Source organism: Xenopus laevis, chromosome 3L, assembly GCF_017654675.1.
Source record: "Xenopus laevis strain J_2021 chromosome 3L, Xenopus_laevis_v10.1, whole genome shotgun sequence".
NCBI classification, from domain to species: domain Eukaryota; kingdom Metazoa; phylum Chordata; class Amphibia; order Anura; family Pipidae; genus Xenopus; species Xenopus laevis.
This window is the reverse complement of record NC_054375.1, coordinates 69,776,643-69,920,821: the sequence shown is the minus strand read 5'-3', so window position 1 is coordinate 69,920,821 and position 144,179 is coordinate 69,776,643. Positions and strand designations below refer to the sequence as shown.

The following is a 144,179-nucleotide window of genomic DNA, read 5'->3' as shown; positions in this document are numbered from 1 at the left end:
GGGCGACTAATCTCCCTGAACTGCCTCCCGCCGGCTAAAATTTAAATCGCGGGTGGGATGGAAACAGGTGCGCTTCATTTTCCAAAGTCGTCCGAAGTTGCCTCACGAGAAACTTTGGGCAACTTCGGCAAACAAATCGCTCAGAGTGCCATCCCGCTAGTGATTTATATTCTAGCCAGCAGGAGGCAGTTCTGGGAGATTAGTCACCCAGAAGAAGAGGTGATTTATCGCCAGGCGACTAAATCTCTCCAAATCTGAGCGTGTGTCTCTGCCCTTAGAGTTGCAGTCCTATTAAGAAATTTGTAGCCCTCCAGATGTTTTTAAACTGCAATTCCCAACTTAAAGGCTGTTATGGAATTCTGGGAACTGTAGTTAAACATGTGTAAGGCCTCAAATTTCCCATCCCGGCTCTAGAGGCATGTTGTTCTCTAAACATAAATAAAAATCCATGTTATCTTACTTAAAATATGAAACATAGTTGTGATAAATACATGCAAACAAAGGCAGTTTCTGGCAATACGTTTAACATTAAAGAAGAAATAAATACACTTATATACTTGAGTTCCTGTTATTAGTCATTGTAAGTCAACATGCCTTAAAGGCAAACAATAAAGTTCACTTGAGTAATTTCCTAGTAATTTTAGATCTCCTTTTCAAGCATGTAAAATGTACATGCTGCATCTCCCATCGTATGTGTACAAGGTCTCGTTTTGGTAACAATTATACTTGACTTATGTGATCTCAGACTCAAACTGTGGAAACCAAATTATGCATAATTGGAGAGCACTGATTACAACAAGCACAACCATATGAACCTTTTGTAAAATGTTGCCTGAGGCTTGAAGTCTTCAGCTTTTGAACACCCTAACCAAATAACCTAGTGTTCCTTTCCAGTATAAATAAACTAGCCTATCCTTAGGCAAACCAATTTTAAATGCTCCTCTTTACATTGTTGAAATACGTGCCACATATGAAAGATCAAGTATGTTGTTTCTAAAGTACTTAGCATTTGAAAGACTTGTTCTTAAAACTTTCAATTTTAGTTTAAAGCAAAGTAGCTGTTGCAATTTTAAAACAGCTAATTGTTTTAAACGCAGCTTCACAAGTTTAACTGTTTCCTTACTGCACATTGCCATGTAAATAATCGCAGAATGCAGAATCTTCAATGCGGACGCTTTGGTCTTTTTATTTGGGACCTATCAAGTTGACCGAGAAAGTGATCTGCCTTTGTCACTGGATCTTTTGCTAGAGACCCTACTTTGAATCCCTCAGGCAACTTTTTGTGACCCGAGACATGTTCCTGCCTTTTGTTTCAGAATGCTTATAGCTGCCTTGACTGCTGCAAATACCTTTGAGTCCCACAAATCCCAAGGGAGAAAGCCTGTACATAAACACTTCCCCTTTCCTATCAAAGCTTTCCTTATCTGTATTCTTAGCATTGAATAGCCTTTGTGGTATTTCCCAAACTTAAATATTTGTTTATATACATGTTTACCTATGTTCTTAAAGCCCTTTGATTTCAATGGTCAGCTTATGGGTCCCTGGAGTCATGTTCTTTCCAAAGAGTTTTAGAATCTTCTTAAAAAAGGTCAGAGTAAAATATTATTAGAGTATATTTTATGTAAAGTTAAAAACCTCCCCTTTGCATAAAGGTTTCCTTGGAAGTCTGGATTATAAAACCAGGGTGTTTACATGTGTTTATATGGAGTGGCATTTTGATGCATTCCACTGCACGGGAACAGGTTAATGCAGCCCTTTCTTACCTACTGTATGTTGCCTGTACCTATGACACTGCACTGAACTGTTGAATGAAGGCGAGATGCAGTTATGACAGTTTGTAAAAAACATGAACAAGAAATTTATAGAAGCGTCCCAGCTGACAATAAAGTAATTGCGCTTGTAAATGGGGCAATCTTTTCACAACCATGTTTAGTCTTTTACCAACTTCCACTTCTGGCTTTTTAGTGAATTTCCACCAGAGAGATCAAGGTTCCAGTGCAAAAGAATTTTGTTGCAGTACTTTACAAAATTGATCTCTGCAAATTCATTAAAAGTGAAGGTGAATATGTTATGAAAATATATTTTCCCTACTGCTTAATTTTAAAGGGGAACACCACACAAACGTAACTTAAGCTTTTTGAAAAGTAAACGTAATTTCAAGAAACTTTGCAATATACATCAATTAAAAAATATGCAGACTTTTCATGATTTTTAATGGTTTGGAACAGTTTCCTAAGCCGAGCCCCCTGCTTTCCTGCTGATCTGACTACTTTACTGAGCTGACTGACTACTGTTACTTTGTATCAGCAGCCAGCTGCCCTTAGCCTGCATCCTCCAAACCCCACAATTTCCTGCATATGTGATTTCAATAAGGAATGTAACATCACAGTGCAATGGATTGTGGGTTATGTAGTTCCTGCATGCTGTCTGTAAGCTGTGGAGAAGTTGTTACAATTTGTAACATCAGTGTTTAGTCCCTCCTTCCCTGTCAGGATTTCAAATGATGCAGAATGAGAAGAACTGTTAAACAGCTGGATTTCAGCATAGAAAATGGCATTTATGCATACTTTTTGAAGAAACAGATAATTGTAAGGGGTTTCTGTGTTGTGTGGGCCTCTTTATCAAATTTTGGTTTGGAAGCCGGAGTTCCCCTTTAACTATACTTGGCCTTTAATTATAGGTGTTATTTGGAAACTTGACAAAAAAAGGGTTTTCTGGAATTTACTTTCACTATGCTAAAATGTACTGTAACTTTCAAGTAGTACTGAGCTTGGGCAAAAGTGTATTTCTCTGCTTTCTCCTTAATGTTAATGGAGTCAAAGTTAATGGAGATATTAAAATCAGATATAAATTTTACGAAGAAAACCTTAGTAAAGTTAATCTATATAATTTTCCTCTAGAAATTTGGGTGGAAGAATCTTATGTCTTATACAGTTATACAAGAAAACATTTAAACATTAATTAAACCCAATAGGATTTTTTAGCCATCTATATGGATTCATGCAGCTTAGTTAGGATCAAGTACAATGTACTGTTTTATTATTACAGAGAAGAAAAAAAATATATATGAATAATGAAATGTATTTTTTTATGAACATTATTTATCTAGAATAAGGATCCCCAACCTTTTGTACCCATGAGCCACATGCAAATCTAAAAATAGTTGGGGAGCAACACAAACATGAGAACATTTTTTGGGGTGCCAAATAAGGTGCCCCTATAAAGACTGGCGGACTACTGGAGGCTCTATTTAGCAGTACATGTGTTTTTTATGCAACCAAAAGTTGCCTCCAAGCCATAAATTCCAAAAATAAACACCTGTTTTGAGGCCATTGGTAGCAGCATCCAAGGGGTTCACTGATCACTGATCTAGCAGGGTCTTAGGATAAGGCCACACTGGGCATTTTGGGGAGAATTGGTCGCCTGGTGACTAATCGCCTCGTCTTTGCGGCGTGTGATTAGCGCTGGCGTTTTTTCATTTTAGCCGTGCAGAGTGAGGGAACGCATTTGGGGAGATTTGTCACCTCAAAGACAAGGCGATTAGTCGCCAGGCGACCAAATCTCCCCAAAACGCCCAAAGTGGCCTTACCCTTACCTTACATATGTGCTGTTTTATGCAATATTTTTTTTTTTTACATTGTTCGGGGTATCATTTTCCTTTAACATGTACTCTATGTGAGATAGGGAGGCCTATTTCTAAAAAATTTAGATTGTTCAACCTTAACTAAACTCACATTTTTAAAAAACACGAATGTCTACTTATTTATTAAAAGATATAAATATATAAAGCAAATAAAAATGTAGAACAAATCCATATCAGAATAAGAAAACCTAAAACTTCTCACTTACTCCAAATTTTTTGTGTGTTTACAAGCATAAACTTTTAAAAAAACTCAAAGTAACTAAATATTTTACAATTTACTAATAACAGCTTCTGCTGACTTCTACAACCTCAACAGATTTTAGATGTCATATTTTTACTTTAGAGTTATTTTGTGTTTTTTACACTTAAATATTAATAAATCATGTTTTGTAACCATTCTTCACCTACAAATAATAGAAAATAATAATTCAGCCCCATAGAGATGCCATACCTGTAATACACAGGCTTTGGTGAGTTGTGATGCAACTGACATAACTATGCACCAATTATAATATCTTTTGTAAGGATATATTTTACAAGCTATTCTTGGTTGTTGAACATTTTAGCAAGGATAAACTTTTGTCAACATTTTTAGATTGCACTTTGTAAATAGTTCTCCATAAATTCTGAAAAGGTATGTTCTAAACAGTTTTCCCCTTTGTAACAATTTCCAGTAAAAAGCTAAACCTAATTAAAATAGTTTTGTAGAAGAGAGATTTCCAGTCTAGTTAATTAATAATAAGGATAATTGCTGTAAGCAGTTAGTGCTTGACATTTAAATAATATTCCAATTACCTTAAACAATTTAATTGAGGAGAAATTAAATGGTTGTGAGGTTCACTGATGGCTGTTTTAAAACAGCTGTGAACAATATGTTTCAGTGGAGTCGCAGTATCCAGCTGCATATTGAAAGGCAAGGTTTGGTGCTTTCTATGTTTCAAAGCTATAAGTCCCAACATCCTAAACAGGGAGAGAGGCACAAGAGAGCTGTCAAAAGCAAATTTGAAAAGGGAGTCTTCTAAAAATATATGGGTTCATTTATGAACTCTGCAAGTGAGGTCATTCTAAAATTGACACAAATGTTGCACATATTGACACTATTCATTGATGATACTAGGGTCTAAACATGTTTGCACTTCTGTATAGCTTCGCCAAGCACCGTTGTGTCTGTCCTGCCTCTGCTGATGAAACACGTACAAGTGAATGTGAATTACACTAGAAGTGACGCAACTATGAAAACGATAGCCACAATTTGCATCCAATTTGTAACACACATGCACAATTGCATTTGTTTGGATTCATCTGGCACAGTTGCAGCAGATGCAATGCCCTGCAAGACCTCAATAACTCTGGAATTGTGTGTCCTTTGTTAAAAGACATTGTCACAATCATAGGAAATACTGGGAGGTAAACACAGAAAGTACAATAAATTGTTGTTTGTAAGCATATAGCTTTCAGTGCAACACTTTACAATTGGCCACATATAGAATTACACATAGCATGTTTATTAGCAATTGGGCTAAAACAAGGTTGGCCAGCTGAGCCAAATGTGTTCTTGAAGGGATTTTTATGACCTCCAGCCTTCACAAGTGCTCCTTTTTTGAATGACATCATCATTTTGAAAAGGTATGGCCCTCTAAAATATGATATATCAATTTATCTACCGACACGGATGAAGTTGGACCACACTGGTCAAGAACTAAGCCACATGGTTTGCAACACGGATCTGAACTGATTAATGTTCAGGTTTGCAGCAAACAGATTCCATTTATGTCCAGTCTCCAGGAAGCACTTCATCATTCACATACAGTTCTATATGTTCTGTATATTTTTGGCAAATGATTTCCAGTTCCACATTCATTAAACTAAAATTCATGAGCTTTCGGGAATTGCCTAAAGGTCCCCATAGACGCAAAGATTTCTCTTGCCGAACGACCGATTTTAGGGAAGCCCGACCAATCCTTCAAAATTATCGTGCGGTTAGTGGGATTCAAACGATCGTACATCTTACGATTTTTCCGCCGACATCTGTCAGGAAATTGATCGGCCAGGTCAAAAAATCTTTGTTGGTCCCAGTGCAATCTATCTATGTTTGCAGGGCCAAGCAGGCAGCTCCCCTTTGTTTTCCTGGCAAATTGGTCTTTTTAGTTGATGGTAAATTCGTACGATCGTACGATCGTTCTGAGAAGATCGTGGTCTCACGATCAGGATCTGATCTTTTAAAAATCTCAACATCTATGGCCAGCTTTACACAATATTATATCATAAGCCAGTTTTTTCTTTCTGGCTAGAATTTTCCTTTACCCCAGGGCTGTCCAGCTGCAGGTCTCAAGGGTCAGAGGTTAGAGGTTAAATATCCCTGCAGGTGTGGCAATTAGTGATACATTCATTCTGACTGACCCACCTGTTCTTGAATTAAGAATTACCTAAAACCTGATGCCCTTGAGACCTGAATCTGGACAAACACGGAATTTATCTATTGTTCTTAGCTGTTTGAATACATTTCTAACTTGTCATGTGATACTTGACTTTCTTGACATACTTGACTAAAGAACAAGGAAAGCCAATATATAAGTTATGCACAGCAGCCCCACTGACAGTTACCCATCCCATTTCCTGGAATTGGTAAATCCTCTTTGTCTACTGTTGCAAAATTATTTGGGCCTTATCTAGATCTATCAATTACCACAGCCTTCCTTATACAGTTGGACCCAGTTAATAAAAGAAACTCTTTAGTCAAATTTTTAATTGGGTGTTTCAAGGAGGCAACCACACAAATGGCATTAATCTGCCAGCTAAACTTTACTAAAAGGCTGACTGCATATGGATCTTTCCTACTAATAGACTGTGAGACCAAGACCATGCTTGGTCTATTATTGTTAACATTTATGGTTAAACATACACTGCTCCATCCAAGTAAAGTTTTCTGAGCCCATGATGAGGTCTTTTTAGTAATTAGCCCAAGGCCCAATGCCTCTGGTACCTTAAACAGAACCTAAAAGTGAGAGTAACGGATCATTGTCTATGGGCATACCCCCCTAAACTTTGGTAGATCATGGTGGCAACTCCTTCAGCCTTATAAAGTGAACAACTATCTTGCCAAACAGATCACTATATACAGCAGGGGTCCCTATATATCACTATATACGCTAGCGAATAAATTCACGAATGCCCACGAAAATTCGGCCGTTTCGCCAATTTTTCCCAGTTTCACAAAATTCGCGAATTTTCCGGCGAAGCGAAACGGCGCAAATTCGCCCATCACTAGTCCCCAACATTTTGGGGACACAATCGTGAAAAAAGTTCCTATGGAGGTGCCAAATAAAGTATATAACTTGCTATTTGGTAGTCCTATGTGGATTGGAAGCCTATAGGAGGCTCTCTTTGACCATAAACTTGTTTTTTGTAAAACCAAACTTGCCTCCAAGCCTTGAAAAACAAGCCCCTTCTTTGAGGCCACTGTGAGCAACATGTTGGGGAGCCACTGGTTGGGGACCACTGATATATGGTATCATATATCATATAGTATATAAGAGTGGGTTTTTATTGTAGAATCATCCTACTTACTAAATTTTCATCTGGGCCACCAGCACAGTAGTGTTTATTAATCTACCAGGTAGTAGCTTGATTAAAAACTCAACTCCTAAATGCAGGTCTGGCCTAATATTCAAAATAACCCCAGGTATTATAAGTATACAGAGGCCAAAAAGAGAAAAAAGTGAGCCTAATAGTTCAAAGAAAGCTATGTACACCCGCAGGTTTGAAATACTTGTATTACACACGAACAATATACGAGAGGCTTAAGGTTATTGTTCCCATTAGTATAGGGACATACCTACAGCTACCTTGCAAATCAGTTCAGGTGAAATAGCAATATTACAGTGGAGTGAAAACGCCACAAAGACAGGCGCGTTTCGCCTTTAAAACGGCTTCCTCAGGGGCATAGAAGAAGCCGTTTTAACGGCGAAACGCGTCGGGCAGCATAGGTGGATGGTGGGGGAGAAGCTCCTATCCGTTCCCAACGTAGGTAGGCAGAATTGTCTTCAGTGGAATTGGAAAAATTGAGGCGAGGGTAGAATGCCTGCAACTAGGATGCCTTAAACTTTAAATGATCGCCTGTCTTTGTGGTGTTTTCACTCCACCATTTACCACCTGATGCAGCTTTTAATTTTTGTGTTTTTAAGGCAATTGTCCTGCACTGTCTGTACTTAACTAAGGCAGTGGGTCTGTACACTTGTTTGGTTTGATGTGCTGAGGGCATGGCCCTGTACTTTTATTGTAATTCGGTATTAGTGATATTTATTAAAGGCTAAGTTTTAATGTTTTCATTACTTTGAAGTGATTTTGCTATTTCACCTGAACTGATTTGCAAGGTAGCTGTAGGTATGTCCCTATACTAATGGGAACAATAACCTTAAGCTTCTCGTATATTGTTCGTGTGTAATACAAGTATACAGAGGCCCAAACAGGTCCCCTCCAGCACAATGAATAGTCAGTGGCCTCTTAGAGCAGCCCCTCTGGCATTTGCCAGAATCTACTGTTAGCCTGTCCGGGCCTGCCTAAATCGACCAATATAAAAAAATGGTATTGTTCTATGTGCCCTTAGTGTTGGTATTATTGACTGAGATCAGTTTTTTACTTTTCACATAGGAAATGCAAAGGAAGAAGGGTACAAATTTCACCCACTAAGATCAAATGCTTTTTGCAAGCAATGTTTGTGTATTTCTGAATAGCTGTGTATAGGAAACTCAAGAAGAGTAATCCACGTGAGCGGTCATTTGCAAATTGTTTAACACTTGATGATTGTGATTCTGACATGAACTAATGGCAACATCATTGCCATTCATCTCTTTATTGTTCCAGTGTGGGAAGTGACAATTTGTCTGCAAAATAACAAAAGCTGGAAATGAAGCATACCATGCCTAAATCACTGGGAAAGTATTTCACACCTGACATTAAATAAAAGCAGACGCATGACACTTTTAATGGGATTTCTTTGTGCACAGGTGTTATTTTCCTTTACACAAAGAGAATGAAACATTATCCAGAGTGGTATGTTTCGACTAGAAAGGCTGTCTGTGATATTTTATGAGTTTAGATAAACATCTGAGGAAATCTCTGTTGATTAAGCAAATGTATTAACTTCATTAAAAAATGAAGCTAGCAGCATGCCAAAACAGTTTGTAGATTTATTCAAATATTAACTTTACCACTTTAGGCCTGGGTGGTCTGATCACTTAGTTGAACTGGTTCTTACAGGCTTTAAGCTGTTGTGGTCTGTTCAGAGACAGGGTTGTTTATTTAATATTAAAACTTTCTTTATATTTCAGAGGTTGGATGTGTATCAACGCATATAACAATTTAGTGTTAGGATGAAACATTAGTTTTAAGATGTAGGAAAGCATTTGTCTCTTCATTAGAAGACATATAAACAAAGATTTTTTTCTTAGGCTATAGACAGGAAACATTGTGTTTTGTAACAGTACATTAGGCTATCATACAATTCTATTAACCTTGCAATGTGACATGTGAGTAGCAATGTGTACTTAAAATCATAACAGTTATATATATATATATATATATACATATCTCAACATTGGGATATCGGCACTCTCGGCACTCTCGAAAAAACAAATTGTTTAGTTGCCTGGGTGCAGGTTTCAAAAGAGTTCAATGCATATAGTGAGAAAAACCTCACTTCTCAGGTCTTATAAAAAATAAGTGTATTTTTATTGGCACATACTTGACCCTGGGCTTGTTCTTCTGAGCACCATGCCATCATCTTCTTCCTGGATTCACTCTAAATCTTATAGAAAAGCTTTGCTGCACATGTGCCCCCCTCCTGGGTCCACAGTGAAGATTGAAGAAGTGGAAGATAATTGTTATGCAATGCTCCTAGATAGATTTTCAGCAAAAAAAAAAGTGCACTGGCCTGGGATCTCTGGATAGCAATTATAGTTACTTGGGGTTGCCCAACATTAGGCACCCCACAATGACTATACCTTTGTTTCTGAACAAGTCATAAAAAGTCCATGTCCTATACTGCTTACAATCTACGTGGGTGGGCAATTTACAGGCACAAATAGGAGGATAATAAGAGCTGCTATTCACAATTGTTGGAGCATTAGCCCTTAAGCAGCAAGATTAAACCAAATACTGTGCTAGTGCTCATATACACTAGACTGAGACATAGGGGGTTATTTATGTTTTTAATGCTTATTTATTATTACATTTTCCCGACAAATTTGCTTTGCCGGAAAAAATCAGATTTTCACGATTTTTTCGATTTTTTTAATCTTATTTTCACAATTTTTTCGTAATTTTCACCCGAAAACTCAGAATACTTCGGGGGTATTGCACGAAACCCAGCGCACATAGGGACTTCTCCCATTTACTTATATACAACCTAGACAGGTCTGCAATGCTGGATTTTCAAATTCAGACTTTTCCATCCTCGGGGTTTAATAAATTCCGAAATATTCGTGATTTTTTTAAAAGTCCCATTTTTTAAAAAAACAAAACACACACATTTTTCCAGATTTTTGCATTCGGAGTTTAGTAAATAACCCCCTAAGTATATGTATTCCACTGAACCAAGACAGCAAGCAATAAGTAGCAGAATGCAGTAGCAGTATATATACATCATATGATATACTGTAGTTTTCTTCTATTTGAACTTTGGTAATGATCAGACAGCACAACCCTATGAGTGAGAAATCTGACTTCATGTACATGAAAACACTTATTTATGAGCTAATCTTGTTCATCTTCTAAAGGTGGCCAGACACAGAGAGATCTGCTCATTTGTCAATGTTGCCAAATGAGCAGATCTCTCCCCGATATTGAGGTGGGCGATATTGGGCTGATCCGATTGTGGGCCTTAGGGCCCAACGCTTGGATCAGAACAGAGGCCTAACAGGTGGACGGATCGCCATAGCGATCTGAGGGGATTTTGTACCCTACCTGACCGACTTTCAGGTAAATATCGACCGTGAAGCCTGTCAGATGGCCCCACACACGGGCCAATAAGCTGCTGACTCGGTCTGTCGGCAGCTTTTATCGACCCGTGTCGATCCTAAAGAGGATAGTGATTTTTCTATAGGGTGGATTAAGGCTAACTTGAGCTAAGCATCCAGCTTTAATCGACCTGTCTCGATCCTTAAGAGGATAGTGATTTTTCTGTAGGGTGGACTAAGGCTAACTTGAGCTAAGCATCCAGCTTTTATCGACCCGTGTCGATCCTTAAGAGGATAATGATTTTTCTGTAGGGTGGATTAAGGCTAACCTGAGCTAAGCATCCAGCCAACCTCACTCAAGCAACCCTACTTTTGTAAATTGCTCTTTCAATGACCTTAAAGCATGTGGTATCATGGGAAGACAAAAGGCAGGTAGTTGCACCAAATATACTCTTCTGCTCTACCAGTGTACTGCCCATAGTAGTGCACTTGCACTAGGCCTTCCAATACTGTAGTTCAGTCTGCCAGAAGGCAAAAAACACTGATAGGTGCAAGGGTGCCCCCAAGGTAATACAGGTCTTCCTAGTGCCTTGCATCCCCAATTGCCCCTGGATTCCCTGATGCACAAGCTAGGAATCTGTAAGTACACAAATACTAAAGTACTTGCTAGTAAAGCTATGTTTTAGCAGCTTTTATACTGTATGTTTTATTAATATGTGTACTTTATTAATACTTGTACTTTATTAATCACATGTAAATAGTTTTGTCATTTTTTTGATTTTTTTCATTCAGATATATGGTATAAACCTGTAAAAGGCAACATCAAACATTAAAGGCAATGTAAATCCATGACAATTTTGCCTACTGAAAAAAATTCTAGGTAACTTTCCAATATATATTAATTACATACTTTCAGTTCTGAAGTTGTTTGTGACTATAACTGCTATTGGAAGTCTCTCTCTGACCCTTTCTCATATCTGCCCTGATGGTTCTGACTTTTGAAACAGTGTCCACCTTGTGATCAGTCATTACAAGATTATAAAGTAGATAAATAAAAACATTACTGTAAATGTCACTCTGCTATGATGTTTTAGGGATACAGTATGTAATATGCATTATAATTATGCACTTTTGTTCAACAGGCCTTGTTACTTTATTACTTTTTTCTATATGTAATATGCATGCAGCTTCCCAAATTTCACCATCACCCTCCTTAGGGTGCCCTCCATCCACTGAACAAAGAGATCAAGGAATCATCACACCAGTAGTGAGAGTTGTAGTTCTCCAACAGCTGTGTAGCCAAAGTATATCTACGTGTGATGCCTGCACAGCTTTATGACAGAGTAGAGAAACAAATGAAATTCATCATCCACCAAATGTAACATATGTGTTTTTGGACCAAAATCACTTTGGAATCGAAATGGAAAGATAAACTTAAGCTATAAAAAGAAAAGGGGGACTTGAAGTCATTTTTTAACTTTCCTAGCGAAAATCTTGCAGCATTAGCTTTACAAGTCCAGAAAAAGTAGAAATTTGAGTGCACAAGAGAACATCTGTTCAAATGATTTATTTCTTTGGCCTACATTCATTGCTATCCTGCGGTAACTAAATGGGTGGCTTTCAGCACTAGTTTTGTGACAATCAGTGCTTATTTCAAGCAACTGTACTGTAACCTTGTCAGGTATCCTAATTTCCAGATATAATGCAGCAAATATGGATATTTTAATGGGACATCTTTTGCTGAGTCTGATCATCCTAAAACCTTTAAAAAAAAGTTACTTTTGTATACTCATCCTTGTAAAAACACAGTTTCACGTGCTTGGTGGGCCTGATCTAATATCAGCATGGTCAGGATCACAGGGTCAACTTCAAGAGGACACATTGCACCCTGGGGAACTGTGGAATGTTCGGCAGCTGCAGATGCTAATAAGGGAAACAAAGGAAGACCAAAAACCCTGTTGAAAAGTTAATTATTTACAAATAAAGAAGCAAATTTGGTGGGGGAGAAAGGGTGAGGAGTTAAGGAAGCCACCTAACCTGCATAAAAATTAGTATCTGCAATGGAACTGTGAAGAGGGATATTTGCCATCCATGCAGCCTTAAAGAGAAGGTTATTATGTCCTTTTTAAATTATAGTTTCATATTTTCTTTTTTTAAATAAAGTGTGAATGTAACAAGTGTTATCAAACAAATGGGTCAATTTGGATAAAAATAATAGCTAGCATTTGTATTAAAAAGTTTGCACCAATTTGTACTTTTTTACAATTTGTACACATTTGTAATGTTTTTCTTTTAACGAAACAAAAGATCATAATAAACATAAGACCTTGCCAGGTAACCCAATGACTCAAGGTTTTCTTTGCATTTCTGAGACCTTATTTCATGTTACCATTCAGAGTGACAAGGAATAAGAGATAAAAAAGCAAGCAGGACTGGTTATCACCCTAATAACATGGGTTTCTTTGAACTTTTCTGTATTAGGGTGATGGCACATGTGAAGATTTGGGGGAGATTAGTTGCCCATCGACAAACCTTCTCTTCTTCGGGAGACTAATCTCCTTGAAATGCCTTTCTACTGGCAAGAATACCAATTGCTGGTGGTTTTCCGAAGTTGCTCGAAGTTTCCTCCTTTGGGGGACTTTGGAAATGTATGCCACCCCGTCGGCGATTCGTGTTCTTGCCGGCGGAAAGGCATTTGGGGAGATTAGTCGCCGAAGAAGAAGAGGAGATTTATCGCTGTCTGACTAATCTCCCCTGAATCACGTGTGCAACCACCCTTATGTGATGGTGTCAAAAAGCTGCTACTCACCCCAGTCCAAGTTTCATATCAGTGGGCAACTTTTAAAGCAAATAGTAGCAAACAGCAAGCACTTGGAAAGCTATTGGGGTAGAATAGTGACATTTTAGTGTCTTTGCCAGTGATCGGGAAGGCACTATCTTTTTATTATTATTATTTTTTTTTTATTTGACTGATGTTTTTCTTATTTTTCCAAAATCGCTATATATTTTTTGGTATATGGATAGCTGGCACCCCTTTAAAACTGAGCGCATGTTTTATACATATTCACATTAATTATTAATTATTATACAATTAATTTAGGATCTTGCTTATTTAAATAAAGGCTGTCCAACAGGAGGCCCACAGACTTTTTATGGCACACAGTCTGCTCTAGGGCTCCATAGAATTTATTTTATGACATCAATATTTAAACTCTGGCTGTCAAACATGCTTTATAAGAATTCATTGGCCCACTACAAGTAAGTTGCTAAGTATTGATTTAAATGATAAACAATATCTTTAAATTACTGTTCAGTATTGCTGGCTCTATATAATAAAAGACAATTAGGTTGATAAACTAAATACATAGTTGCAGTCAAATTAATTGCTAGTCAGCCATATAAACTGTGGGTTTAATTTTAGTGGAGGAGTTGGCAATACTTAAGGTAATGCCACATGGTACGATTTGGTAGGATTTGTTTCCCGCGATAAATTTGTGGCCTCTTTAAGTATTTTCCAGAAATTAAGCTGGATCATCATGAGTAAGGTTTTTTCCTTGTGGCGATCGCAATGTTAAGCTTTGGCAAGGCATTTTTGGGAGATTTGTCGCGGTACTGCAGATTTATCATGGCTGACAAGTCTTACTGTGTGCCATTGCCCTAAATGAATATCTGTGATTGTATCATAGGTTACAAGCCAAATGGAAAACTGGGTTGTCATCAGTAAATTGGTTCATTGACTATTATGGGGCAGATGTGTCAAAGGTGAAAATTCGAATTTGAAATTTGAATTTTCAATTTTTTTTATGGTCAAAATTGTCAAATTTGACCAAGGAGTAATTCAAATTCAATTTGAGTTTTTAAAAAAATTCAAATTAGATTTTCGAGATTTACAGTATCATACTCTGGCCCTTTAAGAACTCAAATTCAACTATTCGCCATCTAAAACCTGCCAAATTGCTGTTTAGGTCAATGAGAGAAATCCAGGGATCAATTTTGAGTTGTTTGCATCCTTCGTGACATTCAAGCTTTTTTCTGAGAAAAAACTCGAATCAAGTTTTTAAAATTCGATTGCATTTATCAGGTTGATTGCATACATCCGACTTTAAGAAATTAAATTGTTTTAATAAATTTCGATTGGTCGAATTTTGAATTTATGAGCATTTAGGGGAGTTTTTAAAATCTCAAAATTTGACCTTTGATAAATGTGTTTCCAAGTGTGGTGGTGGTGGTGGGTGGTCATTACAAGCGATTCCAATTCCACATACTAATCCACATAATTTGCCAGATTACATAACATTATGGCAGGAAAATTGGCCTTTGTATAGCTAAAAAACACAAAGAAAGATTAAAGGAAAATAAAACAAAAAAAAATCACCACGCTCCCTCAATTCCATTTTACTTTACTTCAGCATTTTGGTGCAAGATGAGGGCGTAGAAATGGAGTAAACAAACATTTGAACTCCTGTTTTGCCCCAGGTGACAAATATGCAACAAGTTTGCAATCAGTTCATCCTAGCAACTTACATTTATTAGATATGTCCCGGAGGACAAGCATAATTTATTATAACGCTTGTCCTCCCTGTGGATACTTGTACAGCTTTGCATATCCATTTAGTGCCTAAAAGTTAAAAATATAAAATTATACATACAAACACATTTTTCATACTCTTTTTTTTTTATACTTGGCTGCATTGGTATTCTGGGTTTAGTTCTGACCAAGGCACTATCTGCACAGTGTGACATCCCTATTACTTATTTAATGTCTTCTGATATTCTTTTTTATCCAATATATAATTTTATATAATACACAAGAGCCATGAATGTCCTGTAAATTATATCCTTATCAAATGTGCTTTGTGATATCATTCTAACTACCCAGGACCAGTAAAAGCTATTTAATAACAGATTCTGTTAATTACATCGCCAGTCTTATAATATAACACCAACTTGAGATAAAGTATTACGAGACAGCAGAAATACATTTGGTAGGAAGCGTAAGAAACCTTTTCAGAAATGGCAGGAATCTACTTTATAGGAAGGATGGTTTAAACAGCAGTTGATGATCCCACAGGGACACTAACCTATTTTTACTGAAAACATGGGCCAGACAGTTGGAATGCAGGGGGAGTGCTGCACCCTCTACTTCAAGATCAAATGAGCACCCCTCTGCATACATTGTATGCCAGCATGGGTTAATGCCCTTCTGTGTATGTCAGCAGGGGTAACTGAGGTGCTGCAATCTCTATTTCAAATTTTTTTTGTAATTGAATGAATACTGAATTGGTCAACTATGCCTCTGACTTTGGGATTCATTTTTATTGCTCTGCCTTCCACCAAACCTCACAAACCTATTATTGTTCCCTTTTTATCCTTTTATATTGCATTGACAGATTAGGCCACTTTATATAGAGTATGCCTATCTATCATTCCAAATCGATCAGATTTTACAGGATATAAAGGGCATCTTAAATTTCATTTTAGCGTGATGTAGACAATGATATTCTATGGGTCATCAATGGCCGAGATTTACGTTTTTGGCTGCAATAATTAGAATTCCATTTTCTGAAACTCAAATTTTCAAAAATTAAGGTGAACATTTTTAAAACTCTAGTTTAAAAAATTGCCATCTTAAAGCTGGTGAAAATTCAATGTGCATTTTATTGCCAAAATTCAAGCCATTTTTCAGTTTTTGTTTTAGAGATGAATTCAAAATTGGGCAGACTCATTGAAGATGATGGGTAGAATATGATTTTAATTTTTTAAGAATTACAAAATAACTTGAAAATTAGATTTTTGATAAATCAGCCTCAAGAATTTGCAGTTGGCTTCCATTTTTATTTGCTTATTAATTATGCCTTGCAGTTTATTGTAGCTGTCAGGGTTGATGATGCCAGTAACCAAAAAAGCATTTTAATGGTGAGACTTTACTATTTATTGTTATTTATATTTTAGATTACATAACTTTCTGTTAAAAACCATTTCCTCTTATCCTCCAGTCTGCTAGTCAAATCACTAAAATTAGGCAGGGTAACTGGGGCACGTGCAACCTTGTAGGGTACTAGATAACATCAATTTAGATTTAGACTAGTTGTTTTTTACTTGAATGGGTCATGCCATAAGTATAATGCAGTACAATAACTGTGTAAACTATGGTGATTGGGCAACATAAAAGAAATTTGGGGGCAGATTTAATAAGGGTCGAATATCGAGGGTTAATTAACCCTCGATATTCGACTAGGAACTAAAATCGTTCGACTTCGAATATCGAAGTCGAACGATTTAGCGCTAATCCTGCGATCGAACGATCGAAGGATTATTCGTTCCGATTAAATCGATTAAATCGATTAAATCCTTCGAATCGAACGATTCGAAGGATTTTAATACAACGATCAAAGGAATATCCTTCGATCAAAAAAACGCTGGCAAGCCTATGGGGACCTTCCCCATAGGCTAACATTGACTTCGGTAGCTTTTAGCTGCCGAAGTAGGGGGTCGAAGTTTTTCTTAAAGAGACAGTACTTCGATTATCGAATGGTCGAATAGTCGAACGATTTTTAGTTCGAATCGTTCGATTCGAAGTCGAAGTAGTAGTCGAAGGTCGAAGTAGCCCATTCGATGGTCGAAGTAGCCAAAAAAACACTTCGAAATTCGAAGTTTTTTTAATTCGAATCCTTCACTCGAGCTTTGTAAATGTGCCCCATAGTGTTATATACTAGCTAATTATTTTTACATTGATTTTGACACAATTTCTCTGTCATAAATAATTTCACACACCATAATAAATAGGTCCCTAAAAAGTGAACATCTTATATCTGTAACCCAGCTAAGTACTCAGCAATCAATGCAATCAACAAAACACCGACTGAAAAATCAGTTTTACCCTGATTTCTGATAATAATGCTGCCAAGCTTCTTTATAAGCGTATCACGAGTGGTAGGGTGTGGAGGATTTTTTCGATGCATGTGTCAGTAGGCACGAGTCCATACGATATGACAAGTGTGTAAATGCATGTAGATGTAGATTATTCTGCTTTTTGGCAAACATTTTGGATTTTTTTTGCAAGCATGAAAGTACATTCTAGATAAATAACATAGGAACATGGAGAACAGGAATGGCTTATTATCAAATGTTCTTGTTTACAGCAAATTTGGCCACCAAACATGCCAGAGTGCAAACAATGTATTCCAGGAAAGGAAGTACTCACTCAATAATACTATCATAAATAAAACAGGCAACAATTATATTCATTTGAAAGAACACAAAATTTACAACATAATGTGTTATGAACCAACTATTTTATATAATTAGGGCATAGCAATAAATAAAGGCACAATTCTGTATAACACGTCTGGCACAGTCTGCTAACAAAATGATGTTAAATAAATACTACAGGTAAAATACACAAATGATGAATTTTAAAGGCCCAGAAAAAATGGATACTTTGAAATAGGTGCGGTTTTCCTCCCATACATACAGACAGGTAAATCGTCTTTTCCTGATATTGCCATCCTGTTGGTGATAGGGGACTTATAATGTAAACATGTGTGTGATGAACACACTCTGTAAAGCACTGCATAAACAACAGACAATGTAAACTGGTTTTGTAACATTCATATTTAAACAGTGGTGTAACTAGATGTTACTGGGCCCCACAGCAAATTAATTTTAGAGCCCCCAAAATATCCAGAGCTTGTCATGTTTTACTGATATTTATTGAAATTGTATATGAATTAGAGCCTCATGGGGCCCCTATACCTCCTGGGCCCCCCTGCAGCTGCAGGGTTTGCTTCCTCTGTAGTTACACTCCTGTATATAAATATACTAAATAAAGCTGTTAAACAGACACTGTATAATTACATTTTTGTGGGGAGAAAATAAAAATCTAATTGGAGAAAAAAATTCCAGCAGAGGCTATAGAAAAATATGATCTATCATGATTCTATGAAATCCTAGCTGTGCGCTATAAGGTACCCCAGGTAGCTGGGCATGTCAGAATAGACATGGCAATTGCATCAGTTATACACACCCAATAATATCACGAGATGGTAGATGGAATGGTACAGTGGCAAATATGGACCCTAGATTCTAAATTATGGAGGCCATGGTAAAGTTTTTGTTTTACAAATATAATGACAGAATTTTGAACTGACATGCCAGCATGGGTTTAAGGCTTTTTGTGCCATTATGCAATTGATGTTTTTCACCTCCAGCAATTCTAGCAGGTTCAAATGTCAAAGTATGTTTGGAAGCTTTATCTCCCACAGGGAAGCACAATGTCCCATGGCCTGATTCATACTCATTCATCCCAATAACCTCTGCAGAGAGCATGCTAACTGTAAATAAAAGTCTTCACATCTGGATGTGTGTCATATTGCAATAGCATGCCAATTTTCTGAAATGAATAGCCATTAATTATGGTGAGAAAATGATGATACAAAATAAAAGATAACCATTTAGCAAACCAAAATCATGAATTTACACTGGTTTATGAGACTAGGAAATTAATAGAGGTAGTAGAAATGTACCTTCTTGCAAAGTTGATCTTGTTTCCTTAATTGTGGTTGTAATTCCTGTAGGGGATTTTCCACAGCTTAGCAAGTATCCATATGAAGCACTGTGATGCAGCTATTCTGATGCTGCTTAAGTGTGAAATCAGATGTTAGCTTGTTGTGACCATTCAGGCTGACCATCAAGCAATCTACCCATCTACTACTTACAGCTGTCAAGTAACCCAACTGAAATTGGTGGGTTTTGGGTCAAATGATTAATAAAATGCAAAACAGGTCCCATACCCAGGGCTGCCATCAGGGGGGGACAGGGGGGGAGAGTTGTAGGGGGCCCCGTGGGTAAGGGGGGCTCAACCACGCCACACTTAATTGATTAGCCAGGCCCCCATCTTTCTGAGAGCTGCTGACTTCGGGAAGGCATGGACGTTTAAGGGGCCCTGGCCACCAATTTTCTTATAATGTGGGGAGGGGAGGCCCTGGCCACCAATTTTGGCCACCAATTTTTTTCTCATGTGGGGTCCTAGCCACCAATATTTTTTAATGGGGGGGGTCCTGGACACAAATTTTTTTATGGGGGGCCCTGACCACCAATATCTTTTTATTTTTTATTAACATGTGGGAACACTAGCCAACAATATTTTTTTTGTTTTTTTACTGTGTGGTGGTGGGGGGGAACCTGTAGGTGGGGAGGGCGGACCTGTAGGTGGGGCTTGTGGTGGGCACAGCCCAGGTGGCCCAAGAAATTTTGTCGTATGGGGCCCTGCAATTTCTGATGGCGGTCCTGCCCATACCTGTATAAATCTTGAAGGTATTGCCAGGTCAGGGAATGGATGATATACTTTCCTAGTAGGCCTGTATATATGAATGTTGGGCAGATAGACAAAAACATTAGATCAGCCTGATATGAATGTTCTAGCTGGTCACATTATGCAAAATTCTTCATTTAATGACCTTACCAAACAAGTTTATCTTCTAGTGTGTGGTCAGCTTTACTCATACTGGCATATTCATGTCTTGGACTATTTTGGAGGTACTTCTATCATTATTTACTCAGTAATTAGATGTATAATGATTTCATTAATGCAATATGCCAACATTACAGGAGTACTGCAGCCCTGCAACTCCATTACAGTCTATTAAACATAGCTGGCTATGCATGGCTGGCAGCACTTACAATACCTGAATCACCATCCTCTTTCTTTCAGACTATAAAGTTCTCAGCAGTACTGCAATTTCCTACATATTTATTCTCTACAAATATCTCCCAGACATGCTGTCTGCACTGTGCATGACCTATACCCCCCCTTCTGCTTTTATTACCACATCTAGTTCTTACTTAAAAGACTGCATCTGCATCTCCTCTCTTGAACTCCTCACCCTCTTCATCAGTCTTTCCCCAAGTCACTGGAACTTGTAGTTGGAGGCCTAGCTTACTTAGTAGTGTGTCAAATAACAGCAAACGTTCGTGCTCCATCCAACCTGTTGCTTGTCTTACTGGACCTTTCTCTGAAGTTACACTTTTGTACTCTGTTCTTCCATTAAGGAAATGTTGCTTTCGTTTACAGCAGTGGTGTCCAAACTGCGGCCCGAGGGCCACATGCGGCCCAGGATGCATATGAATGCGGCCCAGCTTGGTTCCCGAGGAAATAGGAGGAGGGAGGACTCTGCCCATTCCCCCGTTAGTAATAATAATATAATAATAAGTCTATTTATTATCCAGGTTTCCCATATTCCAGTGTATAGCTCCATCTAGTTATCCAACTAGCATTGTAGTTCTTTTCTGTCTATTTCCTTTACTTTTACAAATCAAACGTGTTTGTGTATTTCATGTGTGGCCCCCTCATAATTTTTCTTTTTCCAATGTGGCCCGGCGAGCCAAAAGTTTGGACACCCCTGGTTTACAGGCAGGGATGCTTCGCCAATGAGGCGAGTTGAGGCTGTCGCCTCAGGCGGCAGCGCCCCACTAGGTACCAGGGGCAGCAAAAATGCTGCTCCTGGTACTTTAAGAGCGAATTTCTGGGGGAGGGGGGGCAGCAGCAACTGCTGCTGCCTCAGGCGGCGGAGGGGCCAGGATCTCCCCTGTTTACAGGATGTCATTTTAAATGACACAATATTATGAAAAAAATGGCAACATGTATCAAAACCTTCATGCAATAAAATTGTTCATTTAGCAAAACAGAATGCAATATTTTAATATGTTTAATAACTGGAAGAAATTTCTGCCACTGGCTGAATGCTGGGATCAATGATTGTGTAGTGAGAGAATCTTGAGGATAATGTAACTGTATCTACAATATTTTGGGGTTCAACTACAGCATGAATCATTATTTTTAAACATTGCTATGTTGCAGGAATGAAACTCAAAACGGTAAATGCAAAATATGATGCAAAGTGCAAATGGCCATGTTCTTTTACATATTTTATACTGTAATTGCAAATACTAGTAGTGATGGGCGAATTTGCGCGATTCACGACCAGCAAATAAATTTGCGAAACACCTGCGAAAATTCGCGGCAAAAATTCGCCGGCGTCAAAAAATTTTTTTCCAAAAAAACGGACGCCGGCGTCAAAAACGGGCGCCGGCGCTGTTTTGCGAATTTTTTGCCGTTTCGCGAATTTCGCGCGAGTTCGCAATTTTTTTTTTTTTTACGGCGAAAATTCGCCCATCACTAAATACTAGCACTGGGTAGTGAATTGCATAGATTTAAGCATAGCATGTGCCCATTATGATAAGTGTTGCATGGGAACTGGGCATGGAGGTCCACTTTTATGGTCCTTACTCTATTTAAGAGGCACAATAGACTCAATGTGCAGAGATGGGTCTGTATGTAAGATATATATAAAGGTACATTAAAGCAGAATTTAAAAGTTATTATAGAGAAGTAGCAACGAAAAGTACATTTATGAAGAAATAGCATTATACTTATTAGGTGGTTTCCTTTTCTTAAACTCATCTCAGTCTTTCAAACAATTAATCCTCTGTGAACAGGGAGCAGGGAACTTATTTGTTTAATGTGCTTGTTGCTTTCTGAAAAGCCATTATTCCAATTTATCAAGGTTCAGTTTCTTAGTGAAGTGCTGGCAGATTGTACACCCTGTCCAGAAAGATAATTAGGGTATGTTTAGTTGTGAATATGATAATGTAAACAGCAAGTGTGTGTGTGAACCTGATGGACAGCCGTATTATGTATTCTCTTTTGTCATTTTGTGATTACTCACAGAGCATGAACTTTTTGTTTAATCATCATTCTGTTTTTTTTTTCAAATGCTAACAAAATGCAAAGATTCTACATAATTTAAATAATTGGAATATCTCATTTAAATATCATTGTATCCATCTTTTTGTTTATATTTCAGTTAATGGTACTTGCTTATAAATAAGCAAATTTCCTAATATATTTAGACTGCCGGCTGCCAATTTGAGATTAAATCCTGAAAAAAAAGTTGGTTTCGGCAATGATAAGGGTAGGTAATTCTCATTAAATGTTTCAGAGAAAGGCAAAGGGTACAATACCAGTGCATTTTTATAGTGTTTTGAATGATAGTGGTAAACAAATTTGCCAAATATTTATTTTTATTACCCTAATGCTATTGAATAACCCACGCCTTTTGCTTACTTAAAGGAGAACTAAAGTTCGAAACTAAGAAGAACTAAACTAAAGCAGTAAGTAGAAATGTTCTACATTATGTTTTTTGCAACCACAGCCCTTTAGCAGTAAAGATCTGTGTCTACAAAGATGCCCCAGTAGCTCCCCATCTTCGTTTCTGTTGATTCACTGTACATGCTCTGTGCTGCTGTCACTTACTCAACTTAGGGACCCACTCACAATATTCAGTACACATAGGGGCAGATTCACTAAGGGTCGAATTTCGAAGTTAAAAATACTTCGAAATTCGACCCTCGAATTGAAATCCTTCGACTTCGAATATCGAAGTCGAAGGATTTAGCGCTAATCCTGCGATCGATCGATCGAAGGATTTTTCGTTCGATCGAACGATTAAATCGTTCGAATCGAACGATTCGAACGATTTTAATTCAACGATCGAAGGAAAATCCTTCGATCAAAAAAAGATTAGCAAACCTATGGGGACCTTCCCCATAGGCTAACATTGACTTCGGTAGGTTTTACCTGCCGAAGTAGGGGGTCGAAGTTTTTTTTAAAGGGCAAGTACTTCGACTATCGAATGGTCGAATAGTCGAACGATTTTTCGTTCGATTCGTTCGATTTCGTTCGAATTCGAACGAATTTAACCAATTCGATGGTCGAAGTACCAAAAAAATACTTCGAAATTCGAAGTATTTTTCATTCGAATCCTTCACTCGAGCTTAGTGAATCGGCCCCATAGAATAGAAATGTCACAATAGAAGGCTGATTAGTAATTAATACAGATAATTACTACATGGCAGCACAGAAACCAGTGCAATTAGCATCAGTATTTAAAAATCAGTCCTGTAGCATCAGTTTATATTACAGGCCAACCTCATTTTCTACTTGATAATTTGTGACAACCCCTAAGCTCAGTTTATCAACAGCTGTTCAGAGCCCACTGAGCATGTGAGTGTCGCAGACACTTTCCAAGATGGTGACCCCCTGTGACAAGTTTGAAGTCCTGGATCATTGCTGCTATTGACAAGATGAAACTTTAGGCTGGTGCAATAAGTTCAGTATGCCATTTTTAGACATATTCATTTTTAGGGTTTAGTTCTCCTTTAAAGACACCGTCTATGCTCAAGTAATCAGAAACACTCATTCATTAAATATTGGACACAAGATATAATCATTGTTTGCTTAGAAAGGTACACACAAACACAGACAAAGTAGGCCTTGCCCTATTATCAATTTTTTATTAAAACATTCTACATTTGAAATGTTGTTGAAGTATTCTCTTTAAACAATTTAATATATTGTCAAAGGACCCCTCTGTGCTAATAACCATTTTAAGTGTTTCGGGTTAAATCAGTAACATCTTAGCACATGTGGATTTTACAAAGCATAACAGTGACCCAGGTGATATATGGTAACATTTCTAGATACATCACACCAAGATAAAGTTTTTTGGGCCTAAGTTCAAAGCAGTATTTGTGGAACAAGTCTATAGCTGCCCATAAATATAGAGATGCGCTCATCTGGCAACCTTTTGTCCAGTTTGGGCATATACATGCAAGACCAAATCAGGCTGATCCAATTGTTTGCTCCCCACACCAACAATTGGCATGTGAGGCTCTCAGCAAGCAAACTATTGAGGAGTCATTTACTGTACCCTTAAGTACTAGAGCGTGGTGATACTGGCAAGGCAGAGAGCAGTGTACAAAGTGCAAAAATATGACCAGTTGTGGCACTTTACAAATTGCATTTTGCATTGTAAATAACCCATTATTTAACACTTTAAAACAATAAACTCAACATAATTCTAACAGCACTGTTCATGCCTTCTCTTTTCTGATCCATTGAATTATCTGGCTGTTTTTTTGGGGTTCAGAAAGGGTTCTGCAACTTAGTTGGCAATTGTGTCCCTATTTTTTTTTTAATTTTAATCAAAACGGAAAGGGTCTATCACACTTTGAACAAAATCATTCTTTTCAAACTCAATAATGGTACTGAATTATGCTGTTATTAAAATAAGGTTAACATAGTAAGGTGCAACATGTATGCATGTTATTTACCTATTAAAAGTGTTTTACACTTCTGGTTTTGGGTTTCACCATATACATTTCTGTTCCTTTTGCATGTGACAAAGCAAACAATTAGCCAGAGTAATATTTTCCCACTTAGTAATTATACATAATATAAATATATTCACTTTTTACTAAAGTTATTTCTATCCCAGGTGAAAGTAAACAAAAACTCTAGAATGTTAACCTATGGACATTTGGATATATCCTTGCACCTGGAAAACATTAAATCCTGTTAGGTATGTCAAACATTTTCTCTCCGTGAATCACATTATCATCTCCATGACCTGTTGTTATTAATCACTCATCTATAGTTACTGAAATGTGCGGTGAGGTAAAAAAAAAAAAATCTGGGAATCCTACTCTTTAGATTTTAGACATATATTGTGATGGTAGAAGACTACAAATATATTTGAAATATATCTTCATTAAGTTGATTCTCACTTAACATAGCAACATAGTAAGTTAGGTTGAAAAAATACACATGTCCATCAAGTCCAATCTTTTAACTCTATTTTAACCTGCCTAAATAGTTGATACTAAATGCTTTTGAGGAGTTACCTCAAGAAAACAGATGGCATGTAAATGCAATATGATTGCCTCTAAAATATAGTATCTAGGGCTAAACTGTTGCAAAGTCTAGATTAAAGTCCATAGGACACATATTAATGCAGTAGAATGAACAATTGTACAGTATTTTCCCCCAGAATTTCATAATGCTCTGAGGGAACCCTGGAGCTTGGATGATTTTTTGTACAGACAGAATATCAAAGGCTATTGTGATACTAAACTCTATATTTAGTATAGGTATGTGTATATATCATTTGTGTGAAAGCAGGGAGGGGTGTGTATGGATGCTGGGTTTTTATTTGGAGGGGTTGGACTTAATGGACTTTGTCTTTTTTCAACCCGATTTAACTATGTAACTATGTAACTATGGAGCTGGTCCAGAGGTGGTGCTCAATCCAGGACAGAAGGCAGGAAGGACTGAGCGGAACCAACTATACAGAAGTATTGCATTTTGACACAAATACTTTTAATGGAAGTGGTGCAAAAGACAACATTTCCCCCAGCAACAACTCTCTTCAGCTAAACTTTTACTTATTTACAGTGCATGCATAGATAGATGATGGATAGAGAGATAGATGTGCTATATAAGACTGTACTTAGAACATAGAAAATATTTACTCTCAGAGTCTTCATTTTGATCTATGCACTCCCTTGCTTGGGTTAAAATTTTGTACATTGCTGTCAATCAGTCAAATTTTTATATTTTACAATTCAAATCGCAATAGGTCATTTGTTTCCTCTGCTATGTGTAGACCCATGTAATCCATGCAAACCCATAATCCTATATAGACACCTAATAGGCACATGGCTCAGTCAAATATTCCTTTCTGACCAAAAGAACACACTACAATCTGATAAACCAGGCTGATCAGTATCTAAACTACAAATAGACTGATAAGCATACAGGCAATTTAGGAATGATCATATATTTGCTTAGGACAGTGTTTAACAATTTTGGAGAAAAACAGAATTATATACATAAATACAGACATCCATATAACATATACCTAAAGGAGAACTAAACCCAGTGCTAAAATCCCTCCCCCCTCCCCTTTGTTGCCACCCCTCCCTCCTCCCCCCCGGCCTAACTCCCCCCGGGCAAATGCCCCTAAGTTGCTACCTACCCCTCAGCCGCAGGTCCTGTCCACAGAGTTCACAGGCGCCATCTTCTCCCGTGCGGTCTTCTTCCTGGATTGCCCGGCGTTTGATGGTGCATGCGCAGTAGGAGCATTTGCCGGTTCAGCTCTACTGCGCATGCGCCGAAAGTCACGAAGGTTTCAAAAAAAGAAATCTGAAAATTTTGTGACTTTCAGCACATGCGCAGTAGAGCTGAACCGGCAAATGCTACTACTGCGCATCCACCACCAAGCCCCGGGCAAACCAGGAAGAAGACCGCACAGGAGAAGATGGCGCCTGTGAACTCCGTGGACAGGACCTACGCCGACAGGTAAGTAGCAACTTAGGGCCATTTTACCGGGGGGGAGGTAGGCAACACATGGGAGGGGGAGGGATTTTAGTACTGAAGGGGTTTAGTTCTCCTTTAAGATCCTAGATCAAACAAGATGTGCATTTTTTGCCTTCCAGCATCTTAAGGTGGCCATACACCAGGCGATAAATGCTGCCAGCTTGGTCTGTGTGTGGGGCCGAGAGTCAACCAGATGACGATCGGCTGGGGGTAAAAAGCCTGTATTCTATACATTATGATCTGATCTTTGGGCCCTAGGGCCCATGATTGGATCAGCCAGATATCACCCATCTGGGCATATCGGGGAGAAATCCTCTCATTTGGCAAAATCGCCAAACGAGTGGATCTTTATGTGTATGGCCACCTTTACCTTTGTTGTGAATGACTTAGATACTACTGTGAAGAAATTTGCTCTAATAGCTTAGCTGTAAGTGCAACAGAAGCTCACTTTCAAAAAATTGTTATTAATAACAAAAAAACAATTATTAGCCACAGACAACTCTGTATTTTGTTTTAGGCTTGTATTGATAGTTCAAGAAAGTTGTAGGCATCTAACTGGGGCTATCATTATAATATTGTACTTCATTTGTCTGGTATATGATTACCATTACTATTAGAAGCCCATGACTTTGTATGATGAACCTTTATTGGAAAAGTAAATTAATATAAAGTACAAGTCTCTGACCAGAGATGATGCAAGAGGCAGAAATGTTGAATATCAATGTAAAAGAATATAAACAATTCCACCAAAAAAAAATCACCTGTCAGATCACTAGAAGCTAATTCAGTTAAGTAAATTCTTATTATTCTAACTAAAGTTTACTTTCTTATCCTGCAATAGAAAATGACTTTTTTGACCTGACCATGTCTTTAAACACAGCCGTTATTCTGTCTTGTTAAACAGCTTAGGGACAGATGCAAAAGTGATGACAGTTTGGTTTGGCCCTGCTTTTATTATCAAATACCCTGCAGAAAATCATGCTTTGATCTATTTTCTTCCCAAGTTAATCTGAGCTATTATGTATGGGTCTAAGCGATAGCAGGAATCTGTTACAAGCTTATGTATCTTTAATCAATTGGTACTTAGCATAAGATGTCTAAAGGTGGAGATGGCATAATTCTCATGCTATACCTTTATGCAGCATTTATAAAAGAAACATATTTTTTATGATGAGTTTTTTCTATACAAATCACCATTTTAAAAATTATTTAACCCTTCAAGTGCTGACTGCCATTTGTGAGCTGGACCACAACCAGATTTCCTACTGAGCAATCAAAAACCTATAATCTTCTAATATATGTCAGTGCAGTAGATTCCATCTGCCGTTCTTTCTTTCTATTTTTTTCCTTTCTTTCCTTTTTTCCCTTTCCCTTTTTTCCTTTCTTTCCTTTTTTCCCTTTTCCTTTCTTTTATTTTCCCTCTTTCTTTCTTTCTTTCTTTCTTTCTTTCTTTCTTTCTTTCTTTCTTTCTTTCTTTCTTTCTTTCTTTCTTTCTTTTTTTCTTTCTTTCTGCGTCTTTCTCTCTCAATAAACAATTCCTGCTTGATTTCTGGCATCATTTTAGCCCACCCCTTCTGAGAGAAATCAGATCCTCAGACAAACTAGTTATAAGAAAATAGAGAGCCAGAACCAGCTGTTAAAACACAATGGCTGATTTCAGAAGATTATTTAGCATGGACTTCTGAAAGTGTAGCATAGATCAATCTATTCTCCTCCACATCATGCTGTTATTAGTATTCCATATTCCAGACCCATCCTCACATTCTCTGAAGATATTTTCAGCATTTACTGCACAATTTCTTTGGCAGATGTTTAGTGTGGAAACACATCATGCTTTAATTTGTAAACCTGAGCATTTCTTCTATGTAGGTCACATCAGGGTTTCATTTCACAAATCTGTAAGAGTCATTAGTCAGTTGGCCAAGCTCTCATTGCATTATAATTATTTTTATAAATAAAATGCAGGCATGCAACAAATCGTTTGTGGTATTATCACGCTCAAATGCAAGGCAATTTACAATTTATTGGTTTTAAAAAACATTACGGGGGTAATTTACTAAACTCTGAATGCAAAAATTCCGAATGTGCTTCTTATTATAAAATCAGACTTTTAAAAAATTACTAATTTTTCAGAATTTATTAAACCCTGAGGATGGAAAAGTCGGAATCAAAAAATCCGGCATCTCAGACCTGTCAAGGTTACATATAAATCAATGGGAGAAGTCCCAACTTCTAGATACTTGTTGGCGTTTTCTTAAAGGGACTTTATGCTGCTCATACGCTTCAGGGATTATTCCTTTGCATCTTTATGCTCTGAAGGTGTAAATCATGCTATGAAGATAATTATACGCGCTGAAGATGCTCTGATCATCTTCGTTTATATCTTTATGTTCTGCCAATACACTAGTCTTAGGATAGGGTCCTGTTGACTAAACAACAACATTGCATAATCAATAACCAAATTATAACTCAAAGAATGTTGATAATATTCATAATACTCATTTCCATGCGAGGACAAACAGGTCAAATACAATTAGCTGAGGCCACACCCTAGTCTTCCAACAAAAACATATTGCCTACCAAGATCACCTCTGTTCTGTCAAACTCACCATCTTAATGTTCATGTTAATATCATGTATTCTTACCTCAAATACCAGTTGCACAAGAGGAAAATATATTAGTAGAAGAGGGGATCATTACAATAATAAGTACACATAAGTATAAAAATAAAATACACATAAATGTTTAGTATAGTTACAATACATACAATACAGTACTTAGTCAAGGAGACAAAACTATGGAGGTCCCGCCCCATAGGGTTTACAGTCCAAATTGGAGGGTAACATACAGACACAAATTGGAGGGTTATTAAGTGCAGTAGGTTACAGTGGGTTCAATTGCCTTTTTATTACAGTTTTCTTGAAAGCACTTGTTAATATTCTGTCAGGTGATGTTCAAAAGCACTATAGTAAAATAAAAGACTAAAGTTTAACTATAGAAAAGGAAAAGTCTGAAACAGCTAGAGAAACCCAACAACTATAACATACTCATGATTTTTTTTAGCATTTTCATTACAGAAAAAAAGCTAAAATATTCAACTTGTCCCCTTAAGAGAATGCACATAGCACCTTTAATGTTACTGCAATAAATATGCTACCTTAAACCTGTCAAATAAAATATTGGTCACCTATCATGCATATTTTGTAATGGAAATTGTACTTACTGTTCATTTCTAGAACTCAAATTAACTGGCTAAACATTAATGTCTGCTAATGCATGCTTCAAAGCAAAACATTGCAAATTGTACACAAAGAGTAGGGAGATTTACTACATTCTTTACAACAGTTGTCCAATTTATTGTTTGATCAAGATGAATGAAACATATCACTGACAAAGATAACAACCTTTTCTCCGCAGGAATAAATGTAGGCAGCATTATGGTGCACAGGAAGCTTAGAATGTTTTTTAATGGAAATTTCACAGAGGATATTTCATTCTTAAGAAAAAACTGTGGTCATCAAAATACATGGAATTGTGGTTAGTCACAACCCATAATTGTCCATGGGAAGCACAAATATTATGGCACATGTGAACACTGATTACACCAAAATGAATAGATCGGCATTTTTTAGTTGATAATTACAAACACCTTATTTGATCATTATTTTCACACCTTATTTATAGGTTTTGCACTGATAATAACTGGAGGTGTACAATGTGATAGAATCATATATCAGGAGAACAACAGTCTACAACAAAACAGTCTACAGAGGATTCACTTAATTTATAAAAGGGGACTGGTCACCCAAATTATTCAAAATCCTATTTTATCACATTAGTCAAGCAAAATGAACTTTAATTACACTGTATAAATTATTTGAATATTGTTTAATTCATAATTCTAGCAAGCAGACAGGAGCCATTTTGTGAACACTGTTATTAAGGCAAGCTTTGCATCATGTCAGAATCTTGTTTGTGCACCAGTTTGTGTCCATCCCCATGCCCTGGCTACACATCAAAACAGTGAAGAGAATGGGGGAATGTGTGGAGAGCAGTGACATCTAAGAGTTGCTGAATGGAAAGTGAAAGTAATTGTCTGCCCCGCCTCCATGCATAAGGCATAGAGGAGGGGCAGACAATATTTGATTGACTTTGACAGCTGAGATTTTTAAATGATCTTACAACAACTATGAATGCTTTAATTACAGAACAGAAAAACTGCAATGTTGTGGACTTGATGCAAATCATTGTGGGGTCCTATTTCTCTGATTTTAGTTGTTTTAGTGGTTTTTGAAACCACAACTAAACTTACAAACTATGATTGTCGTGAGACTTAGTAGAAAATCAGTTTAAACCACTAATCCAAGCATCTTTTGCACTATATCCATTCAGTGCTGAATCTACTAAATGCCATTTATTTTTTCTAACATGTTTCAGGGGTTAGTTGCAAACATATGGGGGAAATTTCAAAATTAAATGGCATCGCAGAGGGAAGAACCTGCTTCTAAATCCTCTGTTAGATAATTGTCCTCATTACTGCATTAATTATAAAAAAATGCTCTCACATTCCCTGGTGTTTTCATGGCAGATTATAAAACACTTTATGTGTCATTGGTCTACAATGACACACAAAGCGGTTTAAAATCTGCCATGAAAACACTGATGGCGAAATAAAGCACAATTTTGTATGTAGTTTATTTTTTGCAGTCCATCTTTGCAAAGGTGTCTAACACATCAACGGAGTATTTCTTTTGTACTCATTCATTTTTGTCTATTTGCTCTCTCATATGCAGGAAAACCATTGCCATATTTTTAATTCAGAATTATGCATTAAAACAAAAGACAGAAGCCCTCTTCTTGTATCTTACTTTTTTTCTTCTTTTTTTGGATGTTATATATTATCATCTTTAATACAATATTATGTAAGAGAAATTATCAAAAAGCTTATGAATGTTTTTTTTTTAAAAAAATTTAAATAAAGATTTGAAAAAAAGAAGCAGAAGCCTTATTTTTGTTGCTCTCTAGAATAAACCATTCATAGATCTACAACGCATATAACACTATTACAAGTGTTTGAAACATACTTTATGTAAAGGCCCCTCAGCCGTTTACTATATGGACCTTATTCACAGAGGGGTGCTATAACCCTAAAAACATTAGCAACCCATAGCAACCAATCTAATATTTGTGTTTAAACAACTAATCATAATATACACTACCTGTTGATTGGTTACAGTGGGTTTCTAGTACTGTAGCAAACTAAACTCTATTACATTAAACCCTAAGAAGATTTTGTATTATTTGGGGCAAAGTTTATCTCAGTTTAGCAACCAATGACTGATTTAGTGTTTTTTTTACTAACAAAAAAATCCTAGTGGTTCTTATGGGTTACTAAACGTGGCAATATTTCCCCTGTTGACAAATAATTCTAATAAGAGTTATGTGCCCCTGTTTGTACATACACACAGCTTGTTTCTGTTAAAAAAAAAATGTCAGCATGTTTCCTTGTTAAGACTTAAATAAATCTCTTAACCCTGTGTCTTTACTAAATAGTCATAGAGGAGAAGCTAGCATATCAGCATTGATTTAAATGAGATGCATAAGCAAACTGCCTGCAGGAAGGTTACATTGAAATAAAACCTGTAAAAGGCCCAGGAGCAGCGAAGGAAAGCAAAGTGTGCCCTACTTGGTAGAAAGGATTATTGCATCCTGTAGGAAGTAGAAAGCATTAGTCAAATAGTATCACCTTCAATATATTTTATTACCAGTGTTATTATGATTAAATATATTATGCCTCTAAAAAAAATAGTATCTAGCTGCCTGAAGGGCGATCATTTCTACAAGTACCAGGATGCTGTTTTTCTTTGAAAGTACTATCTCGGGGATCCAACCTTATGCGCAACCAATTATATTTTGACAGATGAAAGTTTGATTAAATTTGGGTTTCTCTCTATAGCCTTGTACATTAAATCACAATCTTACTTTTCGTGTAGAAGAATGACTAGTCTTGAAGGTCATGATTTAGCTTCTTATTATAACTGCAGAGTGTTAGCAACTTATGGAACATCCATCAAGTACACTGAATGCTCAAGATTTGATGGCATTACTTTGTCAAGCCTGAGACTGGTTAACTTAACGAGGCAATAGCTTCATCAGTCATTTTTTTAATCCTAAAGGAGAAAATACCAAAATTATTTCAGTGCTCAAAATAACCATCAAATGCGCTTTATCTGAAAAGTTTTCTTTAGATCAAAATGAAAGGTGACCCGAAATAAAGAGTTGATTTAAAATAACAGCAGTAGTACTATTAAATAAATACCAAGCACTTTTATAATATATATATATACATATATTGTATATTGAGGAAAATATGTGTGGAAAACAGCATCGCAAACCACAGAGCAAATGTTTCTTCATTACGCTAACTTTTCAAGGTGATACCTATCCATCGGTTTCCAGAAGACTTCCTGAACAAAAAATTGAGTTTATGTAATTTCAAGATTTACATAAGGGTACAGGTGGCTATTTTTGAATATTTAAAGGCCAAACATGTTGCATGAGATTGCCAGAGTGTCTACAAGAGACCTAAAACTAACTACTGCTAACCAGCAGTCACATTGCAACTGATTACAGGCAAATGACTAACCACAGGATCTAACAATGGGGCTTGTTGCAATAACTGGTATATGGGCCGTTATTTGGCTGGGAAAACAAATTCATAGTATATGTAACCAATATGTATGATAGAAAGAATAAAATAGAAAGGAACAGTGACACAGGTCTTTAATTAATTTATAAAAACAAATTCCAGGGGGCAGATTCACTAAAGGGCGAATTGTCAACAGCGACCAATTTGCACACATCGTACCGCTTCACTGGGAGCAAATTCAATACCACTACGCTAATTTACTAATATACAAAGTTGCGCCCTGGGCACCGAACATTGGTGACTTTTTGCTAGTGTTACTTCGGCAGTGCCAGCATTTGATAGCGAAGATGCGCTAGAGTTCATTTGTGCCTAGGGAAAATTCGCTAGTGATCATGTGCTTAGGTCAATTTGCACAGGGCGGGTGATTTAAAGTTGTATGGAGGTCTTATTTATTATAAATGTTGGTGCAAATGTCCAGGGAACCTTAATAAAGACAAGAGAGTTAATATAATGCCCTACACATGAGCCCACTGTAAAATTAATGTTCCATATGTTATGAAATGTTTGGAGAAGACCGGTTACCCAAAAAATGTTTGTTAGGACTTTTGCAGGAAATTCCGCTTTAAAAAAGGAAACTTCGCCAGCATTTTTTGAACTTTAATGCATTTTCGGCACCCAGGATATGATGTAAGTAACAGAAGATTGAGGAAGATGTAGCTGCTTTTTAGCACTTCGCCTGGTCTGAGGTGGTGAAGTCAAATCTGGCAAAAGACGTAAGGTTCAGTAAAATCCACACTTTACTGAATTTGTGGAGTAATGACCATTCGCCAGAGCAAAAAGTCGCCTGACGATAGAGTGCGAAAGAATGCTAGTGACGGTCTCTTTTGCTAGCGAATTGACGTCTGCCCCTGTTAGTGAACTGGCGATGTCCCTGCAGATGTGATTTCTGGTGAAAAGTCACTAGCGTTAGCCACTTCGCCCTTTAGTAAATCCACCCCCAGGTATTCAAATGAATGTCACTATCACTTTGAAAGCACATTCACCAGTTTTCGAGTGCTAGCACTGTATTAATAAGAATTAATAACACACACTAATATCAGACCCCTGTAGCCTTCTCCACCTGTGGTACTTATACCCGACAGACTGAAGTTCTGATGTAAGCAGTATTATTAACTTTTATTTATATATGACTAATATCTTTACGCAGCACTAATCCCCAACAGATCTTACAATCTAAGTTCTTGTTAAATTCACAAACATTCACACAAGGGGCAATTCCATCCGTAGCCAATTAATCTGCTAAATTTTTGAGTGTGGGATCAACTGGATCAGTGCAATTTGGTATTCCATGTGTGGAGCTATTTTGAACTGTATAAGATTAGGTTTATTATTATTATTTGATCTCAGTATTATATGGTATCACCATAACTGGACTAATAGCATGCTGAGAACTGTTGTCTGTTATCTGTGGGAACTCTGGCAGCAAAACACTTTTAATTGCTTGTCACCTCTTCCCATTCAAACAAATGGGAAATGCCCTGCCAAAGCATGTATGTATTTATGTATATCTTTATTTATATAGTGCTACTTGTTTATCCAGTGCTTACAGTACATAAATATGAATATACACAGGTAAAAAGATTGTGTGCCAGATTCCCTTCAACGGGAAGTGGCAACAGGCAGTTAAAGGTGTTTTGACTATTGTAGCACCATATACGAAATTTGGGGGTCGTGGAAGCACTCTTAAGACTAAATCAAATTATATTTAAGTATAAGGGAAGTGCTACTTACAATGCACTTCCCTTGTCCCCTGTCTCATAAGCAATTATAAATGCAAGTGCATGTGTTTACAAAACAGGGGTTTTTAGTTACAAAGTTATGATCATAAAGTTGAAAAGCCACCATACCACGTCAAGGTAAACCCCATATGGCGGTCCCTAACTTATTTATCTCAGGTCATAGTATAAAAAGACTTGGTTCTCTGCATAATAGCATTACCTGTATTCAGTGTGTGTTGAACATTGGTTTCAGTCTGAAGGCTAAATCCTCCCCCGCCCATAAGGGCTTTTAAGAGAGAGAGAGATTGCCCAAACCAACACCCATATTTAAAAGCGTAGGACCACCATTAGTATAAAGGGGTGGGTATGGGGTGCTATTAAAAACCACAGGAAGCTAAGCCACGGCTTCAGGGCTAATACAATATACGAAATTTGGGGGTTGTGGAAGCACTCTTAAGGCTAAATCAAAGTATATTTAAGTATAATGGAAGTGCTACTTACAATGCACTTCCCTGGTCCCCTGTCTCATAAGCAATTCAGTATAAATGCAAGTGCATATGTTTACAAAACAGGGGTTTTTAGTTACAAAGTTATGATCATAAAGTTGAAAAGCCACCATACCACGTCAAGGTAAACCTCATATGGGATCCCTAACTTATTTATCTCAGGTCATAGTATAAAAAGACTTGGTTCTCTGCATAATAGCATTACTATGGTAGCACCATAGTGGCCAGAGCATTATATGTATAATAGCCTAAATGTTGATGTGCTAGATCAGTCTGATCCAATTGTCTGGCATCTGAGCAATGATCAGAAATGATAGCAGGCCAGTGCAAAGCCATCTGCCTCTGATTGCAACCACAAATATGTGATGTTTTTGGGCCTATACAAGAATTAAAAGACTTCTGACTGGGTCAAGATTTCCTTAGTTAAATGACCAAGGTCTGCTTAAGTATGAGTATTTATTTTCGAACATACACAATGTTTTCTATACCTGTTAAAAGACTTTGCATCATTAAACCATATGAGAATGATTGCATGTAGGGGGTTATTTACTTTATTATTATTTACTTTACTCCAGTCGGACTTTTTGGGGCAATTTTTTGGGGTCTCTTTAAAACAATTTTTGGAGATTTATTAAATGCAGCAAAAAGCCCGAATCTGCCATCTCCGACCTGGTGAGGTTGCGTATAAGTCAATGGCAGAAAAGATTGAGCGATTTGGGAAAAAAATTCAGAAAATAATTGGGTTTTCACCGGAACCGATTAATTTTTTTAATAATAAATAAGGTAAAATCGGGTATGGGAGTTTAGTTGTGTTTTTTTTATTTAAAAAAAATTCAGATTTTAGTAAATAACCCTCAGCGTGAAATCAAGACCAGTTACTATTATTGGATCATCCATGCATATGTGGTGGACCTGTAAATTAACAGAAACATAGAGGAAGATGGTAGTACACATGGAGGGCCATAACATGAAAACAATAGTATAAATTAGTAAGATAGATACAGCTGTCAGATCTTTACTGGTGGCAGTTGTAACTTAGTGGAAAGGAGTTCCACTAACAAGATAGGGCAATGTATATGCTATTGTAGAGCCAAAAAATGCTTTAATGACAACGTAATCATCATCATCATCATTTATTTATATAGCGCTGTCAAGATACGCAGTGCTTTTCAAGATACGCATGTCATCTTCCCATAAGAAACGTAACCCTTGCTGGTGGATCCCAGGTGCAGGATGTGCAGCTGGGCCCCCACCCCCCTCCAGATGCAATTGCACCCCCCTTGGGTACAATTGCATCCCCCCCCCACATACCCAGTAGTTTAGCCACTGCTTTCCATTGACTCCAATGCATTTCAGCAAAATTAGTTTCATGATTTTTTTCCTCATAGTGAAATGCCCCAAATTTGCTCATCCCTAATCCCTAGAATGAGATTTGATATAACTATTCAGTGTTATGAAAAATAGACCTGCGTATTAGGACACTATATAACTGATTTATGATAAACCATGTTCTGCAGTTAATGAGATTATACAAGTTAATTCTATTTTATGGATCGTGATGTAACTACAATATATAACAATATAACAGATGTGAAAGATGCTTGATCAGTATTCAAAATATTAATTAAATATGATTAAAATGATCAGGTTTATACCAAATAACCAAAGTCATGATTTAATTCAGACAAAAACAGAAAACAGATATATTCTCAAAGACACTATTTGCAAATCAGTTTCCATTCAAATTGAATTTAGTTCTAAGTTAGCAGGCAATAGAGTTTGGAATCAAATTGCATTTGCATACCCCCTACCACCTCCATTCTGTATGGTGGACTCCCTTCTGAGACAGCAAACAGGCCAGTTTCTAGGTAATTTAGCTCCAAGGGAGAGACTTAACAAAACTCCTGCTGCAGGATTAACCCTCTAAATTAGCTTCCACTCTCTGCCATCTTAAGCACCTTTTAAATAAGTAAACTGCCCTTTATATTACCTTCCCTTATACTGGATTACTGCTTAGGGAGGGCCATCCCCAATTTTAGGAAACATCTACTGTACTTCTAATTACCCTGTAAAACAGCTGTCCTTAGCGGTCAATTGCAGCATTCATTTTTAACCATAATTCTCAATGGAGGTTTCAAAAGGCCTGAAGTGCTAAAAATATAGAAAGCAGTAGTTCAGCTAACTGTTACAATTTCTAGTGAAGAAGGTCTTGTTTCAGACACCTCTATTCAGCAAAATCATGGTGCATGATGGTACATTCTGTGAAAATACTTATTAATGACTAGAACAGTAGATTTTCTTAACTCTAAAAAACATTATGCATGCTGCAGTAGAGATAAGGGTAGCTATATTTTTACTTGTCCGGGCCTGACTATATCAAAATCGATGTCAGTCAATGTTCTTCTCTACAGGTTTTGTGCTTTCAGTTAATGCTTTGTTAGATCATTTTTCTGAGACATATATACATTATTCTAGTATAAAATATGTGATTTTTAAAATATAAAAGTGTTTGACGAGAAAGATAAAATGCACCTTGATGACTTATTAATCACTACCTTGAAACCACACATCTGTCTTCTAAATTTATTAAATGCACTTATAAAGTGTAATACCTTACTCTGGCTGAAAATAAATGAGCAAAATCATAGGTAATGAATATAACATCCACTTAAATCAGTGAGATTATAAAAATGTCAAAAATAATTTTAAGCTTAAATGATAAGGAAATTGCATGACATACTTCAGCATAAAAATCTTAAACAAATATTGTGTTTTTTTATACATCTGTAAAAATGAATATACAAAAGATGAAAGACTAAAATGTGATTTTGTTTGAAAAAGTTGCATCAACATATAAATTTTATACTACTAAAATTTCAATATATTTTTTCTACCATATCATAATATGACATGTGAGATTGTGTACTATATACTTGATATTAGCATATTTAAACATAGTATAAGTAGGGGTGCCACTAGATTCTAGCAAAATTAAGGTCAGTTTGATTTCCTTATACTGTACATAACTTTAGGGGCAGAATTTAGAACAAACAAAGTTATGGCTACTTAATTAGACTTAATTATCAAAAATTCAATATAAAACATGGGTAAAGTTTAAAAAATAATATCACCATAGGCTGTCTTATCCATTACTTTCTTAATGCTTCCAGTAGTATCATAATTATTTTACAAGAAACCAGAAAGGCCCTTGTTTAATTAGCCAAAAGACTGATCATTTGGAAGTGACCTGTAGTGGATTCTTCCGGACATAAAATCTGTGGCGAACAACTTCTTAAATTTGCTCATAGCATATACAGAGAGATATTATAACATTATTGCCATATCCCCTGTATTAAGTACAATGCAGTAAGAAAATTATAGGGGGTCACTTTAAATACAAATCATCAAATAAAGCTCTCTGTGAAGATTAATTTGCCCATATGTTCTACTGAATAGTTTTGTTCATGCTAAGCTAATATAAGATCTGATTTAACTTTATATGGTTTGTTTTCTCTTTAAAATAAACATTTCAAAATCTTAAGTATTTACAAGAGTGTAGTGATGAGGGAAAAATTTCGGCAAGTACAGATTCGTGCTAACTTCTACATTTCTGAAAATGTTTTGCTTAAAAAATTTGCCTTGCAGCTCATTATGTGAAAAAAAAATGATGTGCGACAATAAAAGACATGCAACGAAAAATTTTGACACGCGATAAAAAGTTTCGCAAATTTTTGAGAATTGTTTGAGAATTTTTTTGAGAATTTTCCAGTAGTTTTATGCATTTTTCAGCAATGCGAAACAGGACAGATTTTCCCATTGCTACAAGAGCGTACTATCTATAGTTCCAAGCTGTGTGATTACTAGTATACAGTCCTTAAAAATGGAGGCAACAACAGTTTCACATGAAACTGTTTTTGAAATGGTGGTATTTAACTACAGCAAAGGAAAATATGTATAATAAGCCCTTTGTGTTGTGAAACTCTGAATATTGTTCTAAAGCAATAGTTTCCTACTAAGGTCTGTTTACCTATTTGAATATATAATTTGTCATTTCTTGTCTGTCATGCCTAAAAGCCACTATAGTATACGGTAAGTATAAAGTAATTTGTAAAGTAGAAGTCTGTGCTCATGCATAAGCAACAATACATAAAAACCAAACATTTATGGTGCTTCAACGGGCACAAGAATCCTGATCCACCAAAGAACCTTTCCATACCTTTCACAATAAACATTTTTATATCAAACTGCTGCTCTCCCCAAACATTGAATAGGGTCAATGTAAATGCTAAAGGAATGCATGATATTGCAATGAACTGAGTTGTTGGACAAATGGGTTGCTATCTGAATACTTGGGAATAGATTTTTTTGATATTTGTATATTGTATTTTTAAATCAAAACTTTAATGTTTTTAAGCTTACAGTTATTTCAAGGAAATGAAAAAGCAGATGAGGTTCAGCTCTTAGGGAACTGTAATTAGACTGTTAATTTAAATGTAGCCATAATGCATATTTTAATTATCTCCTTTGTGTTTCCACTGTTGCAAAAATCTTACATTTGCTACCTGCAGCTTTCTATATAATCCCACCTCTTTTGTCAACAGATAAATAGAATTGCAAGAGAGGAAATGGTCACAGGGAAACAACACCACCTCTCCTTTTACAAACTTTTCCCCTTCATTCCACAGCAGCTGCAGAAAAAAGAAACTTAATTTCAAGTCAACACCTGTGAAAACAGAACACCATCAGAACTGAGAATTTCACCCCCTTGACAAGCACTCAGCCGTCTTTTGTTTGGCTGCCCTTAGACACATGCTTTGTTGATCTGTCCTCTCTGGTCAGCTCAGCTGTGACAGCTTGAAATTAGACCATTATCTACTATTGAAGCAAGGTGCAAAGAACAAATAGAGTAGGACACCATGGGGGATGGAAGTTCACAGAAACAAGAAAAAAATCTTTTCCTGGGAGATTCTGAGTGTTGTGGTAATGTTCTTACTTTCCCTGAGGCTTTCTGAAAAGTTTCCATGAGCTGAAATAAGGAAACTTGATTGTCTCCTGTGGTTTTCACTGAGTATCCAAATGTGTAACTTCACAAGATCTTTCATTTACATAAGACTAGTATATTACTACCCCTGGTATTTAATTATCTGCTAATTTACAAATGAAAACACACTGTAAAATGTACATACTCTCACAGTGAACTTATAATGACTTTGCATGGTACAAAAGCCTAAGGGCTCTTACTCACTGGCGTTCTGACCTGCGCTCCCCTGCGTTCCATTTTTTGGCGTTCAGCCGCAGGGGAGCGCAGGAATAGACGCATGTCATTATTTCAAATGGGGCTGTACTCACTCAGGCGCGTGTAGGCGCCGAACGCAGGTTGAGACGCAACATGCTGCATTTTTCCTGCGTTCGGCGCCTACACGCACCTGAGTGAGTACAGCCCCATTTGAAATAATGACATGCGTCTATTCCTGCGCTCCCCTGCGGCTGAACGCCAAAAAACGGAACACAGGGGAGCGCAGGTCAGAACGCCAGTGAGTAAGAGCCCTAAATGTGGAATTCAACTTAAGGTTTTCTACCTAGGTGACCCTTCCCCTTCACTAAGGTTAAACACTCCTATTAAATATGTTATTTTTATTGTTCAGTGTTTGTTTATATAATTTTCAAATACTTATTTTTTTAAATCTATAATTTATGGATTATATTTTTAAATATTTTCTTGTAGGGGTCAGACAACAGTTTTGCATAAGCAGACTTTAAGAATAAAAGCACAATGACCTGATTTTATTTATTCACGTTTTGTTAACATTTAGAATATACTAAAGGGCATATTTATTTGTCAGGATAATCTCTCATTTTCTCATATTGCTTTGGATAAATAATAAAAAAAGCTAAAAGCAGAAGTTAAAAATGTAATAGATGCCAGAAAATGTGAGCAAATTAAAGAACTCAGTTGCAACTGTAAACCAAGTGTGTATATTAATGAATTAGTTGTTAGCCCCTTTCAATATAGAACACGAACAGCACCTTCTTGATATAATAAAAAGGCCTTTATTCAAACATGGCACAGACCAATCTTAGCAACGTTTCGAGCCGTCTCTGGCTCTTTATCAAGCTTGATAAATAGCCAGAGACGGCTCGAAACGTTGCTAAGATTGGTCTGTGCCATGTTTGAATAAAGGCCTTTTTATTATATCAAGAAGGTGCTGTTCGTGTTCTATATTGAAGTATCTATGGTGTGTGGTGGCCACCTCTGAACGTGCACCTGAAATAAGTGGAGGAGTTGTGTGCTGACACAGAATTACTTATTGAAGTTAGCCCCTTTCAGCCAAAGATAAAAAAAAATACTTTCCTCTATTTTTTTTTTTTGGAAAAGCTGGTATTTATTAGTTATAGACTAGGTACTGAGGTGGAAAATGTTTAATTTCCTTTTAACATATTCACCTCATAATGGCTCAATATTTTCTTTTAAATATATTTTTCATACTTTCCATAAGGATTTCTGTGTCCGCCAGAGCATTTTTTTTAATAAACCTTGGGCTGTAGTTGTGAAAGTTGTAAATTATCCATGTCTAGGTTCAGTGAATAGCTATAACAAACTAGAGAGAATAGGTGTCTCCCTAATGAAATGGGTTTTTAGAATTAGCACTAGAATAGATCACACGTAAATCTCTTATGCTAGTTGAAGGGAACCTATTGTTAAAATATACGTTGTTCCTAAATAGACATAGAAGTGAACTGCTCTTTCCATGTGGACTGATTATGCAATATTGAAAGGTCATCTATTATAAAAAAAATTACTTTTATACACATTGTACATATCTAAATAAGTCATCTTAAACATGATTCCCCAGCTAGGCAGCTAGAGCTGCATTAGATTTTCTCCCCATGGTATAGATATGTTTTGCGTGATTATCCCATAGACAACAAGTGCCCTCTGGGCCAACCTGTCATAAGTAAGCAAGATAAGATATTTGTAACTGTCTGACTCTTTACAGCAGTCCACAATCACCAGTCACTGGAAGGGTATGGTCAGACCAGTCTGGCTGTGGTGCAATTCGCATGCCTCTTCCCACCACTTTTACAATGACACACATAGAACAACATGTCATAAAATTGCATCTTTGTATAGCTCATACTTCACATATTTGTTTTAAAAATGAAGACAGTTCATAAATGTTCTAATAAAAACCAAATTTGTCCATGACAAGAATTTTTCAGTATTGAAAATACATAAACCTTACTTGCACCATGTTTTGTAAAAATGTTAGTTTATAAATAAGTTAGGTAGTTGATAAGCTGCTTTTTTGTTACAAAATACACATGGTCTGGGCTAGGGATTCCAGTTCCTACACTCGTAGCATAAGATATCTCCTAAATGAAACCATCTGAGCTCTGGCTCTATAATCAACAAATAAAAAATTACTACCAGCAACATTCTTGTATCTGCTGATATTTGTGGAATATTTTTGAAATAATCAGCACACTCCTATCTGATGGCTTCCCATGAAAACATTCAAGTTCAATCTGCCTCATTCACATGAACAAAAACAACCCAGATAATGCATATTTTCAGTAAGAATAACATTAGTGAAACAACTTTTTGAGATCTGCAAGTAGGTGTATTTCTCAAAACTGCCCCTTGTGGTAGTAGCCTAATGTGTCCAAGTCTTGCTCATGGCAATTGCCTTCTAGTGGGATGGGGGGGGTACCTCTGCCTGACTAAAAAAACAGATCCTACTATCCATGTCTTTATGTGGTGTGATGTTACTCAAAAGGATAATATGAAAATTAACATTTCAGTAATATGAATATCTCATTATTTGCATAGAAATCATAGAAATCAAAGCCCATACCACTCTAATGAGACAAATAAAAATGGTGTTTTGCCCATTCATGTCACAAAATATGATTAACAATTTACTCTTCTCTCCACCACAAATATATACTTGCATGTTGGTAATAATAATAATAATAATAATAATATTTTAGTTGTTTTTATTATAAAGGAACTTTGGGTGTTCCATTTAGACAGTCACCATTGTTGCTGGTGAAACAGAAAATCAAGGGGCTAAATAGCTATCACTGATATAAGCTGCAACAGTGGAACACCCCATCATAAATGATCACTGATTAACTTTGATAGGACTACTGCATTGAGGATATTGAACTCAAATGTTTAATTATGAACTTCCACACTATTTGTATGTACACTGTGTTAGTAAATTAGTTTCTCTTTCTTTAAATCTGTGCACTTGTATTTGCAACTCACACTCGAGTCATGCATTGCATATTATATACCCACAAGCCAGTTTTGTGTTTGTACTCTTGTTTTCCAGTCTCACAAAGCTCTTTGTAGCAAGTGGTTATCCTGTTGACCCCCTAAGGTAAGTTCTCCTTTGTATGGTAGCAGATGGATATAAAACCATACATCTTAGAACTTCTGTTAAAGAAAATAGAAAAAAATACTCCTAAAGATCATTATTCAAAACTATGTACAGGTGACAGCTCTATAATATCAGATTAATGACCTTAAATGACCCTTCATTATCTATCTTTCTTTATACATTTTCCCCTGTCATTAATAGATTCACGTATAATCACATATATATAATATATACACATATATGAGTGTATAAATCATAAGTCATTAATTATAGTATTTAAAAAATGAATTTGTGTTAATGGCACCAATCAGTATCAGTAATGGCATTAAGGTGCAATTCACTAGGTGAACATTAATTCAGATTAGGTATTTAGGTCCAACATGCATTCTGATCAGACAAAGGTAAAGAGACATAAAACTGGTGGGCATTTTGGTTAAGAGTGGGCAAAAGAACATTATCTTCCCTATTGTGGATCACAGGGAAGGGCTAAGGGGGGCTTAGAGAGTTGTAGTGGGTGAATTGGAGTCACAGCATGTCATGGGGCGATGGATTTTGAGAAAATCTATGAAATTGGGGGCTTTACACAGGTTGGGAACTGTTATATATTGGGGCATCTTTCCCAGGTTGGCATTGGGGTAGCTGGCAAGTGGCCTCTGGCCTAATTAGTGACATGTATGGTGTATTATGATCCAGTGACATGTGTGGTGTATTTTGGTTACAAGGAGTGACTGGAATAAAGGTAAGCAGAATGAACAGGGTAGGTATACCAATCAGGGGTTATGGACAACACTCTTGGTGCCATGTTCCTTTGCTTTTGCGGATGACACTGAAACGTTCTCACCAGAATATTCCATAAGAAACTATTTTTCAATACGTTTGTGTTTTCACAGCCTTTACTGTTGTTCTTTGTTTCCCCCTAGTGTTGGACATAAATATTGTAGAACTTTTCAAGATACACAACCTATTGCCTCTTTGGAATTTTACATAAAAAGCACACAGACAGTCCCTTCCCTTTTTTTTTTTTTTTTTTACTTTAATACTGATGTATATGCCTAACATAAATATAAGCAAAGGAAATATAAGCAAAAGCACACAATCTCATAGAAACCTGCACGCCTGCTAGAATAGGAGTTTCCATTGTTTTAATCAGTACAATTGCAAAAAAAAAATGATCTGAACTCACAGATTTGTAGATTTCCTATCTTCTGGAAATAAATTAGATTTTTGAAAAAATGTTTTCACTTAAAGGTGAGTAACCATTGCTTTGTTATAAAAGGGAACCAATGAATACACCCAAGTATAGAGTGACATTTTACTATTCAGACCCTGATGGTACAAAAACCTGAAATAGACATGTGGACAAGGAAGGATTGATGGGAAACCCAGCACTATTTTGAAAGAGCAGAGGGGAAGAGAAGGTGGAAACTCAGTTGTAGGGAGTAGAGTGTTCTCTACAGCTTGAACAATGAGAAGAGCTGGAGTGTTTATGACAGAGATAGCAAAAGTGCATCCGTATGCAACCTTTTTGTTTGCCCTGATGAAGAAGATCAACACTGCTCTATTAGTGTTTCAAGTTCTAATCCCTCACTTAAAGGCTTCTCATGTTTATTCTTGGCAGTAGGTAAACACCACAGAAAACTATCATCATAGGGTCAATCACTGAGTTGAGGATAGCATCAAGCAAGAACTACAGTTGGGATGCATGTACTTAAATTGTTTATAAATGCTGAACTGCCAGTCAAATAGATTCGGCAAACTGTAGCTGGCATTAAATATTATAATCTATAGATATGAACAAATGATTTTTTCGGCCCAATGAAAAGCAGCAAATACAATAAAATGTTAACATCTCTACAACAAGGACTCTTAACATTCACAGAATCAGAAGAGAGTTTGAAGTCTACAGGATGCATTTTGAATGGTACCATATGGTGTAATTCGGGGGTTACTTTTTTCTGAGTGTTTAATTTAAATGCTTCCAAAAATATAATGTGTTGTTGTTAATGTGATTTCAATTCCAGCTGCTATTTCTAAATAAGCCAGACACAAAATTATATTAAATTATAAGAGCAGCACTTGCTTAACTACCATACAGCAGACCCTGCGATTAGATGGGACATTCTGGTTCTGGGGTCTGCTTTATGATTACCTCCAAAGCAATTGGAGGCACACTTGGGAAGTTGCTGGCTCAATGGTAGGGTAGATTTCGCACAAATGTGTAGGTTAAAATCCAACTTTATAAAATGCAGTTTAAAAACATATAACGCTTCAAAAATAATGGATAGATATAGCAGGGGAGTGCATGGCTCAAACAAAATTACAGGAGGGGTGGTGCAGGTGTGGACTAGGGGGGCTGAAGATGTGTAGAAGGGGCAGCTGAAGGCAGTACAGTTGGGGACTAAATATTATTTTTGCTGGTGGGCCTGGCCCAATATCATTATGCCACTGAAGAGCAGCTAGCATTTAAAAGCATATGTTTTATTCATAATACTTTGGGATTGATTTACAACTAATAACTCTATTATTGTTATAAACTTGATTCACAAACAATACATGGCAATTTGACAGGTGAATTGAAATACTTCAAGCAATTAATCTATTTAGCTCTGATATAGGTAAGTGCTTTTACTCATGGAGGCAAACCTGCCTGACAATAATAATGAAAACAAAAACAGAAAAAAAAAATATTCTGGGGGGGGGGCACAATACCAAATGCACAACACCATAATTATGTGCCACAGTTTCCCCACATGAGGAATAATATAGGCAAAATGCACACTTTCCTCTCATTCTAGCACATGACTTACATGTATGCAGAGACAACACTGTTTTATTGGTACACGTACAGGCTCTATTATCCTGACCTTGGGTCATCTAGATTAGGGATCTTTTCGTAATTTGGACCTCCATATCTTAAGTATGCTAATGCATATAAACATTAAACAAATCCAATAGGAATGTTTTGCTACCAATATGGATTCATGCACAAGGTTCCATTTTATTATTACAGGATAAAATGAAATTATTTTGACACATTGACTTTGTGACATCACTGGTTGCTCTGGTCTGACTGCAGTTATTTTGTTTTGCAAATGGACTCCAGCCTAACTTACTGCACACATGATCCTTCATGATCTGGAGAATCTAGTCTCCCATTATATCTAGAATTTGGCTGATCCTGACATTGGTAAAGAGATAGAGATCTGCTTCAGTTATTAGTTTATCACAACATACAGTTACACTATAGACAAAGTGCACAGATATATTGGATATATAATGTGTTTGTCATTAAAATGAATTGATCTCAACAATGAATTGATTATGTGACAAATATTGCTGGTTGTATTACTATTTTGTATAACTGTTATATTGCAGCCTCTGGATACAGATAGAAAAAGGTGTTTGTATGTCTCATTTCAGGTCCCACAGCCATATATCTGTCCCAGATTTCACTTTTGGAAAACAGGTAATTTTTTTAACTGTTGGAAGTAAGAGGTACATATATAGCTAATCCCACCCCCTTCTTCAGTATTTGTCACAAATTCAGTTGCTGGTATGTAACAATTTGCATTCTAGTGGGGGAATGTAATATCAGTCGGTAACGCAAAAATCGTTTGCAATTCCTTCACAATGGAGTGAAAAATGTTGCCTTCACAAACACTTTGCCCCTCATGTGACAATATGATAGCGATTGCGAATTTCATGGTTTGTAAGCTTTTGCAGTGTATGTAAACGTTTTTTTCGACAAAATATTTAACAAAACTCCAGAGCAGGTGTTAAAGGTGAGCAATGCACTTTGCAAACTTTATAATTCATACATATAGATTGGATGATTTTTGTGCAGGAAAGGTGATACTGCCAGTGGCATAGTTAAGATTTATATAAAACTGATACAAATGCTGTTTGTTGTCAATGTTATTAACAGGGCAGGACGATATACAAGACGGCCAGCAACCCTAGCTACAAATTTAACAGACACACGCACTAGAGTCACTTTTATCAGAGGCTATTTAACCTGCCTGTATGTTTTTGGAATGACGAGTATCTGCAGAAAACTCATGCAAACATGGAAAGTACACACAAGCACACCTGCTTTTAATAACTGGGTTTTCTTATCGGTAAAATACAAGTAATATACAAGGTGAAAAAGCACAAGGAATATGCATGCAAAATGATGGCAGCCATAGGAAACACATTTTGACACAAGCTTTCACACTGACAATATTCTTCTATAATAGAATCCCTAAGGTAAAATAATATTAGCAATGCCAGCTGTTATTGCCAAAGTTACAGTCTTATTGGGGCTACATCTGTTCATGGGCTTACCTGTCAGTTTCTTTTACACAGATCCTAGGCAACTCTACTCACTGCAGTTCTTCTCCCAGACTTACAACATACAGTGTGGCTAGTTATCCCAAAAAGATAATGTTTTACCTCTAAATATACCTGCACCAATAAGCCTCTTTGACAGAGGACATCAGAGAGAGAAAAGGAGAAATCATAATGGAAAGAAAGGTTGTATATAAAACAGATTAATGAAATTAACATCACAAGTAAAATCTACACTGAGAGTTATGAATGCTGGCACTACAAGAACATTATATTATATGCAGAGGTGGGGTGGTTCTACAAGGACATTATATACAGAGAGAATTACTGGGTACTGATCACCAAGAAGCCCTCCATACATTACCTTTCTATAATTCACTCATTCTCACCTCTATCTTATGTAATTTCATTTACAGATATGGAGTGACTATTATTACACTTCACCATCCTACAAGTCTTTAAGCACATATGTACATCCTACAAGTCTTTAAGCACATATGTACATACTGTAGCTAAATTCATTTTTATGAAATACATATAAAAAGCACTGATATCAGGTTTCTATATTTCATAAAATGCTTGTCATGCTTGACGTTTTGCTGCCAGTATGTGGGGAGTGGAAGCAACTTCTGGAACCAGGGGAAAATTCTGGCCCCCTTGTCCTCCCCCAGATATGACAGGTATAGATTAGTACCATTGCTGATACACACAGATTAGCAACAGGTTCAAATCCGCAATTGACCATTTTTGCTAATTTGAATATAGTGATAATACAAACAAGAATATTAATAATAAACACTGCAAAATGGACACTGACCTTAAATTAAACAGTTGATGTTCTAGTGATGAGTATTTGCTTAAAAGTAAAGAAACAAAGCATTCTTGTTGAAATTATAGTACTGGTTTATTTTTGCTCAGAAGTTCCTATAAAATATAAAACTATTTTTACTACTGTTTTCTAACACACAGTTGGAAACAAAAAAAATAGCATAGACTACACAATAAAATGTAAGAAAAAGTATAAAATATATAAAGGATATTGACGATACATATGACCTTGAATCATTACAAATGCTGGCAATTTATGAACTGGCAGTGTGTAATCATAGCATCTGATGTAGGGGAAAGAAAGTCTGCCAACCTCGCTTTTTTACTTGTACATATCTCATCTTCACTGCAAAAAAAAGAAGACAAGAAAACAATAATTGTACCATAAATCCAATGATGCGAGACGGAACAATAAAACAACAAGTGCTAGTATTATTTTAAAAAAATAAATTCAATAAGCACTATTTTTTGGAAGGCTCTACTACTTGCTCTGAGGGTTGCACCAAAATTGTTGATAAACCACGTTATGATTTAATGAAAAAAAAAATGGAAACAATTGGCTCTACAGAAAAAAACCCACTGGGCGATATGGATAATTTTCATCTTATTCATGGAATATAAAATAAATGATGGTTTAACAAAATAATGCAAGACATTTGCCATTGGAAAGACAAAGAATGTTCTGTTCCAGATTGGCAATGATTAAAAGATTGGCTAAAACTTCTGTTACTACATTATATAAATATGTTGATGGCACCCATGAGATAGCCTGGGAACAAAGAAAGTCAAACAATCTGCAGACATGAATAGAGATAAGCTTTATTCAAATTTAAGAGTACTTTGGGGTATTTGTGGCAAGCATTTCCAACTAAACAGATGGCTTTGTAGGCTTCACATGATTTATTCAAAGGTATTATCATCACCTCTGATTATTCCTGTTCTTTGCATTATGCTAGTATATTATACAATCCAGTACTGTTCTTATACACATGCTGGGTTCTGATATATATATATATATATATATATATATATATATATATATATATATATATATATATATATATATATATATATATATATATACACACACATACATATACACAAAAAGGACAAAAATGGCAGCACCAAGGGTCTTGTGACAAAAAAACTTGTACTATGACATGGTATATAAAAACCGACGTTTCGGTCCCTCTTGGGACGTTTTTCAAGGTATATATATATATGAAAAGTGACTCTAAAAGATCTAGCAAACTATAAAATTATCTCAATGTTCATGATCTTTTTTGTGTATCTTGTGGCAAAAAAAAATCTTCAATTGTGTTTGTTTGCCATAATCCTTTTTTTTCTACAATCACTTTTTCCCCCTGTTAATTATGTTTTTTCCTCCAAAATTTCAGCAAGTTTTAGGTGGTGAGCATTTTTATTTTTTTCATAATTTTCTTTACAAAAAAATGCAGTCGACAGAAAAAATCTTGGAATAATAAGCATGGTCTTGAAAATAAATAAATTAACCCCGTAAATCTATGGATTTTTGTAATTTGTGACATAAACAGGGTAAATAGGGAAACTGAACAGTGCCATACAGTATTTGGCCCTTGCGAGGTAGATAATTAGATTTCCAAAGCACAGCTAATCTCCCTGCATAAAAGATTCCTGATAACAAAACAATTATCATCAAGTATTTCTAGAGCACCAAAATATTGATAACATCAAAGCGGGAAGGGAACTAATAATCTAATATTATTAATCTAATAATAATCAACCTCACAAGGGCCAACGATCGAGTTGCTTCAATTTCCGTTTACCCTGTTTAGCTCAAGAAATAACAAAAATCATAGTTTTTTTGTTGAATTGTTCAGTATGAATTAATTCATGCTGAACAATGGGGTATACTGCATTTTTAACTTGCAAGTGGCAATACATAAATATTTGATGATGATGAGGCCTAGATAAAATACACCTACTAAGGGATCAGTTTAACTAAAATAATTGCCTTCTGCTATCTTCTGAAAAGTTTTCACTAAAGAATCAGAAATAAAATATCTATTTTCTAACCCAAAAAGCTCTCTTAAGTTTCCGGGTTAATTTCCTAGGTTTCCTGACCCAATTAAAAAAATTCCTGCAGGTTTTAACCAGAACTTCACAGCTCTCACTGTAAAAACCCCTATTCAAATATTAAGAGGAAACCTCCTTTCTTCTGTTCTCAGTGGATGCCCTTTTGTCTGCTGGAAGGACCTACTGGTACATGAGAAAGTTTATTATATGGTCCCCTGGATATATTTTACATATTTATCATATCTCTCCTTAAGGGACTTATTTATTAAGCCTCCAATTTTATCTAGTTAAGTTTTTAGAAGAAAAAATGCAAATTTTTAGAGGAAAAAAACAGATTAAACTAAATATCAGAATCTGAAAATACTCCAGATAAAACCTGGATGTCAATGGCAGATGTCCATTTTACAATTGAGAGATGTTTCTTGTCTTCATGATCTTTATGGGTTTCAGACTTTTTGAAGCTGGTTTTTATTCAAAAATCCAAAAAAGTTGTGGTTTTCGGGGCAACAATTCGACAAAGTTACACGATTTTAAGTGTATATAATTTTCGTTTGGATTTTTTTTTAGTAAATTAAGCCAAATCATGGTTGGGAGTTAGGTTAAATTTTTATTTTTAAAATAAGGGGAAACATTTGAGTTTTAATAAATACCCCCCTAAGTGTCTCTTCTCCGATGTCAACAGACGCAACTTGGCCAGTCTTTCTTAATAACTGATAACCATATCCTTAATCAGTTTAGTTTCCTTTGTTTGGCTCTTTCTAGTTCAATAATATTGTGTTTGAGCACTGGATACCAAAATTGCACTGCATATTAATAAATGGGGTCTTATCGGTGCTTAAAGTGACAGAATGACCCTCTCCTGCTGCAAATCTATGGGGCAAATTTACTAACCTCCGAAAATTCGCCAGCGACTGGCAATTGTCATTTACAATTGTATATTATATTGTGTATTTGAGGAGAGAGACCATTTTATGTTGTCAGCATGAGGGTAAAATATGATGTACAGTATTTATATCGTGTTCCTGGTCTTCCTTCCTTCTCCCCAACAGGGGTTCGTTTATGAAGTAGCGACATTGTTTGGTAGTGTATTTGTCCCTTTCAAAGTGTAGTGGGCTATGGAATGGAAGAAAACATCACTGCCTAATCTGCTGCATGTCCATCATACCCAGATTCAGTTCCATGAGAAAACACTCTTTTATGGTTTATCATGTAAAAACTTATGTGGGGAATTTAATTTAAGAGAAAAAACATTTTTTTCCTTATTCAGTTCCATTTTTTTCCATAGACAGCAACATAATTTTTTCACATTGAACTGTATTTGGCTGTAAAGGACAATCTGGAATTGAATAAGGAGATAAGTCTTTCCCATCTAATTGAATCTGGCTCGTTATCTGTATCTAAGAATCCTATCTGCTGCAAGAACAACAATATATTGTATAGGATAAGGCCCATCTTGAAAAAACAGTGTAGATCTCTGGCTCTTCTGTATTGGACAATATGTAATATGTATATTTGATATATACACCCTTCTATACAGGTGCACAGAATATGTTGTGATTTATACATAAATTTTAACAGTATAGGAATATATATATATATATATATATATATATATATATAATTTTCCAACTTTTGTGTTGCACAATCCATCCGTAAATTGGTTAATTATTCTTATATAACTTTCTTCAATGGTGCCCAGACCCAAACTGCGGAAGAGTCACTCCGCCAAACAGCATACAATCAGTCCAACAGGGTCGCACACATCAGTGGTTAAAACTTAGCATTTATTAAAAACGCTTAAAATAATTCCAGCATAGGTATAGGCATATACACTTATCTGTACAGAGTGAGCATCAATCGGCAACGTTTCGGGGGCATCCAGTCCCCTTTCTCAAGCCTCTCCCCTCTGTGTAGTCTTGAAAAGAATTTTAAACAGAATTGCGTCCATGTTGACGCGCTTTACAGCGTATGGGCGGAAATGACGCACAGTCCCCTTGGTTACACGCGGCATTCGGTCGCGCGCATTCAAGGGAAGTGGCGTCAAATTGCGTACACCCAAAAAGAGCAGCGTCAAATTGCTATGACTGAAAGTCACTATGACTGAAAATTTGCAAGAAATAGCATTCCTTGATGTTTTAGTCTCACGCTCAGATATTGGATTTAACACTCAGATTTATACAAAGCCGACTGATCGGAACCAGCTACTAGACTATGACAGCCATCATCCCCCGGGGGTAAAGAAATCGATTCCCATTAGTCAGTTCTCTAGAATATACAGGATAACAAGTGATCCAAACACTCGCGAGAAAGATTTGGAAAATATGAAAAAAAGTTTCTACAAAGAGGATATCCAAAGGAGGTGATAGAGAGAAATAAAGGTAAAGTTCAGTCTAGAAACTTAGGCTCTACGAGACAGCGAGAGAATAATCAGATTAACCAGAAAAGAGTTACTTTTGTTTCACAGTATAATGAATGTAGCAATAATTGTAACAGGATCCTGAATAAACACTGGCATCTTCTGAGGGAGGCCTATCCTTCTGTTAAAGAATTTCAACAAATGCCACTAATGTCCTATCGACGGAATACAACTATAGATAACAGGATGGTAAAAGCAGATGTTCGCTCTACCCCCAGGAGAGAAACATTCCTTGGCCCTAGAAGGGAGGGTATGTTTAAATGTAAGGGCTGCACACAATGTAAATATGTATTAGTGGGTCCTGAGTTCGGGGATTCAGATAACAGTCGAACCTATAAAATCAAGGGGTTTAATACATGTGATACGAACTTTGTTGTGTATATGCTTGTCTGTCCATGTGGTTTGATCTATGTTGGGGAAACCACCCAGAAGGTCAGGGATAGGTTCTCCCAGCATAGGTCAACCATTAACACTAAAAATAAGTCTTTACCTGTCTCGAGACACTGTGTTGAAGCTGGACATACTGCAGATGATCTCAGATACAGAGTGATTCAGCATATACCTCCTCCAAAACGAGGTGGTGATCGCAATTTAATATTGAAAAGAACTGAGGTTCAATGGATCTATAGGTTGAGGACCCTCTCTCCAAAGGGACTCAATCGAGATTTTGATTTACATCTATTTCTGTGAAAATCATTAATATGCAAAGTATTCACAAATATCCAAAGTTTGATATACATGCAGATATACATGATGTTATGTGTTAATTTTTATGTTAACTATTTATATCTACCTGCAGAACATAAGTTTTTTCATATTTGGGTACATTTTAACTATATGCAAATTTTCCATGGTTGCTATGAGAGCTCCTAGGGGCTTGAAGTATGTTGCTTCTTTTTGCGAATGCGCTACTTGATATCCCTTTTCTTATGAGCGCGCAATTTGACGCTGCTCTTTTTGGGTGTACGCAATTTGACGCCACTTCCCTTGAATGCGCGCGACCGAATGCCGCGTGTAACCAAGGGGACTGTGCGTCATTTCCGCCCATACGCTGTAAAGCGCGTCAACATGGACGCAATTCTGTTTAAAATTCTTTTCAAGACTACACAGAGGGGAGAGGCTTGAGAAAGGGGACTGGATGCCCCCGAAACGTTGCCGATTGATGCTCACTCTGTACAGATAAGTGTATATGCCTATACCTATGCTGGAATTATTTTAAGCGTTTTTAATAAATGCTAAGTTTTAACCACTGATGTGTGCGACCCTGTTGGACTGATTATATATATATATATATATATATATATATATATATATATATATGAATATAATATAGGAGGATCTCTAATCACAGACTGAGCAAGCTAGGTTTGCTTACACAGAAGAAACACATAGGGGGTTATTTATCAAATTCCGACTTTATCTCAACATTTTCTGCTACAAACTCTGATCAAATCCGCTTAGGTTTTTTATGCTTATTTATTATTACATTTTCCTGAAAATTAGCTTTGCTGTAAAAAAATCAGATTTTCACAATTTTTTAGGATTTTTCACCCGAAAACTCAGATTTCTTATACTTTTTGCTCAAAAACGCTGTATTGCACGAAACCCAGGACACATCAAAAAATCATTGGGATTTCTCCCATTGACTTATATGCAACCTCGAAAGGTCTGAGATGCCGGATTTTCTGATTTTGATTTTTCCATCCAAATCCATAATAGTCCAATAACTTAGATATTTCAGCATAATGTGTCCTACTAGCCTAAGGAATATAAAGTACCGCAGGAATTTAGAGCTAACAAGGATATCAACATCAAAAAGGTCAACAATTGTTCTATGGATAAATCAGATTACCTGAATGAGGCTTATCGTAGTGGCGGAACTACAATACAGGTGACCCCACTGCACTGTATACCTCCCTTTCCAGCCTCCCTCGTACTTTAAACTTTGCTACCATCTGCAATACAGCAGCAGTGAGCAGGTGGGGGGGAGGAAGGACATCCATGCATACAAGGATTTTTTTGGAGGGCTGCGCATTCTAATGATGCTGAATATCAATGTGGGCGGATGTTTATGCACCCATAAGACAATTGTATTGTTACATTTTGTATAATGTTTACTTGCTACCAAGCTACACCAATTTTCATGTTTCTATCTATGTTATTACTGAGCAACTAGCATTTTCTGAATAAAACTGTACTTCATATATGCATACTTTTTTCAGTATTTGGATGCTATTTTCTTTACATGGAATAGTGCTGAAAAAAAATGGTGGAGTTGGTAATTACCCTCCCCTCCAAACATAAAAGGGGTCAAGATGAATGACTTTGAAGATTAATCCACTGTTGATCTCATAGGCTGTGTATTCTTTTGTTATTTTTAAGGAATATAAAGTATATTAGCCCATTCTATAGGTTGAGTTAGGTTCTAGTTTTGGATTATCATTAAAAGATGAGTGACCTACTGATGTTTTTAACCCATATTGTGGGAATACTGTAGTATTGGAGTTAAGGTCCCCTAGTCATAAATCAGCGCAGTTGCTATGAACACAGGTGCTACATGGAACTGCATTGCACCTACACCAGAGGTGGACGCCTGCCTTTCTTTCAGGGATGCCAACCACGCCACGCTACCCCCCCTGCAGCACCTGCCGCCCATATCCACATATTCCCCTCCGTCCACGGGGGAAGTTACTGCCTGAGGGAAGAGCCAAGTACGTACAGGTCACAGTCCAGTAGTGGGTAAGATCTCGATCTCGCTGAGGGTCAGGCGCTTCTTGGGCCTCTGCAGGATGAACATGGTGATCGTGGTTTTTAGCAGAGGAGCAGTGCGGGGAGCAGGGCATCAGCAGCATCAGCAGCATCAGCAGCATCAGCAGCTCCCCATCCTCTTTTTCCTCTGCCCGTGTCTCGTCCTCTTCTCCCACCACATCGATGTTGGTCTTTTTGGGGAGCAGATGTAGGGCCCGCAGCAGCGCAACATCAGCGTCAGCAGCAACAGAGCAGAGTGGGAGGCAGCGGGGAAGGTGAGGTGCACTCAGGCACTGGCAGGCTCGGGGTCGGGGCACATCGGGAACCCCACTACAAACCCTGCTTCACCAGCCAACACTCGAGAGTGGAGCCTCAGCCTCCTTCACAGCTGTCACTAGAATAGCCAGGGAGTAGAAATCGAGCACTGCAGGATGGATGGTCGCCATATCGCCTGTATTGAAGAGGACAGGAAGTGAAGTTTCGGTAAGTTATTTCTAAATAAAGGCTTTGCAATTTACAAGTTTAATTTGTCAATGTGTTTATTTTTCGTTGTATACTATGGAATTTTTAGTAAAATTATTTTGATGTTTCTGGTCCTTTAAACAATCGTTTTGAGATAATCGTGGTCTCATGATAAAGAAAAGATCTGTTAAAGATCTTTACATATGTGGCCAGCTTTACTGTTGACAGGTATAGACATGTTCTACTTTTTTCCTCTGGCAAAATGAGCATTTGTATGATTAACTTACTGATTCATTGTTGCCATCTGCAACAATCATAAAAAATAAATTGCAAAAAAGGTTTATAAAAGGAGCATGTTTCAGAAATGTTTGAAATGATTTTGTGTTTCATATTCTATATAATAAACAAGACTATATAAAGGTCAAAGTGACCTGCTGTTTGATCTGACAGGTGACAACTCTTTTGCACGTCTCCAGCATATAAGGACGTTACAGTTACAGATATGCAGAACAAAAATGCTATTTTTTGAAAACCGGGAACAAAATATATTTCCAAATATGCTTGAGTTCCCAGCTTAAGGATGTACTGATGCAAAGGCAGATAGAACTGCACATGTAGCCATCATTACTGTCTCCACTGGGCTCATAAGCAACTACTTGTATGTCAGGCCCACAATCCACTAATTTCTAGTAACACAGTATCAGCTAAACCCTTCAGTACACACACTGTGCAATCTTCTCAAATCCAAAAAAAAAGAACTTTAGGAGAGCTTTAAAGAACTTGTAATGCTTATTAACACACAATTTATGATGTGTGAGAAATGTGGCACATTATGCTTCGGATTTAAAATCTTTCCTTAGGTGCATAAACCTCAATACATAAGAGTCACAGAGAATTTAAACCCCAAAACACACTATAGAGTTCACAGTGCGGCCAGGTGCATACGGTAACAAGTATCTAGATCAATAAAGGTACTGTCATTTACTGGCACACCCCTAGAATGCAAAGCACCAAAGTAAAGATACATTTGTGAAAAGGGCTATAATCAGACATAGCTAATTAAACAAGAGATGAGACAAGAAAGATAAAGAGAATAGAACTACTGCAGAAGGAAAGAACAAGTGTAAGGAAAAAACAAATCATTTCATTTATTTTCTACTATGGTCCTATGAGTCATAAAATTCAAAAAAATGATAAATAACTATTAAACCATTGTTCAAAATGATTCTGAGATTTGTAACATTTGCAAAAATACCCTCTTTTTTCATACAGAAGGGGACAGGATTTGGCAGACTGATTGTATGTCATGTCAGTCAATGAGAGAGGTTAAGACTTGAATACAAGAGCACATTAGGAGGCAGATTTATCAAGGGTCGAACTGAAAATTCAAATTTTTATAAAATTTCGAGGTTATTTTAGTGTAATGCGACTAGGGAATAGTCCAAATTCAATTCAAGTTTTAAAAAAAATTTGAAATTCGAATTTTCGAAATGTATCACCTGTTAAAATGGTGTTTTAGCCTATGGGGGACCTCCTACAATCAATTTGGATTTGTTTGGTGGACTTATGAAAAAAAAATTAAATTTTTTTTCTTAAAGAACATTTTTTTTGTGAAAAAACTCGAATCGAAGTTTGCAAACTCAATCATATTCACCCATTTCAAAAAAAAATTTTTAAATACATTTTGATTGGTCGTTTTTTTTTGAATTTCGAGTTGATGGGAGTTGATGGGAGTTTTTATAAACTCCCATAAACTCGAAATTCGACCCTTGATAATTCTGCTCCTAGGTCTTCCACTACTTTTAATCCAAATGAATCCAAAGGATAGGAAATGCCTTTGATTACAATATAAAGCTTTATGGATAGAGGAATTATGAATGCTGGAGCCTTTTGGGCTAAATGAACAGATACATTTAGCATATTTCTTATAAATACTTCAATACATTTCTGAATTCTGATAAATGATGCTTTGAACTTTGTATTCATAATGTATATTGATAGCAAATATTATGTACTCGTATATACATTAATGAATACTTTGTATACTGATTATACTTTGGTGCTTTGCATTCTAGAGGTAGGCCAGTGGATGGCACTACCTTAATTCATTTGGAAATGTAGTGCCACATTTCTCATGTATAATAAATGGTGTGCTTGATAAAAATTATAATGTCTCCAAAGGTATTTCATTTTTGGAGTTGCCTGCCAGGCTCAGACTGCTGTGTTCCTGGTTACTGACCAAAGTGCACTCATTGTGAGGAAGAGGAATGTGTAGTTGGCAGCAAGCTGCAGGCATTAATGGTGTGCTGTGACAGAACAGTTGAGGCTACCTGGGATGGGGAGGGAAAACAGGACAAAGGATTCCTAAAAACTGGGATAAACTTTGCTGAAATACACAGTGGCTCTTCTTCTGGGGATCACCGTGCCACTTAAAGGGGTTGTTTACCTTTGCATTAACTTTTAGTCTGATGTAGAGAATAATAGTATTCTGAGACAATTTGCAATTTATTTTCATATTATTATTTGTGGTTTTTGAGTTATTTAGCTTTTTATTCAGCAGCTCTCCGGTTTGCAATTTCAGGAATCTGGTTTCTAGGGTCCAAATTACCCTAGCAACCATGCATTAATTTGAAAGAGAGACTGGAATAGGAAAAGGAGAGGACCTGAATAGTTAAATGAGTAATAAAAAGTAGCAATAACAATATATTTGGAACCTTACAAAGCATTTGCTTTTAGAGTCAGTGACCCCTGCTGAAAAAAGTCTAAAGAAGGAAAATAATTTAAAAAAATATTTTAAAAATGAAGACCAATTGAAAAGTTGCTTAGAATTGACTGTTTTATAACATTTTAATTTAAAAGTGAACCACCCCTTTAATGCTATGTGAACTAGCTTTTCATGGGTGGGTAACTAGGCCCTTTAAGTGCCTTATTCAGAAACTATGTAAAATGTGCAGATAGTAAGCAATACTTGTTATAGGCAGCAAATGTATAAATGAAAAAAAGATTCTAGGCTATTCACTCTGATCCCCAGGACAAGTTACTAATAACATTTCCCTGATCATGAGAAATACTCAGTAAAATGACAATCAAGATGACAACCGCTTACAACTCTGTAGGTTGCCTGCTAAGTATTAAGGTGCCAGGGGGCAAACATGTGGTGGTAGCGCTTGCTGCCACCCACAATAAATCTTCATTTTGCTTTGATAATAATTTGAAAAGTTAGCTGTGCATAAACGTTTGTTTCTAAAAACAAGGTTTCTTAACCTTTTTTCTTAGGAGACCTAAATTAAGCCTAATCTTTGTGACCAAGAACTGATAAGGAATTCATTCTCTAGTCTATACAATGTGTTATACTATTTCCTGTTGTTGGAAGAAATGTAATGGCACTGGGACAAGGAATACCCATAATTTATCACTATTATTACTGCATTTTAGCTTTTGCCCATAATAGCCCAATGAAATAGAGACTGCAAAAATCTACTTTTATGCTTAACCGCAAACAACAAAAAACAGGTACACTACATTTAGATTTAATAAAATCTCTGCAACCCTGTAAAAGTGCTGTCCAACAACATAAGTGACTCCAGTATATTTTCAGATTTATGTGCTTGGTAAGACTTACTATTTTTGGCCTGACCTGCATCTGGAATTGAAACCATAAAATATATTGGCTATGGCACAGAAGATTTTACTGTGCAAAATATCACCTGCACACATTTTTTCTGGCAATCCCCTGTGGCGTTCTAGTTCTCCAGGAGTTAGAATTAAAGCAAAATATAAGAACCCTAGCATCTTGGAATTTCTGGCACTTTGTCAATTTAATGTGCCACAGGGTGACAGTGTACCTCTGCAGCCCAGCAGGGAATAAAATCCTGGATATTTGATCCACATGGCTCTCCATCTGCCTTATCTTGAATTGCAGTGCAAGATCCACCAGTTCTCATTTATACAGTACTGCAGGTATGTGTTTGTTCTTCTTTTTAGAACACATATTTTATATAAGGGAACTGTCATTTATATGGGTGTTTTTATTACTCTGCCTAGAATGCTAGTATTTCTTTGTCTCTGTAGCCTGAAGTACAAACTGAACTTTAAAAAGCAAAAAGGATAAAATTAGGAAGGTTGACCATAGCCCCTGAAGCATTGTGAAACAACTTTCATGTACCTTTTTGTGGCTTATCCTCTTTGTAACATCAAGCTAGTTATCTCTAGAGGAAAAGCATGTTTTATTTCCAAACAAAGCTCAGGGTGACTTTGTGCTTCAGGTTATTATTACATTTTAATCTCAAAAATCAAATGCTAAAAAACTACTGAAAAGAAGGTATTTACCTTGTTCAAAGGGCTTGATAAGAAAAGTGTGCACAGAGTGGACAATGTGTAGTTGGCAAAGCACAATACTTCACTTAGTAGTGTAACACATTCATATGTACAAGAAAATCACCAATTTGTTAAGACAATAGAGACCAAAAATTTCCTGATTATACATCGGGAAGTTAAGGTAGACAATGCCATCATACAATATTATAACAAAGCAGTATCCCATAAAATCAAAGAAGTGTTTTATATGTATAATTCCACAATATAATTATCCTTTCACTCCTATAATATATAATATAAGATATAATAATATGAAATATGGCAAATGCCCTATTCCTACAGTCAGAGAGCAGTCTGTTTAACCCAGTAGGAGGTGGGGTAGGGTTCTGGCACAGAAATGGGAAATTGGAGAACTCCTGGAATTAAAAATAGTTTACCTAATAAATAGATGTTGAATTTAATCCAGTCTATTTTAAGCAAATTAAGTGTCACCGTGTACGTATTAGGTGTGCAGCATAATTTTAAAACAAACAAATTAATCCCTTGTCACCAAGGAATTCCATAACTAGCATATAATATGTCCTTAAATAAAAGCATCTATCAAGGCTACATATTAAAAGGAGAGCTACCTCATTCAGTAGGTAGTTGTATGTCCCAGGAGATATTTCTCATTTGTGCTGTTTCATACTGATGCTAAACAAACACTAAAGTGCCTGCTACTCATTTGTTTAATGCTTGTTGTGCATAATCTCAGTACAAGTGGGTTATAATGAACCCAATGTCTGTGTTATTCATGCTGGCTTTATCCTACGGAAGTACAGAATTTTGCAAAGTTATCATAAAACAACTTCTTGCCAGGACATTCAGGTTATCAACTTTCTATTCTGCCACAGAAGGTTTACAGTGAGGTTGGCTGAGATGGTACAGATTTATTATATTCATTATGTTTGTTTTGTGTTTGTTAAGAGTGTGTGAAATCATTGGCTTTATCTGCCTTACCTCACTGTATTCCCATTCATTATCTTACTCAGTTCCATATTTAATAGATCTGAAGCAGCACAATAGACTGAACCATGAATAGTGGGAGAGAATTGGTTTACATTTACATTTATATCACTCTCTGACATCTTCTCAGTCCATGTGGCTGGGAAGATGTACAGTGCTGTGCCTTTCCTCCAGTGTGGCCTTATAACAGCACAAACTAATTACTGATATGGGATCTGTTATCCGAAAACATATTATCCAAAAAGCTCCAAATTACAGAAAGACCATCTCCTATAAACCCATTTTTTTTTTATATATATTTTTTCTCTTTAATAATAAAACAGTACCTTGTACCAACTGAGATATAATAATCCTTAAAGGAGAAGGAAACCCCCAGGGCGCTAAACCCCTCCCCCCCTCCCCTGTGCTGCCCCCCCTCCCTCCTCCCCCCTGGCCTACCTGTCCCCCTGGGCAAATGCCCCTAACTTTTTACTCACCCCTCTGCGCAGGTCCTGTCCACGGAGTACGCAGTCGCCATCTTCTCCCACGCGCGTCTTCTTCCTGCTCTGATCGGCGTTTTCTGGCGCATGCGCAGTAGGAACAGGTACCGGTACGGCTCTACTGCGCATGCGCCGAATGTCACGAAGTGAAATCGGAAAACTTTGTGACATTCGGCGCATGCGCAGTAGAGCCGTACCGGTACCTGTTCCTACTGCGCATGCGCCAGAAAACGCCGATCAGAGCAGGAAGAAGACGCGCGTGGGAGAAGATGGCGACTGCGTACTCCGTGGACAGGACCTGCGCCGAATGTCACGAAGTGAAATCGGAAAACTTCGTGACATTCGGCGCATGCGCAGTAGAGCCGTACCGGTACCTGTTCCTACTGCGCATGCGCCAGAAAACGCCGATCAGAGCAGGAAGAAGACGCGCGTGGGAGAAGATGGCGACTGCGTACTCCGTGGACAGGACCTGCGCAGAGGGGTGAGTAAAAAGTTAGGGGCATTTGCCCAGGGGGACAGGTAGGCCAGGGGGGAGGAGGGAGGGGGGGCAGCACAGGGGAGGGGGGGAGGGGTTTAGCGCCCTGGGGGTTTCCTTCTCCTTTAATGGAGGCAACCACAGCCAATTGGGTTTATTTAATGTTTAAATAATGTTTAGTTGGATACAGATCTTGATGTAGCCTGGTTGGGGGGCTCATCTGGGGGTAGTAGTCTCCCTAGATATCAAGAAAACATTTGATTAGTTTAAATGGAGGTATTTGTGGGAGACAATGGTAGCAAAGGCAGCCTCAAGCTACGTTAAAGTTACCGGGAGCTCCAGGGGGAAGTAAAAGGGGGGTATTTAACATTGATCATGAGTAGATCAGTAGGCCTGGGGTCTCGATGCCAGCCTCGATTTAAGGCTGGGAAAAAGGAGGCAGGATCCAGCCTTGATTTAGGGATTAGGTTCAGTTCCTTTGGGGCCGAGTAAGGATTATTAATGGAAATGTTTGTTAAGCAAATTGTTTGTTAAAAGTTGTCAATGTTATACATATAAATTATGTTAAGTGTTATGTTTAAAAAATAATAACTGCAGCCCTCTCTTTGCAACTAATGGGAAAATTTAGGGTCCCTAGTGAAAATTCACCAGAATGACAATCGATAACAATGTGTTGCATCTTTTTGCCAGATGAATTTTCGTTCTGCCAAGACGTAACTTCGCATTTTGACGAATAAGCATATGCACTGCGTATTAACGTCTGACGAAGTGGCGCAAAGTGTGTTGGAAAAATTAGCCATTTAGAAAATTTCCCCCTGTGTCTCCAAGGGTCTTTACTGGGGAAAGAAGAGGGGCTGGGTGAGCAAAATAGGGGAGGGTGAATCATGACACAAAACACTATCACGTTTTATATCAGCCTGTGTGACATGGAACATATTGCCACCTCTTATTTGCCATCCTGCAAAGTAAGAATTTCAACCCCTCTTCCCCTCTAAGGACGTGTATTTCTGGGAAACACACATACACGAATACAAATTTACATTATCCATATATACCCTATACACCATAACAACAAGCTAAGTTAAACAAACTGCTGTGCTGACACATAGTCAAAATGGAATCCGAGCAAAGAAATAAAGCAGAAATAGTTTTTTAAATCTAGTAACCATATGTTCATTTAATTGTGTCTGTCCTTTTCCTAGCATTGCCCCCAATGAACATAGTAACATCTGTTGATTGTCACAATTATTTTTCCCTTGTGAGCTATCCTATTTTACTTCAGCATTCTTAAAAAGAGCTGTATTTTTTTCAGGTTTTTCAGATGTTGTGACAGTAAAGATACTAAAATGTAGACTAAGGTTACAAGAGAATCGGAAAATACAATTTATTAAATGAAGGCTGTAGGCCTGCCCTGATTGTAATGAGACTGCATTTAAATTAAAAGCAATCAGCGTTGCCCTGGCTGGGTTTTTATAAGTCTTTGCTTTTTTCACATGATCCCATGACCTCGATGTAGAATGCAAAAAGCAATAAGAACACTTTTTTTTTAATTTTTCTTAAATTTTATAGGTTGAATGAGTAAAATCATTAGGGGCACATTTACTTAGGGTCGAATATCGAGGGTTAATTAACCCTCAATATTCGACCGTCGAAGTAAAATCCTTCGACTTCGAATATCGAAGTAGAAGGATTTACCGCATTTAGTACGATCGAACGATCGAAGGAAAAATCGTTCGATCGAACGATTAAATCCTTCGAATCGAAAGATTCAAAGGATTTTAATCCATCGATCGAACGATTTTCCTTCGATCACAAATTGGCTAGAAAGCCTATGGGGACCTTAATGTTGATGTTCGGTAGGTTTTAGGTGGCAAAGTAGGTGGTCGAAGTTTTTTTTAAAGAGACAGTACTTCGACTATCGAATGGTCGAATAGTCGAACGATTTATAGTTCGAATTGTTCGATTTGAAGTCGAAGTCGTAGTCGAAGGTCGAAGTAGCCAATTCGATGGTCGAAGTAGCCAAAATAATACTTTGAAATTCGAAGTATTTTTTATTCTAATCCTTCACTCGAGCTAAGTAAATGTGCCCCTAGGTGTGTGAAATTATTTTCTGTAGAATGAAATATAAGCACTAAGTTTTGAATACAGATTATTTAACTATGTTAGAATTTTTTTGTGATCAAAGACCCCAGCAAAAACACCTTGGCGAGAACATGACTTTTAAAGATTTTTATTGTTCCCTCAGAAAATGGTGTAATAAACTGCTCACAGGTGTTGCATGTAATTTCCTTTAATTTAGTGTCTCACCATATGAATATTATTATGGGAGGGTATACAGCAAAGGTGAGTGAAAATAAAAAAGAGTGAATGTGAAGAAATGAAACTGTGTTTAATTTTCCAAGCTGATAGAACAGAGCTTCATTCACTTCTCCCATACATAGACCTGCGTGTGTGGCTTAATCAGGCTGTCTAGCTCAGGCAGAATTAAGTAGCTTTCATTGTCTAATCAAGAAGGAACAGCTGAGCACACAGGTGCTGTAACAATCAAGCCCTGACAGGACGTGTCTGCAAAATGTAGAACAAAATATAAGGAAAGAAGAACATCCTTAAAATGAAACCTAATGTGAAGCTGAGGTCACCCTCTAAAACTTTATTCTGTTACCATGAAATCCTCTGATCCCATTCGGGCAGGTTGATGTGGCACTCTCCCGACAGTCTGTATTTACCTTTGTCATGATTCCATCGTTGGCTGGAGGGCCAAACAATTGGATCAGCCAAATATTTGCCAGCGCAAGGTGGCCATATTGGGCAAAGAGCCTCACCAAACAAGCATATGTTTAGGGGCAGATTTTTGAATGGTTGAGTCGTTTTTTCCCGAAAAAATTCAACTTTTCGAGAGTTTTTGGGTTAAAAAAAACCTCTGATTTTTATTTTTTATTTCTTAATAGATTTATTATACCCAGAAGCTGGAAATAGTTTGAATCTGAAAATAATTCAGCTAAAATCTGTTGAAATCATGTTGAAGTTTTTGAACTATTTCAAGATGTTAATAGGGAACAAGAAAATCAGAGACCTGCAACACCGGATCATTTAACAATTCATATCTGTATTTGTCAATGTTAAAAAGCACATTTGGCATTATGGGCCTATATAATGCCAGGTGTGCTTTTTAACATTGATGAATAAACATACGAATTTTTAACTGATCCAGATATCTGCACCAGGCAATGCACTTTCGGACCTGGCCTTCAGGATTCTAACAAAGAAAAAGTGAGGCTGATGCTTGTTGTTCTGTATGAAGATGTTAATAGCCTTTATGATGTTTGGGTTTTTTTTAGGACAGCTGAAAGGGGTCTATAAGAAGCAAAAGTAGGGTGTGCTTGAGTCAGTATAATAATATAATTGTTTTAATTATTGTAAATATTTTCCTGAATGCAATACAATTTAAATCTCTCTGCATATTGTATGCTGCAAATGTGCTGCTTGTTTAAGCAGTTTTTAGTATGTAAATACTAAAATAATGGCTTTGTTATTTTAATTTGAACAGGATCTTTATAAAACACACATAAGAAAAATTATCTTATTGCTTTAAGTGAATGTAAAAAACACATATTAGTCATTTGTAATATTTAAACTGCTATTAAGGTCCTCCACATTATTCCCCATAATAAATTATAAACCATCTATAAATATTTCAGCAATTTAATATTTGGAATGTATGCATTATGATTCCATAAATATTTATTCTTCCATTAGCGTATATCAATATTCACATATAATGGGGCAAATTCTATTCCCTTTCCAGTTCAATGAGATGGTAAGTAAAAAAGTCCCTTCGATCATATTATAATTAATGTGTCAGATTTCATGCCCTTTAGTTAATTGTCACTTAAGAGTGTTGAATTCTAAACTGTGGGGTAGCTGGATATAAAATTAGACTCTAGAACATATCTCTGTAATAAGTTTATAATTTGAACTCAGTATCTCAATAATATGATTGTTATTCGAGTGAAGACTTGAGCAAAATAAAATGCAATATATTCCCACAATTTAGTGCCAAATATAATACATACATCCTATTGACAACCTAAACACACTGCAGTTATATTGCACCCTAGTGGGTCAGCCTTTAACAGAATTATAATTAGACCTCCCCTTCCCAAAAAAAAGTTTGTTCCTTTTCTTTGTCCTAATTAGTAGGATAACACATATAGGACAAATATAGCTCAGATTCCTAGCTGGTAATCCTATCCAGGCTTTTTGTAGCATTTCTGTGTTGCTCCCTCTTTTTAATGTGTCGTTTAATGGGTTTTCATTGTATGGTTATGTAGGCAGTCTGTGATTTGCCCCTCCTTATCTTAATGAAGAGCCTCTTCTTTTAGATCATTTATTTGAACTTCACATTGCTGAATGTTATTTCTGACTTACAGTATATCATTTCATGGTTTTATATGTTCTCACCTTATCAGTTATTTATTATAAACATAAACTGATTAAATGATATGCCCATCCTTTGCCAGATTTCTTACTGGGAGCTGATGGCATTAGTAAGAGAGCCCCATAGTAGAAATAATTGTATTATCTTATACTATAGGCATAAGAGGAAGCATCTTGCATCTATTCCAATGTAGCCATCCGTAGTCAGAAAGCCCCTGATATCATTAAAGAGACCCAAAAAACCCAAGACCTTCTTAACTGGCTTTAGCCAGGGCAGTTTGAGGTAATTATGGTCTAAATTTAAAAAAAATGGGTACAATTGTCAACTATATAGTAATACGTGGTTTAAATGGTTAAAACACTGTTTTATATATTAAATACCGTTTGCAGTTAAACAGCTGAATGGACCTACTCCTTTTTCGCAATTAATTGGAACTCACCTCCCTGACACTTTCCTTCAGGCAATAAAAAGCACCACAGGAATGATCAATATATGTTTTATAATGTTCAATTTCTTTATAATAATACAATATAATACAGTCCTCAGTTCATTTAAAAACCTCACAAGAGAAATTATCCTTTTATATGTATACAACATCTTTTAATCAAATGCAGAGAATTTATTTGACAGCATAATTATGATATAATGATGGAGTGATACAATAAATGCGCTTTTAAAAAGCAATTTTTTCTTTTTTTTGTCATTCTGCAAGTTCAGCAGGTGCAAACATTTTGCTAAGATCCTTCATGATTCTGGTCAATGTGTGCAGGTTATTCTTTTTAAATTGTACCGGTATTGATATTTAAATGTTTGTGTTGTATTTTAGACAGGAGTACACAAATGAACCACATTTTAGTTTTGGTCTATTTGCCTTAGTTAGTTTAGCATTTGTTCTCTTTGCTTCAGTTAGCTCAGCATTGACACCAATGTAAACCCCAGCCATTTAACTCATATTGGTTCAACTTCACAGTAACCGTTTCACAAAGCTTTTCTCCATTTGTGTATAAATACTGTATATATAAACTGTGTTTGCTATTTTATGACAAAGAGTCTACCAACTTCAGGTTTACAAAGACTACAATCATCACATATATTTTTTGTAGACTCAGATATCAGTTTCATATAGAAAAACAAACCCTGAAAAGCAAGTAATAAACAAAAGTAAGAATATATGAAATAAAACAAGTATTACCAAGAAACAAAGGAAGTAAGAGTATATGGGCAAGAGGAAAAAGTGGGATGTAGAGAAAGTGATTGGGGGGATTAGGAAGTGAGAATGTGGGAGATTAGTGGGTAGTCGATGGTATAATTCCGTCACTTGCATGTGGGTACCATGTTCAATAAAAAGTGAAGTACAGTTATAGGAATGTGAGCTGCTATAGCTGCAACTATTAGTGATTTGTCCATAAAATATTTTTTATTTTCAACAAAAATGGTTCTGATTAGTTAAATAATTTAAAGTGAAAACAGCATTAAATCATAATATTTATGTGTACATAAATAGTTCATAAAAAATAGAATGATGCAAAAAAAAATCCCTACATACAACAATCCATAAATAAACTTGTCTGAACACAGATTCTATGTTCAGACTGTGTGTGATATACATGGAATAGTTAGCATGTGCTTCTAATTAATTAAACATGAATTTATTTAGTTAGGACCAAGTACCAGTTCCTTCTTTATTATTAAAAAGAAAAACTAAATTATAACAAAAATAAAATGGATTCTATGGGAGATGACCTTCCTGTAATTCAGAGCTATATGAATAATGGGTTAACAGATATGTGAACCCATATCTGTACTTTATTTGTATTTTATCTGCTTTGCAATGATCAAAAATCGATCAGCTTTAATGTCTTTGTTTACCCAGCTTATTTTAAGAAAAAAAAGAAAAAAACATACATTTTTCATGATTAACATAATATGCAAATAGTAGGTTCGGCGCACGTTGAACAAGGCCATATATTGTCCATTTAAATTAAAAAACAAACAAAATAGATGAATAAAGCTGGCACCTCTAGCTGGCTTTATAAACTTGTGGCAACAACGCCCATTAATGTGCATCTGACACACGGGAGCCCTTGTGACAAGGCAATGTCTAGCTGCAGTAATGTCACTGCTATACTGTCATGGGAAAACATGTTTTTTTCAAAACACATCAGTTAGGGGCAGATGTATGAAGGGTCGAATATCGAGGGTTAATTAACCCTCGATATTCGACTAGGAACTAAAATCCTTCGACTTCGAATATCGAAGTCGAAGGATTTAGCGCAAATCCTACGATCGAACGATCGAAGGATTATTCCTTCGATCGAACGATAAAATCCTTTGAATCGAACGTTTCGAAGGATTTTAATCCAACGATCGAAGGAATATCCTTCGATCAAAAAAACTTAGGCAAGCCTATGGGGACTTTCCCCATAGGCTAACATTGAGTTCGGTAGCTTTTAGCTGCCGAACTAGGGGGTCGAAGTTTTTTTTAAAGAGACAGTACTTCGACTATCGAATGGTCGAATAGTCGAACGATTTTTAGTTCGAATCGTTCGATTCGTAGTCGAAGGTCGAAGTAGCCCATTCGATGGTCGAAGTAGCCCAAAAAACACTTTGAAATTCGAAGTTTTTTTAATTCGAATCCTTCACTCGAGCTTCATGAATCGGCCCCTTAATAGTGCTTCTCCAGCAGACTTCTACTCTGAAATCCAGTATAGCAAAAATATTTTTTTTTATATTTCATTTAGAAATCTGACATGGGGCTAGACATATAGTCAGTTTCCCAGGTGCCCCAGTCATGTGACTTGCGCTCTTTCCCACTGTGACCCCATTCAGTTACATTGAGTAGGAGAAACAATAGCCTGTCAGAAAGCAGTTCCATAGTGCAGCACTGGCTCTTGCTGAAAGCACATGACCAGGCAAAGTGACATGAGATGGCTGCCTAAACTCCAATATTACAACTAATAAAAAATACACTTGTTGGGCTAGGAATGAAATTTTACATGGTAGAATAAATTATTTGCAGTGTAAACGTGTGATTTAGAAATATAATCGACACCATAAAATGCATGACAGAATCCCTTTAACTGTAAACAAACAGGTAAAATCATGACCAAAAAGAAGTAGACAGATTTGTTTGCTATATCTTTTTACTAAGAGCTAGGACCCCTGTTCTTTTGCAAAGTTTCAGTTCTCTCTAATTTGAAGGATTTCTTCTTCTAATTCTTCTAGTTTTCAGATATCACAATGAGTTTTAATGAGATCTGGACTCATTGCTGTACACTTCAGAACTGCTCAGTTGTCTTTAACCTTTCCTTGATCATAAATATTCTTTATGTTATTGTCTTTCTGGATGACATCTGTGATGGGGACCATTGCCCAGACCAACACCCTCTTTGAATATCATAAGACCACTATTAAAGGGATAGGTCTGGGGTGCTACTACCACATGGAAGTCTGGGAACTCTGCTAAAAATACACCTTGATGTGGGATGGTGACTTATCAATTTTATGATCATAAACCCTTGTTTTTTAATATGCATGGACTCGCATAGATACTAAATTACTAGTGAAACAGGGGACCAGGGAATTTGCATTTATCAGCTTTTTCCTCTTTTGTATGATCTGTCTCATGTCCTCATCTCCACTTAACTTTCTTTTCTCCATATTCGTTGTGTTGCAGTGGTACACAGTCCACAATCAAGCACAATGAGATATAACTCCTTTCAAACTGGTTGAATGTGCACTTTTTATACTTCATGCATCTGCAATTAAAATTATCCAGTGCATTTTAGAATTTCTGCTTGGAATAATATAAGGCTTAGCAATTATTTGTTTTGCTTTTTGTGTTGTTCAACTTCAGCCATTAAAATACATATGTAAATGCCACTATAATTTACAATAACATTGCTGATATATAGACACCTAAATATGATACATATCTGTTTCAGCCTAAATATTGATCAAAAATTCCAAATTCACGTTGGAGTCAGATTTTGACTGACAGTTAATAAAATACATTGGTTTGTAGTCTCTATGCCTAGACAGCTGTTTCAAAACAGAGAGAGAGGTTGTGATCAAGTATTGTTTAGATATTGTTTGTGTAAAAATCTTGAAAGGTTTGATCATGATCTTGTGTTGTTGCTTTTTCCATTTATTTTTAAGTGAGCTGACATATAGATGTTCATAACAGGAAATGGAACACTTGTGGCACTGACGTGTCTAAATTTATTTTAATGGAGATTTATTTTAATATGAGGAATCACAGCGCACATAAAAATATTTTCCAATTTTAAAAAAAGGAGTTTTTTTTCCTTAAGCCTCTTTTTACACAATACCATATACTGTTACAAGACAAAGCACTTTACTCGAAAGCAAAAAAAGACAAACTATGCTAAGATTAGGAGTTGATCCCAGTGGTCTGTGTTTAAAATTATATCTATGATAGCATGAGAAAAAGATTACATTTTTATCAATCACAAAATGGAAATGTGTCAGACAATGCTTACAGTAAGACACGTTTGGTACATCTCCATTCCATATCTTTCATTCTAATATATGTTCTAGTTGTCTAGTATCAAAGGGACAAAATAACAAATCACATACAAGGGAATAAAAGATGAGAACAGATTAAAGGATTGATTCTATAAGGAGCATGGGGAGCTATACACATAAATACAGAAATTGCTAAGATTGCTAAGAAGTTTTTCTTTCTTCCCTAAAAGTAAATTATGAAAAGCAATAAAAAAAAATTGCTAATTCCTAAAGGACTAGACATGCTCCACAGAAATGCACTGACAGTTATAGTATATGTATACATCCATTTATTGTACAGCACTGCTTATGTTGGCACTATGAAATAATAATAACAATCATATTTGGTTTCATGCTGTTATGCCAGATTAGTAAATGGAAATCAGTGAAGTGGGTCAAAGTAGTAAACTTTACTATTTACTATTTTACTTCTTTATTAGTTAAATTATGTTTTCAATTCAACCTCTAGCTAAATTCAGAATGCTTGGATATTTCAGCAGTTTTTTTGGGGGGGGGGGGGACGATCTTATGAGATCTCATAAGTCTATGAGTTTATGACCTTCTTCAGAACTTGACAACTGCCTAAATATGTTTCCATGCAGTACATATACAAATACATTTTTAGCCATACCAGATTTGCTTGTGTACAAATTATCTCATATATTATGTAATATGTCAAAATATTTCAGAAATATCCTAACAATTAACTGATTGCATATAATTAAGTTTGTGTGTATCATCACATTATACTGATTATCTATACTAATTAATGCGAACAGATGTTAGATAATGCTTCAGGGATGTAATTAATTATTGCAGTATTGATGCAGTATTATATATATATATATATATATATATATATATATATATATATATATATATATATATATATATATATATATATATATATATATATATATATATATATATATATATATATATATATATAAATGCATACTCCAGGCAGCCTGGTTGCCAACAGATGTTTTATATATATAAAACATCCAAAAAATATTTTATTGTGCAAAATCAAAGTTTCTGTCACATATTCAGACCTTTATAGTTATGCAGTACTACAAATGACAGCACTTGTCATTGACAATTAGAATATATAGAGATTAACTTTTATCAGTGTTTTGATACCAAAAGGAACCTTCATTAAATAAATGTAACTACATCTTTTTTGATTTCCAGCAATTTAAAATAGGATGCAGGTAAGAATCTCTGAAAGAACACATGCTTAATTATTCAGCGTATCATGCTGGTTAAAATAAATCTCTTGGGGTTTATTTAGCAGGCCCAGCATTACTAGCCCACAGTTTTCATCTACCTATTAAATAACAATTACCAAGAAGCACATGCTAACTGTCACACATCTGAACTTGTGTGCCCTTTAGGTTTTCTATTAACAACACTCTGCCATTAATTCTCTTCCATAATCGTGCCTTTGTGCTAAGAAAATGCATTCCTACTCCAAAAACTGTATTGTGGTCAGTACCAGCAACAGGAAATATATAAAATATATTGACATATGAATTAAAGGTAACTGTAAAAATCTATTTCAGGGACCACTAATAAGCATGGTTTCTCTTCTACTGTGTTACATTAAAGGGATTCTGTCATGATTTTTGTGGCTTATTACACTGATTACATTGCAAATAATTCACTCTACTATTAAAAATGTTATTCTTGAACCAACTAATGTATTTTTTCTAGCTGTAATATTGCTGTGGGGGCAGCCATCTCAGTGCATTGTGCCTGATCCTGAGCTTTGAGAATGAGCCAACACTTCAGGATGGAATTGCTTTGAGACAGCTATTTTTTCTCCCCTTCCCATTGTATTATACCACGGCATGGGTCATGCTTGCAGTGCTAAAAATGCCCCCTAGTACTCCCCATGTAGACATGAGAATAACACCCAAGCAGGAAAAAAAATGCAAACAAATCCTTCAGTAGAGGTGTCAGATAGCTGCTATCTGGTTAGTTGCCCATTGTTCTGTTGATAAGCTGCTGATGGGCTGCTGGGGAGGGAAAGGAGGGGGTGATATCACTCCAACTTGCAGTGCAGCAGTAAAGAGTGACTGAAGTTTATCAGAGCACAAGTCACATGACCTGAGGGCTCCTGAGAAACTGACTATATGTCTAGCCCCATGCCAAATTTCAAAATTAAATATAACAGAAATCTGTTTACGTTTAAAAATTGAATTTCAGTGCAGTATTCTGCTAGAGCAGCACTATTAGCTAGTGCGTTTTGAAAAAAACATGTTTTCCCACGACAGTAAGAATACATGGCTAAAAGTGTTTACAATGCAATAAAAAACACAACGTTTTCCTAGATCAAATAACTATAGCAACCAGTTATATATTTGTTCAACTGACCAGTAATGGGCTTCCTGATCATTGGTTACAATGAGTTTCTAGACCTGGACAAACATTGCACCTTATAGACATTTCCTTCTTTCTACAAATGGAGTAACCTTTATCTATGAATTTGGCTCAGAAATGCTCACCAGTGGAGTAACTACCCGTGGCTACAAGGGGCTAGGTGCAATTGGGAAAAGGGGGTTGCCCTTGATTATGTGCAAAGGTGGCCTGGTAAGAAATATTACACCCTTGTGACTCTCTAAAGTATTATATTTAAACACATAATTATCCTATTTTTTCAACTGACACGATGAAGATTTAACAAAGATTAAGTAAAATTTGCTCCATCTGTATCTTACCTGGGGCATTATCAGAGCAGCACTCCTAGTGATTAAAGAGATAGGACATTTGCTTTTTTTATGGTGAGTGGCTCATTGAGTGATGCAACAGACTCCACTTATATGTGTAAATACAAATATGAATTATAATATAAAATAATACATGAATAAAAGAAATGCCCAAACTGTAAAGAATACATTGTAAATAAATCCTACTTGCAATATTTTCCTCTTCTCTTTCAAAAGAGGACCTAATGTATTACAACAACAGGCTGTATCAAATATGATTATGTAGTTTGATTTCTCATGTGTAGTGCATGCAGTGGCCTCTTGGCAAAATTCCTCGTTTCCCCCGTTAGATTTAGCAGCCAGCTCTGCATGTGAAAATGCTAAAGAGGTGCAGTAATTCAATGTAACCTAATCTCAATGTCATTTAAGGGCATGCTAGCAGTCAAAAGATAACCGTGCATGAACAATTTTATTGACTTCCCAAAAGCAATAATATTCTCTGCAATGTATCTATAGAGAACATGTTTAAACAACGTTACCTAAAAGTAGTCTTTATTCTACTACTATTAAAGCAGGTACTTTGAAATTTCTTTGGATATTAGTACTTATATGAAATGCACTGTAATAATCTATTTCTGTATCTGTATAAGATGTACAGGTCATTACCAAACTAAACGAAATGCAGACACAAAGAATACAGTATCCAATACTGTAGCAAGAAATTACTGTGCAGCAAAACAACATATTTTCAGGGCCCCCCAAAACAAAGCACATATACTTAGGGCTGAATATTATTTAGGCTTCCGGTGGTACCTCCACTCTCTTGGGCCAGTCTACTTAGTATGTATTTGCTTTTATTCCTTTTTAACATTACACTAGGTGGATTCACTGCTTACTTACTTATTTATTCCAGCAGAGAAATACTTGAAAAAGCTGGTGCAGACTCCCATACAGTTTTATCAGCTGCTTAAAGCGACAACAGACTTAAAAATGCTCATGTGTGAAATATGGTATCCATAAAAGTCCATGGGAGGTGTCAAAAGGGATTTTAGGTATTTCTCCACCGCAGAAATACTGTACACCAGTGGAAAAAGTCACATTGTGTTAGATTAGATTAGAGATTAGTTTACATGATGCTGTCTTTTTCCTTGTCACAAGAGAAGTCTGTACAGGTGTTTCATGTATTTATTTTAAGTTCAATGGGTTTGTTTGCTTTTACTCAACCAATGTTTATTAACCCTTCATTTCTTTCAGTTTTTCTAACAAATTCATTTTTTCCTGAAGTGTGCTCATTTTGTCTCTTCTGCTAAATCACACACTGGAGCTATCACTATTTATTAAGGATTGAGTTGAATTTTCCATGAAAATTCAAGTTGTCAAGGTTCTTTGTTCAAAAATCAAATTTTCAGGGTAAAAAAACTGCAAATTTTCCAAGTTTATTTTTTAAAAAAAAAAAACTAAAATTGTTCAAAAATCAAATTTTCAGGGTAAAAAAACTGCAAATTTTCCAAGTTTTTTTTAAAAAAAAAAAACTAAAATTGTTCAAGGTTTATTATACCCTGATGCTGTAAATAGCTTAAATGCAAAAATTCACCACCTAAAACTTGTCAAGGTCATGTGGAAGTCAATGGCAGATGTCCCATGAACCATTTGAAGATGTTAAAAGTCTTCATGATGTTCTAGTTTTTTTTTTTTTGAATGATTTTTGCCGGAAAAATTCGATCAATTTGAGTTTTTCCCCACCAAAAACTCGATTAATTTGAGTTTTTGGGTTGTTAACCCCAAACTCGCTGATTCAAGTTCACCTACACTATGTAATGTAATAATATTACGGAAGCAATAGCATGTACGGAAGTTATAAATGCAAACAGAGAGAAATAATAAGGAAGAAACCAGTTATTTCCCAGGTCTGTGTTTGCAGTTTGGTTTGGTTGTTTGGTGTCAATTAACGGAGGCCAAAATAGTTGTTGCTTTAAACTAATGTCTCCTTTGATAGATACATATTTGACAGATATATAAAAGGTGAGTTCTATAATTCTGAAACTGATGTATGATATTTACCTTGTGTCAGGTAATTGTCCGTCATTTTCTATACTATTTTAGTAAAAATGCCCCAAAATTAGTTTCCTTATTGTTTCTATAAAATATAGAGTAGGTGATACCTTGTATTGGCTAATTTGGTAGATTACAAAATGCAAGCTTTCAGGCCTATTTAGGTCCCTACTTTAGGCAAGATACCATGTAGTCCTGAAAGATCACCTGAGCTCTATAGTAGCTATGTGTTTATACACATATATGAGCCCTATATCTACTGCATTACATTACACAATGTGAATATACAGAACCCTGATATTAACCACCATCTGTAAATTTGGGGGTTGCCTTTACTCCCATATTTAATTCATCTCTAAATGTAACCCTTCTCAGTACAGACATGCAAGCTTTGTGACTAATCCATAATCCATGTTGTCCAGTATCTTTATCTTTATCTTTTAGTTGTAGATTAGTATCTATTATATATATTTAATATATATATATATATATATATATATATATATATATATATATATATATATATATATATATATATATATATATATATACACAGTCTGTTGAGTGAGCGCACTCTTACCGGATTTCAAACGAAGTGGGTGCGTTGGTCAAAGTATTCTTGTACACAGTAGTAAAAGGACCCGCCCTCCAAGTTTTATGTGAAAAAAGTGCTGAATTTTATTCACACATGCATATCCAACGTTTCGGTCCACACTGGGGTCCTTGAGAAAGGTCCCAGTGTGGACCGAAACGTTGGATATGCATGTGTGAATAAAATTCAGCACTTTTTTCACATAAAACTTGGAGTGCGGGTCCTTTTACTACTGTATATATATATATATATATATATATATATATATAATATGATATATGGTACTGTTAAATGAATGCAGGGAGTTTTAGTACAATAACTAAAGCTTGTTGGACATCTACTGTATATTAACATTATCAATTATTTAAACAAGATGACATTTAATCAAGAAGATATTATTGTAAAGGGTCTCCAACCAGGGCAAATGAGCCCTCTGCCCTGCAATACAAATGTCCTTGTTAAGCAGTATTTTGGAACACACAATAACAATGCACTGTTAAACTCATGACTGTGTCCCTACTGACCTTGCTGTCATTTAGATACAGCTTTTTGTAATAGCACATAACTCAGTTGGTGTAGGGTTACTGAGAGCAGTGCACAGTGGAAATGTGTGTGTGTTTGTGTGTGTTTGTATGTGTATGTATGACTGTGTGTGTGTGTGGAAGAAACCCAGCATCAGCAGGACCAGTACAAACCGCCTTGATACACATCATCAGCTGACCCCCCTCCTCCTTTTTTCCTTCAGAAACAGCAAGCCCATTCTCTCAGCCTACTCCACCTACTAAATCATCTGAACCGTCAGAGAAACATTCTAATACTGTACATCCATTCATACTGCAAAGGCAAAAAAGGCAGGGGAGCAGTAAGAAAGATAGACCCAGCAGTGCTACTACTGATCAGGTAAATTACTTAAGTATTCATTTTTTGTTGAAAACCTGTGCACATAGTAATAATGTTTATACCATGCTGTTCAACATAAGAATGTGTATTGTTTCTCAAGCAAACATCACTACTTCCTAATAAATTCTCCAGCACTGTATTATAAACATGTCATTCTTTTCTCCAGTGCATATCAATTGCATTAATGTGGGGGGAAACACAGCTCCAAGAATAAGGCAAGCTCTCCTGATGTGTGGTGTGTTAGTAGTGCTCGCTGCTGCCCTAGATTTGTAGGGGTGGAGTTGTCCTTCAGTCCTGTGAGTGGAGAGAAATAGCTGTAGTATTGTGACGTGCACAAGTCTACACTGGATTTTAAATCACGGCAAAAAACTCCTGTTTCTTAGGGAATTGCAACAACCAATAACATTCTACAGCATCTCCAGATATTTCTGCTTTATGGAGGCACACAAATTGGACATGAAAATGAAACCATTGTGTGTTGTACTTAAACTATATGTGAAGTTGTATACGTATTTGCCCTCCTGTAATTATAATGCAATGACTATTGAGCATTGGACATAATAATCTGACCTTTAACATGCAGGACTGATGTCACTGGGGGTTCCATAGGTTACACAACATCACATACACCTATACAGAGCATGCCTGGGGGGGGGGAGGGACCTGAGATTCTACTGTTTTGTAGAACTGTTCAGACAGATACAAGATTATGGTGTCTCTGTCAGACACACAAACACCTGCCTTTACCTGTAAAGAAGAGAAGGAAGAAAAAGATAATGCAGCTGGATCTAGATTGGTACGGGCAAAAAGTATGAACATGTAAAACCTGCAGCAAGGACTACAGCTATCTACTAAGGCAGAATTTCCATTTAAGGGGTTTAAACCCTGCTTCCTGGTGCCTACAGCTACTGAGCATCCTTAAGCTATAATGCTGTCAGTTCGGTTGTGCGTGTGTGGAGGACTGCTTGTTGTAGCTAGCTGATGTGTCTTATGCTTTCTTAGTAGGATTATTAGGTTATACTTAGAATGCTATTGTTCTGAAAGTCCAAGAAATGGAGTCCAAGAATAAGGCTCAATTTTGTATTAATTGAAATTTTAAGAGAGCGAGAGAGAGGGAATGGATACAACAAGTGAGTTCCAGGGGTGATTAGAAGAAGAGGTTGTACAGCAGCCACCCTCCTGCTATCAATGCAATTATATAAGAGACAGAGGAGGGAGAAAATTATATAAATCAAGGCTCATTTAAGACTGAATTAAAAGTTTAAGATAGACAATTAGCTGTAACAAACCATTGATAAAAAGGGGTGAAGAGCAATCTCCTACTACTGTAACTTGTATCATTGCAGCAACAGTGCTTGCAAATGGCCCTTTTTTTTAGAAGTAGCATAATTTTTAGCTCTGGATAATGAGAGGTGTCTTGCTAACTATGAAGATGTATATCTAAAACAAACAACAGTCATCCTATAGTTATTCCTAAAACAAAACATCTTCTCTTCCCTGGTTATTTTAGGGTAGTGATACCCAATCAGTTGCTCATCAACCCATTTGATGTTTCTCACATTGGCCTCAAAGCAGGGGCTTATTTTTGAATTCCTTGCTTGATGGGAAGTTTAGGTTGCATAAAACCCATGTGTACTGCCAAACAGAGTCTTCTGTAGGTTGTCAGTCCACATAGGGGCTACCAAATAGCCAATCAGAGCTCATATTTGGTACCTCCCCAGGAATATTTTGCATGCTTATGTTGCTCTCCAACTTCTTTTACATTTGAATGTGGGTTAATGGGTTAAATGTTGGGGATCCCTGTTTTAGGACATTGTTAAAGAGGTTATAAACCTAATAAATGTATTGAGCAAAAGTAAGTTTTTGAATTTACATACATTTTTAGTGGTTAACTGTATACAAGAAGTGTACAGAGTGTGCCCGTACAGGGTCACCAGCACTCTGACCTTAAGAAAGAGCTCTTGAGTTGAAAGCCTGAAATTATCTCAATGTGCCATTAACCCAGAAACTACTAAACACAGAAAATGAATGTAAATTGCAAATGTCATTAGAGGACAACTCTGAGTATGGTTACATAGAGATCTGAAAGTAAAAATTTAAATTATTTTTCACCCTATAGTCAAAGAAAATAAAAAAAGACAGAAACACACCCAAACCAAATATGTATGCCTCAGACTTTACAGGATAGTGATAGTGGAAATAGAAGCTAGTGCAGTAAAATAATAAATATTTACACTGGATTTATTCTTCTTTTATGAAACATCAACTCCTCCTTTCAAGCTCCAATTTCAATGGGTAAATAACTTTCTTTTTTTTCTTGTGAGGAAACTCATAATCCATAGCTATATTTGGCTTTGTTCTATGTATATAGTATAGTTATATTTGGCTTTGTTCTATGTGTGTGTATATATATATATATATATATATACATATATACATATATATATATATATACATATATATATACATATATATATACATATATATATATATATACATATATATATATATACACATATATATACATATATATACATACATATATACATATATACATATATACATATATACATATATATATATATATACATATATACCTATATATATATACATATATACCTATATATATACATATATACCTATATATATACATATATACATATATATATACATATATATATATATATATATATATATATATTATTTAAAATATTTAATTGTTGCAGGAGTTCCTGATATTTTTTCCACTGGCTGTCAGCCAGTTGGGAGTGTGTTACTCACCAACAGTTACTCAGTACAAAGGCTTCATGGGAATTTAATAATGCTGAATATTAACACCAGTTACATGGAAATGTGAGTCATCAAGGTTGAAGTTTCAGAATTGACATTTTGAACAAAAATATACTGTAGAAAATGAAAAACTTGTAACAGACAATAATATAACAATAGTGAGAATAGTTGTAGCCATCATCTAATATGAATTGGCTTAGATAGTAAAAAAATGGTACAAAGATTTTCAAAGTTTTTGTCCAAGTAAACATATTTGCCACTGCACAGGGGAGCAATTTCCCTGTAGATTCAGAGATCTTCTTTCTCTGCTGTGTATCTGCTAAAAAAAACAATGCCACATACTGAAGGAACCCCTTTGAACCATCAAAAATTCTATTTCATTCCATAAGTATGCTATGACCCAGAGTGTTCATTCAATACATGGAAAGCAAAGAATTACAGTAAGCTTTGTCATAGAAAGTGTGTGATATGCAACATTGGATTTAGCAGCTTTCCTGCAAAACAAGGTAGGCATGATCCAGCTGCAGGTGGGTAAACAAAGAGTAGGCAAGAAAAGTTGAAGGGGTATCCATGAGAGCAAGAAACAGGAAGGAAAGTAATTTTAAGGCAAATTACCTGGAGTAGGCATTGTTTCATCCAAACACGCAGGGTAGCTAACACTGGTGGGCACAGGCTGCAATGGTGCTCGACTCAATGGCAGGCAGCAATGACAGAGCTGCCTTACACCCTCTAGTTGTGTCAAATTTGCATAGCCAGACCCCAGATGCAAGTGCTTTTTATATGAGGGGTGCCAATTAGGACATTCACACGTCTGGGGTCTCGGTACTGACCCCTAATAAGTCAGTTCAGCAACTTTCCACTCTGGAAAATCTCCCAAGCTATGGCTCTTCTTTTTTGCATTGTAATACACTATACTTTACTTTATTCATTTCCAATGCTAACAATTTATTTCTATCTACAGTATACAAGTTTATCTATTGAACTGGGTGGGTAAAAATTTGAAAACAGGCTCGACATGTTTTAGAAAAAAACCTGTTATTTAATCATATAAATTGTACAATAGCACATCAAGAGGTTACATTATAATCCCTCATTATAGGAGTGGCTCATTAATCCCAAACAGGTGCAATACCTTCATACAAACCATTGTAACAAAACAACATTTTCATGCACAGGACAGATTAAAAATCACAACTTCACGCTTCACATTTTATAAAATGGTATGCTAGAAACAGTTACTGTTAGCATAGTACATTTAAACCACTAATATGTAAAAAAAATTACCCTTGATCATCAGCATTTTATTTCCAAGTTGTCAACATTTTGCTTGTGGACTGTAATGATTTTCAGAGACATGGTGATACGGTGTAGTCTACTTTCTGTCTAAAATATATACTGTAGATTTACAGAGTATTTATTTCAAGGGGCTGAAATAAGACTCTCAAAACAAACAACTAAACAAACAAACACACCAACACACCCTGCTGTAAAGGGGCAGCTCACTTTAGAATTAATTTTAACTATGTACTAGACATTGGCATTCTGCTACAATGTGTAATTAATTCTTTCTGCAATAATTTCCTTTGTAGTTTTGTACCTCCCAGGTTTGGAATTTATTTTTACTTAATTACCTTAAGATCTGTGCAGCAGTTTTAAAATGAAAGTTGAAGATACATAGTAGAGGGCCTATAATAGAAAACTAAGCAATAAAAAATACAGAATGTTGGTGCTAGTGACCCCCAACAGCCACATTATGAACTGCACAACCGGAATAAATGGAATAGGAATAATAATCAGAAAAATGCAAAATGGATAATGATAAGCAACATAAAAGCTTCTTTAAATAAGTGAATATAGATATAATATACTAAAAGTTAATTTTAAGTCGAACTTCACGCTTTAATGCAATCTGCACCACTAACATAAAATCCTTCAGTACTAGAACCACCATCCCAATTTTGGAGGAATATTAAAGGAGAAATGATCTGCTGCACAGTAAAGCAGTCCAAGCATTTCAGACTGCATATCAAAATCATTATTATGTTCTTTCTTAGAGGCCTACTTTTTGCACTTTGTACCTTGCCCTCCCTCTCTTCCTAATTAATGAACTTAATACAATCTAGACACACAATAAGGACAAGGATAAGCTCTTTTCTCAGTCACAAACATAAAGTAATGCTGCTTTTGAAACTGAGAAGGAAACTAAAAACTAAGAAGGTACTAAACATAAATATTCTTAAAGGAACATTGATTGATACAGTTAGGCTATTTCATATATCACTTTTCTTTGCAAACAGGCTTAATATTTACAGCACATGTTAGTATTAGAATTATGTGTTTACTAAATAGAGTGATGGCAATACTGCCAAAAACTTTGGGGGAGACTGAGGGTCCAAAGGAGTTAACCCATCCCTATAATCAGGGGTGTAACTACAGAGGAAGCAGACCCTGTGGCTGCAGAGGGGTGGCAGGAGGTACAGGGGCCCTAGTTAATAAGTTCAATATATATTGATAGAACAGGTCAACCTCTGGATATGTTGGGGGCCCTAAAATTAAATTTGCTGTGGGGCCCAGTATCATCTGGTTATGCCACTGCCTATAATAAAACATGCACACAAGTCATGACATACAGTAATTGTAGAGAAAATGTTGATGTCAGGACCTAAAAACCTAAAAAAAAGTGAATCCTACAAGTTGCAAATATTTCCACCAGCAGTGCAGGATTATTGTTTCTATTCTAATCAAAGATTTACTATTGCTCCTTGCAATTGTTGGCAAGTACTTTAGGAAATTGTAGGTATCGTTACCAATAAATAGATGGGGGAGGTTTGAAATAGTGTGTTCTGCTTCTTACGTCGATTTCTTAAGACCAATAGATTTTTATCCATTTATGGCTTCAGAGAAACCTGAGCCTTATGATATTAAAACATGACTGTGCTTTGTTGACATTGTATTTGAGACTGGAATGTGTTTTACGTTAACCCTCTAGATGCCAGCTATGCCTTCAATGACTCATTCTGAAGTGCACTAAACAAGGCTTGGGTTAAAAGGAATTAAGCACTGTAAAGTGAATATCTACTTTAAAGGTCACACCTTCATATCTGCACATGAACTGCCACTGTTTAGCAAATAATGATGGGGGTATGGCTGACTGCATCCAATCAGCAACAGGCACTTATATGTGCAGTGGAATGAACTCATCGTAGTACAGCTGCTGGAAGAGGCAGTAAATGCAGCACATTGCTCAGCCTATAAGGAATTTTTGTGAAAATCAGCTTTCCTGATTTAACAGGTGATGTACGATTTTCTTTGGCAAAGTATAAAATGTGAGTAGAAAAATGTGTAGCCATGCCATAATGATGTTGTGGCTGGACCCTAGCTATTTATAAATGTTTATTGCAATGTTTAATCCTTGTCTAGCACTCCTTGCAATCCCTTATCCAGAGGTGCTGATATGAGGTTGGGCATCTCATTTTAGTTTTACTTCAAAAATATGTATATGCCCCAAAGTTACTAGTGCAATCATACCGTCATAAATGTTTTATTTCATCATTTATTTGAATATTTTATTCAAATTGAACTTATATATTTAGCAAATATTAAGGGTATTTCATTTTGTAACACTTGCTTTATTTATTGTGTGTAAATCAAATTTGTGATTAAAAAATCACAATATCGTATATGGGCACCAAAATTCAGTGAATAGGAGAGTAAATACACAAGGATAGTCCTTGAAATCTTTTATAACAGTGTGGAGGCAATAATAATGTTTCAAATAATCTAGGGATATATAACATAACATAGGAAAGTTAACTCTCAGCATTTCACTTAAATTGTGCATTAACTGAATACTTGCTAATGTGTTCTGCAACAAGTGCCTTCTGTCACCTAACTAAAGTGCTTTGCCATAGACTGCTTTGCCAGTACATCTGCCATATGATTTTGAGGAAACAAAAAAAAATGTTGCCATTCCAGCACACCTTCTTCTCTGACTTACCCTTAACTCATGGCTTTATCATCATTTACTGTAGCTCTGGTTTCCTATAAGGATAACTTGTTTGGCTGCTGAAAACTTCCCTGTGCTCTGTACTTACTGCTTACAGACACCACAGAGGTCACCAATGCCTCTGCAAATGTGGGTGCTTTAAAATAGAAACATATTGAAGCAATTGATACTGCACTTATTGACGCTAGGCACCCCTGGAGCTATCACCATCCTGCCAGTAATTTCAGGGTTCGCACAGCAGATTGCATCAATAGGCCCACCAAGTGAATTAAATACAAATGCCATTTTGATTGTGTGCTTCAAAAAAGTAACCCAGATTTGAAAATGCTTGACCAAGGGGAGATTGCAATATTGCCTGTTTTTGCCTGTACTTGACTTTCCCCAAGCCTAGTCCCAGGACTGCCCCTCCTGAAAAACATCTGCCCCTTCATCATGGGTAATGACCCAACCTCTTCCCGTTTCCTGCCTATATTCCCATACTTTACTTCCTTGCTTCCTGTTCTGAACAAACTCCAACTCCCATCACCCCTCACCTAGTTAACATGCCCATGTTATTCAATTGTCCATGGACCCTGTCACTCCATCTGTCCATTCTCGCTCTTTGGGGTCACTGGATGCATCAAAACACAAATGCAATTGGTCCTATTTTGACATATCCGGTTGCCAATGCAACACAGAAAGCAGACCAATAACCATGGAATAATAGGGAAAAACATGGTGATTTTCTATCCACAATAACCCTTTATATTGGTTCATTTGTAAATAACACCTCGCTTCATTATAGTATAGAATAAAGAATATTGTTGCAATACTGTTGCATTCTTCAAGGGAATTTCAATAAAATGTCTAGTGGATGTGTTCATATAAGAATATTTTCATTAAAAATGAAACACCATTTTTTATGGGAATAAAATAAAATATGGTGTCTAATTAAAGTAACCTTAATTATCTTGATGGCTTAATGTATAAGATTATATGTCAAGTGACTGCATCACTCATGCCAATAAAGACATCACATAGTTTATTTATATTGGTTTACACTTCAGGATTCATGAATTTACTACATTTAATATATTCTGTCTCATGAACTGCAGCTATCAATTACACATGCTATGTCCTGAGAAGGCTTTAGATTTATGAACTCATCATAAACAGAGCCTTTCTTGTTGTAGAAATTACTGATCTTTATTGACTGTACATGCTGCTTCCCAAAACAATCCTAAATGATGAACTATTATGTTATTGTTCTTTATTTACCTTAGTTTGATGAATGAAATAGAATGTATTTGTTCTTGTTTATACATTTGTACAATATAGGTATGGGATCTATCATCTGGAATGCTTGGGACTTGGTGTTTTCTGGATAAAGGTTATTTCTTTAATTTGGATCCCCATGCACAAAGTCTGCTAAAAATAATTTAAACATTAAATTAGGATTGTTTCGCCACCCAGCTTAGTTAGGTTCAAGTACAAGGTACTGTTTTATTATTACAGATAAAAATTAAAACTATATATCAAATATGGACTCTATGGAAGATGGCATTCCCGTAATTTGAAGCTTTCTGGATAACAGTTTTACAGATAAAGGGTTTAAACAATATAGTACCCAATAGGATCGTTTTACCACCAATACCAATTAATGCAACTTAGTTAACGTACTGTTTTATTATTCTTTTAGAAAAAAATCAGGTAAAAATATATTTTTTGCATGAAAAGGATTGTGTTTATATTGGGTTTCTGACTAATAGATCTCATATACTTCAAATTGTTTATTTCTGCTTGTTTTGGGGTGTCTTGTACATCATGTATACAATAAAGTGATTTACTGAACTGCCAGGCTGTCCTTGGAATGACCTTTAGCTCCTGTTTTCCATTTGGTGTTCAAATGCAGTTACATGGAAATTGCATCCTTCCTGGTTTCAGTGCAATTGTTAACTTCATGACTGAACTGCATGCGATTCAAATTTGTTTTGATTGTATAACCACAACCTGGAATATATATTTTGCATTATTCTGCTGGAGTTCCTCTTCCATTTTTTATTTTTGATTTACTGGTGCAGCGGAGTTGCAAGCACAGAGCAACTACATGTAAACCGAGCATAAATAGTATTGTACAGACCACCACCAACCTTTCTGTTGGGACTGCACTTGGCAAATCCATAATGGAAAAGGAACTTGGAGTCCTTGTAGATAATAAAACTTGGCTGTAGCAAGCAATGCCAGTCAGCAGCATCAAGGGCAAATAAGATCTTGAGCTGTATGAAAAGGGACATTGATTCAAGGCAGGAAGGGGTCATTCTTCCACTGTATAGAGCACTGGTAAGGCCCCATCTAGAATATGCCGTACAGTTTTGGTCTCTAGTGCTCAAACAGGACATTATTGTATTAGAGAGGGTACAGAGAAGGACAACTAAGCTGGTCAAAGGTATGGAAAAGCTTAGCTATAAGGAAAGACTGGCCAAATTGGGGTTGTTCACGCTGGAGTATAGGTGCTTAAGGGGAGATATGATAACTTTGTATAAATAGGTAAGGGGATCATATTATACCATATATACTCGAGTATAAGCCGACCCGAGTATAAGCCGAGGTACCTAAATTTACCTAAGAAAACTGGGAAAATGTATTGACTCGAGTATAAGCCTAGGGATGAGAAATGCATTTTAGGACATGGCCAATTACATGGCATATTATCTTGCCCTATTAGAAAACTGGAGAAAAAAGGGAGATATAGGCTGACCAGTAGTGAATAAGCTTCATGACAAATAAGACAATTATACATTAGCAGAAGAAAACACCTCAGAATGTTGCCCTTCTAGCAGTGCTGGGATGCTGGGATAAATATGTTGCCGATGCCACTGTACTGAGATGAAGTAGATTTTAACAAAGTAGGTTTTCTGGAGCTGCTGCATGTGCCCCCCACGCCTATAAACCCAGACCAATAATTCTTAAGACTGGGCACACACTTCAGCAATAAAGCGCAAAGCAGCTACAGTGCTCCCATCCACAAACAACACACAGCATCATGTGATGCAGCAAGGGGATCGGATAGATACACATATATAGGATTACTTTTCAGTAGAAAAACAAAACACAACATACTCAGAGTGGAAACAACATCCTGAACAAAAGCACTGAAGTTTTGTCCCCTCTACAGTATGTATAGATAGGCCCGTAGAAGTTAGGGTGACACCAGGCGGGGGTGATGTAAGGCCAGGGTCTATAGCCTTAGAATCACGCTCCAAACACATTGAAGACACATCCAAGGTTAAAAGGGGGATTAAGGAAAAAGAACCGGAATTCATAAGTCAGGTTCTACTAGAAATTCCTACCTCCACTGCTTGGAGTTTATTCGGAGGCTTGTGACCCGGCAAAATTTCACCGCAGTAGCATCATGCGTCGCTCACGCCGACGCAGCATCACTCACGCCGACGCAGCGTCGCTCACGCCACTCACGCCAATAATTGTGTGCGCATAGCAGTCTGCACTCGGGCCAAACCATTAAAAATGGATGGGGGTGTACTGGCCCAATCGCCGCGGCCTAAGAAGACTGGCCTGCCCCGCCCCTTCCTCAACAGTTTTTAATATACGGTAATGCCATCAGCCAGTCACGCTTTTTATAGTTTTGCGCTGTGCCGCCCCCTGGATCTTGCTGACTCGAGTATAAGCCGAGGTAAACTTTTTCAGCACGTTTTGAAAAACTCGGCTTATACTCGAGTATATACGGTAATCTCTCTAATGCTTTATTTACCAGTAGGTCCTTCCAGCTGATGCAAGGTCATCCATTCTGATTAGAAGAAAAGAGGTTCCGCCTAAATATTTGGAAAGGGTTTTTTACAGTGAGAGCTGTGAAGATGTGAAATTCTCTCTCTGAATCAGTGGAACAGGTTGATACAGTAGATAGCTTTAAGAAGGGGTTGGGTGGCTTTTTAACAAGAGAGGGAATACAGGGTTATGGGAAATAGCTCATAGTACAAGTTTCTGGGATGGCAGTGGATGTAATTTACTTAGACTTTGCTAAAGCATTTTATACAGTGCCACACAAAGGGTTACTGGTTAAATTAAGGAATGTTGGCCTGGAACATAGTATTTGTACCTGGATAGAGAACTGACTAAAAGATAGACTACAAAGAGTGGTGGTAAATGGAACATTTTCTAATTGGACCAGTGTTGTTAGTGGAGTACCATAGGGCTCTGTATTAGGTCCCTTGCTTTTCAACTTGTTTATTAATAACCTGGAGGTGGGCATTGAAAGTACTGTTTCTATTTTTGCAGATGATACTAAATTGTGCAGAACTATAGGTTCCATGCAGGATGCTGCCACTTTGCAGAGTGATTTGTCTAAGTTGGAAAACTGGGCAGCAAACTGGAAAATGAGGTTCAATGTAGATAAATGCAAGGTTATGCACTTTGGGAAAAATAATGTGAATGCAAGTTATATACTAAATGGCAGTGTGTTGGGAGATTCCTTAAATGAGAAGGATCTAGGGTTTTTTTTGTAGATAACAAGTTGTCTAATTCTGGGCAGTGTCATTCTGTGGCTACTAAAGTAAATAAAATTCTGTCTTGCATAAAAAAGGGCATTAACTCAAGGTATGAAAACATAATTATGCCTCTTTATAGGTCCCTGGTGAGGCCTCATCTGGAGTATGCAGTGCAGTTTTGGACTCCAGTCCTTAAAGGAGAAGGAAATTCCCTGGGCGCAAAAACCCTCCCCCCTCCCCTGTGTTGCCCCCCCCTCCTCCCCCCTGGCCTACCTGTCCCGCCGGGCAAATGCCCCAAACTTGTTACTCACCCCTCTGCGCAGTTCCTGTCCACGGAGCTCACAGGCGCCATCTTCTCCCAAGCGGTCTTCTTCCTGGTGTTTTTGGTGCATGCACAGTAGGAGCATTTACCGGTACGGATCTACTGCCCATGCGGCAAAAGTCACAAAGTTTTCGTGACATTCAGCGCATTCGCAGTAGATCCGTACCGGTAAATGCTCCTACTGCGTATGCGCCAGAAGATGCCGATTAATCCAGGAAGAAGACCGCTTGGGAGAAGATGACGCCTGTGAGCTCCGTGGACAGGACCTGCGCAGAGGGGTGAGTAACAAGTTTGGGGCATTTGCCCGGCGGGACAGGTAGGCCAGGGGGGAGGAGGGAGGGGAGGCAAAACAGTGGAGGGATTTTCGCGCCCAGGGGGTTTCCTTCTCCTTTAAGAGGGATATAAATGAGCTGGAGAGAGTGCAGAGATGTGCAACTAAATTGGCTAGAGGGATGGAAGACTTAAATTATGAGGGTAGACTGTCAAGGTTGGGGTTGTTTTCTCTGAAAAAAAGGTGCTTGCGAGGGGACATGATTACACTTTACAAGTACATTAGAGGACATTATAGACAAATAGCAGGGGACCTTTTTACCCATAAAGTGGATCACCGTACCAGAGGCCACCCCTTTAGACTAGAAGAAAAGAACTTTCATTTGAAGCAACGTAGGGGGTTCTTCACAGTCAGGACAGTGAGGTTGTGGAATGCACTGCCGGGTGATGTTGTGATGGCTGATTCAGTTAATGCCTTTAAGAATGGCTTGGATGATATGGATAGACAGAATATCAAAGGCTATTGTGATCTTCGTGAAGTAAGTGCCATTTCGACACATTCGCAGTTGGAGCAGTCTTCGGGTTTATGACAACTACACATGCACCGAAATTGCTGGAAATTGCCGAAACGACGGAAGAAGACCCGAAGAGAAGAAGATGGCATCCGTGAACTCTGATGCCCTGAATCTGCACAAAGGTGTAAGTAAAGCATTAGGGGCATTTAACAGGGGTAAACAGCTAACAGCTAGGCTGGGGGGGGAAGCAGGGAGGGGGGTCTATGTAGGGTAAGGAGGTATCTATTTTGTCATTAATATCTAGCTTGGTATATGGCAGTGATTTACACCATTATATTTGTCCAAGTTCATTCTAAGTAACTTTACACATCACAGTTTCTCTTACCTGGATGTTATTTAGTATATTTGTGAGACAGAATGCTTGTTAAAATATACAGAATAGAGTTTTAATATAATTATATCATTTTGTGCACAAACTTGATTCTGTTTCCATTATTCACTAGACATACTGTATGTCTCTTGCATATACAAGATGTGTATGGCCATAATTGCATATGTACCCTGAGAGACTTTCCTTCTGTGTACTGTGGATATTTTTATATGTATAATTTATTTTTGTAGACAAAATGTGCTTAAGACAAAAAGCACCCCATAGGCGCTTGCTCAGGTGTTTGCTAGGTCAAGGTAAAACATTGATCTGTTTGAACAATTCTAGCCATTGACCTACTCTTATCTCATTATTACTTCATTTTATAAAACTGAGCTTTATCTTTGTGTGTGTGCTCTGCATTTTTTTTTTGTAACAGTAGTGGAGTAAAGTGTAGTTATTTTATTTCCTAATTAACCCTGTGTTTGTCAGACTGAAATGGGGAGTAAATAAAAATTTGTAACTCTTCAAATAACTTTTTAAAGAGTTTTTTTAAGGGGAATTTATGTCGACCCTAACCCCTACATTTTTGGACCAAACGTGCAATTAATTAGGAAATATGTATGGATTTTGTTGTTTCTTGCACTTAACAGGGCAAAATGATAATGAACTGCCACATGTCTAATGTATGACTTGATTGCCCACCTCACCCACTGCCACTGGCAAAAGTGCTGGCAGTTCCCATATCTTCTTTACTGTACCCCAACCCCTATAGAATTAGTGGTCATGTGAAGACTTTAACAATTATTGCTAATAGCCTCATACCTGAGTGCTAGGAGATTAAGGAATTGGACCTAAGTAATCCTACATTAAATATATATATGTCTTCTCAGCATAAAAACCTAGGAATATAAATAAGATTTCTTGTTATCAGGTTTGTAAAGTATAGTCCTGTAGTTATCTTTTCACTGACCATGGCCATGCTGATAATATAAGATCCCCATGTAATGCTGACCATGGCTAAAATATCATTTTCCTTTATTATACAAATAAAAATGTGTGAGTTTACTTATCCTTTAAAAAAACAGGGGTTGTTTGTTCATATGCTAAGTTAAAACTAGTTTTAAACTGGTCAGCTACATCAAAGTCATCACTGGTATAGCCAATGCAACATTTACATCTAAGTCATTATGGATTCTATTATTCACTATGTATTACTTATAGGGGCTAGTTTTACCTGCAACTTTCTTTACTGCTGGCACAAATTAGGAAAGATAGGAGTTACATAGGAGCTGGCCATTGCCACCCTTTCATAAGGAAACACTTCAGCTGCTAAGTGCCTTCTGATGAACTAGAAACTCCTTAAAGGAGTAGGTGAGTAGGAAAAATACAATTTAACATGCTCAGTGTATAATATTATATGATTTAGCCACACTCCTTTGGCCATCTAGTTTTAATAGTAAATAAATGCCAGTTCAGTTATGGGCACTACCCAAGTATTAAATAGTATGTAATAATAATAGTAAAAAAAAATATGGGAAAAGAGCTCACAGTTCACCTTAGTCTGATGGTGCATATTATATAAATAAATAATATATATATATATATATATATATATATAATAAAATACAAAAGCATCTTGTAGGAAATAAGGACCATGGCTGACATATTTCATGCCTTCTGGGACACTTACTCAGGAGGCAGGTAATGCATCAGGCTTTGGTCCTTATGTCCTAATAAATGCTTCTGTATTTTTAAATCTTTGGTCATTACTTTTGGCAATATTTTTTGGGAATATTTTTTGGGGGCTAATGTTTTTTCTCCCCCAAGGAGAAAAATGGTGCAAGAACACTGCCTTGATGGAATAGGTCAGCTTTTGCATGTTTGTAAAACAATGTAGCCAAATGTGTCTCTTTTTAGAAGTTACAAATCTAATACAGTACTACATGTCTTCTGTTGTACATAAATTAGATTACATTGACTGTGGTAGCTGAAAAATCCATTTTTTTTTGGTATTGGGGTGAAAAGACAGTTTAAATTTCAGAGACAAAATAACTGATTTACTTGTCATTGCTCTTGCTTGTGGTGCTATGCCCAGGTTATAGTTTCAGCTTTATTTCCATGTGTTATCAAGGGATGCTACTGGCTTCTGTCTTATAGGCAATATGCTAATATAACAGTTAGATATAAAGTACCCATGTTGCATGGCTGGTTAATAATTGCCTGTTTTTTATGGCTTGTGTAATTAGCTGTTTTTTATGTCACGTGGTTGTGTAATTAGTTGGTTTTTATGCCACATGGTTGTGTAATTAGCTGTTTTTTGTGCCACGTGCTTGTACAAAAGCAATGTGTCTACACTGCTTAATAATTGTAGATATAAAATATGGTGAATTGCAAATAAACTGTAGTTTTGCATAGTGAGGATGGAGTCACTTCCTACATGCACAAATTAAAGTATACTGTAGCTCACCATTCACAAATGTATGTGGAATCTCCTGCAGGGGTGTCCTGTGTCCACACCCCGAAAAGACACGGTCATGTATAATAGTAGAAAGCAGGACAAATCCGAGGCAGTAACTATGACTGCAAAGTGCTTTTAATGGGGAAAATTGCACCACAACATGTTTCGGGCTTGGCCCTTTATCAAGTGTTTGTGAAGCAAACACAGCAGTTTTACCAGTGCAGGGCAAAACTGTATATTATATATGTTCCTTTAATATAGCATTAATTGTAAATACAGCACGAATAAAAATTCTCAATTATGTTTGCACATTGAATACATTTGTTCAGTTTTATAAATATAAACACATCTTTTAAGGTTCAAAACAGGAAAATAAACAGGGCACATTTTAGGAAAACATTTTATAAATCTTGATTAAATTTAATTAACTTATAGCTAACTTATAAGCATTAAATTATATTAGATTTCCTTCATTATTTCTATCTACCTATTTTTTTCACAGGTGGTTTGAATGCATAGGCATTGGAACCATTTTTATACATTTTTACTCAGGAAACAAGATGTTAGTGCACTTTCTGCTTCCGTACCTTAAACTGAATTTTAATTATGCACGAAGACACAGCCAACTGTGAGACTAAAGGTTGCCATACACAGGGAGATCTGCTCATTTGGCGATGTCGACAAATGAGCGGATCTCTCCCCAATATACCCACATTGAGGTGGGCAATATCGGGCTGATCTGATCGTGGGCCCTGGGCCCAACAATTGGATCAGAATGGAGGCAATACGGGAGGTCGGATTGTGGGACCGCATCCAACAGAATTTTTTACATCTGCCAGAGTTTCGGCCAGATATTGATTGATCTGTTGGCAGATTTTATCTGCCTGTGTTTGGGGGCCTTAAGACCTTGTTTCTTCCACAGGTGATTGAGCCATAGTGGTAATTGGATATATAACAAAAGGTGGTTTGACTCAGAACAGTAACCCATAGAAAGATGTTTGCTTTTAAACAGGTGACAAGTAAATGCTACATGCTGATTGCTTGCATTCTAGGAGATCAGATCAGTAGGAAACTTTGTACCTTTTATTGCATTTCCTGAAAATTAAAAAAGGAATTTACTGTTTGCATGACTGTTTGAACTTCATTATAAGTCCATACTGCTACCCTTTCTCTTCTTTTCACTTTGGTAATATTTTGTAGCTTCTTGAAATAGATGTAAAACCTATATAAATATATTCATATGCCTAATCACTGTCTCTATAGTAGATTTTGTCCTGTTTATATTATTGATGTAAAATTTAGAAATCTGTGAATCCATCTGTCAACAGGATCTGCAAGTATATTTTCTTTTTAGCAGGCAATGTGACTCTTCTAACTTTCACAGTATGGAAAATTCTTCTATCAACTCATAGCTTTATAAGGCTGGTAGAAGTCATGTCGCTGCATATGTAAACTCAGTCACATGCCTCTAACTTGGACGAGTGACACGTCACCTGATGCAGCACATTTGTCTTTTTATAAATGTGCGGGGTGAGCGAGTTGTTTAACTCTTAATTCTTTTGAGAAGTTGCCTTTTCCTTTGCATGCACACTGTTACATTTCAGGCATGCCACAAACTCCCCAGGACATAGGTATAGCAAGAGTGCCCATACTTTACTAATGTGGGGTCTACTTTTAGGGGCACATTTACTATGGGTCGAATATCGAGGGTTAATTAACCCTCGATATTTGACTGTCGAAGTTAAATCCTTCGACTTCGAATATCGAAGTCGAAGGATTTACCACAATTCGTTTGATAGAACGATCGAAGGAAAAATCGTTAAATCCTTCTAATTGAACGATTCGAAGGATTTTAATCCATCTATTGAACGATTTTCCTTCAACCAAAAATTTGTTAGAAAGCCTATGGGGACCTTCCCCATAGGCTAACATTGATGTTTGTTAGGTTTTACTTGGCGAAGTAGGGGGTCGAGGTTTTTTTTAAAGAGACAGTACTTCGACTATCGAATGGTCGAATAGTCGAAGATTTTTAGTTCGATTCGAAGTCGTGGTCGAAGTAGCCAATTCGATGGTCGAAGTAGCCCAAAAAATACTTTGAAATTCGAAGTATTTTTTATTCAATTCCTTCACTCGAGCTAAGTAAATGTGCCACCTAGTGATGTTGTCCCATAATGATCATCTATAATAGCATTGTTAGCATTTTGTATTACTTAAATATTATTTCGATTTATGGGAAAAGTTATATTGTTATATTTAAGAATTTAATCATTTTTAATGTATTATTATTATATTATTATGATAAATATCTGAATGAAAAGAATAAAACAGAAGCTGTTTGTTGACAGAGTCCTGAGATCTACTGATCACCAGTTAAAAGTCTACCGTTAGATCCCGATCTACTTTTTGGGCACCCCTGATGTATAGTATAAAGCAGAGGACATTGTTCATTTCCAAACTGAAAATGCAACTGATCTGGAAAGTATTTCTGTTGTGTTTCTGCTTCATACCAAGCATAAGTATTGACTCTGTGACAGAATATATTCACTTTGCATAGTCTAAAAATTGTAACATGAACTTGTGTGTTTTGAATTGAATGATTTGCCTTTGCCGGATAACTGTTTTTTTAATCCTTACACCTACCCTATGGGTCTAGACCATCTGGTTTAAAAACTGCAGTCATGGAACGGATGAAGTCTGATCTCCGCTGGGTCTCTGTTTAAAATCGCATTTCACGTATTTAAACAGAGACTTAGGTTTTTTTAAATCCTAAGCTACTGGAATTTTGTCTTTAACTTAGTTTCTGCAAATGCCATACTATAAGGCATATTTATTATAATGACTGGCTATGACTAGTTTTTCTCTATCAAGAACAGGTTGAAATTCACCTCTCCAACCACACACACCACCAATAGTGGGATGTAGGTTCCAGACCAGGCATCAGTTTAGCTTATTTTGTATAAGAAAACAAATACAGTGCACAACTTGGAAAAGCCAGGCCTTCTTTCAATTAATCCTCCAATATGCATTTATGGCAATATTTTTAGCAGAAGTTTGGCTACAAAAAGAGAAAACAACCAAGCTAGAGTTAGGCAGTAACAATATAAAAGGGCTTTTTACAGAAAGGGTAACACAAAGTGATATAAAAGAGCTTATAGCAGGGATGAAAAAAATAAATCCATCTCGTAATTTAGCTCTTTTATTTTTATTTAGGCATACACCGTAATTATTTAATGTCACATTAGACATTCAGGTTTGATACTCTCTACATCATGTGGACAATATATGTCAAATGTGACATTGCCTCTAGTCTAGTACCCCACTGGCTTGTTTCTCAGCTTGTGTTTATATGGGGCAGGGGCCTCATCCCAGCTGTGTATTTTATCTATTAGCGTTGATGTATTTATTATCACTGTTTCATTTATGAAGTCCTGTGAAAATCTCTTGAACCACTGCGTACCCTTGTGGTGTTATAAAGAAATACAATACAAAATAAAGACTTTTCGGGCCCTCTCTTTTTTTTTTTTTATAACTTGTTTTTTATTGTAAATGACAAGGTACAGTCACAACGGATTTTTATACATGGTTCCATAAAGCGGAGAGTATAGTAATTGTGATTTCGAATACGTAGCATTTCAATAACATTTTAATAACATTAGAAACATTCAGCTCAGTCATGGCTTATAGCATTGGGGGGTAGGATCTGTGGGGATTAGTTCTGATAGGAGGTTAGTAGTCTGTTGGTTAGATGGCTTCTGGGAGGCGCGGTATCGGGGCTTGATAGCTCTTGTTGTAATGTTGCTAGATATTGGGATGATTCCACGACCAAAGGATGATCCTTGAGAAGTTCCATGTCATACCAAGACGTATGGGGCCCTCTCTTTTGGTAATACCATTCATTCTTTAGAATACCTTTCCTTTACTGGACTTGTCCTAAAAACGTATCTTTTATCAAGGCATTGAATAACATGCCATAAAACAAACCTTATATTATGTATTCTGTCTGCCCTTTACATACAGTATAAATATATCACTAATTTGTTCCTGTATACATACACAAGGTAGATACCAAAGCTGAATCCTGTATTCCCATAGATAAAATACACGTATAAAATAAAAAAGGCTCAATTTACCCTTTGACAAACATTAGCTTGGCAAGAACATTATTACAAAGCATAACTTAAAGTACACAATGGACAATGCACAATTTATGCTTTCTGGTGTACCTTGCCAGAATTCCACAAGACCAATGCCAACTCAATTACGAGTCATTTGAATATTCAGCAAACTGGTACATGTACACAGGAACTTGATCATACAAAGTGTTTACCCAAAGGTGTCATTTTATTGAACTGCCTTGAATTTTTGTATTTTGATGTGCATTTGATAATTATCTGAGCTTGAGCCCGGACTTGCCCTTAACATCTATTTAACTTAGTATCATGCCCTTCACTATTTATCTATCTATCTATCTATCTATCTATCAATTATCTATCTATCTATCTATCTATCTATCATCTATCTATCTATCATCTATCTATCTATCTAGCAATTATCTTTCTATCTATCTATCTATCTATCTATCTATCTATCTATCTATCTATCTATCGCTTACAACCTCTGCATCCTCATTCTCTGGAGAAAAAAAATTATCTCAATCTATCAGCCAACAAAGAGAGAGAGTCCACATTCTATACTTGTGTGCTGGTGGATAAGGTGGTTTACCAATCTTGCATGGCATGTAACAAATTTTTGCCTGAATGTCAGTGCCTCAAAATCTCTAGTAATAATACCATTTAAACAATTTAATACTGTAACAAGGAAAAAAACATGTTCTTATTGAAGACATTACTTTTATAAATGTGCCGAAAATCCTGTGCACCAAATACTGAAAAGTACAAAAGGCCATAAATCAAATATAGTAAGGTATGTGAATTGCAGAGCTAATGACTGCTGTTCTGTACTTATATAAAAATCCCTTTTCTTGATCTTGCTCAGTAGGTTACCAGATTATGTGTATTAGGCATTACAATTAATAAACACACTTTGATTAAATTCCATACAATTACTCCTTAAAGTAAACAATATTGTTCACATACAACTTTAGACGCTCTGTAACCACTGAAACCATACTGATTTGCTATGCCCCACAGTTGAAAGGTTCAAATCCACTTATGAACAGTTCCCAGTACTAGATACCAGTGTGCATGTTATTAAGCAGTTGTAATTCATGCAAAACCACTAGGTCAAACTTGCCTAGACAGGGTTTAGTTTACTTTTATAAAAATTCTAATCACTTATTTTCAATTTCTTCATCATTACTTTATTATGTTTACATAATAAATCAAATTGTTTCAGTGTGAATATATCTCTCCTTTTGATGCACTGTTTATATAGGTTGTATGTCAGTTTGTCCTCGTTATGTTAAAGGTTGAGTTTTTTCCTGAAAAATTTGAGTTTTCAAGGGTATTTTTCAGTAAAAAATAGAATTTTGAGGTTTGATTTTTTGGGTTTTTTAAAAAAAACTTGAAGTTTTTAAGATTTATTATACTCCAAAACTGGAAATCAAATCAGAAAATACTCCAGCTAAAATCTATTGAGGTCATGTAGGGAGAGGCCCATTAAACCATTTGAAGATGTTTTTAGCCTTTGTGATGTTAAAGATTTTTTTTTCTTGATCGATTTGAACATTTGAGTTGTGAGTTTATTTGAGGTATAAAAAATCTCACAAACTCGACCTTTGATAAATAATCCCCTTAATATATAATGATGATCAACATCTTGGAACTTACATGTACCATTTAATTTTTATCTATTTTTTCTCAACAGAACGTTCTTGAAAAATGCCTGACATACCGGTAACACTACAGCACACTCCTCCAGATGGAGACTGGGGATGGGTTGTGGTCTTTGGTGCATTTATCTCAATTGGATTTTCATATGCATTTCCTAAAGCAATAACAGTATTCTTCAAGGAAATCCAAGAGATATTCCATACTTCATATAGTGAAATTGCTTGGATATCATCAATTATGTTGGCTGTCATGTATGCAGGAGGTAAGGCATTTTAAGCTATGCAATTTTTGTGTTTATAAGCTATTCGCCTTAATAAAATAAATTAAATCGTATGTATATCATTTAGAAATATAAACAAATGTCACTAAAATATGAAAACTGTTACAAACGAGGGACATTTACACATGCAAAACTGATAATGGATAACAAAGTTTCTCTATATTAGATCCCATGCCTGTACTTAATGTAAATCTTGATATCTTCAGAAAAATTCACACTGGACATATGACTTCATATTAAATGGAAATTTTGTGTTTTTTATTAGCCATACTATTCTGCTTCTTACAGCTTGTAAATAAGCATGTTATCTGGTTGTCATGTTCACTGACCTCAGAAAACCAAATCAACTGTGCAGCTTTACTATTATAGTTGCTGTTCTTTTTTTGTAATTATTTTCTTTCTTTTTTGGAGGCCCTTTACATTTTTCTTCCATTCGGACCTCAAAATGACTTAACTGGTTGATTGGGTAATTAATCCCTAGCAACCAGATAACAGTTTTAATTCCAAGCTTTGTTGTCCGTTGTTTTGCAACTTTTTTTGTGCTAAAGGTCAATGTGTAGGTTGAAACCGTCATTTGCTTTCAATCTAATATCAAGCATACTGATCATTTGACAGCACACGTGCAATAAAAATATATATAAAATATATATTTGGTGTAGCCAAATCATTTAAAATCTTTAAAGGGAATTGGGAATTGGAATGCCTACATTAGTGCTGCTGCTAAGCTACACCCAGCCTCAGAAATCAATACTTCCTCTGCTTGGAATAATATTTTGATAAAAATGGATGAAAAATATGGTGAAAGGCATATACAGGTATGGGATTCGTTATCCCGAAACCCGTTATCCAGAAAGTTCCGAACGGCTGTCTCCCATAGACTCCATTGTAATGAAATAATCCAAATTATTAAAAATGATTTCCTTTTTCTTTGTAATAATAAAACAGTAGCTTGTACTTGATCCCAACTAAGATATAATTAATCCTTATTGGAGGCAAAAACAGTCTATTGGGTTTATTTAATGTTTGCATGATTTTCTAGTAGACTTAAGACATTAAGGGGCCGATTCACTAACTTCGAGTGAAGGATTCGAAGGTAAAAAATGTCGAATTTCGAAGTTTTTTTTGGGCTACTTCGACCTTCGACTACGACTTCGAATCGAAGGATTCGAACTAAAAATCGTTCGACTATTCGACCATTCGATAGTCGATGTACTGTCTCTTTAAAGAAACTTCGACCCCCTAGTTCGCCATCTAAAAGCTACCGAAGTCAATGTTAGCCTATGGGGAAGGTCCCCATAGACTTGGCTAACTTTTTTTGATCAAAGGATATTCCTTCGATCGTTGGATTAAAATCGTTCGATTCGAAGGATTTTATCGTTCGATCGAAGGAATTATCCTTCGATCGTTCGATCTAACTATCTGCACTAAATCCTTCGACTTCGATGTCATCATCATCATCATCATCATTTATTTATATAGCGCTGTCAAGATACACAGTGCTTTATGGGAATAAATGGTGAATAACAGACAAAGTCGAAGGATTTCAATTCCTAGTCGAGTATCGTGGGTTAATTAACCCTCGATATTCGACCCTTAGTGAATTGGCCCCCAGGTTCCAAATTACGGAAAGATCCCTTATCTGGAAACCATCAGGTCCCGAGCATTCTGGATAACAGATCCTATACCTGTACAAAAAGTCTATTTTTTATTGTAATTTTATGACCCTGGAGCAGAGTTTGTTCAGGAGTCCCACCATTCACCTTAGTGCTACCCATATTTCAAATAGAATAGATAAAGGTTGCCTCTTTATATGTGGTATTGAACTAGCAACAGTTCATCTGCCTTTTAAAAGTGCCAAGAACCAAGGAGAAAACATTAGGGTAAAGGCATATATGGTACGTCTTGTTGCCTGTGCAAAATCATATTTATAGGCATGGAACAAAATGGCAGACATACCTTGCCATTGAAATGCACTGTAATCGTATATATCAGTACACTTGCATTATCACGGCTGCATTTTTCAGCAATAACACAAGTGCTATTAAGGGCATGGAATTTCTGTTTTTTTTTCTTTTCTGCCCACAGGTGCAAATTAGTTTTATCTGCCAAAGTAATTCATACATTTGAAGGAGATACAGTTCACTGCTTAGAAAAAAAAGATATAAGTGAATTTAAACCAATTCCCATGAATGTAAAGTTTATTTACTTGTAGCATATGCTTACCTTTGTAAACGCTTTTTGAACAGTGCAGTTTGCCATTTTTAAAAACTTTTGCCATATTTAGCACAACTTAATGCAAAATAGAATATTAATGTGTTAAAGGACCATTAGAAAAAAGAAAGTGTTTAAAATAATTAAAATATAATGCAGTTTTGCCATATACAGGTATGGGACCTGTTATCCAGAATGCTCAGGACCTGGGGTTTTCCAGATAACAGATCTTTCCGTAATTTGGGTCTTCATGCCTTAACTCTACTAGAAATTAATTTAAACATTAAATAAAACCAATAGGCTGGTTTTGCTTCCAAAAAGGATTAATTATATCTTAGTTGGGATCAAGTACAAGCTACTGTCTTATTATTACAAAGAAAAAGGAAATCATTTTTAAAAATTTTATTTGGATAAAATGGAGTCTATGGGAGACTGCCATTCCGTAATTCGGAGCTTTCTGGATAACAGGTTTCCGGATAAGGGATCCTATACATGTACTAGTAAAATTGCTGTGTTTGCTTCAGAAACACTACTATTGTTGATATAAATTAGCTGCTGTGCAGCAATGGGGGCACCATTCACAGGAGAAAAGGGCTCAGGTTACACAGCAGATATCAGATAAGCTCTTTAGAACATAATGGTATTATCTGCTATCCACTATCTAACCTGTGCCATATAGCCTTTTGTCAATTTCCACCATTGCTACACAAGCAGATGAATTGAACCTGTATGACAGCTGTGCTGTAAATTATTCTACTTATAGAAAGAGCTGAGTAAATAGGTTTTTTTGCCCTTTCTCATTAGTTGCAGTAATGATGGGACTTGGGTGACTGCTGCTAATTCCCTGCATCAATTTAGCTCTTCTCGGATATAAATAACTTAACAAAAGTTATCCAACAAATATGTAAAATAATGATAATTATGTCAATCATTTATTTCATATTGAGAATTCATTATATAAAATTACAGTAAACCATCTGGTTGTCCATATGGAGCTGGGTGGATTCCAGAAAACAGGTTCAGCACATTGTAACTGTTAATAAATACTATGTTTAAAACACACACTGACACCTAGGGGCATATTAATTAACCCTCGATATTCGTCCATCAAGTAAAATCCTTCGACTTCGAATATCGAAGTCGAAGGATTTACCGCATTTAATTTGATCGAAAAATTGTTCCTTCGATCAAAAAAAGCTTAGAAAACCTACGGGGAAGGTCCCCATAGGCTAACATTGATGCTCGATAGGTTTAAAGTGCCGAAGTAGGTAGTCAAAGTTTTTTTTAAATAGACAGTACTTCGACTATCGAATGGTCGAATAGTGAAACGATTTTTAGTTTGAATCGTTCAATTCGAAGTCGAAGTCGTAGTCGTAGGTCAAAGTAGCCAATTCGATGGTCGAAGTACCCAAAAAAAGTTTTTTCATTCGAATCCTTCACTCGAGCTAAGTAAATGTGCCCCTAAATGGCACAATGACCTATATAATCCCATGCCATTTAAAGAGCATTTCAAATGTTGGCTGAGATCCTCAAAACATAAAAGGCAGTATGAATTTTCCCCTTATGTAAAACATTTTTTTAATCACTAATTCCATCTTCATTTATCTTGATAACTATTTAAACTGGTTCCTTTAATTTTCAAGCCCATTCTATAAAGTATAAACAAAGTCACTTGCAAAGAACAAAAACATTGTTTAGACAGAATACAGCTTGCTTACGTAAAACCATAATTTGATGCTAAATGTATCATCACTTCAGCACACAAAAATTAGGTTTAATGACTTTATCATATTAAAGATACAAAGCAAAATGGTAGCTTTTACGAAAATTGCAACTACTTGCATTAGACTGAATATTTAGAAAAATGCAAAGTAGAACAGTGCAGTCCTTATGCCATGTAAGAGGCTGGATACTTAATACAGCACGACATGTTTGCAGACTCGAAAGGCTGGATTATATTACAGCAATTATGTCATACAAAGTACTCTGATGCCCTTGAGAAGACTGGGAGATATAAAAACATTCGAGTACCATGTTCATCCTCTGGACTACAAGTTGGACAGCCCTAAGTGCCCATAAATGCATTTATTAAAAATACATAAAATAAATAAAATGTGAGTCCTAATCCTAAAAGGACAAGACAAAAGAAACAAAAGAATGCAAAAACCCTTAATGTATTAGGTATTAGGTATTAGGGATTTGGTTTAAAAAACAGATTGGATGGTAGAATCTTCAAGCACACCTGTTCAGGCCTGGATTTCAATTTTGGGTGCGGCTAGGCAGCAGGGTCCTAGTGACCGCCACCTTAACGTGCAATCCCCTACATCCCCTGCGTGCATGCGCTGTAGCATTGGTGATTAGCACTTCTCAGAATGTGGCTGGTTGACATGACATGACAGTCTTGCTGCCCTAGGCCCAGGCCGTTTTGCCGTTGTCACAAATCCAGGCCTGCGCCTGTTAGCTAGACATCTAGATCTAAAGGGAAGGCCATTAAAGAGACATTTGTCACCCAGAAAATAAACCATTAACTACTGTTATTATTAAAAGAGCTATTTATGTGTGTGATTAGTGTGGTCAACCGTTTGTCCATCCTACACCAATGGCTCACCGCTCTACCCAAAGTTGCAAGGAGGAGGATCATATCTGAGCTAGATAAGTAAAGGTGGTGTCCTCTGTACCAAAAAATGGCACCAATACAAATCCAAAATGTATTTATATTTATTATATTTTAGTTTTAAGAATCTCCACCAATAGTCCAGAGATTGCTGGGTAAAGAGTGAAGTAACTGATTTTTGATCATTCTATTCTATATAAACCAAAGCATTGTTGTGTAGCTCATGTTCTGTCTGCAAACCTCAGACTGAAAAACATGAGATTTTGTTCATATTTGAAATGGAATAGCTTTGTTAAAGACATCAGGTGAATACCCTTTTAACTGCTCTCCAGTACCATCCAGTTTATAAAATATAAATTTATATTCAGACATTGAGTGTACTTCTGATGACAAATGTATTGTTCATTTCAGTTGTGTAGAATAAAGATTTGTAAATTGCTCTTTGTCTGCAAATTTCCCTGATGTTATCCTATTGTGTTAAACTTGCTTTATGTAGAGATAACAACACTGAATGGCAAATCATTGGAGCTCAGATATTCTATAAAGACTCCATTCAACAAGTGCCGCAAATAATTCACAATATATTACTTTGTTGGTTAATCTGCAGTCATGATTTGTGCCAGTATGTAGGGAGCACAGAGACACCCAAGGTTAATTATTCTGTGGCAATTTTTTAAAAATATTTCAGAAGTATATAGGCTGATACAGACATCATCTCATCAGTCTGGCTATATGACTGGTCAACTCAATCTGTGGACAATAGATACCTTGTACAAGTTTTCTGCAACAGTTATCATAGCATGCTATTATTTCATCTTGCATTTGTAATAGCCACAGTGCATTTTACATGCTGTTCCATACAATTCTGAATCATTCACGGCATAGCATCTCCCAACAACACTCACAGTGTAAATTACCTTAAAGGGATACTGTCATGGGAAAACATTTTTTTTTCAAAATGAAGATTTTTTTCAAAATGAAGATTTTTTTATATTCAATTTTAAAATCTGACATGGGGCTAGACAATTTCCCAGCTGCCCCCAGTCCTGTGACTTGTGCCTGCACTTTAGGAGAGAAATGCTTTCTGGCAGGCTGCTATTTTTCCTTCTCAATGTGTCTCAGTGGGACATGGGTTTTTACTATTGAGTGTTGTTCTTAGATCTACCAGGCAGCTGTTATCTTGTGTTAGGGAGCGGTTATCTGGTTACCTTCCCATTGTTCTTTTGTTTGGCTGCTGGGGGGAAAAGGGGAGGGGGTTGATATCACTCCAACTTGCAGTTCAGCAGTAAAGAGTGATTGAAGTTTATCAGAGCACAAGTCACATGACTTGGGGCAGCAGGGAAACTGACAAAATGTCTAGCCCCATGTCAGATTTCAAAATTGAATATAAAAAAATCTGTTTGCTCTTTTGAGAAATGGATTTTAGTGCAGAATTCTGCTGGAGCAACACTATTAACGGATTCATTTTGGAAAAAAATTTTTTCCCATGACAGTATCCCTTTAACACAGACTCTCATTGGCAACGCAGTCTCTTTTAATATAAGCCAGTCATGTATTTGGACTTTTGAAAAAGTGGTATATTGAATAGAAAATTTCAAGATTAGGCTGCACTTAACTTAGTCTGAACTAACAATATAGTGTCCAGGGTAACTTTATATTATTTTCTACTCAAAAATCATCTTAATTTATCTAAATTATGAGAAATTGCTTTTTCCTGAGCATGACTGAACCCCTCCATAGACATTTTTCCTATGCAGTTTGTAAAAAGGGCTAAAGACTTAATGGATATCTGCACACAGGATTTAAAAATGCTAACAGGAAATTAAAGGTGACCCGGTTTACAGTAATGGCATTATAGGGTAGTAATGAAAAAAGAGCCATAAAGTTTGTTGCCATTTAGTAGCACATAGAAGGCAAACTCATATTTACTTTTAAATGTGATTGATTAATGCTTTAATGCTTTAATTCTTATTTAGGTCCAATCAGCAGCATTCTGGTAAACAAATATGGAAGTCGTCCTGTGGTAATAGGAGGAGGTGTCCTATGCTCTTTAGCAATGATTTCTGCTTCTTTCTGCAACAGTGTCATTCAGCTGTACATCTGCATTGGTGTTATTGGTGGTAAGTGCCATCATATTTCTATAATGCTGTTTTGCACATAAAGCAAAAGACAAGTAAGCCATTACTATATGAAGGAGAATATCTGAGTTTTATGATGCACCTTTTGTAGGTCTTAAGAGAACAGAAGTAAACTGTTGGGAAAGAGCACATTTCATTTGTGACAAAAAAGATACATAGGAAGTACAGGATTCTAAATATTTGGAACAACGTGTATAGCCCCCTTGTTATGGAGAGAGAGAGAGAGAGAGAGAGAGAGAGAGAGAGAGAGCAGTTAAAAAGACAGCACTTAAAAAAGTGATTGTGTCAGCTCCATAAAATCATATCATTGAGATCTAGAGAAATATATTGTGATTATTGTTATTTTAAAATACAGTCCAATAAAACAAAATACATCTGTTGTATGCTCTTTGCCCTATTATTGGAACATTTGTTCACTATAAATCATAGAAACCTAGGGCCGGTTTGGGCTATTTGATAAAAAAAAAGCTTTCAGGAAGGTTTTGTTCCTTGAACAAATGGTTTTACTGTTATGCTGCCACTCAAACAAAACAATAAATAATCTGATAACCTTTTAGTGGTAACTACTACTTTGGTCTTACTGCGAAATAATCCATGTGAGTAGCTCTTTAGAGGTATTGCTTGTTTTATAACTTGCAGAAGAATTTACCACTGACAGTTTGTATGGAATCCTTCACAGTTAAGCACACACATTTGTTTCTATAAAATGCTACATCAGATAAAACAACTACATTTGAATAAAATAAAATTGCAGTCTCATACATGTTGGTATAGAGGCTGTGAATGACTCTTTGTGCTAAGTAAACAAGTTAAGGCACCCTGTTTAATGATAACTGGGGCCACTGTTTCATTTCTATGGATACATCTGTGGATGAAGCTACTTATATTTTTCAACAACAAAACATTTGTTTTCAAGAAAAGGAATATTATATAGTATATACCTCTTAATGTTCCCTAATCTGGCAGAACAGTCAGAACGGTGTCAACGGGTTGGTCACTGGTAGGCATAGAGCTGGGAGGAGAAGAGGCATGTCCTAAAGTATTTTTTTATGCTATACATATCAGGAAACTATGATATTATGTTTTTGTTCCATAAAAAATTCCAACTAAGATATATTTTATCATTTTACCAACAGGTTTTGGATTAGCATTTAATCTTCAGCCGTCTTTAACAATTATCGGAAAGTATTTTTTCAAAAAGCGCCCTATTGCAAATGGACTGGCCATGGCTGGGAGTCCAGTTTTTTTAAGCACTTTGGCTCCACTGAATCAGTTTCTTTTCAATAAATTTGGATGGCGGGGTAGCTTTCTAATCTTAGGAGGTCTTCTGTTAAACTGCTGCGTGGCTGGCTCCCTCATGAGGCCCATTGGACCAAAGCCTATACAAAAAGATGTTGAAAAAGCACCAAAGGATGATGAAAACCACAAGAAGAAAGAATCTGTTTGCCAAAACATTAACAAATACTTAGATTTATCACTTTTTAAGCATAGAGGGTTTTTAATTTATTTATCTGGAAATGTTATCATGTTTATTGGCTTTTTTGCACCTATTGTTTTTCTTGCACCCTATGCAAAGCATATGGGTATTGATCAGTATTCATCTGCTTTTTTGCTATCTATCCTAGCTTTTGTAGATATGGTTGCTAGACCAACAATGGGAATGGTTGCAAACACTAAATTTATACGTCCCAGAATTCAATATTTTTTCAGCTTTGCGATTTTGTATAATGGAATCTGCCATATATTATGTCCATTGGCCAATGATTATACAGGCCTAGTGATTTATGCTGTGTTTTTTGGATTCGCATTCGGAATGGTGAGCAGTGTCCTGTTTGAGACACTAATGGATATTGTAGGAGCTGCAAGATTTTCCAGCGCTGTTGGACTTACAACAATTGTGGAATGTTGTCCAGTTTTGATTGGACCTCCATTAGGAGGTAAGAATTTATGTAAATGTAAAACCAAGTTTATGTATGCAGTATATTAAGACAAGTGTTTTTAACTGGTGCTTTTCCATCACATGTATATGAAAAATGTGATCTTGTTCTCCTGAGAAAAAATGGAAGCATCAAAAAGCAACTTGAGAACAGAAACATTTCCCATGACAGTATTTAGAATGGAAGTGGTTGGCAGCTTAAAATACATCTCGACAGTTTCCCTCTTTTTCTATAAACTGTGATTTGGCTTTTGAAGTCAAAATTCTCCTTAAATATTGCACCTAAGATGCAAATTCCATGCAAGTTAGTAAATGAATCTTGCTAGAATGAGTGCTAGTAGCACTGAAAAAAATGGCCATCTCTGGCATGGGTATTTACTTTCATTCTCCCATTTCAGTGGGGTAAAAAACTGCATGTATTGGCACAATGGGCAAAGGAATTCCTGTTCTCAATGTCTGGTCAATAGCTGGTGTAAAGTTCAAGCTCCTTTTACAAGTTTGAGCTAGGTGAATAACATGGATAGATGAATAAAGAGATACATATAGGGATTTATTTTTCTTTGTGTGTATTTTTCAATATTTACATTTAACACTTTTAATACTCTCCAGACATGTGTCAGTATTAGGAGAAGACACTGGAAAACCAAGTATGAATGTCATAATGTTGAAAGATTGCAGTGATGGTAAATTACAAAGCTTTGACTGTAATGTATTTGTAGTGGAATCTACTGGATTAGCTGTGGGCTGCCAAGAATGGCTTCTTTGGGATTACACTTTCTTTTTGTCTTAACTACCAACATTAAAAATTTATTTTCAGCCTTGAGCTGTTCAAACCCTTTAAAATACAAAAAAATCTGCAAAGAGCATGTTCAGTTTTTTTGTGGAAATGTAGAAATGCATGCTGCATGCCTTCAGGGTATCACAACAGGCATCTCACACAATACAAAAGTGTTTTGAAAGATTGCAAGATGGATGTATAAATTTTGTAATCTATCTCAGGCCTCTTAATGGCAACTCTTGTTTTATCTACTGGCAAGGAGATAATGAGGTAACCTATCCAATAAGACAGATGTCACAAATACACACATTCATTTATACTTTTAAATAGCTGAAATTCAGTGTTAATGGCAGATACGTTATTATTATAGATTATTTATTATTACTAGATTAGTTAAAGGAATTATTGGATGCCTTTTAGACAGTAAGAAAATATAGGTATGGGAGCCCTTATCTGGAAACCCATTATTCAGAAAGTTTCACATTTTGGAATGCCATCTCCCAGTCTATTTTAAGCAAATAATTCTAACTTTTAAAAATGATTTGTTTTTTTTTCTGTAAAACACAGCAGCATGTACTTTATGGTAACTAAGTTGAGTGAATCAGTATTGATGGCAAAACAATCATATATAGAATGCTGGATTAATATAAAAAAGTACATTTTAAAGTTCGAGTGTAAATAAATACATACTGTATGCACATATACTGAAAGAGAATATAGTATTAGTTCCTCCATGAAGTATGCACACAAATTCTGACCATACTCAATGATTTCCATAAAGCTGCTGGTCAACCATGATGCATAATTTGAACACTGTTCCTGCCCACTGAATTTCAGTTAGTTTCATGAGGCTTGCTTTTTAATTTTCAAAAGATAAGAAAAATGGCACCCTGTTAATAGTGTTGTCAACTTGTAAGTCAACTTAGGTTTTCTAAAAAGGCAAACTTGGAAAAACTGCCAAACCCCGCAAAAGTTGACCGATTTTGCAACTTGGTTTTACAAATAAAGCTCCATCTGTTGAGAAAAATCATTCTTCTTTAATCATTTTAATCATGTGTGACTTAGGGGGTTATTTATCAAGGTCTGAATTTATATCAATATCGGCTGCTACAAACTCCAATCTAACCCGCTCAGGGTTTTAACGCTTATTTATTATTACATTTTCCCGAAAATTTGCTTTGCGGGAAAAGCTCAGATTTTCACGATTTTTCGTGAATTTTCCCCGAAATCTCTGAATTTTTTGTAGTTTTCACCCGAGAGCTCCGAAAACATTGTGAAATTGCCCGAAATCGCTGACGCAACCAAAAATTGATGAGACTGGTGCCATTGCCTTTTACGCAACCTCGACAGGTTTGAGATGCCTTATTTTTATATTCGGGCTTTTTAGCCCTCTGGGTTTAATAAATTCCGAAAAATTTGTGATTTTTTTAAAAGTCCAATTTCGGGTATTCGGAGCTTAGTAAATAACCCCCTAAATGTATTGAACTAGTATCATTTGTTTCTACATAATGGATTTCTATACATAACGTTTCTTTTTTTTTTTTTCAGGTTTTTTAGTGGATGTAACTGGAGACTATAAATACATGTACTTTGCCTGTGGAGTGATTGTGATTGTAGCAAGTATTTGGCTATTTATTGGAAATGCCATTAATTACAGAATGCTGGCAAAGGAAAAAATGGAAACAAGTGCAAAGAATATAGATGAAAAAACTGACCTGAAAGAGACCGAACCACTCAACAGCCCTGAAACTATAGATGTTGCTACAAAGTCAAATAAGGTGGATGCAAATCAGTCTGAGAGAGAGACTAGTATATAATATCAAACATATTTATTAAAGCTGAATTTTGGTATTGTAGTATTTAAAGTATTACATGGTTGGAATACAATGATAATTAATGACTTTATGGGCAAACAAGATATCCATAATCAGGATAACCAGGAAATGAAGGGAATGTGCATCTTATTGCTCTAAAATCAAAGAAATTGAGAATGTGCCCTATACATTTTTAATGTATGAAAAACAGGTATTTTCCGGACTCTATTTTAACTTATATTAGTTTTAAATACATATAAACTGTGTATATATATTTGCACTAAATATGGAAATAGCATTTATCATTTTTATTTCCATTTCCAGGGCAGAAATATGGTTGTATTCAATATACAGGACAAATATAATGTTCAGTGAGAGTTTTAGAAATGGCAAGATGTTGAAAGAACACCTTGCATCATAGCAAAATAGATTCTGTTTCACCAGGGATTTTCACCAGTCACACACAACTGAATTTTGGTTGAAAATTTATATTGCAATAAATTTTTCATGTATTCTATCCACGCTACAGAACACAAGAATAACTACACAATGTTTTACATGTCTTTCTCTGGGAGTTAAGAACAAGTATGCAGGTTGTGTTTGTGTCCATATTTAGATCTTTCTATGGAAAACCATTAACTAGCATAGTATCAGATACATAAATGGGGTGGGGGATGGGGAAAAAGAAATAAAAACACGCAATTCTGTTGTGCAACAATTGCTGTAGCTCATTGGCTTAGGGGCTTTTGTGGAACAGCATACAAACGTTTCAAGGGCTTCTGCCCCTTTCTTCAAAGCACTGCTTGCAAACTTATTGATTTTATTGCAGAATTTATGCATTGGGTGAATCCAGGAGCAGCACTAGGACAGGTATACTTTTTCTAAACTTTTTTTCCAAATTGTATTCTACACAGCCAGTATACATTAATAATCCCGTCTACTTTCAAATAATGGCCATAGAAGCCTTTCTTTATGGATTTTATTAATGTTTATTATAATGCATGCTTTTTTGCAAATTAGGGCATGAGAAAGCTCTGTGCTGACAAACAATGTTATTCTTGTGTCTTTGATCAAGGAAAAAATAAGGCAGAATCTCCCTGTGCACTGATCTTATACACTGCAGCTTTTATATGCTCCTGTATTACACTAACAAAGAAGATATTTTGTGAACTTTGGCATATGTGTTTCCAGTTTTTTATATTTATTCAACATCAAGAGTATCCTGCTTTACCTGCTACGTCTTAGTTGGTAGCTTATAGATATGGCAGGTAGGGATGTAGCGAACTGTTCGCCGGCGAACTAGTTCGCGCGAACTTCGACTGTTCGCGTCCGCCGCAAGTTCGCGAACGTCGCGCGACGTTCGCCAATAGGCGTTCGCGTCAAAATCGGTCGCCCATTCGACCATTCGATCGCTAAAATCGAACGATTTTCGTTCGATTCGAACGAAAATCGTTCGATCGAACGATTAAAATCCTTCGATCGTTCGAATCGAACGATTTTCGGATGATCGAAGTTCGCGAACAGTTCGCGAACAGTTCGCAAATTATGCCGGTGTTCGCGAACGGCGTTCGCGAACACATCGGCGGCGGTTCGCTACATCCCTAATGGCAGGTTTTACTAAGGTATTTGTAGTTGCCTACTACACTTTTCCCTTGCTGAAATAAACAGCTAATTTAGTGCATCACAATCTGCTCTGTATGACCTTACTGAGAAATATTTATTTAGATTGTGTAGGTATTATGTACACAAGTTTTTATTAACCAAGAGCAATATTTATACATTTTAAATAATGTTTTCCTTTTTCTCTGTAATACTAAAACAGTGCCATGTTCTTGATTCCAGCTAAGGTTGGAGGCAAAACTATCTTGAGAAAAGAGTATGCGACTGGGGAATGGTAGTTTGCTGCTCTCAATCTCAGTTGAGCACCCCCGCTCCAGGTGCTAAACTATATCCAATATAACGAAGTACTGAGAGAAAGCAATCAGGGCAGAGCTTGCTGCTAAATATCTTTTATTGAACACAACATGTTTCGGGCGGGTGCCCTTTATCAAGTGTACAAATAATCAGTGTTAACAGGCATTTAAAGAGTGAAACAGGAAGTGAGGTCACATGACCAGATATGCAAAAGGGGGTAATTAGTAAGTCCTTGTATGCAAAGTGTCCTTAATTTATTCAGTCCACCGTGTAATATTTGCTGGAAACCAATCAAAAAAGTCTCTTCAAATAGAAAAATTGAAAAAAGGAGGAAAAATACTCAAGGAACTGCCCATTTCTGGGCCTACCACAAACATATCTTGATAAATTACTCAATTTTTATGGAAGGAAAAAGATATGCCCATATATCTTACCAATAGCCGTACATATAATGTAAATATCAAGGGCTCAGAAATCAGTTATCTGAAAAAGAAGCAAATAGAGCATCAGTAACAAGAAAAAGTAACGAAAAATAATCTTGTGTATTTTAACTGTACAAGTAAGCACAACATTGTAACAGTATCAAAGGAAGCATTTCACGCTCCAGCTGTCATTCAAGCCCTTAGGGTACATTGTATCTAGCTTCTTAATCCAATATGCTTCCCTCTGTAATATTCTCTTTTTGGGGTTCCCCCCCTTTATCGTAAAAATACCGAAAAAAACAATATTTTACTCGCATCCAGCTTCCATGCCCCTAAAATAATAAGAGCAATCCCAAAGGGTCAGTTCATACGGGCACGTAGGATTACGTCTGATGACGATCATTACATAAAGGCGGCTGACACTCTCAAACATAGATTCCTTAAACGAGGGTACAAACCTAGGAATATTGAACACTATGTTAAAGAGGTGGGTACAATTCCGAGGCATGAGTTACTCGAATACAAACCTAAAGAGAAAAAGGACATCTTCCCATTTGTAAGCCAGTACAATGCACAGAGTAAACAGATTGAACGGATTGTTCACAAATTTTGGCCACTGCTACAACAAGAAAAAACACTCAGAGGCCCCTTAGCAAAACCACCGATATTTAGCTATAAGAAAGGGAAAAGCCTCCGAGATCTGCTATGCCCCTCTGAGATCAATCCCCCCCAACCAAAAGGAGCTACCAGGTTCCTAGGCGAACCCAAGATGGGCACATTTGCCTGCTTAAATTGCAATTGTTGCTCCTCCATCATCAAAGGGGACACTCTGAGACATCCTGCTAATGGCACACCAGTGAAAATAAAACACTATGCCACCTGTGATACAGATAACGTGATTTACCTTTTAAAATGCCCGTGTGGACTGGCTTACATTGGCCAGACTAAAAGATCTGTGAAGACTCGAATTAAAGAGCACAAAGGAAACATACGTAATTACAAGAAAGGAACAGCCACGGACACTACAGTGTCCAGGCACTTTAAGGAAGCTAATCATAATCAGTCACAGTTGAGATGGGCCATCTTAGAGGTGATCAACTCCCCACAGCGAGGGGGGAACCCCAAAAAGAGAATATTACAGAGGGAAGCATATTGGATTAAGAAGCTAGATACAATGTACCCTAAGGGCTTGAATGACAGCTGGAGCGTGAAATGCTTCCTTTGATACTGTTACAATGTTGTGCTTACTTGTACAGTTAAAATACACAAGATTATTTTTCGTTACTTTTTCTTGTTACTGATGCTCTATTTGCTTCTTTTTCAGATAACTGATTTCTGAGCCCTTGATATTTACATTATATGTACGGCTATTGGTAAGATATATGGGCATATCTTTTTCCTTCCATAAAAATTGAGTAATTTATCAAGATATGTTTGTGGTAGGCCCAGAAATGGGCAGTTCCTTGAGTATTTTTCCTCCTTTTTTCAATTTTTCTATTTGAAGAGACTTTTTTGATTGGTTTCCAGCAAATATTACACGGTGGACTGAATAAATTAAGGACACTTTGCATACAAGGACTTACTAATTACCCCCTTTTGCATATCTGGTCATGTGACCTCACTTCCTGTTTCACTCTTTAAATGCCTGTTAACACTGATTATTTGTACACTTGATAAAGGGCACCCGCCCGAAACATGTTGTGTTCAATAAAAGATATTTAGCAGCAAGCTCTGCCCTGATTGCTTTCTCTCAGTACTTCGTTATATTGGATATAGTTTAGCACCTGGAGCGGGGGTGCTCAACTGAGATTGAGAGCAGCAAACTACCATTCCCCAGTCGCATACTCTTTTCTCTGGACTTTATACCGCCTGACTGTGGGTAAGAGGTATTTAACTACTATGTCTGAGGATTCTACCCCTTCAACTGCAACTACGTTTGCTTATGATGAGGCAGACTTTGGAAGGATTCTAAGTAAAATTGATGCAGTAAATCTGCTATCTACACAAGCAATAACGACCACTGATACAGAGAAGGATCTGTTTAACTTACTACGCAAGGAAGCACACACCAGTCTGCATGTAAGCTCATTGGCTGAATACTTAAAAGTAAAAAGAATACCAAGAGGCTTGAGACTTGACATCAAACCCAATCTCTGTGCAGATAACACCTTTTTGCAGCAACGCTGGCATGAAATTTGCAATAAATGCAGCCAAGATTTAATGTTACTGACAGTGGAAACACTGACCTCTAAATTGGAGGAAATACGCATCCTGATCCAGACGAAGAAGGACCAATTAACGCTTGAAAAAGGCAAAGAACAAGCGGAGAAAATCTTCAGTGAGCAGGACCGTACACTAACCAAACTACGCGAGACTATCATCGCACGCAAGCGTAGCAAGTTTGAGAGAGACGTGCGGGACTACAGAGAAGGCCGGGAGTATTCGTGGCGCGAGGAGAGACTGAGTCATCGCACACAACCGGGGCAGCAGAGTCCACGCCATAGACGTACAGAACGTCCGGACAGAAGGAACTGGGCCCCATCGGATAGCGCACAGCCCCCTTACCGCCACAAGCAGCGTTACAGAACCCCACGCCAGGGTGCATACCGGGTCCCGACAGACGCTACATCGAGCAGTGAAGAATGCTCAGCCTCTTCTACGCAATCATCTGCGCCTTTTTTAGGTGCAGCGGCAACCCAGGAACCAACGGATACTCGACGCAACCTGAAGCCACAGACCACCAGGGAGCAATACCCCACACGGAACCGCAAGACAACAAGGTAAATCACCTTGTAGTTAATTTGTCTTCCTATGAACTTGACAAATTTGAAGTACAACTGCTAAACAAGGGGTTGGGTTTTGTACCTACTTATAATACTGAATTTGTCAATTGGGAAATCGATTTCCAAAAATTCGTAAGAAATATTAAATTAAAAATACATTTTGGTTCCCAAATTGCCTCAAGTTCAAGTGTTACTAAGGAACCCGTAGATATGTTGAAAGGGTTCAAAAACACTAGTACATTCGTACCAGATGTTACTAACGAATTTCTTTCCGCCTTTGAAAAAATTGTTACACATGAGGTGAAGCATATCTGGGATAAAAACACTGCTACAGGCCATACAACCAATTTGTCATATAAAGAAAGGGCAGCACTTCAAAAATTAAAATCAAATGAGTCACTTGTAATACGTAAAGCGGATAAAGGTGGGGCCATTGTGGTAATGAATAAGGAGGCATACCTCAATGAAGCCTTTAGACAACTAAATACACCAGGCCACTATGAGAAAATTGGGAATGACCCCACAGGTACTATTAAGAAAGAGATTGAGTTGCTAGTATCACAGGCAATGGTTAATGGTCTTATCCCGAACCATGTGAAGGATTTCCTATGCAAAGAATTCCCAAGGATACCTGTGTTGTACCTCTTGCCTAAAATACACAAATCTCTAGAAAACCCCCCGGGTAGACCAATAGTGTCTGGAATTGACTCAGTGCTAGAACCCCTTTCTAAGTTTGTGGATACTTTTCTACAGCCTTTGGTTTCAAATATACCTACTTGCCTTATCGATACTACCGATCTACTCTGTAAATTGAGGGACCTTGGGAAAGTCAGTACCAATGTAAAATTGTACAGTATCGATATACAAAGCCTCTACACTTCTATTCCACAAGAAGAAGGCATAGGATATGTAGAGGAAGCTTTACTTGAAACTAACATCTCCCATCAGCTGCTGTATTTCATTATTGATTGCCTGTCAATTGTGCTCAAAAAGAACTATTTCAGATTCTCTGGCGAATTTTACTGGCAAAAACAAGGGACGTCGATGGGAGCGGCCGTCGCTCCTTCGTTTGCCAATATTTTTGTCCACAGAATCGAAAAACAGTTGTTCTTGATTGCACCATACTTACAGTATATAACTGGCTTTTACAGATTTGTGGACGATATTCTCGTCCTATGGGATGGTCCAGACGAAGCCTTTACGGAAATGATTACTGGTGCCAACATAGCCCATCCCACTATTAAATTCACTACAGAAACGGGGGGCCATTGCATTAATTTCTTAGATGTCACAATAACAATTGACAATGGCAATATCAGCACCAGCCTTTATCGTAAAAATACCGAAAAAAACAATATTTTACTCGCATCCAGCTTCCATGCCCCTAAAATAATAAGAGCAATCCCAAAGGGTCAGTTCATACGGGCACGTAGGATTACGTCTGATGACGATCATTACATAAAGGCGGCTGACACTCTCAAACATAGATTCCTTAAACGAGGGTACAAACCTAGGAATATTGAACACTATGTTAAAGAGGTGGGTACAATTCCGAGGCATGAGTTACTCGAATACAAACCTAAAGAGAAAAAGGACATCTTCCCATTTGTAAGCCAGTACAATGCACAGAGTAAACAGATTGAACGGATTGTTCACAAATTTTGGCCACTGCTACAACAAGAAAAAACACTCAGAGGCCCCTTAGCAAAACCACCGATATTTAGCTATAAGAAAGGGAAAAGCCTCCGAGATCTGCTATGCCCCTCTGAGATCAATCCCCCCCAACCAAAAGGAGCTACCAGGTTCCTAGGCGAACCCAAGATGGGCACATTTGCCTGCTTAAATTGCAATTGTTGCTCCTCCATCATCAAAGGGGACACTCTGAGACATCCTGCTAATGGCACACCAGTGAAAATAAAACACTATGCCACCTGTGATACAGATAACGTGATTTACCTTTTAAAATGCCCGTGTGGACTGGCTTACATTGGCCAGACTAAAAGATCTGTGAAGACTCGAATTAAAGAGCACAAAGGAAACATACGTAATTACAAGAAAGGAACAGCCACGGACACTACAGTGTCCAGGCACTTTAAGGAAGCTAATCATAATCAGTCACAGTTGAGATGGGCCATCTTAGAGGAGATCAACTCCCCACAGCGAGGGGGGAACCCCAAAAAGAGAATATTACAGAGGGAAGCATATTGGATTAAGAAGCTAGATACAATGTACCCTAAGGGCTTGAATGACAGCTGGAGCGTGAAATGCTTCCTTTGATACTGTTACAATGTTGTGCTTACTTGTACAGTTAAAATACACAAGATTATTTTTCGTTACTTTTTCTTGTTACTGATGCTCTATTTGCTTCTTTTTCAGATAACTGATTTCTGAGCCCTTGATATTTACATTATATGTACGGCTATTGGTAAGATATATGGGCATATCTTTTTCCTTCCATAAAAATTGAGTAATTTATCAAGATATGTTTGTGGTAGGCCCAGAAATGGGCAGTTCCTTGAGTATTTTTCCTCCTTTTTTCAATTTTTCTATTTGAAGAGACTTTTTTGATTGGTTTCCAGCAAATATTACACGGTGGACTGAATAAATTAAGGACACTTTGCATACAAGGACTTACTAATTACCCCCTTTTGCATATCTGGTCATGTGACCTCACTTCCTGTTTCACTCTTTAAATGCCTGTTAACACTGATTATTTGTACACTTGATAAAGGGCACCCGCCCGAAACATGTTGTGTTCAATAAAAGATATTTAGCAGCAAGCTCTGCCCTGATTGCTTTCTCTCAGTACTTCGTTATATTGGCAAAACTATCTTATCAGTTTTATTTAATGGTTACATTATTTTAAGTAGACTTATGATGTGCTGATCAAAAGTATCTGGAAAGCCCCAGGTCCCTAACATTCTGAACAATAGGTCCCATACCTGTATTTGAATTTACCCCATTGCCAGGCTGGTAAAGATGGAAAACATAAATAATCTAAGAGGGTTATTTATCAACGTTCATGTTTTTTTTTCTGTGATTACATTTTTATGGTAATAATCATGAATGTGAGTAATTGTTAAAAAAAATAGGAATGTTCAATATTTATTAAGCAAAAAAATATGAAAAACTTGATTCTAAACCCTTGACATCTGAAAGCTTGCAAGGCCATGGGAGCTGTCCTAGTTCAATTTTCAACTATTTATTCAAGTTTTAAAGTCTACATTTTTTAGAGCTTATAAACTCCCTAAAATGCATAAAGTAGTAACTAAGGAGTAAAACAAGAATTCAAGTTTTTTTTTATATAGGTAACATTCTAATTTTTTTCCATAATAAGTTTATTCAAAGTAGAAAAAAGTTTGAATTTTGATAAATAGGCCTCTTAGTATATATGTGCATTTGGTAAACACACAGAAATACACACACATATATTTGGGAGAAAACATTCCCTTTTTCTCTAATGTAAAAAGAAACTGCAAAATTCATTGGATAATAACAATAGTAAATATTAAGGAGGATGCCACTAAAATGTGTAAAAATCCCTAGTGGTTGAAACACATTGCAAATATTTATAAAATAAATAAAAAAATAAAAAGTATATAAATATGCAATTGATTTTTTTGTTCCTGGTCAGCATATTGTTTTGGCTTATTTAATGGCACTTGTCACTCAGATTTATCTTTTGGTTTTTACATTTTCTTTATGAGACATTCACCAATTATTTAAACACAAGCATATTGTATGTACCACTCTGGGACAGATATTTCTATGTGCAAAGTTAGTTTGCTTTGCATGGCCATACAACATCCCCCTAAAAACCCTCTGACTCAGGTACATCAGTTTTTGTATGTCAGAGTTTAGTTTACAAAAGTTTTCTGGTAGGAAGCACTGTCTTCTGGGAGATGCTGCTTGGAGACCACTGCCAGTTCCACTGATTCACTGATTCATCCTTTATCATCCATTATTTCAGTCCACAAAAGATACACATGGGGAAGTCCATTCGAATTTATCTCATTATTTTCTGAAAAACATTCCGACCAAATCCGCACGGGGTTTTCCACTTATTTATCAATACATTTTCCCAAAAATTTCCTGTGGGGAAAAATCCCTGAAAAATTCTGATTTTTTTTCAGATTTTTGCCCGAAAACCACAAAATCTTCCGATTATTGCACAAAACCCAGGGCAGAGTAAGATATCTTCAGGACTTCTCCCACTTATTTATATGCAACCTTGGCAGGTCTGAGATGCCAGATTTTGAATTCTGACGTTTTCAATCCTCGGGGTATAATAAATCCCATTAAAAAACGTTTTTTTTTCCACTACAAATTCGAATTTTCTATTAAAGAAACACAAATGTTTCAGGTTTTGCCATTCAGGCTTTAATAAATAACCCCCATTAAGTATTATGTGTTGACCTGTGTTTTGGGGGTAAAGTCATATTCTGATGTTTTTCAATTGATTATGATGGGAGATGGTTCTTGATAAGTCCCAGTACTTTGTTTTGTCTGTAGACAAGTTGTGTTAACAGGATGTCACAGGTAGCATTAAACTTACATAACTTTACCCCTTTTATTAGGCAAGTCAAGATAAATACAAAATATTAACCATACTAAGCACATTCTATATATATATATATATATATATATATATATATATATACTGTATGAATATATATATATATTTTAGTAATATAGCACAACTACTGTACAGCAGGACTTGTGCCTTGAAGGACTGGACAAAATGTACCACATGATGCTATTCTGATATCAAGAGACAATATCAAATTAACAATAAGGACTGTTCCAAATAATTACAAATTCAGTACATTGCTACCCAGAAATATTTAACTTAAAGGGGTTGTTCATGTTTAAACTTACCTGAAGGGGGGTTATTTACCAAAACTCAATTTTTTTTCTGGTCGAGTTTTTTGGGGGGAAAAACTAAGTTTTCTTGCGGAAAAAACCCTCAAATTTTTCAAGATTTTTTATACCCTGATGCAGTGTTGGACTGGCCCACCGGAATACAAAGAGGCTAAATAGATGGAAATAATTGATTTTAGTATGTAAAGAAAACAGACTAGGAGAATAGAGGTTGATTGAGGAGATGACGAATATTAGTACTGAGAGTGGGCCCCTGGTCTAAGGTTTTGTGGTGGGCCCCGGGTCTAAGGTTTTTTGGTGGGCACCTGGTGTCCCAGCCCGACACTGCCCTGATGCTGCAAAAAGCCCAAATCCAATAATTCACCACCTCAAACCTGTCAAGGTCATGTATAAGTCAATGGCAGATATCCCTATCCCAATTTGAAGATGTAGTGGTCTCCGCTGGTTTTAGCCTGATAATCCAAAAAAATCCGGGTTCTCTGGCAATAACCCCACAAAATCAAGCGATGCGGTAGAAGAGTCCAAAAAAATGTATGATTTGGATTTTCGCTGGATATTTTTGCTCAAGTTTTTGAGTTTTGATTTTTCGAGTTATTTTAATGATAAATAAGGCAAAATCGTTGATGGGAGTTTGGTCAGCTTTTTTATCCAACAATGAGATAAAATCAGATTTTAGTAAATAACCCCCTTAATATAATATAGAGAATGATATTCTAAGACAATTTGAAAGTGGTTTTCATTTTTTATTATTTGTGGTTTTGAATTAGTTAGCAGTTCTCCAGTTTGCAATTTCAACAATCTGGTTGCTCGAATTCAAATTACCCTAGCAACCATGCATTGATTTGAATAAGAGACTGGAATATGAATAGGAGAGGGTCTGAATAGAAAGATGAGTAATAAAAAGTAGCAATAACAATAAATGTGGAGCCTTACTGAGCATTTTTTAGATGGGGTCAGTGACCCCCATTTGAAAGCTGGGAAAAGTCAGAAGAAAAAGGCAAATAATGAAAAACTATAAAAAATAAATAATGAAGCCTAACTGAAAAATGCTTAAAAACTCATCCTATAAGTTAACGTAAAGGTGACCCACCCCTTCATATTAACTATTCAGTTAGCCTTTAGGAACACATCAAGGGGTTTTCCAAATAATGTAAACTCTTACTGCAGCCTCTTATCTTCCAAATGCCACATGTTAAGTGGGAATACATTTTGAATTAATCCTATTCACTGAAGGAATGTGGAGGGTATATAACATAACATTTTAGTTTTCTAAGTCTGGACAGGGTCGGACTGGGAAAAAAACCTGGTGGGTCCCTGTCTCATGTGGGCCCCACCACCCTTGGGCGATCGAGGCAAAAACACTGCACATGCGTAGGAGCCCAGGGAGAGCAGCCCTGGTGGGCCCGGGCCCTCAAGTTCAACCCTGAGTCTGGATATCATCTAAAATAATTGTATGCAAAATTTTACACCAGTGATAAAATCATGACTGCTTACATTTGAAACATCCTCGGCTATCTGTTTGTTGGAGAAATTGCAACTCCACTGGAGGCATGACCTCTGGTGGTACTGTGTATATTTACAAAAATTTTGAAACACAGTATTCAAACTTATAAAAGAACTAACAGACCTACTTTCTCCATAGTCTTTTAATTCAAGCTGTAAAATGTATTAGCTAGTTTATATGTATGTTGCAGTACTAATAACCAAAGGAAAATTACCTGCAATCTCTCTCATCTATGAAGAAGACTTCTCATTGAGAATCTTTCTGAATCATTCCAAATTGTTGGCTCGGTTGAAAAGCTAATATTTAATATTCTTTACATTTACACGAAAATGTGCTATTTGCACCACCTTTAACTCAAAGCGAATTTTTCACCTGCAAATTTTCACCTCAGTTTTGCGAATGTATTTGCTGGCAGCGAAAAGCAGAAATTCGCGTCTGCCAAATTTATTCGCCCATCACTAATGCAAAGTAAAAATGCTAGAATATACTGATCCAATGAACACAACAAAATAGTATTGAAAAGGATTTAAATACTGGGAAATATGAGCACGGAGTTTTACGAAAAAAATTTCTGAATTAAGAACAAATTAAGGGAATGTAAATTCCCACTTAGTTACAGAAGTGCAGTAATGTACGTGGTTATATCTATCGTGAAATTTAAGTTTAGAATTTACACAAGTAATTTATTAATACAGATATGGTATTCATCTCCCAGAAACTTGTTTTCCAGAAAGCTCAGAATTAACAGAAGGCCCTTCCTTAGACTCCATTTCAATCAAATTACTTAGATTTTTTTTCTCTGTAATAAAAAAACAGTATCCTATAATTGATCCAAACTAAGATATAATTAATCCTCATTGCAGGCAAAACAATCCTGTTTTATTTAATTAATGTTAAGGTATTGAGGTCCAAATCACAGAAAGATACCTTATCTGGAAACCCCCAGGTCCCAAGTAACCATTAGAGTAATCCAATGTACAATCAAATTGTAATATGTTTTTAAAGGGGAACTTAACTAAAAAAATTAATACATTGAAGTAAATCTACTCCGGGTGCTTCTCTTAGCACTTGCAATTTACATTGTACATTAGGCAAAGAATATCAGTGACCCACACTATCTTTGTATTTAATATGCACTCCTCAATTCCGTTAAACATAGGGTTGCTGATTTTCAATGAAGCCAAAATCCTTATATTAGCAGTCTAAAAATGAATGTAAATGGCAAAAATGCTCAGAGAAACACTTGGAATAAGTTTATTTCACTTAATTGTTTGGGTTTAGATAATCTTCAATAGCCCTATGGGCTACTCTTAAAAGTAATTGTACCTATACTAGATTTTTCCAAAGTTGACTTTTCGAAATATTGAAATCAGAGGATATAAAATAACATTATATTCTAGTTTAGTGTCAGAATGTCTGTGCATTGGAAGTAGCTGCTACTTTAATTACATTGCTGGCAATATCAAATGGCAAAGGTCCCTAAATGAATCATTGGTTAATTAGGGACCCTTCTATTAATCAGTCTGGAGTTTAGTTCAAACTGGAACTAAAATCCTTTAGCTTCAGAATCCAATCCAAGAGGGTAATAGCTACAATAAAAGAGCAGAATTTGTTGTAGAAGAGAATAACAGAAATTCCACTCAAAATTACAGAGGGCAACTATTTGCTGCCCCTGGTTAAGTGCTGCTTTTCTAAATTAAAATTCTGCATACTCCATATTGTTTGTGTTTTGTTTTCCTGTATTTTTTAGTAACATTTTAAATTGATTTGGGTACATGTATTTATACAATGCCAATGGAATAAAAAAATAAACCACTATTTTTGGGGCTATTTGATTGATTTAAAAACAAAATATATTTGTTACTGGTTTATTCATTCTTAAATAGCACAGTTCCCCAAATTACATTTAGGGGCACATTTACTGTGGGTCGAATATCGAGGGGTAATTAACCCTCGATATTCAACCATCAAAGTTAAATCCTACGACTTCGTTCGATCGAACGACCGAAGGAAAATTTTTTGGATTGAACAATTAAATCCTTCGATTCGAACGATTCGAAGGATTTTATCCATCGATCGAATGATTTTCTTTCGATCAGAAATTGCTAGGAAAGCTAACATTGGTGCTCAGTAGGTTTTAGGTGGTGAAGTAGGTGGTCGAAGTTTTTTTTAAAGAGACAGTACTTTGACAATCGAATGGACAAATAGTCTATCGATTTTTAGTTCGAATCGTTCGATTAGAAGTCAAAGTCGTACTCGAAGGTCGAAGTAACCAATTCGATGGTCGAAGTAGCCAAAAAAATACTTTGAAATTCAAAGTATTTTTCATTCGAATCCTTAACTCGAAGGTCGAAGTAGCCAATTCGATGGTCGAAGTAGCCAAAAAAATACTTTGAAATTCAAAGTATTTTTCATTCGAATCCTTAACTCGAGCTAAGTAAATGCCTCTTGTATTAATGTATGAGTCTGATAAATATAAACATCTAAACTCCAAGCAAATCAGTAACAAAGTGATACGAACCAAAAAGGGGACAGATGAATGACGATTTGGTAATTTGTTTTGAGCAGTAAATATATTTTCCAAGACTTAATGAAATAGTGAGCATCTTCATCTATGCTCCTGTACTCAAACACCCCATAGAAAAGATTTGATTTAATTAGACATTTACATCCTGATGAAGAGAAACATTTCAAAAATTATTGTTTTCTTATACTCAGGAAGTGTTAACTCAGGGGGTTAATCCTCAAAACATTTTTAAATAAAATTTAATTGAAAGTCAAGACGCATTACAAATGTAAAAAAAATGGTAATGAAGCAGAAGAGAGAATGGGAAGTTAGGAAATAAAATAGAAAATATTGAAAAGAAAGAATGAAAGGAAGGTATAACATGCATAGAATAGAAGAATGGAATAAAACAAAATATTTGTTTGCCTTGACAAGGTAAAGAGAAGCAATTAAAAATGAAGTCTTTTAAATATAGGGACGAAAAGACAATATTATGGCGAGAGAGATAGTTTGTTAGAAAATTTAGTCTTTAAAATTCAGTCTTTTCCTCACAGCCTCTCCAAGCTCACTGGACTCCCTCCTCACACCCAGGCTCCCCCTTAATGTCCCACCTGCTGAATAATTGGCCAGAATACTTTTCAACCATGCTCCAGGGTCCTAGTCTGTTTTACCCTGGAGATTAAAAAAAGCCAATACCTCAGCCTGGGTTTTTACAAGTACCAAGGAAGGCAAATGTTTACAAGGTATAATACAAACTGCATTGTCCAGAGAGTGAAATAAACAATACATGTCACACTGGCCCTTAGCATTTTAATCTAATGCTAATAATACATACAGTATTAATCATTTTAAAAATGTGGCAAATCTGCGAGAACTGATAAAACAATCATTCAAATTTGCACTACAGCAATAGTAAGCATTTTCTATGCATCTTAAAGGGTAACTACACACAAAATTGACATATTTGGAATTAGATACCTAGAAGAATTAAGATGCTGGATAATTTTTGAATTCCCCCGGATGCAACTGCTAGAGCACTAATGGTTGCAAGGGCATGTCCTTTAGCACTCAATTACCAACCAATTGTGCCCACGGAATGTTGCTTTTTACATTATGTAGTGAGCAAAGTTTAATAAAATGACAGATTTTTGCACTTCGCACATTGTTTTTAAGATTTGCAGATAATCCCTTTTATTTTTCTGCCAGAATAAATATATACTTATGCCATTACATTGATTTGAAGGTGTTATTTAAAAAGAATCCTTCTAGATGGCATAAACATATTAATAAATAAAATGTTGATTTAGCTTCTAATCTGTATTTTTTTTTCATCCCGTGAAAGGAGTTCCTTATGTATGTTGCCTGAAAGCATTTTTACAATTCCTTTTGATGTCGATCACAATTGAACGTAAGCAGATCAAAGGTATTTTAACATCTGCGACTAAAGGAAGAAAAAGTTTTGCAAGCTTCCGTTGGGAAAAAAAATAATACTTTTTTATTACAGTCTTGAGAAAAAAAAAACTGTTGGGAGCTGTCAGTGGATGCAATTTTATATGTTGTCCTCTAGCAATGGAAAGTCAATAACAGAAATAAATATAACCGTCAAAAATTTCAAGCAGTTTGTTGCTAATGTTGCCACTCGAGTCTGGTTCATTCTGTACCTTCTTAAATGTGCATAGTAATAAAAACTATCTGGAGTAGATTTTTGAAACCACAAAGGGCCTTTTATACATATATTGATAATGTATAGAGTTGTTTACTTGTCATCAGTGGATTATGCATCTTGTTCTGCATATGTTTCCTTTAAGGCCTTTAGATATCTGTTGCACCGTTGTTCATTCAGTTGCCTATGAAAGTGACAACTGCAAAATGTAGGAAGCTGGAGACCTGTCAGGTGCCAGTAGTCTGACATGGTTGTCATTTGTGGCACATACATGTCAATTCTTATCATATGTACCCTCATGTGCACTCTGACACCATCGTGAATACATCCTGTTATTACACGGGGCAAATATAAAGGGCGAATTTTCGCACACTTTGCTCAACCTTTTCAGATGTTAATTCATAGTGAATATGTGTATTTATCAAAACGTGAGGTTTTGTCTTGGCAGATGAACGCTGGCGAATTTTAACCAGTGAAAATTCGTCAGTGCAGACATTTCTAAGCAGATTTTCAATTGTGTTACTTTCTTCCTAGCAAAACTACGTTAACATACTTACATTTACATCAATTTAAATATAGCATGCACATTCAGGTTATATATATATATATTTCTTTATTAGTGAGTGTTGGTGAAATTGCTGGAAGTGGCCACTTATTGTTAAAAATATCCAAGGAAGCAAAATAAAGACAAAAGAGATCCTCTATTGTCCTAGATATGAGCCCACCCTAAAACAGATGTGGCAGGAGCTTGAAATGGTTAAAAAAAATTAAAAACATATATGTAACAGTTACAACTTTAAAAAACATAATCCCACATTAAAATATGGAAAAACGCCACAGTTTTGCCTTTTCAATGATTTTTTTGGCATACAGGGTATGAAGTCACTGACATAATATTGTTGAGAATGTAGCTTCATCTTATCAATAGGGATGTAGCGAACGTCGGAAAAAAAGTTCGCGAACTTGCGTCAAAAATGCGAACGGTTCGCGAACGTCGCGAACCCCATAGACTTCAATGGGAAGGCGAATTTTAAAAGCTAGAAAAGACATTTCTGGCCAGAAAAATGATTTTAAAGTTGTTTAAAGGGTGCAACGACCTGGACAGTGGCATGCCAGAGGGGGATCAAGGGCAAAAATGTATCCGAAAAATACATTGTTGACACAGCGCTGCGTTTTGTGCTGTAAAGGGCAGAAATCACACTACGTCACTCAGGTGATGTTTCTGGACACGGAATGTGAAAAAGCTCACACAGCTAGGTGGCACTTGGTTAAAGACTGGGCAAACAATGCCTGCAAGGGCAACGTATACAGTAGTGGATACGGAATATATTATTGCTGCTGTAAAAACATCACTCAGGTGATGTTTACGGACACGGAATTATTATTGTTATTATTTAGGCAGAATGTGAAAAAGCTCACACAGCTAGGTGGCACTTGCATACCTCCCAACTGTCCCTCTTTTGACCACTCAACCCCCTGTCCCTCTTTTGTACTGGAAAGTCCCTCTTTTCTCTGCACTGAACAGCCAGAAAAAACCCAGTTTCTAACTTAATTAGCTTTTGGCAGAGAGCTCAGAACAGCTAACAGGTGCAAATAAGATACTTTGTAACAATTTTGACTCTGGTTGGTGCTGGTAGTGGTGAACTACTAGGAGGAGCAGCACACCAGTCCCTCTTTTCTCTGAACAGCCAGAAAAAAAACAGTTTCTAACTTAATTAGCTTTTGGCAGAGAGCTCAGAACAACTAACAGGTGCAAATAAGATACTTTGTAACAATTTTGACTCTGGTTGGTGCTGGTGGTGGTGAACTACTAGGAGGAGCAGCACACCAGTCCCACTCCCCAACACAGCTAGACTAATAGCACTGGGCTCTTACAGTAGCAAAGTAAAAAAAACAAAAAAGAAAATAAAAGCAGTCCTTACAAGGACTATTGGGTTACAGGCAGCAGTCAGCAGATGAGATCAGAAGAGATCAGTGCCCACAGCAGCTACATACAGAGCACTGCAGTAGAAGGTAGATTACTAGTCAGCAAAGCTAACTAACCTAAACTCACTGTCCCTCAAATCCCTGCAGAGTTCTGTCCCTACAATACAGAGCAGTATCAAGTAGATTACTAGCCAGCAAAGTTACTATCAACTGTCCCTCAAATCACTCAACAGCTCTCTCCCTACACTAGCTCTTCCAAGCACACACAGGCAGAATGAAAAAACACTGCAGGGCTTCAGTTTTTTATATGGAAGGGGAGTGGTCCAGGGAGTGTGGTCCAGGAGGGAGAGCTTCCTGATTGGCTGCCATGTATCTGCTGGTCTGGGGGAGAAATGGCAAAAATAAGCGCCAGCTAAGGCGAACCCGTTCGCGAACATTCGGCGGACGCGAACAGTCGATGTTCGCGCGAACTAGTTCGCGGGCGAACAGTCCGCGACATCCCTACTTATCAATTCACCAGGTATAATCTGGCAAAACAGACTCTGGTGAAAAGGGTAACATATTGGAAAGTTCAGACTTTGATACATTTATGGAGTAACAATAGTTTGCCTGAGAAAAATTTCGCCTGGTGAAACTGAGCAAAACTTCTATAGCGCTGAGCTTTTTCTCTAGCAAATTGGCTTTGTGGCGAATTTTCGCTAGAAAAGCCCACTTCTCCCTTTAGTAAATTTGCCCCATAGTGTCCTTCTTGGTGCATATACATTGTCCTTTCATTATTCTTTTGTTGCAAAGTGACCTGCATTGATTCTTGGGCGCTGATTAATTTCCTAAGCCTAATACTTGACTTCTGCCTGACTTCTTACCTGCATAACTGTCCTGTCTGCCTTGTTCCAACCTGTTTCTGACTTTGCCTTTACTTCAGTAAGAAGAGCTATAGGGGACTTTAAGGTCAAGGGCCTGCTTTCTTCTGCCTTCATTTTATTGATCTGCTGTCACCCGCTCCTTCGTGTAGCCCTATTGACAGGCACAACTTCAGCCTGTGTAGAGCTACACGAAGTAGATATCAGCAAGGAAAACATGAAAGTATGCATTTTCGTACTGATGTTTTTGATTGTTAAAACTAATTTCAAAAATAGGCAAAATATGCATTGAAACTCAATCAGTCAACTCAATTAGCTTGTAGGTGGTATATGTGGACCTTCAGCTTGAAGATACTGTATAGCCTAGGAAGGTATACTAATGACTACTTGAAAGACAAAGAGATTAAATCTATGGCCACCAAAGACATTAGTTTCCCCTCCTGGATGCTGGTCCTGTATGAGGCAGCTTTATATCACTAGAGTAATTGTCCATATGTTACAGTATGAGTACATATTAGATTACAAGAGGTTTAAATAAAACTGTAATATTTCACACATTCAGAGACATAATTGCAGCACATTATGCCACATTATCTGAATAATAAATGAAAAGCATAAAGATGCACAAAGGGACCCGTGTTTAAATTAATTTCAATTAAAGCTGTCTGTTCCAAAGCATTCTTTATATATCAAGTTTGATATATTTGCAAATATGTTAAACCACCTTGCAAGTGCAGTTGAACAAGAGGGTTAAATTATTAAAATAGTAGATTTCCTATTTTAATGTTTTCCCATTAATCACCATTACTGGAACTAATTGGAAATGAAGGATTCTTATTTAGCTTCCCCTAGGTAACATTTGTCATACTGATATTTTTCATACATGACAGTTGTAGAGAAATAGATTCACTCCACAATGCACATGGAAAGCAACAAGCACAATTTACTTGGACTTCAACCATAAAACTGAAAATTAGATATGTCAAGGCCGATAAAATATAGTAATTCATTCTGGACAAAGACTCAAATTTGTTGTTTGTTATCTTTTGTTTGTTTGTGCCCTTGGCAATGTCAGCTCTCCAATCACTTCCAGACTTCCCATAGACTTCATATCAGTACAACTAACAACATTTTCTGTTATAATATACAACCATACGGGTTATCTTTTATGTTCAATAATGAGCTGTTGTAAAGCATAACCTAACAGAAAATGTTTAAAAATGTCAAGATTTGTTGCAAAATGGAAACAGTAATATGGTTCAATAGGATAACAGAACAGCTCCATCCTGTAACACTTTCATTCATCACAACCCAACTCAAATGGACTGTCAGCTCTTGTAAGCAGGATCCACTAGCATACCTGTATTGGCATGTAGGAATATTTATAGTCAGAAAGATGCCTATTTCGAAATAGAGTTACTGCAAATAAATGTGTGCTGTGAGGGGCTGTATCTGGCAATGTTGTATTACAATATAATGTCTCCCATAATCTTAGTAATTTAAGGTATATTAGAGCAAACAGGGCCACTTGGGGACTTGACAGTCTCTGGAGGGGAAGGCCAATTAAAAGAGAGCTACACTAGTCTAGACATGATATGATGAGAGAGTGAATAAGAATTTTGGCAGCATCTTAGGTGATGATCGTGTAGCGCTATAGTAAATTGAGTGCACCTTACTCTACTATGGGCTTCACTCCTAGTACATATGCTCCGGATGAGACCTTAAATCTTAGGGAGTGAGCCTTCGCATCGAGGTGGAAGCAGGGTGTAGTGCAACTGTAACAGTAATCAGGGTACAAATAATTGGGCGCCAGTGGTTCTTATAACTTAACCAAATAACAGATTTATTGAGCACAGTATACAATCCTCAGTGGAGTGTACATAAATGAGAACATTGCAGGGTCATACAAGACATTGAATAGGCAGTACTCACAACACCTTTGGTCAGTATGATTCTCCTCAGAGATAGGAACAATACATGCAGCTTTGAGGAGGTACACCCAGCTTTCAGCCTTTTCGCTAAGTGGAACCTGAGGGGAATCTATCTACCCTAGGTCTGTACACTTAGTCCCTACTTCTGGGCAATGAGTACCCTGGGATCTTATTCCCACTACAATCCTCGTAGGAGCCTCAGACTGCTCAACTAAATAATCTAACTGTCTGTCACTCCTAGAGCGACCTATTAAGGATATAAACTATACTGACTAGACTCTATTTAAGTTTAGGTTCCACAGGGGTCCTGTCTGCTTACTCAGACCAGGACTAACACAAAATGGACGACTCCAAGCATGGCTTCAGAGCCTTTTATATCCTAGCACAGTGCCATCTGCTGGTCACTGTTAGAAGTAGCAGGTGCCTAGCTTAGAGCAGAAAGAGCCAACAGTACCCCTCCCAACTGTATTTTAGGACCCAATTAGGTGTCCATAACATGGAGGGACTGCCTGACAATAATACTAGGGGTGGCTATTCTATCCATCCCTACAATCGTATTTTGGAAATGTTCCTTAGGTGGAAGTGACTGGATATGAGGAGTGAATGACAGGGCAGAATCTAGGATAACCCCAAGTTGTGCTGGTTTTTTAGAAAGGGAGTGAATGAGTGAAGTAAAGTATGTTTGTTTGGCTTGCGTATGGATGCGTGCACCAAACTCCAGAAGAACATACGCAGGAGCAAGCATGTCACTTCAAGGAAGATGGGACGTCCCAAACGCCCCGCTAGATCACCAGGTATCCTTATACCAGGGTGGGACCTTTTTCACAGATAAACCAAGAAGTTTGTATAGTTTTTCCAATTAACTTTGGAACTTGAGTAAACAGTTTGAAGGGACAAAGAACAATTGCACAGAAAGGTAGTGGAAGAACAGGATGGTCTATCTTCCTCCTTAAAGGATATGTGGAGTTTTTAAAATCAGAATATTGTTTGGAATATCACATTCAGTAGGTCTCTACATAGTCATAGGCAGTTTCTAAATCCCAAAAAAGTATCTAAAATAATACTATATATTATATATTTAAAAAACAACTACGAATCAGGAAGCCTGGTAAATCACAAATGTTATACTTTGAACGTAATCTTAATCAAAGTCTACTGGAATATGTAAAAATAAATCCTGTGCAATGTACGTTATTTTAATGACACATGCAGGTCAAGAAACTTGAATGTTTTCTGTGATACAATCAAAGAAGCTAAATCCAACACTTCTCATACAACAATAGCTATTAATGAAATCTATTAATAGTTTGTTTGCAATAACCTTTCTGCCTGAACAGTATTTCTGGAGGAATGACAAATGTTGACTATGAACCATGTGATATATTTATTTAAATACAGTATAAATACAACATATATATATATAGTATAGCCATGAATATCCTGTAAATTATATGCATATAAACGGTACTTACTGATGTCATCAATTATAATTGGAGGTTAGTGATGTCCCAGTGATGAAAATTCTTTAATCTGCTTTTTATCTTTTCATCTGCTTTTAATCTCTCAAAATGTATTTGCTAGCTCTAACTATAAATAGATGTGGCTGTTTTGATAAATACTGACATGCATTTTGTTATACACTGAACTAAAAAGGTAAATGAGAAGAATTTTACTGTGGGTCTGATGCTTTTTGGCACATTGTCAGGCCCACGTGTTTGTTGTAATATGAATGCATACTTGCACCATTATTTCTTTTGACCCCTTGGTGCACATGTATTGGCTTTGCTTCACATCTATTGAAAGATAGTTTTTGCCACCAAATATTTTTTTTATATTAGACTCCTGACATTTTCTTTTGCATAACCGGGAATCTGTATTGCTGTGTTACTTGCAGAACCGTTTGTGGTGCTTTTATAAGCACCTATAATCATGAGTGCATTGTATTCCAGAGATTCTGTATACAGGTATGGGGCCTGTTATCCAGAATGCTTGGGGCCTGAGGTTTTCTGGATAACGGATCTTTCTGTATGAGAATGAGAGAAAATCAATAGAAGAGGGCAAAAATAGAAAGACAAGTAATAAAAAGTAACAATAACAGTAGAAAAAGGCATAGGAATAGGAAGGCAAATAATTCAAAAACTATAAAAAAAAATACAAAATGAAGAATGAATCATAAATAAGTATAGGCCATTCAAAAACATAATAAAAGGGAAAAAAGACAAACTACTCCTAAAGTAAAATAGTACCTTCTGCAAAACAGGCAAGTGTTTGACTTTGTTAGAAAATCGTAGCTCTGAAGCTAGCATTGAAGCATTATATGAAAAAAGTAAATCTTCTTTCTATGTAAAATGTATATGCTACTGGATTTGAGCAAACATTTTACTGGTGTGAGCTTGTTAGTATTTAAATGAAATGTAACCAACCAAAACATGTGGACACTGAATTATCTTGTGTATGTGGCAAGTCAGGCTCCTTTCAGTACTTTGAAACCAGACGTTTCCCACAGGAGTTACAATCAAGTCACAGGTGTTGGAAGGACCGCTTTTTAAGAAACCTTAAACAAAGGTATATTATGGAGACAGGAGATAACAATCCAATTTATCTAACATTTCCTTTTGTTTATTAAGTCAAAGACAATGTACTGACATTTTACTGGTGAAAAAGTAGCAGACTGCAGGTATACTAAGAATGCTTTACAATTAAAGTTACATTTTGCTCTGCATCTTGATGCATTATGAACATAATAAGCCTTGGGTCAGGGTGCAAAGTGCATCATGTTTTTGAACTTATTACCCTGTGCCACAATGGGGCCCCAAGTTTATAATAACGTCCAAAGACCTGTGCACTTCTCATGAATACAGTGCTGTCTGTGTTCAGCAGGACTTTATGAACGAGTGGTGTTATTCTAATAAATAAGCTTGGGAGTACCAAATGACACAACATGCAGTATAGCCATGCACTTACCACGTATCTGTGGTAGACACAAGAATATATTGGGCCAGACAGGGTCCTTATGGCCTCAGCACGTGTACCCATGAGATTTGTAAATAAGGCCCAATGTTCTTATTCTTCATCTGTGATATCAGCTGAGTGGGTTATTCTGCATTGAACCATAGCACTGGTATGTTAGTGGAACAGAACTTGTAGAAATAGATTAGTGTTCTTTGAACAAACGAAACAACAAAATAATAAAAGTTATTGAGAGCCGGGCTTGAATCAAACTCTATCGCAGCGTTTAACAAAAGGGAAATAAAATAACTGGCAGACCCTGGCAGTAATGATGGGCGAATTTATTCGCCAGGCGCGAATTTGCGGCGAATTTGCGCGATTCACCGCCAGCGAATAAATTCGCGAAACGCCGGCGATAATTCGCGTCAAAAACAAGACGCCAGTGCAGTTTCGCTAATTTTTCGGCATTTCACGAATTTCGCGCGAAATTCGCAAATTTTCCGGCGAAACGGCGCAAATTCGCCCATCACTACCTGGCAGTATAACTAAACAAAACAAATGATAGAATGAGTTGGATACCAGCACACTCCATCCATGCTGTATTGATTATATATATGACAAATGCATATGAGTATGTGCAACATACAGTAGTCATTGGTGTCATACATGCCAATAAGCAAACTGACAGGTGGAACAATGACTGGGGAATCTTGGAAGGATTGTAAAGAAGTTCTGACATTTATTTACATTTTTTAATGAAATATGGGTACATTTATAACAGGGTCACCCATAACCTGTAAACTCCCTGCCAGTGTCTCCCAGCTGGACCTTTCTGAAAAAAGCATGATGCACGTAGATCAAATGAACCAAGGCAAACATCATTTAACAGCTTCTCACAAGTTCAAAGGGTTTCGACCAGAGTCACAGAGGACCAGGAACGTATTAATTAATGAGAAATTCATATATACTTCTCAGGAGATCCTCTCACGATCCCTCTATCATATGCACTCTCACAAAGTATCTTCCCTGAAGCCTCCAGGACCCCTGTCATGTAGAAGTACACTGTCAGAGTGCAATTAGAAGTTATCCCCATATCGCTCTTTCTTCTTCTCTGCTGTGTCTAAACACAATATACAAAATTTCCAAAAAGCCTCTACATGCTCCCGGCCCCTGTCTGATGCACAATCACCCCGGGGCTGGAACACAGGCTGTCCTTGCTAGCTACCCTATCTAACTCTCACTCCTAGAGTGAGCTTCTCACACTCCACTACCCCTTTAGCTACCCTAGCAAGCAAGGACTAGATACCCACCTGATCTGGCTCCAGAGCTTTACTGTTTAAAAAGGACATTACTGCTGGCTTGGATATTTTGTTAGAAGTAATGCTTTAAACTTCTTTTAGATATAAAAAAGAGTGACTAATGTACAATAATTGTACATTGCCCTGAAACTCATAAATAATAATATAACTTGTGACTTATCCACTATATTACATATTGCACCATTTGTAATTTGGAAACTTAGCTGTATTTTCAGTTGAGTCATTTTAAATGAACACATTAAAAAATGCAATGTTCTTTTGTCAATGACGAAAGTTAGATGCCGAAGTAATTTAAGAGTAAGTTGTACATTAAAATAATTGGGTTTGTGAATTGATCCTCAGTTAAGAGACTGGATTATTAATATTCCAAACCTTATAATTATATACTGCTGGTGCGCTTTGAAAAATTATCTTGATGAGTAATTTATATTCATGACAATTTGTAATATGGAAAAAAATAATTTTCTCTGTTATTCGATTAACGTGCTTTCTAGTCATATGATAATGTAAATATTCTATTTTAATACATTGTTATAAGTTAATACAAGTTGTAAGTATGTGGGCTAAGCTAGGATTGGACTTTACTTTGGACAAATGAAACATTTTGTCTCCATTTGTCAATGTGTCCATGAGGTGTGAGCAAAACAGTATGAGAGAACAGGCTTATGCATCCTCAATGAGAAAGGGTGGCACACCTCAGCTAAAGACTAAGTAATTCATATTAAAATGGTTGGTGCTCAGTCAAAAAAATTTATGATTGTATGAATGTAATTTTATTCAGCACCCTTGAAATACTGTATATGGTAAAATGGGAAAAAGACATTGGAAAACCTATTTTACAAAACACATGGAATGTGTATGGGCAGCAGTCTCTAAAATCTCCCCAAATACACCAATCGAAGAATCCACATTTAAGGTATGGTATATTATCCCAGAGAGGAAAATATATTGGATCCCTCCTTCCTCCCTAGATGTTTCCGAAGTTGTACAGATTTGGGAAGCTAAACACTAACTGGACAGCATTTTTCCACCTGCTACAAAGAGTCTTTAATAAATATAAAGCAAATACAGTGGAACCCCAGCTTTTAGGTTTTCCTGGGGAGCGACAGAAAACCTTCCGTACGTAAAATCAGGGAAAGAAAATAACTCAAGGAATGAATGCAACTTGCGTGTGCCAGACCACATAGAAAAGTTGTGATATACATGAAACCATACAATGTGGGTATATAAAACTGGAGTTCCACTGTAGATATTCATCTAGCACTCTTACGCATTCCTAAGAAGATTTAACCAAACCCCAAAACAAGCTCTTCACCAAAATACTGGCTGTAGCAATAATTAATTTAGTCAAACACTGTTTGCTTGCACACGGATTGTCCGCTCCCTTGAGCTGAGGGCCCGGGGCAGGAGCACCTGGGCCACTGGTTTATTGTGGTGAGTTATTCTACAAAGATTACCCATGTTTTGTGCTAAAAAGTTTTTCGATTCGGACTACGCAATATGGCAACCATGGACCCTTTAATGTGCTTCCCTAAAATGATCACTGGATAATTACTACACTTTGTACCTAGTGCAGCTCTCTTTGCATTATGTTATTTAATATACCATATAATAACCTTTCCCTACGGTTTGAATGTTAATATACTTTACAGTATTTGTTATGAATACAGAATATGTTTGGATGATTAAACATAATGGATGATGCTTGTTGTGATTACCTTTTATAAAAATGAAGATAAAGAGATTAAAAAGAATCTATTGAGTTTTTTGCTAAAGTGGAACCTGTCTAACTGCTAGTTGATTCACAGGAAGGCACACCCCCCAAATGTAGCCTCTCCAATTTGCCCCACAAGGGTAAATATTCCTTTCACCTCCTCCATGCATTGAATGACAAGATTCCTTTTCTGAAAAACTTCAGGTCTCAGGGATTCTGGATAAGAGATCCTATACCTGCATATTTATTGTCATTTTAATGCTTAAGGTAGATAATTAGATCTGAAATAGGTTTTATGACTCTGTGTATTCTGCTTAAACTTAAACAACCCTTTCTCAGTTAAATAGGATGTTTTTAGTTCTTTGTAAAGGCAGTGAGATGACTTTGTGAAAAGCTACAGGTGCTTTAATTATCAGGACATCCAACAAAGGTCAAAAACTATTTTTTTGCAAAGCAAACTATGTGCACGCAGAATTCAAATTATCACACTCTGTGATTGTTCAGAGTACTTTCCTATTCCATTTTACAGTGCAATTTCACTGCTACTAACCACTAAAGAACCAGAATGGCAGCAAAGCATGTGTAAGTACAGCCAAGGCTTAAAATTAATCTGCTTTGCATGCTGCATATATTTTTTATCACCAGAAAATCAAATTGAATTTGCTGTGTGAATATGCATGGCTGATGAAGCAGGGAGAAAAGAAAGTGCTTGATTTTTCTAAGATAAAAATACGAAAGCCTTCCAAAGGTATTCAGAACTGAAAAAAAACATTTAATAGTTTAGTTAGGGTTAAACATAAAAAATCAGTTATTAATATGGCACTATATACATAAACTGTGTGTCTATCTATCTATCTATCTATCTATCTATCTATCTATCTATCTATCTATCTATCTATCTATCTATCTATCTATCTATCTATCCCTATCTTTGTATATAAAGCAACATTTATCTTGAATGCTTGGATTTAGCAGATGGCAGATAAATAGGGTCATAATAAACACATTAAAGGGAAACAAACATGATTTTTTTTCTAATTAAATATCCCCTTCCACCAGTATAGAACTGCATTAGGCATTGTGCCAAATTGCAGTGTGTATAAAACACAGACATTAGCTTAATGCCATTTTAATTTCCACATTGTGCTTTGCACAGTGGTTAGCGGTTTTACCGTGCAGCTCTGGGGTCGTGAGTTTAATTAAGACCACAGCACTGAGTGAAGGTTGCTTGTATAGTATTCTTATCACAGTCGAAATCAAAGGAAAGACTTAAAGGGGATTTAAATCCAAAATTTTAATTCTAAACAACTTTCCAATATGCAATAAAAACAAACTGTCACTTGAGACAGTGTAGCAACTTTCCTTCAGCCAAGACTCCATGCCTAGCATATTCCTTCACAGGCTTGTTAATCAGCAGGCTTCTGTTTCATTAGTCAGAGCTGCCAATGCAGTGAATAGCGTGAGGCAGACAGATACTGCTTTCATTAGCAAGTACATCACACATGGAGCATTTTTGATGAATGAATACTGGAATGTTGCTGAAAATTACTTTATTATTAGGCAAAATTTCTATGTTTTGGTTTATATTACTATTAAATGGGTTCCAAAAAAATTGACTGTAAACTTGCACTTGCTAGAGCCTGAAAACAACAAACAGTACTGACCCGTCTACAGGTTATGAAGGATGTTTCTTCTAATTTGGACTTTGAGTCAGAACTTCCATATTAGAATGGGACACATTCTCAAAGTTTGTGAGATATGGAAAATCTTTACTAGGTTGTAATACAAGGTGTTAGATTAGATTTTACATTTTGGGGCAGATTTATCAAAATCCACACATTCAAATTGCAAATCTGAATGTGAGATTTGTCGCACCTCGGCCATGGAAACAGTCTTTATTTGAATATTCTCCACCTAAAACCTTCATGTCAAGTCAATGGCAGAGGTCTGTTGAGCCTTTTGGAGATGTTAACAGCCTGAAATTCAAGGTTTTTCGTCGGAGAAAAACTACATTTTTATTAATCAATTTTTTTTTCTTAAAAAACCTCACAGTCAAATTGTCTATATATGATCATATACACGTATATGACCAACCTGGTCATCATATTGTATGCGTGCTATTATTTAGCCTTCATTTTTATTATTACAAAATAAACATAAAAATAAAGAGATTTTTAAAAGAAAACGCCCTCATCTTTCAAAAAACCCTATAAGGTTGTAGAAAGAAATATATATATATGTTATCATCGCTAGTCATAGTGTAAGCAATGTAGAAAAGTCAATTTGTATCAAGTAAAAAAACAGAAAAAATAAGAAACACGGATGCACGGCTTAGAATTCCAAATCCAAGCCAGCACTCTCGAATAAAGTGTTAGTTTGCCTGGGTGCACGATCAATATAATATCTCCATACATCCAAAGAAGATCAGCACTGTCAGAGCTTAAAAATATGAATAAGGTTTTATAGAAAATAACACAGCCTAGGAGTAACGTTTCGGCCCTGTCCAGGGCCTGTCCTATGCTGTGTGACTTGGCTCAGATGCTAATCAAATGATACCACTACAGCTGCTGTTTTTCCTGCCAGTTAGTAGTTATAAGGCATGTACATTGATAGATTTAGCACTTTGAGAAAGGCCCTGGACAGGGCCGAAACATTAGTCCTATGCTGTGTTATTTTCCATATATTGCAATATATTTAAGGTGGCCAACTACGTCAAAGTCATCCCATATCTGGCCAGTCCTATGCTCAATTTTATCTGATTCATTAAGAATTCTATTGCTTCATTATACATTTTACAAAGGGACTAGGTTTTACCTGCAACTTACTTGCTGCTTTCAAAGTAAACCTCCCAAACTTGGCTGCCCTTTTATTAGACACCAGTGGGATCACCTGACTATAGCTGGGAGGGGTGGGAGCTACAACATGGAGCTGGTCACTGCTCCTGTATAAACTATAACAAACAAGGAAAAGTTGTGCTCACCACTAATTTTTAAAACCATTAGGCGGGTGTGCAATGAGGCTGTGACCACAAAATACATATAGACAAATACAAGAGTCCTCTGCACTCAACCCATTATCAATATATTTAAGACAGAGACATTTTGTGCATACTGCTACTAAAAAATGCCTTACCCTTTAAACAAAACAGGGATTGTTTTACTTTGAAAGCAGCTAGTAAGTAGCAGGTAAAACTTAGTCCCTTTGTAAAATGTATTTGTCTATATGTATTTTGTGGTCACAGCCTCATTGCACCCCCGCCTAATGGTTTTAAAAATTAGTGGTGAGCACAACTTTCCCTTGTTTCCCCTCCCCTCCCCACATTCATAACCCATCCCCCTTCGAGTATCCTCTCAATTTTACTGACAATAAATAGTTTCTTTACAAATTCATATAAATAATTAAATACAATAAATATTTCATGTCATAAATATGCAGGTGATACAATAAATGTTTCATATAAAAATGCAGATGATAGCCGACACAATATGAAACAGATCACACAGTCCAGGCCCGGAGTATACTCAGTGCTCCTTTGTCTAGCCCTAACGTGAATTCAAAAAGCAATTAAAGTAACATTGTTCATTAAGGCCTTTCAGTGCCAAAGTATCCAATCTTTTTATCCAATCTGTTTCAAGTTGTAACAACATTTGTAAACTATTGCATCCTCTTCTCGTTTTGGGTACATGGTCAATACCAATGTATTTAAAAGTGGGTCATCTATGGACTCTTTCCAAATAGTGCCTAGCCACAGGCTTCACAGTGAAGAATTGCTGGAACCAAAAAGGGTAGGCTGGTATGGGTATTTGCATATCTATTATGGCAAAAATGAGAGTAAGATATCAGGGATAGAGGAAGTGTGTACAGGCTGTTACATACAAAACCAGCCTATTAAGGCACTAAGTATTTTACTGACAGGGGACAAAACTTGATTGAAGGTACTACCAAATGTTAATAAGGGTAAGCAGAAATCCACATAAGGCTGGTCATAGTTAGAGAAAGCAATTTAGGGGTAAAGTTTCAACGTATCCAAGTATCCAACGTGTTTTGCGCCTAAGTAGCGCAGTGTCTCTGTTACCTCCCTGTGATAATGGCAGTTGATAGTCTAAGGCCATAAATTTGTATGTGGGAAAGGAATGTCCCATTTTCAAAAAATTCCTGGCAAACGATTGCTTTGCCTCCCTTTCTTTTAGTGCTTTGCTTATTGCAGAGTGATAGTTGCCTATTTTTTCCTGTAGTGCAGTGTTGGTTTTACCCACATAGTACAACCCGCAAGGGCAAATCACAACGTAAACCACGAAAGTAGATGTGCAGGAGAGTCTGTGCAGGCTTTTATACCGTTTCCCAGTATGAGGATGGGGAAAGTCTGGACCAACCAGTAGACATCTACACTTTACACAATCTGGGCACCTATAGCACCCAAGCTTGCATTGACTGGATAACCAATTGGAGAGGTCAGTTCTAACCAGAATATCTCTAAGACTCCTATTTCATTTAAATCCAAACAAGGGTTTAGGTGCCTGATGGAGGGACAAGCTCTCATCCATGTTGGCCAGTTATTGTACACAATGTGTTTGAGGTCCTTGGAGGCATCTGAAAATGTAGTTGTAAAAATTAATGACGGTTGTGTCGATGAGCATTTCTGTTTATAGTCAAGTAGATCATCCTGACTAAAAGTGGCTGCTCTAGTGACCTGTGCCTGCAATTTCTCTTCCTTGTACCCCCTTTGCTAAAATATATCATAAGTCTCCTTAAGTTGTTTTTGTGCAGTGTTGGGGTCACTGTTGTTCCTTACAGTTCTCAAAAACTGTGAATAGGGAATACCTCTCAGGGTAGAAGGTGGATGATTGCTGGCAGCATGGAGAATGGTATTGCGGTCAGTGGGTTTTCTAAATAGACGTTTCCCTAATCTGTCACCTCATCTATATATCTGAAGGTCTAAAAAATCAGTAGTCTGGGCATCATATGTGAGAGTCAGTTTAACTGAAGTATACAGACTGTTGAGCATTTGGTGAAAAAATAAAAGTGTCTCACTGTTACCCTTCCAGATAAAAAGCGGATCATCAATGAAGCATAGGTACAAGACAATATAAAGTTTTGCCCTAGCTATGATGTGCGTTTGCTGAAACTGTGACATCAATAAGTTTATGTAGGAGGGTGCTAGCGCACTTTCCAAAGCCTTCCCAGAGAGTTGCAGAAAAAATGTTTTTTCAAATCTAAAATAATTACAAGTCAGTGTCAGATCCAGAAGGAATTCTCTCGGAACTGGTTTGTCAGGACGTGTTTGAAGTGCCTCCCTACATGCAGAAATCCCTTATTGATGGGGGATGATGGTATATAGGCTTTTGACATCCATTGTGACTAGGAGACAGCCCCCTTGTAAATCCCCCAGCTGTTTTACGGCCCTAATAACATGTGTAGAGTCTTGGGTGTATGTCGGGTTTACTTTGACCATATATATACATATATTTGATAATAAACTAGTAATTTTTTTAAATTCCGAAAAGTTTATTAATCCAACGTTTCGGTCCCACACAAGGACCTTTCTCTTGTGTTTTCCTTGAGAAAGGTCCTTGTGTGGAACTGAAAGGTTGGATTAATAAACTTTTCTTTATATATATATATATATATATATATATATATATATATATATATATATATATATATATATATATATATATATATATATATATACACACACACAAAGTGGATTTTATAACAGCTTTATGGGGCGTTGTTCGTGATGAGCGGATTTATTGCAATTCCAGTGCATTTGTCACAAAAAAGTCACATCGAAAAAGCACCCATTGACACCAATGTATCATGCATGGGAATAGTCACTGTGAAAAAATCTATTCACCCATGCATTTTGCTCTGTAAAAATGATGATGTCATTGTGTTGAGAGAATTTTCGCTAATCATTAAACGCTGCTGACAGGATAAAAAAAATGAATTACTTTTGTCAGATAAAAGTCTAGTATTGTTTAAATACGACTAGAATTATAACCAATATTATTTAGTTATTTTGCCATAAACAAGGCAGAAACCTGAAGTACAGCAGCTGAAATGTTTGATTTACAGCTGTGCCACAAATGGCTGATTATTGTCCGGTGTTTAAATGTAGGATATAGAATCAACTGATTTGCAGGCCTCCGCTCTTTTAATTGTGCAGGCACACAAAGTGAATTTAAACGTGGAACACATGAGCTTGCAATTTTGTGACAAGATCTAAATTTATACACAGACTACGAATCAGAACGGTGTGGCCTTACTCTCAAAGAGAATCTCTATCTGTTCACCATTAGTAGCACTTAACCAGTCATTTACTTAATGGCACATAATTACAGATCAACCTATTACTGCTTGTGTAAAATTCAAACCATGTACACTTCAGTTCATAGCACCCAGTGCTGGTATGTTTGACATAGTATGTGAACACTGAAAAATAGCACCATGGTCAATGAGTTCAAAAAATATTGATTAATAATTAATTGTTAATGAATTGTTGTGTTTACTGAATGAACTGAGAGAAAATAAAGTGCAAGTAAATAGATAAATGGAAGTAA

At 36.5% G+C, this 144,179-nt stretch overlaps 1 protein-coding gene across 3 annotated transcripts; it reads left to right on the top strand.

The window, feature by feature from the left end:
* The first annotated feature begins 78,191 nt into the window (after nucleotides 1–78,191).
* Nucleotides 78,192–112,414, top strand: LOC108711111 (monocarboxylate transporter 2). 3 transcript variants are annotated; one of them, XM_018252508.2, is made up of 5 exons: nucleotides 78,192–78,469; nucleotides 99,508–99,735; nucleotides 106,555–106,698; nucleotides 107,853–108,653; nucleotides 110,979–112,414. In XM_018252508.2, exons 2-5 carry the CDS (start codon nucleotides 99,522–99,524, stop codon nucleotides 111,245–111,247), a joined length of 1,428 nt encoding a protein of 475 aa, XP_018107997.1. In that variant the 5' UTR covers nucleotides 78,192–78,469; nucleotides 99,508–99,521; the 3' UTR covers nucleotides 111,248–112,414. The 3 variants fall into 3 exon arrangements, with proteins under 3 accessions (XP_018107997.1, XP_041442315.1, XP_041442316.1); XM_041586381.1 differs by lacking the exon at nucleotides 78,192–78,469 and adding an exon at nucleotides 84,444–84,551; XM_041586382.1 differs by lacking the exon at nucleotides 78,192–78,469 and adding an exon at nucleotides 84,462–84,585.
* Nucleotides 112,415–144,179: the final 31,765 nt, after the last annotated feature.

Coding starts and splice junctions, on each gene's coding strand:
- LOC108711111 (XM_018252508.2), top strand. CDS start 99,522: ATGCCTGACATACCGGTAACACTACAGCACACTCCTCCAGATGGAGAC. Junction 99,736..106,554: donor GGCTGTCATGTATGCAGGAG/GTAAGGCATTTT, acceptor ATTCTTATTTAG/GTCCAATCAGCAGCATTCTG. Junction 106,699..107,852: donor CTGCATTGGTGTTATTGGTG/GTAAGTGCCATC, acceptor TTTTACCAACAG/GTTTTGGATTAGCATTTAAT.